The sequence below is a fragment of the Octopus sinensis genome, linkage group LG13 (assembly GCF_006345805.1).
Source record: "Octopus sinensis linkage group LG13, ASM634580v1, whole genome shotgun sequence".
In the NCBI taxonomy this organism is placed as follows: domain Eukaryota; kingdom Metazoa; phylum Mollusca; class Cephalopoda; order Octopoda; family Octopodidae; genus Octopus; species Octopus sinensis.
In genome coordinates, this window is record NC_043009.1 from 21,073,674 (window position 1) to 21,217,852 (window position 144,179).

The 144,179-nt window shown below is 37.2% G+C and overlaps 1 protein-coding gene and 1 long non-coding RNA gene across 3 annotated transcripts in view; both read right to left on the bottom strand.

Moving 5' to 3' along the window:
- Nucleotides 1-1,771: 1,771 nt before the first annotated feature.
- LOC115218423 (receptor-type tyrosine-protein phosphatase T-like) lies at nucleotides 1,772-115,292 on the bottom strand. 2 transcript variants are annotated; one of them, XM_029788228.2, is made up of 28 exons: nucleotides 115,151-115,292; nucleotides 100,827-101,015; nucleotides 96,942-97,145; nucleotides 93,705-93,839; nucleotides 83,752-83,889; nucleotides 81,865-82,002; nucleotides 76,641-76,778; nucleotides 76,208-76,345; nucleotides 74,226-74,363; nucleotides 71,261-71,398; nucleotides 64,850-64,952; nucleotides 59,541-59,674; nucleotides 58,906-58,968; nucleotides 46,183-46,340; nucleotides 45,143-45,230; nucleotides 44,969-45,042; nucleotides 32,367-32,501; nucleotides 28,855-28,974; nucleotides 26,338-26,489; nucleotides 23,000-23,135; nucleotides 21,858-22,013; nucleotides 19,992-20,094; nucleotides 19,655-19,728; nucleotides 16,870-17,004; nucleotides 14,955-15,080; nucleotides 13,896-14,056; nucleotides 12,987-13,122; nucleotides 1,772-2,007 (listed from the first exon to the last, which is right to left on the bottom strand). In XM_029788228.2, the coding sequence occupies exons 1-28, from the start codon at nucleotides 115,263-115,265 to the stop codon at nucleotides 1,936-1,938; spliced, it is 3,597 nt and encodes a 1,198-aa protein (XP_029644088.1). In that variant the 5' UTR covers nucleotides 115,266-115,292; the 3' UTR covers nucleotides 1,772-1,935. The 2 variants fall into 2 exon arrangements, with proteins under 2 accessions (XP_029644088.1, XP_029644089.1); XM_029788229.2 differs by lacking the exon at nucleotides 58,906-58,968 and having other exon boundaries at nucleotides 1,774-2,007.
- Nucleotides 115,293-134,540: 19,248 nt separating this feature from the next.
- The window catches only part of LOC118765771, a 29,190-nt gene continuing 19,551 nt past the window's right edge, over nucleotides 134,541-144,179 (bottom strand). The window contains exon 3 of the long non-coding RNA XR_005001647.1: nucleotides 134,541-134,767. This is a non-coding gene — a long non-coding RNA (uncharacterized LOC118765771). The remainder of the gene's footprint in view (nucleotides 134,768-144,179) is intronic.

A 144,179-nucleotide genomic window follows, 5' to 3' on the forward strand; every position in this document is an offset into this window, starting at 1 on the left:
TCACCAAAATTGAAAATAATTCCAAAAGATGAAAACTGAGAAGAGTAAAACCAAAGCTGTAATGCATTCGGATGAACATGACTGTTCCTTCATCACCAACATGAACACAACAACAACAACAACGATGATGATGATGATGATGATTTCTAATATCGGCAAAAAGGCCATGAATGGCAGGAAGGGGGTAATACAGTTGATTAAATCAACCCCATTACAATGTCATTATTTTATTGAACCCTTGGAAGGATGTAAGACAAAGTTTGCCTTGTTGGGATTTGAACTCAGAACATAAAGGGTTATAACTAAATGCTACAAAGCATTTTGCTCAGTGCTCTAATTGCGTCTATCCAACAATAATGATTGATTACATTGGCACATTGCCATGCAACTTTTTAGGTGGTAGGGTGGGGTGGGGAGATATATACTTTATTTTATTGACCACCCCTGGAGAGATTAAAGGCAAAGTTGACCTCGGTGGGATTTGAACTCAAAATGTAAAAGGCTGTAACTAATATGGAAAGGCATTTTGTCTGGTGCTCTAGCAATTCTGCCACTCTCAAAAAATAAATAAATAATTAAAAGAGAAAAAAAGATGAAATAATGATAATAAATTTGCAACATAGGCATGAAGCCATATATTTATAGAAAAAGAATATAGGAAGTGGGGACATTCATGCCTTATTTCGAAGACATTGGAAAGGTAATGTGAAGTGGTCCCAATTTTGCATGGACTCACTCCATAAAGAATTTGCTGTTGCTCAATAGCACCTGTGAATAATAATAATAATAATAATAATAATAATAATGATGATGATGATGATGATGATGATGATGATGATAATAATAATAATAATAATTATGATAATGACTGTGAAAATGATTTCTAAGCTTGGCCCAAAGACATACATTTATAAGGGAGTAGGGTATAGTCAATTAAATTGACCATCCCAAGTACATAGCTGGTACTTATATTATCAACCCTGGAAGGATTCAAACTCACAACATAAAGGGAATGTAAGTAAATACCACAGAATATTAAATGCAAATAAAAGAAGAAGAAGAAGAAGAAGAAGAAGAGAAGAAGAAGAAGAAGAAGAAGAAGAAGAAGAAAGAAGAAGAAGAAGAAGAGGGGAGGAAGAAGATGAAGAAGAAGAATAAGAAGGGAGAAGAGAAGGAAGAGAAAAAAGGAGAAATGTGTAAGAATGTTTAGAAAATGACCAATTTAGGAAAGACGAATTATGGCTAATATTTTGGTAATTTTGATAAAAGAAATTGATATAAAAAATGATTAAGACCCTTCCCCTGAAACTGTAAATGTGAACTAATTAAGTCCATAAAATAATATATATGTAGCAAATATATGTTGGTGAAATGTGTTATTCTGTGTTATATAGAAATGAAATAAAAAAAAATAATAAAACATTGAGGATTTCAAACTGTTTTTGTTAGTTTGGTCTTCAAATCAGTTCTAATTAATAACAATAAAACTGACTTCATTCATTTCCAGGTTTCTCTACATAAAATATAAAATTGTAAATATTGTTCATACCTCAGCATGGATGATTATAATAGATGATGATGGTAATAATAATAATAATAATAATAATAATAATAATAATAGCAAAAAAAAATAATCCGATTTAATATGAGTTAAGCAAACTATACAAATAAAAAATGTCATGGAAATAATATATTTTATGATAGAAATAAAAGATAATAATAATAATAATAATAATAATAATAATAATAATAATAATAATAATAATAATAATGATAATAATAATAATAATAATAATATGTTTAAAAGTTGGGAGTTTGACATTGTCTTCTACTTCATCAGTAATTGTCCCCTTACCTAACAAATAATAATAATACAGTTCAGATCAGAACACTATTTATGTACATAAAGCAAGACATTTTTCGAACTTGGTCCATTTATACATTTCCATAAGCTTGGAATCGGTCAATATATTCCATGACAGCTGTATAGCAAAATTTAAATTGGTCCTGGAAGAGAGAAAAATTGAAAATAACAAAAACATGAAACATTTTTGTAAATGACTTTTATAAATAAGAAAAAACTCCTACAATCAAATAACATATCTACAAAAAAAAAAATAACATATCTAGATAAAAGAGCAACCATTTGTATGCACACACACACACGCGTGCATGTGTATGTGCATGCACACATATAATGATGGCTATATTTTGTTGATGAACATAAAACAAGTTGGAAGCCTGTGTGATGTCTCTCATACTTGCCAGTAAAATGATTATTATGTTTCTCATTAACTCTTCTTTCTACATTCTATATTTCTAATATAAGTCATAAGGTTACATAGTTTGGAGGAGAGTATAGCCAATGAAACTGGCCCCAGTATTTTACTGGTATTTTATTTTAATGACCCTGGAAGGAAGAATGTCAAAGTCAACCATGGCAAGATTTGAATTCAGAATATTACAGCACTGTAAATAAATATCTTAAGTTCTATTCAGTAAAGATTTTGCCAATCTGCACCCACCCAAATACTGAATCTGGGAACACTTACAAAAATAAAGAGTCTATGTGTGTATATGTTTAGAATTTAATGTTGGATGGTCGGTAGGGTTTGGTTATGTGCTGCTTCCCATATAAAAACCAAATTCATTTTTGATTTTTGATGAGGCCATTTATTTCTTCGTCTCTTTTCTCTTTTACTTGTTTCAGTCACTAGACTACAGCCATGCTGGGGCACTGCTTCGAAGAATTTTTAGTTGAATGAATCAACCCCAGTACTATTCTATCAGTCTCTTTTGCTGAACTGTTAAGTTAATGGGATGTAAACACACCAACACTGGTTGACAAGCAGTGGTAGGGGGGACAACACAGACACAAAGACGCACACACACATACACGATGGGCTTCTTTTAGTTTCTGTCTACCAAATCTACTCACAAGGCTTTGGCCAGCTCAAGGCTATAATATAAGACACTTGCCCAAGGTTCAATGGGACTGAACTTGGAACCATGTGGTTTGGAAGTAAGCTTCTTACCTCACAACCAACATGTGCATATTTGTGTTCTTCATTCCAAAATAATAAAAACTTTAACATACTTCCAAAATGGGACTTCATCCATATGTATCCGTGTGCATATATGTGCATGGGGCGTTGGTGCACAAGAAAAGCATTTACAGAAATGAATGTGCACAATGTTACACCTCTGAATTTCTTTTGAGCCAGTGACTAAACTTGAAGAAGTATTTTGTTGGGATTAATCCAATGAATTTATCAGAATCGTTTAGCTTTAAAGCGAAAAAACAAAACCAACGTATATGACAGATGTCATGCATGATTGTCATAAAGTGTTGTAGCTTTAGGTCTTCTGTAGCGAGACTGACAGACCAGTTATGTTCCATGACCTCTTTCTTGATACTCTTCCAATCAGCTTTGTGTAAGTTCAGGCTGGGGAGGAGTTGGGTGCTTCTAGTAGCCTGCATGGCTGTAGTCTTCTGTGGACCATTCATTGTTAGTTCTATTAAGTTATGGTCTGAGAAAAATCATTGGTGTCACCCCAACATTATGGATGAGTGCCACGGCGTTTGTGAAACAGAAGTCCAGGACATTTTTTCTCCTTGTTGGGTGGAGCAATATTTACTCCATTAAAGAGCATGTTAGTGAGGTGATGCAGAGATTCTGCATGCCTCAGGCCATGCAGTGACATACCTGAGAGAATTTGACCTTCAGGCCATTTGACATAAGGGAGGGTGAAATCCCTTAAAACAAATATATGCAGGCTGTCATCCAGGTTGGTTAAAGCTTCTTTCATTTCTTGGAGGCTCTCTTCAAATGATTCCCCATGATTTGGAGCATTTGGTGGGTGATACATGGTACACATTAGTTCCATCTGTTGAATGTGTACCACTAGAGTGTCACAGACTGAGTTTGAGTGTGACAGCAGGACCACAGGTGTGACATCTTCCTGGATGTAAATTGCCTCTCCACCAGGAGTCCTTTCTCTCTTGTCAGTTTGAAACACAACATACCCTGGTATGTGTATCTCAGCATCTGATACCTCTATATTCAGATGTGTTTCTGTTAGTGACACACATATTGCTTGATTACATGCCACTAAGTCTCTCAGGTATTGTGTTTTGCGTTGTTGCGAGGCTCCTGATGTTCAGCAAGAATACTGGTGTGATATGTAGGGTGTCGGTAGTGGCCAGTGGTCAGACATGGACAGAAGTGTCAGAGTTGGCCACCCTGGATCCTTTGTTGTTTGAGGTGGTCGTGAGTACTGGTACGTGTTCCTCATACTGGATGTCTGGTGAAGCCAGGTCAGCTGCCTTACAATCTTCTGTGCGACCTCCAAAAAAGCCTGTTGTTAAGCAGCTGCTATCTGCACTGCATCAACAGTTTGTTTCTTCCTAGGAGCAGTGTGTGCACCATCCACACACTTCCATGGTGGTGGCATTGTATCTTGTGATCTGATGCTGTGTTGTTGGAGGCTGTTCTTCCTGGTCTTCAGGCAAGTGGAACGAGCACTGTTCATATGGGATTTGGGATGAATAAATCTGCAGCCTGTCCCAATGTCACCATGCCAGCAGGTACCCTTTACATAGAACTTGCAGACTGGTTTGGTTTCCTTTTAACCAGAGCCATTACCTTTGCAGGTTCTATTTCGTTTTTCTTGTGAATCCGCTTTGAGCCCACATTCATTCTCAGACCCGCCAACCCACTGGTGCCTTTGTTTTTGTTTGTTTTTCCTGCTTTACTTTGCTGTTGTTTTTCTCCCCCCTGCAAACCTTCACCTTTAGTTTCTCCTGGTGAACTTTGGTATTCTTCTTGGACTCCCAGTTGTCCAGGGTGTTGATGTCTCCTTTGTTTTGCTCCTCTCTTTCAGCCTTATCCTGAACTTCTTGGATTCTATGGGGTCACTAGCTTCCTTTTCTTTTTCACACTTTTGTACCTTCACCTCCACTTTAACTATTTTCTCTAAGTTTAAGTGTGGTTGTATTAAGGTATAATGAGTGAATGAGCTCATTTTTTTCCCTCTCAATTTCAGCTATGGTTCAATGAAAACCAAAGCTCTTCAGGGCCTCTGCAATAAGAGAGTTTGGCAGCGCTGCTTCTGCCAGGTTCCATGCGAGGAACACTGAATTTCCTCAACCAGCCAGTTTCTCTGAATTTTGGAACTTATGCTTTCTTTCATGTAGTTTGCTTTGCTGAAGTCCATTTGATGAGATAGGGAGAAAGGAAATGTCAGGAAGAAGTGGGGACAGATATAAAAGAGTGGAGAGAGAAAGAGAGAGGGTGGTGGTGAAGAAAGCAGAGTAATGGGGAGGGTGAGAGAAATATAGAGGTAGTGAGGGGGACAGAGAGGAGAGATGTAAGGCAGTGACGAGAAGCGGATGGGAAATGTATATGTATCGCGAGAGTGAGGAAGGGAGAGATTCAGAGAGGGAGGAAAGACAAGACAGAGACAAATAAATTAGTAAATACAGGAAGTGTTGAGAGAGAGAGAGAAGTGTGAGAGGAGAGTGAGAGAGATGAAAGAGATTTTAAAGGAGTATAAGAGAGAGGTGTATTGTGAGCGAAGAGAGAAAGAAAATATAGATAAAGAAATTAAATATCTTTTTTTCTAATGGATAAAATTTTACGAAACCTTTACCAATATATTCCTTTAGCATTTCTCTTTCATATTAATATCAATATAATAATTCTTAATCAAAATTAAAAGAATGATGTGGATTCAAAGTGTCAATGTCGGGTATAACTACCGTCAGTCAACCAGTTTTGTCTATATATTTTTGCTCTTAACTTTTTTCTACTGCACTAGATTTTAAGTATTTTATCTCTAAATGTAGCTTATATGTAGTCAAACATAATTAAAAAACAAAATTTGATTTCGATTAAAACTGGATTAGTGAGATTGCTTGAAGACGCCGAGTGCAACCAAAAAGCGATGTTAAGAATATTATTCAACCCCTACTGTAGTTGAATGATAAACATGCATCTCTGGTTATATAAAATGCTGAAGAATTTACACCTCTGATTATCTTATAATAATTCTACTTGTCGCTCCATTACTTAGCTTGACCATAACACTTTCATGTGATTCGATGAAGGGAAAGTTGAAGAGTGAGAGAAAAAAAGAGGGAGAGAGAAGCGTCCACGATGTGAGGCAGGGGGAATGTAATATTTATTACGTGGTTAAAAAAGTTAGTTAACGGTAGTGATACAGAGAGTAGTTAGGTATATAATTTTAGCAGAGGGGCGATGTTCTGATGGTGAGGTTAAAGAAAGGCAGAGAGAGAGAGAGAGAGAGAGAGAGAGAGAGAGAGAGAGAGAGAGAGAGAGAGAGAGAGAGAGAGAGAGAGAGAGAGAGAGTGAGAGAGAGAGAGAGAGAGAGAGAGAGAGAGAGAGAGAGAGATGATGATGATGATGATGATGAAGACGGTGGTGAAGGTGTGGTACTGGTGCTGTTGTTGTTAAGCAACAAGACGGGTAAGGGTGATTAGATGATGGTCTAGGGATTAGGGGCGGGAGACCCCAGACCTTGGAAAAAAAAAAACCTTGCTCGTCTTGTTGTAGTCGAGGGCTCTTCGTTGACGCCTGACACCACTGGGAGGTGGCCCTCGAAGTTGCTGGAAATGGAGATCTCCAGGTCCAAATTCTTGAACGGCTACTGCTGGTGCTGGAGATGGTGGTGAATTGAAAGCCAATGATGTGGTTTTCAGAGTATATCATGTTGCATTAAATTTCTACCCCTCGTGAAATTGTGACTCCTATATTTTACATCTAAAACAAGTTTTTGTGCTATAAAATTTTTATCTTCTTGGTATGAAATTGGGACCATATAAATTTTAAAATGCAATTTTTTTGTTAATGGGAAAAATGGAAAAATAGAAGTGAATATTCATTCTATGAGTGTTGTATATTAAGTCTATAAAATTGTGCATAAAGTATATAAAGTGCATTAAGTAATCATTGTATCCTAATTTCTTCCACTTTTCAATGAGTAGAAGACGAGCAGCTATCTTTTGATACAAGCACAACACAGGTTATGCTTTCAGGTTTTTTGGATAAAGTTTTCAGAAATAACCCAGTAGGTTTATCATTAAATCCATGAAATATTCGCAGGTCCTACTAGTTAAATATAATCCTACATCAACACTCCTGTCAATATACAGCCACAGAAATAGTTGATGGATTCTGTTATTTAGGAGACCAAGTCAGTAACAGAGGTGGATGCTCTGAGAGTGTAGCTGTGAGAATAAGGACAGGCTGGGCAAAGTTCAGAGAGATCCTACCCCTGCTGGCAACAAAGGGCCTCTCCCTCAGAGTGAAAGGCAAATTGCATGATGCCTATGAGTGAACAGCTATGCTACATGGCAGTGAAACATGGGCTGTGACCATTGAGGACATGTGTAGGCTTGACAGAAATGAAGCCAGTATGTTTTGGTGGATGTGCAATGTTAGTGTCCATGTATGATAGAGTGTAAGCGTCTTGAGAGAAAAGTTGGACATAAGAAGCATCACATGTGGTGTGCAAGAGAGATGACTGCACTGGTATGATCATGTGCTGCATATGGATGAGGACAGGTGTGTGAAGAAGTGCCAATCTCCAACTGTGGAGGAAATCTGTGAAAGGGGTAGACCGAAGAAGACATGGGATGAGATGGTGAAGCATGATCTTTGAATGTCAGGCCTCATGGAGGCAATGACAAGTGACTGAGACCTTTGGCAATATGCCATACTTAAGAAGACCCCTCAACCCAAGTGAAATCATAGTCATGGCCAGTGCTGGTGTTATGTAACAGGCACCCATGGTAAGTTATTGAGATGGTAAGTTATTGAGACCTTTGGTGACACACCATGCTCAAGAAAACTCATCAAGCCAAGTAAAATTGTAGTTGTGGCCAATGCGGGTGTCATGTGACTGGCTTCCATGCTGGTGGCACGTAAAAAGCACCCATTACACTCTTAGAGTGGTTGGCGTTAGAAACCAAGCTAAATCAGATTGTAACCTGGTGCAGCCTTCCAGCTTACCAGTTTCAGTTGAGCTAAGCTAGGCCATCATGGAAAGCAGACACTAAATGATGATGATACACACACACACACACACACACACACACCTATCTATATATAATCTTCTATACGACCCCAATCCCACCCTATCTATGCAGTTCCCTTGCAGACTGATTTCCTGGCAAGAGATCAATCCTATAGTTATATGTTACAATCTGTTTCAAGCATCTCTAGAAATAGCCACAATGTTATGTTCTGTATTCTGTCTTTGTCAGTGTTTACCTCCATATCAGTTATGACCATCCAGTCATTTTTTGGTACCTAAAAATACATGACTGAATATATCCTTTTTTTTTGTTTAAAACAGTGGAATATGATTTGAGAGAAAATTTGGTTGTAATTTCTAGCAGGTCAAGCAACCATGTAGAGGTTGTAATGTTTTGGTGGAGGAGTTATTGATTCTAAGACCAAAAAGTCATTCCTGACACCAAACTTAATTAACTTCTTATCCAAAAATATTAATTTCTTAATAATAAGTCCACCATCAATGGTAAATAATCAATGAATCAATAATTTAACATGAGAAATCAATAAAGACCTCATCAGGTATGGTAGAAATGGTAGTGATAGTGGTGGTGGTAGTAGTGTGAACGGTGATAGTAATGATGATTGTGGTGGTGATGGTGATGGTGATGGTAATGGTCAGGTTGAAAAATTACTAAAATATGGTAGATTAAAATAAAGCAGGAAAAGTATGAGTGGTTATGTGATAAATTAAAATTGATTTATTAATTTATTGATTGTTACACTAGTCATAAGAGAGATATAACAATGGAATTTGTTAAAAAAAATTGCAACAAAATAATGGAATAAGTAAAAAAAGGTGAAACTATGAAAGTGTTAGAATAAACGTGTTAATTTCTGGCAGGCTTTCATTGATAAGAGAACTTGGAAGAAAACAAAAATAATAGATTACAGAAAAGATGGCACACCCACATAAGTTTACACCACCGCCACCACACACATACACACATGCGCGTGTGCACATGCGCACACATTACACATATGAAACTTGAAATTAGAAAAAAATGTGATGAAATTAGAAAACAATGTGATATATGTCAGTATGTATGTGTGCATAGTCAAAAATTTTTTTAAATCGGCGACCATGCACACATACATGCTGTTTTTACATTAAATTCTAATATAACCACAGCCAATACCATCTGAAAGGCATTTATATAAAAATTTCATTCAAAAATACCCATTTTTCTAAACGTTATAAAGAAACAAAATTGACTTGTGTGAATTTTCTGAAACTTCTCTACTTCAAATCTGAATATTTTTCCACAACTAATTCTGTTATCATCAAAATCTACATCAGCTGAACAATATTTGTCTAAGATTTCATTAAAGAATATCCTTTTTTCTGAAAATTATAAGGAAACAAATTTGGGGGTAAAGGGCACACTTGGGTATGTATACTGAAAAGATAATTCAAATGTAAGGGATCAACTGTCTCAACCAACTCTAAATCTTTAGTCACGAAACACAATAATGAAAGTAGTCTACATATCAAAGACAAAATGGGATTAGCAGGAATAATCTATTATTCCCATTAATTTAAGGGCAAAAAAGAACTCATTTTTAACATAAGAAATAAATAGCCAACAATCTTAATTGAAAAGTTTATAGTTTTTTTATACTTCAGTTGTGTAAGTATTCTGGTTGGGGTCGTTACCCTATATTTTTAATGAGGTTCCTTCTATTAGTCTTCTGAGTTTGGAAATAAAAATAACTGTGTCACAACAGTAGTGTTATAATGATGTTACAGATGTAACATTGCAGGGATGTTACAAGTGAGGCATTGCAACTGAAATGCCGCAAAAACTAGTGAGACAAATGCAGTAAATTCTGAAGATGTGAGACATGAGATGGAAGAGAAATGAAACGAGCATATTCTGGTGGATGTGCAATGTTAGTGCACATGAAGAACAAGGTAGAGGTGAGAGTCAAAGAGGGTTTAAGAGGAACCAGTTGTAGAGAACAAGAGTGAAGACTGATAGGGACATGTAATATATATGGAAGATAATAGATGGGTAAAGTACCAGGAGATCCAAATTGAAAGAAAAGGTGCGAGAGGAAAACTTGATGATGATGGCAGAAGTGGTGAAGGCTGATCTCAGGATGTTGAATCTGATGAAGACAAAGGAACACAACAAATGGTGAAATGCTTGAAAAGATCTGTCCAAACTATGGAAGCATTAAAATGGTTATAGATTCTCCTCCTCTTTTTATGTTCTTTCTCCAAGCCGGTATGGGTTGAACAGTTTGACAGGATTTGGCAAGCTACAGGGCTGCTTTGGGCACCAATGTTACTTTTGATATGGTTTCTACAGCTGGATGCCCCTTCCTGAAGCCAACCACTTAATAGTTGGTGGGTGCTTTTTGCATGTCACTGATTCCATGTATATATTGACTATTACCGGTGATAATGGCAAATTTGAAATGGTGAAGACATGCCAGATTAAGTAGTTTATGAAACTCAAAGGTCAGGGAATGAAGACTGAAATCCGTCACCCACCTGTGGAGGCAGTAATTAATGTAAGTAGCTGACACCTAGAAAGCTCTGAAGAAGTAGTACTGAACTTTGCGACAACCATCAAGCATATTCCATACCTGGACATAATAGCTCCTATTGAAGAGATAGCCATAAACATGCCAAAAGCTCAGGGAGATGAACTAAGGTGGAAAGTGAGACAGGTATTAGAAAAAGCAAAACTTCCTAAACCAAACATCACTAAGGAAGAAAAGTTTGCTATAAAACGACTACAAAGTGACAATTCCATGGTAATACTTCCAGCAGACAAGGGAAATGCTACAGTGGTGATGAACAAGTCTGACTACTCTGAAAAATTGGCAAGTCTTTTAAGTGATGGTAGCTACAACAAAGAAAAGAAAGACCCAACTCTGAAAACAGAGGAAGTTGTCACAGATCTTGATGAAGAACAAGGATCACTTTACACCAATGAAGTACAGACAACTGACTCAACACTACAGAAAACTACCACACATGTACGGTCTTCCTAAGATTCACAAGGATGGTATTCCATTAAGACCTAGAGGTTCAGCATGTCATCCACTGAGCCGCTCCCTTGTTGATATAGTCAGTCCATTAGCAGGAAAGTCAACATTGTACATGATGAATTCCACCCACTTCACAGAACTGATCAAGGATAAACCAGATGAATCCAACCAGATGATGAGTCTAGATGTGATAAGCCTGTTCACCAAAGTCCCAACTGGTGAAGCACTATCAGTGATACAAGAAAAACTAGTGACAGACGCTCATTTAAAAGAACACACTAATATACCAATAAGAAACTTGATGGAAATGTTGACCTTCTGTGTAGAAAGTACCTACTTCAGTATATATATCGACAAGAGGAGGGTTTAGCTATGGATTCGCCATTATCATAGCAAATATATACATGGAATACTTTGAGAATTTGGCTTTAGAATCAACACTACTAAAACCAACACTATGGCTATGATATGTTGATGACACCTTTATACTCTGACCCCACCAGGAATATGTCCAAGTAATGTTAGATCATGTGAACTCAATAAAGCCATCCATACAGTTCACAATGGAAAAGGAAACAGGCAATCAGCTGGCATTCCTGGATGTATAAATAATATGTACCAAGTATGGATTCAGGACAACCATATACTGCAAGCCGACCTTTACTGGACAATACCTTAACTTCAATTCCCACCATCCATACAGTGTAAAGAGAGGGATTGCTCAGGGCCTAAAATATTGTGCAAAGAATATAAGTAGCGATTGTGAAGAAGAGAGAGGATGAGGCCAAAAAACTGTCCATAGCCTGTCTACCCTATGTGAAAGGACTCTCCGAGAAGATACAAAAGATATATGGCCCATATAACATCAGGACAGTATTCAAGAGTAATACAACACTTCACAAATATCTCCTTCAAGTAAAACCAACAATAGATGAGAATATGACCAAAGACTGCGTGTACTCCATCCCATGCAGGTAGGTATTACAAAGGTGAAACATGGGTAGATGAACATCGCAAAGTTGTGACGTGAGGAGATATTGATAAATCAGGTATAGCTGATCATGTATGGAAAAATGGAGACCACCTCCCCCTGTAGGATGAAGTTAAAATAATAGACAGAGAACACCACTGGAAAACACGAAAACTAAAAGAAGCCGCACATATGCTAGGACACAACAACCTCCTAAGCAGACCGAGTGCAGATATGAGCAGCATATGGGAACCGGTGTTAAGGAAGGATAGGAAAATATTAGATTTATAAGCCCTAAAATTCACTCCATAATTGCCCACGGGCATAGTGGTTAAGAGCGCAGGCTACTAACTTCAAGATTCCGAGTTTGATTCCAAGCAGTGACCTGAACAATAATAGTAATAATAATACTAAAAATAATAAAATCGAAAAATACCTAAGGAATGAGTATGCAGGTTCGAAATTTCCCCAAGACACCTAAAGAAGGCTGGAGTATATATCAGTGAGGACAAATATCCATCAAATGTAAATAATGTACATAATTCCTCATCTCTTAAATATAGAACATAATTCTTTAATATTGGATATTTCTTCCAGTTCTGTTTTTTCTAAAATGGAAACCTAACAGTAATAAATAAAAAAAAATTATTAGTGCTTAGTGCCACGCCATCATTGATCAAGTCAACTTATGACAACATTCCAACCATGACAATCCCAACATTCTCTTGGGGATTGTATTCCTAGTTCTATATTTGTGAATGTGTTCTTGTTCAAGATATTGGGATTTGAAGAAAATTTAGCAATTTTTTCAAGCAGTTTAAGTGACAACAAAACATAGAGGCTTCATCATTGAGTTCATGGGATTTTTGCAATAGAAAAGAAACCCAAAGGAAGCTAAGGTTTTGGTTTGTACTTACCAAATCTGTAAGAACCTGTGGCCTGGGTAACTGCATAGTCCGTATAATATATGGAATATTTACAGTTCTTTCTTTTTGTAATAATAACAGGGAAGAAAATACAACACAAAACAATCCACTTCGTTCAGCACCATTCCTGTTAAAAAATAAAACAAGTGAAAGTTATCATTGCCCTAGGATATTTCGGAAAAGGAGATTTTCAAATTGTCTATTTTTCAGAAAAGAAGGCATATACAACTACATTATCCACCATGTCCTGCCCTTTATTAAGGCAGCAGGATGTAATTATGGGTGAGTTGGCTGATGTTTCTAACAAACTAAGCAATAATATGTAGACTTTGAATAATAAAGTTCAGTAAATTAGCTAAATAAACCCTGAAAATGGAGGTAATTTTCTTTTTGTCTTTTATTATTGTTTAGTAAAAGGAGGAAGTGAAGACAACTGGCAGTAAGAAATTCTCTTAGACTCGAGATAAGATACAAATATTTACTACCAAGTGGGCTCTACAATTAAAAGTAGCCATGGACTGTGTGATAGGGTTGAAATGGGTGACAGATTGACTCTGTAACTCAAAAGAGAGAATTGTTATTGTGTTGAGTATTAGAAGATAGAAACGAATTTTAGGAACTGCTGCCATTGGTGGTGAAGAGTTTCTGTTTGAACATCTGTTATAAATGGTGCTTCTGAGAGAGTGTGATTGTGAATTAGGAACAATGAAGGTAATAGTTCTATTAAAGAACACATTGTTTCCATTGGGGAAGCTTAGGGAAAAAAATGTAATAGAAATTAGTGATGGAAACGACAGGCTGTAACAGACTTTTGCCATGCTACTTCATTGGAACAATTAACAATTTAATTAGAAGCAGTAAATCATCATAAGAAAAGATTATGATTAACATTTTACTTACAAGCAGTGAACAACCATTGGTGCTTTTGGATTTGTCTGTGTTTGTTGAATATGTTGTTTAATTTCTTCAATCATATGTAAGAAGGATACAGTATTGTTTGGTACTGCAGATGTAGCTGGCCATGATGTGTATTGGTACTGTTTCACACTCAACTGTTTTCCCTGCAGTACATAAAATGATGATAATGTTTTTGCTATTTCATAAATGAGAATTGAAAATTTCAGAAACATCTTCATGTATTTATCTTAATATTCATTTTCAATTAAATACCAATTTATTACTGGACCAAGAAATGATTTTTTAGAAATTGCTGGAAAATAAAAATAAGGAGTGGAAGGGAAACAGGTTCAAATAAAACTGAGAATTGTAGCTAGACAAAATATTAGTATTTTTGAACAGATTCAGTAAAAAGAAATCCATGTAATTGGTAAAGATTTTCACTGACCAACACAACTAGAACCATTGGTTCAAAGAAGCACGGCTTCATCCTTCTGCTGCTTCTGTTACTACAACAAAAGCCTCTGATCTTCTGAACTAACGACTTTCGAAACCTCTTACAAACAACCTATTTGTTCTTTCCTCATCTTCACTCTGTCACACCCCAATACTTAAAGACTTAAACATTTCTAAATTAACTTTCCTCTTAGAACTGAAATATAAGTAAGATTTTACTTCAAAATTGAATTGTTGTTTAATAAAAATATCTAAGAAAACTTTGTCCTTAAAATTTAAGCAAATGTCTGAATTCTAAGACTTATTTAAACTAATACCAATAGTGAACTAAATTAATATTACACCTCAATAAAAACTGATTAATGTGTGTCAAAGCAAGACTTTGGTTTTCTTCACATTAGAGCTGTCTGTGACATCTAATACCATGATACTGCTACTGCTGATTAACTTACAGACACCAAGTGAAGAAAGAACTAAAAGAAGAAAAAATTAAGTTTTGATTGTTCAAGATTCTTTACAGTCTCTCAATAGAAAACAATGGGCTTTAAACAACTTTCCGACATAACGAAAATGTCCTTTTCAACAGGAGTATTAAACTCAACAAACCGTTTCTGAATTTTGTATGAACAATATTCTTTCCATAAAGTCTGTCTTTTCTTCCGCCTTACTGCTATGGACAATAATATGTCCAAACTCAATTTCACCATCGTCCTTCCAATATTTACAGCAGGTCTGAAAATCATTAAAAAGAAAATAAGTTATTTCAGTTATTGTTAAATATCTGTTTCCTGTTAAAGTCAAAATATTTTAGACTGTAGCATGAGAGGAAAGATCTATTTTGTTGCTGTGGCATAGTTCAGTTGTGCTGTGGAAGATTCCAGCCAATCAGAGCTGGAGGTGTATGAATGAAATGGCAGTGATCTGCCTCAGCTAAAAAAAAATCTCTACAGCAGCTAAGCAGCAATTTCAAATTAGTTGTGGATTTGGCGGCATAGAAACAACATTGCTTTCTTTGACATGTCACATTTTCTATGTCCACCACTAACTACATGCAACTCATTTCATTAATATCAATCAGCTTCCACTCTGCTTCATATAAATCTCAGTATATATAGTAAGTCATGTGATTTTCCCTCACACACATGTGTTTGGTTCCCATTCATATTAATCCTTGTTACCACTTACTAGCATTCATTACACTACCAAATAAATTTTAATGTTTTTGTTTTGTAAACTTGCCTTCTGAATATTCTTTATTTACGCCTCTTTAAGAAATGATTGGAAATGGGTTCTTTCTATGAACTGTCTTTAAAAAAAATGCTACCTTCACACATTATGTTACAACTCGAACATGTTACATATAGCAGACATCCCTTCTAACATACATTAGTGATTCACATGTGTTGCAATAACCATTTTAGCCATTTTGAAATATGGTATGAATTGGCAATATGACGTAATGTCTTTGCCGAAGAATTATTATTTTCGTTTTTTTCCATTGGCTAATATAACTGCTCATATAAAAATTCTAAAAGTTTTGTAAAGAATATTTGTCATGGATTTCGATTCTTTTTAGTCAAGTTGAGCAGTCATAAAAACCCTGGATTTTGGGAAAAACTTCAGTGTTTGTTGGATGTCACTGAACTCCACGACACTCACTCTTTTGAGACATCGGTAATTTTCATGCCATGTCTAAGTTAATCACAAGTCTATTTTGATTTGTAGATTAATGTATTAGTTAGAATTAAGAATTAGTTAATGAATTTATAGTCGTTTTTCTACACGACAAAGTTATCTTTCTTTCTTACTGTAAATAATATAAAATGTTATATTTATATAATAAAACTAATTAAAAGAAAATGTTTCTCTTCACGTTTGTTTTTCAACTGAGTATAGATAAGTATGCATTTCTGTAATCCTTGATTATGTTTTCTTATAGCGGTTTAAAGGACACGAAGAAAATATTCAACATACATGTCATTAATATAGCGTTTCATGCGTATATGTCTCTATGACGTTATAACTGTAGTTAGGGTTTTAGGTATAACGATAACACTTAAGTATAAGTGACGTTGAGTCATTATATTCTCCCTTACTCAGAAAAAAGCCAAATAAAATAATATAACCTAAGGTAGAATAAACAAAAACCACCATAGGAAACATGTAACATTGGTGACCCCAACGTGATTTGAACATGCAGCCTTCTGATGTGGAGTCAGATTCACAACTAATTTGAAATTGTTGCTTTGCTGCTGTAGTGAGTTTCTTTTTATCTAAGGCAGACCAGTGCCATTTTATTTATTCAGCACTGATTGGCTGGAATTTTCTACAGTACAACTGAACTCTGCTACAGTAACAAAATAGATCTTTCCTGTCTTGCTACAGAACTATTAGTATGACTAAAATGGTTTCAAAATAATTCATAAAGTTTATAATTGATTTAAAGACACATTGTGATGACCTATAAGAAATTTTCTCTGATGATATGTAGAATGTTAAAGAATATTAAAATTCCACTCACTTCATCCATAGAATCATCACTATTCAGCATCACAATTGTGCTACTTTGGATATCACAAACCATTTGCCAAAAATCTTCAATTGTTTCTTTCATCGGCATTTGGGTTGCTATATAATTGCGGGGATTTTCATGACTCTAAAATAATAGAAAAATAAAATGAATGGAATTAAATAAAATGTATCAAAAGCTCAAAAATAGTCATCAAAATCAAACAAATTTATTCTCAAAGAGTTTTTTTTAATGAATTTCATGATAGAAACTAGCAAATCATCATCACCATTATCATGAGTCATAATGTTGTCTTAGTTTTAGTGTTGTATTATAATTACATTCACATCAAGGTTACTTTATAGAAATATGAAACGAACACAGTCATTTATTTTATCAGACCGACCCCCCAGAAAGATGAGAGAGGAAGCTGAAGATTCTTTAATCTTTCAGATATGAGGGCAATGCCACTATTGCAGGAGTCACAATAAATCCACTGAGGCAGGAGATTTAAAAAAATAGTTAGTGAGCAAGCTAAGATGTGGGATCAAGAGAGTCCTTTAGTCTTGTTAAGGACATGACATCTTCAGTGTTAATGCAAAAATAAAAAGCATTCGATACACTGTAAAAAGTAATTGGTGTTAGGAGGACCGTCCAGCCAGAGAAACCATGCCAAAAATGAAATGTTTTGAAGGACCTCCAGCCTGTGTAAGAGTGCAGAGCCTCTAAATGAAAACTCACTCAGATGACTGTGATAACCTCTCCGATCCATACCAGCCTAGAAAGAGGCCTTAAAATGATGATGAGGAACACACACACGTATGTATATAAACTGGGTATAAGAGGAATTAGATGTTGTGTTCAAGAGAGAGGAGGACTGCACTGGTATCGTTATGCGATGCTGCATATGGATGAGGAAAGCTGTATAAAGGTGTCCTGTTTGCTTCATGTGGCTGGAACTTGCGAAAGAGGGAGACACAAGAAGACAAGAGATTAAGTGTGAAGGCTGACTTCAGGACCCTGAGCCTGACAGACAAGATGACAAAGGTCCAAGATTTCTGGAGATATGAGGCTCTTACAAAGACTTGCTCTCCTTGCCAGAAATGAGTTCTGGAAATGCTATGTTTCATATTCTCCCCCTATTACAGGGATCCACCCACCACACACATAACGCCTGCCTCTTCCCCTTCCCCAAACTCCTACAGACTATGCAACCATGTCTCATATCTCTCTTCTTCCTTACATTCCACAGTGACTCTATCACCTTTACTACTCTTGCTGCTTATACTCCCCATTTTTCTGCACCTCTCTAAATTCCCCAGCTCATGGTTCTTCTACCATCTACCTTTCAACCCTACCCATTTTCGCAGTCTGAATCTTCACTCCATCATCTTTCTATGCAATCTTACAAACAACCCAACCACCAATCCATTTCTACTCAGCTTGAGCCCTGTGGAGCCACCTTAGTGCCTTCTATTATTTATCTCTTGCGGCCCCTACTGATCATTTTTCTCTCTCCCTCTCCCCACTTTCCCTTACTAGATGTGAGATCTCTCTACAAGAATATACTTTGTCTACTTCATCTCATAGTAATACCCTGGTCTCCTAGTATGAAGCTGATCTACCCCCACCTTCTCCAGAATTAGCCCTGCAAACTGCTTGGTGACCTCCATAGTGTAAGTGGCATAAAAAAGCACTCCGATTACCACTGTAAAGTGGTTGGTGTTAGAAGGGGCCGCATCCAGCTGTAAAAGCCATGCCAAAGCAAACACTGGTCCTCAATGCAGTCCTTGAATCCATTGGGTCCTGCCAAACCATTCAACCCATGCCAGCGTGAACCATGGATGTTAAATGATGATGATGATGATAAATATACATATATACATGAGGTTTTTCTGAAGATAATGTAAAAGCAAGCATAACTGTTTTATCAATTAATACAAGTTGTTCAAATCACACACATTGGTAGAGTAATCCTTCAACTACACTAACACTTCTTCATTTCATTACAGATAAATAACAGGTTCCAAAAAGAGATCACATGCTGTCTGACATTTACAGCAGGTGATAGGTTATAGAGATGATGTCATTGACAAGAGTAATGGGCTGAGAAGGATGAAGTTTAAAAAGAGGGAAACTAACACTGAAGACAAAGTATGTAGTAGGAGACCATCAACTAAGACCACTGACACGAATAACCAGCAAGTTCCAATCTGTGAACTTCCATACATTATGGTGACAACTGGACTCAGGCTATAATCAGTGGCTTATGGTGGTTGTTGTATTGAGTGTGCTGTCACACCTAATGCCACCAAATTTCAAGCAGGGGTATAACAAAAGTTTTCTATTAAGATTTGTGATTAAATTAACAAGTAAGGTTAATATTTATAATGAATTTGCCATTTTTGATGGGTGTGCAGCACACACCTAGCACCTCCCTAGCTATAATGTATTACAAATGATGGTGGAAGACTTTGGGTATCAGGAAGTGTATATGAAGTGGGTACCTTAGAAGGAAAGAAGTGTGGAAGCCAACTGACCAACTGCCTCTCAGTTCATCCATCCATCTACCTCCATGCCGGCATGCATGCATACATATATGACCACATGTTAAAAGTATTGTTACATGTGTATTGAAAGCAGGGTTACATGCTGTATACTTGCAGAGTTATTTTGCATTATAGAACTTGTACTTGAAGACTTAATGAACCTTTAACTGAGAGTACAAAAGTACAAAAATAAATAAATGAATAATCAAACAAAACAATCTGAATTAAATAAATAAAATATAAATTACAGGTAGATAAACCGCATTGATATATCGTGGCTGGCCATCAGGTGCAGGCTTTAGATATGGTCGATACAAGTCACCTGAAATTTGAAAAAAAATTGTAAATGAATTTATAATTTCTATAGTTTGCTCCATGAGGAAGATGTTGTAACCCTTACACATTTGACATGGCCCTTCGATTATCTCCCCACCTTTTGTAGAAAATTTGCTGATTAAATTTATAGATTTGAAATGTCCCAAGTTATTCAGCAGTAAATATGTAGGTAAAAGGACTTTATAAATTTCCTCCACAGAATGAACAATCACAATGCAATTAGATCTAAAAACAATATTTATTACTTACTAGCAAGAATATTTTTCACACGCGTTTTATTCAAATTATTTTTCAATTTTGCTGTTTCTAAAAATTCTTGTGATGTATGAGGATATTCGAGTTCTTGTAGTTCCTGAATGTAAATGAAATATTTAGAAATTTACTTAGTTAAAATAAAGAATAACAAGTTGTGTTTTAGCTACATCATGAATTCCAGGCTCAACTGATTGGGGCTGATAGCATTAAGTATGGTGCTTGCTACCTTGACCATGAGTTACAGACTAAAATCTCTGGCAGCAGAAAGATGAATGTGATAACACCGAGGTTCAGTTCATGAATGCTCAAGGATTGTAGGAAACTTGCCTGTGGTCTTTAACATTTGGGGGTTTGGCAATATAAGTTCTATAGAGTACTAGGAACTAATAATGGAATAGTGACACTCTAGTCTATTATTAATCAAAATATCAGTAGAAACAGGTGGCAACTGGCATTTCATGGGTCTAGATATGTAAGGAATAAATTAATTAGAGTAAAGTGAAAAATTAACCTATCTTGATGACTTCTGAATATAACAATACCTGTCAGGACTACAACTGTCATCGAAAGACAGACACAACAGTGGCAAAAGACCACTTTTCAATAGTATTATGTATACAGACATGATTTTGTGATTATGTATCAAAATTTTAAACTATCAACATAATGAAAATGCAGATTTAAAAAAGTCAAAATAAATTAATCATTTGCTTAATGCAAATTAATGAAATGAAATATATATATTCACGACAATCTTACAATCTTTAAGCCTTAGAATGTTTTGCAATTGAGAATTTTAGGATAACATCTCTGACCAAAGCTGGGAGAGTTTCCAGTTAATAAGAAAAATAACTATACACTATTTGCTTGCATTTAGGGGAAGGGAAATCAATTGTGATGACATCACGAACAATATAGAATTTTGTCATTGTTTAATCCCAAGCTTGGTCTGACTATATAAACCTATGATTAAGGCATTCTGGTTGTAATCATCATCATCATCGTTTAATGTCTGTTTTCCATTCTAGCATGGGTTGGACAGTTCGACTGGGGTCTGGGGAGCCAAGGGGCTGCACCAGGCTCCAGTCTGATCTGGCAGTGTTTCTACAGCTGGATGCTCTTCCTAACGTCAATCACTCCGTGAGTGTAGTGGGTGCTTTTTATGTGCCACCGGCACAGGTGCCAGGTGAGGCTGGCAACGGCCACGATCAGTTGGTGCTTTTTACATGCCACCAGCACGGAAGCCAGTCAAGGCGGCGCTGGCATCGGCCATGTTCGGATGGTGCTTTTTACATGCCACCGGCACAGGGATCACAACAACAATTTCCATTTGATTTTTTGATGTTGATGTACTTGACTCAATAGGTCTCCTCAAGCACAGGGTCGAAATGGTGTTTCTTTACTTGCCACCTGCACAGGAGTCAGTCCAGTGGCACTGGCAATGGCTGGGTGCCAGTCATAGGATTTGGTTCAATTTCGATTTCACTTGCCCCAATAGGTCTTCGCAAGCAGAGTCTTGTGTCCAATCATTAGCTATTTATCCCAAGAGCACATTGTTCAATGTATATTTTTTTTAAAGAAGGTACGACTTTGAGGAAGATTTGGCAACTATCTCTACCAGATTGAATGACCACATACAGGATTCCTTGTTAAGGGATTCTACATGTGGTCATTTATGTTGGAGAGAGATGAGACTCAATGAGGTGATGTCAGCTGAGTGTTTTAGCATGAAAAAATGTGATGCAAAAGAGTGACATTCTTTGTTTTAGGAAAAAAAAAACCCCAACTTCTTTGAGTTTAGACTCTCAGATATCTGATAGCAGGAGAAATGTTTTAACTGAAAGATTCTGTTAAACGAACCTGGAAATGTTGCTGCAGAAGAGTTTTACAAGAAACATTTTCCTCATTTTCTTCATTTAACTTCTGATAAAAACTGGGGAAATTCTCAATGGTTACTTGTGTCTGCTGTAAAAATATACTTTCCACAAGCGCAAAGTAAATGAATTCATATTGATCCTAAAAAGAAAAGTAATAATGTTATTAATTCGTTTCATATCAGCATACAGCTTTGCTATTTTTCCAACAATTATAAAATTAATACTAAAACATTGATTTCTAGTTTTGTCACAAAGATGCAACTTTTCTGAGTTGAGGAACAGTTAATTATTTCAACTCCCAGCAGCCCATCCCTACGCATTTTAAAATATAATAAGGCTCATTCTTTTCTAGGTCTGATCATACCATTTGTGTGTGTGTTTGAGAGAAAGTGAGGAGAGATTGATCACTGGACTGGTACTTTATTTATCTATCGTGAAAGGAAGGCAAAGTTGACATTGGCAGGATTTGAACTTAGACCACACGCAGCCAGAATGAAAATTGCCAAAGTATTCCTGCCAATACTTTAATGGCTACCAATTTGATGCCTTCACACACACACACACACAAACACCACACACATGTACACATGCATGCGCGTGCACACACACACACACACAGATGCTTATATACACTGATATATAGATATATTTATATCACATAAGTATACACAACACACTATGTATAATGCAAACTGACAATTATAAGATATACATAATATATACACTTGGTGACATATATCTAATATACTAGATTTTAAAAAAGAAGGCCTAGACACATAATTATAAATATCCAGCAGTGGGAACACCATGTTGCACAGTGAAGTGGGTGACAGAAAGTCTCCCTTTGTTCAAATCATGGAAACAGAAAGTATGCCAAGAGTCAGAAGTCTTTGATTGTCTTTACAGTCAGAATGACATGCTCAAATATTAATTCTTCACCTAGTTTTAATTATAAGAGGAAGTAGAATAAAATGTCTGATAATAAAACAATAAATACTGCTTACAAGTTTTTTTTATATGATTTTGCCAAAGTGCCTACTTTAGATATTCTTATCATATATTCTTTGAAGTCCATTTAACCCAAACACGACTATAATAAGAAGTATAAATATAATGTTGGAGTACCTCAATTTGTACCATATTCAGTCTGGCTTTTCTCATCCGATTTACACATCCAAAAATATCTATGGTACCTTGATGTAAAGCTTCATCCATCAAGAAATCTAGGGCAATAAATGTGCCACTCCTGCCAATTCCAGCACTAAAACAATAAAAAAACTTATAAACATGCAATAAATGAAAACAATTTAAATAAAGTAAATCCTTTTAATCCACATTAAAATATGTCATCAAGTTTAATTGTATTATTCTATTGTTGAGTGTATGTATTTATGTTTTGGTAAATAATGGATGAGAAAATAGAGAAAATGAGAGGTTGAGTGTATTCCTTCCTTTGAGACTGACCACTCATTCTATTTTTCAGGCTGAAGTAAGGCAGCAGTCAACGAAACAAGTTTAAAAGATGGGAAGAACAGAAATCTTTAAATTAATCATTTTCATTGGTGATTAACTCTTTTGGAAAGTTCTTCAGATTGTTATTGAACCTCAACACCGAGAGGAATCAAGCTTTCTTATACTCGTATGGAGAATAGTGCCAACTAAATGTTGTTTTAGAAATTTATTTAAAGAAAATATTTGACTGTATAGACTTCAGTGATTGTCTGCCATTCTAAGGAAGATTGTTCCTACAGTGTAAAGTCTACATGAAAACCAGGAAGTTGGTTACATGGTAAATGGTAAGCAAACTAATTATTTACTGGTTGACAAATTTCTACTAAAGAGATACACTAACGCGCAACCTTCTTCAGTATAACAAATATCCATACTTTAAACCCTCTAAAGCAAAACCCATTTTGTCTCTGGGAGTTACAAATGGCTCCCCTAGAAAATATTTTTATTTTTCAATATACCACTTATTTTGATATCGGCAGATAATGATTAAAAAATAAAGGATGTTGTTTTTCATATGCACTTGTGTGGAGGCACATGGCCTAGTTGTTAGTGCAGCAGACTTGCGGTCAAGGGATCGCGGGTTTGAATCTCAGACCGGATGATGTGTGTGTTTATGAGCGAAACACCTAAGCTCCACGCGGCTCTGGCAGAAGGTAATGGCAAAACTTCTGCTGACACTTTCGCCACAACTTTCTCTCACTCTTTCCTCCTGCATCTTGCAGCTCACCTGTGATGGACCAGCGTCCCGTCCAGGTGGGGAACCTATACGCCAAGAAACTGGCCCTTATGAGCCAGGCATGGCTCGAGAAGGAACAAACAACATATGTGCTTGTACACAGTCGGGAGTACAGATGTACAAACTAAAATACAAAAAAAATGAAATAATGAATTGAAAGTTTGGTAATGGTGTTTATTTCCACCATGCAACACTTATGAGATCAGCATGTTGTCTATTGAGAAAGTGCTCTTTAGTAGAAGTAAATGCCAATGAAATCATTTCAAACCTTTATGATGTCCCTTATCAAAACAGCTAGAACTTCTGCATCAATCTGACATATAAGTTATTGTCATCTGGGAAGAGGATTTTTTTATGCTCAAGAAAGAGAATGTATTTGATAGAAATTGTTGCAATACATATGTACTTCATATGAGTAGAAAATTGTAGAGGATGGTAATCACTGTACTTGAATCTGGTTAGTTTGAGTCACAAAATTAGCCCCCTTTTAAAATGATGTAAAGAAATCTGAAAATTTGTCATATTGAACATTCCTTTCTTATTCAGGATCTAGTGTAGCAGGCTGGATGTAATGTGCCATATCAATTTGATATGATGTCATCCACTACTGAATGTCGCTTATAGATGTAATGCTTCAAGGTTCTCACGTCAGAGTAACCAGTGAACATTGAAGAATTAACTCCAAGAAAGAAGAAATGTTATTTACATATATTTATTCATTTACCCGACAGGTTGTTACAGAGACAGTAGCAATTCTAGTGATAGTGACGACAAGGATGACACGCTGGTTAGTAGTTGATCTGTAGAAAAAGGTTGTTTGTCAGTAGAGAGGGAAAGAGTAAGGTATTTATGGTGCTGACTAGAAAGGAAGAAAGGATAAAGGCGGTATTGCCTTTCTTACGGCCCAAAGCCTCTCTTCGCATGTCGAGCAAAGGGCAAAGGGAAGTGCTGCTCTTGGTTAAGGCTGATGCAAAAGCGGGTGTTGTTCTTTGGTCTGGCTGACACCTAAGAGCCGGTGTTGCCCCTCGGTCATAGCTGACACATAAGAGGAAGAGATAGAAAATTCTCTCTGTTATATAGGCTATGGTCAGTAATGTAGGTCAAACCTTAAACAAAGGACTGATCTTTCCTTGACCAGTACAGGTCCTAGGAGGTGGAGTGTTTCCTCATCAATCATGTAGTGTGGATGATTTCTCGCTCATTTTGACGAGCAACAAGCTGGTAGATTTGGTTTCCAATCTCAAGCAGGGTGAGACCCTTACACTAGTTTGTTTCATTCACAAAATCTGCATTTTTTAAAAGGAAGTAAAAAATCTGACAATTGGTTATCTTGATATGCAGATTTCCACGCTTTTTCCTTGTGAAGCCATGAACTTTTGGAGAAAAATTTGACACACAAAATTTTTTTGCTTTTATTCATTACTTCTTTTCCTTTTAGTTGTCTGTCACTATTCATCTGTTTTTTGTTTTTTTGAAGGGGGCTTCACTTTAGTGACACCAGTTATACATGGTTCCAGAAATTTGCTTGATGTCGCTAAAGTGGAAAAAGTGTTTTAAGTTTTTGAAAATTTGAAATGAAAAGACATGTTTTTTTTAAAACTGACTGTCACAGAGATAAGAAAATATAGCCGTTACTTGTTAATTTCAAATTAAACTTACCAAAGTTGAGGGTCTTCTAGTGCCCCTCTAGCACCCCCAAGTCTTTGCTCCAAAATGCCCCCACCAAGCTTCAAATGGTCCCTGTTGAGAACCTTTGCTCTAAAATATTCTAGGGTTTCAATTATGTTAAACAATCACTCAAATAATCTGCAAGTATCAAAAACTGAAAAACTTTCTAAAATTATTCCATTTCTATTACAATGGATGCAGATATTATCTGAAGTTTATGTTTCATCTATATGGTTATATATACAATCTCACTACAAGTCCTTTGGGCTAGAATCTTATATCATAACCAAGGTCAACCAATAGACTATATCAATAATTTGGTAAATAGAAGTTGTGTTGAAGCATGTTGCAAGAACTGTTCCTTTCATTGAGTGGCCACCATCTGGACTCCTGACTATCTTTGGTGGAGTCCACTTTGTTGTAACCATTTGGGCCCAGTCATTTGTTAGAGGATCTGGGATAACTTCCTTCATCTAGGAAGACCTGTAAACATTATGGGCCTCTGACAAAAAAAAAAAAAAAAACGGAGCAGTGAAATAACATTTACCTGCAGTGTACCACAAGTGGTCCAGTTTCTGCCTCAGAATCATTACGAATTTTCATCATGAAATTAACTAAACCTGTTGGAGTTGGAGGAACTCCATGATCTGACCAGGAGGTAAAGTGAAACTGATCCAGTTTTCTCACTGGTTCTTCACCCTAAAATAGAAGATGAGAGAATATGAAACGACAGTGCTCAGGTGAAACAATGTTCTGTATATTGTTGTGGGATTGCAATGTTATTATCAGTCCAAATATGCTTGATGCATGTTCAAATTGGGCAACAAGTGACTCACTGCATTTTGTCATGGAGAATATATCTGGCTAGTTGACAAATGGTGTGTATATACTTAGACCAGCTTGCAGCACTATCCATCTAGGCTGTGAGATGCTAGCATCTTTAGGTAGATGGCACTGTGAGTTGATCTAGGTGTATACACACCATTTGTCAACAAGAGAGAGATATTCTCCGTGACAAAACGCAGTGAACAGCTTGTTCCCCAGTTTGAATGTGCACCAAGCATACTCGGACTGATAATAACATTGCAAATTCACTTATTACTGCTTAGTGCTTCCCCTCCGCTCCATAATTGTTGATCACATTATTTGTTAATGCCTCGTTATCCCTCATCCCAGGGTCTCACAGGCCCACACCTCCCACACCCTCAGAGTTGGCACATTGAAAGGTAGGTCTGGTGAGATTGTTGAGCTGCTTGAACGGAGACGTGTAGATTTGTGCTGCATCCAAGAAGTAAGGTGGAGAGGAAGTTCCACTAGATTCCTCTATAAGATGCACCAAGTGTAAGCTATGGACACATAAGAGGTGCAGCAATGTCAAAGGAAGGCTAACTAGGAAGATAGTTTTTGTATGTGGCAGATGCTCAGGAGCAATAAATACTGAAAATGCACAGAGACCAACTTTCGCCACATTCCAGGGAGAAAAACTAGAAGTAGTTGATAGCTTCCATTACCTAGGTGACCAAGTCAGTAGCGGGGGCAGGTGGGCTGAAAGTGTAACGGCTAGAATGAGAATAGCCAGGGCAAAGTTCAGGGAGCTCTTACCTCTGCTGGTGACAAAAGGCCTCTCGCTCAGAGTAAAAGGCAGACTGTATGACATGTGTACGAACAGCCATGCTACATGGCAGTGAAACATGGGCCGTGACTGCTGAGGATATGCATAAGTTCGCAAGAAATGAAGCCAGTATGCTCTGATGGATGTGTAATGTCAGTGTTCATATTCGACAGAGTGTAAGTACCTTGAGAGAAAAGTTGAACCTAAGAAGCATCAGCTGTGGAGTGCAAGAGAGACGTTTGCGCTGGTATGGTCATGTGGTGAGAATGGATGAAGATAGTTGTGTGAAAAAGTGCCACACCCTAGCGGTTGAGGGGAACCTGTGGAAGAGGTAGACCCAGGAAAACCTGGGACGAGGTGGTGAAGCACGACCTTCAAACATTAGGTCTCACCGAAGCAATGACTAGTGGCCGAGACCTTTGGAAGTATGCTGTGCGTGAGAATACCCAGCAGGACAAGTGAGACCATAACCCATGGCCTCTACCTGGGATGTAGCCGGTCCACTTATGCATACCTTTGCTTCTTGGGACACAAAACTCTACTTGCGAAGACCTGTTGAGGCAAGTGAAATCGAAATTGAAATCGATCAAAATCAATGGAAATTGTAGCTGTGATACCAGTGCCGGTGGCACGTAAGAAAACCACCAGAATGTGGCCGTTGCCAGCGCTGCCCCGACTGGCCTCCGTGCCGGTGGCATGTAAAAAGCACCATCCGATCGTGGCCATTGCCAGCCTTGTCTGGCACGTAAAAGCCACTCATTACACTCACGGAGTGGTTGGCGTTAGGAAGGACATCCTGCTGTAGAAACACTGCCAGATCAGACTGAGCCTGGTGCAGCCTTCTGGCTTCCCAGACCCCAGTTGAACCGTCCAACCCATGCTAGCATGGAAAGCAGACGTTAAACGATGATGATGATGATGTAAAGATGACAATTAAAAATATACATTATCATTATAAGTGATTTAAAAACTGTTTTACTCTTTAATCTTGCTGGGGGCAAGACAACCTGTTTAGTCTGTTACAATGATGAAATACATTCAGTAGACATCCTAAAGTTGTTGGCAAATGAACATGGAAGACTGCAGGATAGTGATGGTTTTAGTGTTGCTAATGGCAGAGTCTCCATAATAAAATATACCCAATGCACTCTGTAAAGTGGTTGGTGTTAGGAAGAGTATCCAGTCACATTATACTTTATTGACTACTACAAAGATGAATAGTGAAGTTGACCTTGGTGGTGCAGAAATTCAAAATGTAAATGGCTATAACTAAATATCACACATTTTGTTGAATGCTCCACCACCTATCTGCCACTCCACACCCATTGTAAAATCCCATTGCTCTGACAGCCTTGTTCTAATATCTTCAGATTAGACATTGCAACTGCCGTAGAAGTGAATTCTAATCACATTTGTAATTCAAAAGATTACAGAAGAAAATATATTTGGTACCTTTTGCAAAAAGAATGATCTGATGGTAAAATCACTGAAGTTTTGCTCTCGTATACATCGAATCTTTAAATCTCCAGAAATTTTGACTTCTTTATCTGGCCAATACTTTTCACATTTTGTCTGAAAATTTAAAAGTAAGTATAATCAAAGATGAAGTATTCACAATGAAGTTTGAATATGGAATGAAAAGCTTTGCATATATGCTAGATGAATGATCAGCATATATGTTACATGTATATACACAGAATTTGGGATATATATATATATATATATATATATATAGATGTTTTTGATCTAGTTTGGATTCTTTGCCATCAAATTTGAATTCTTTGCAATCAAATTTGAATTTTTCAATTGGTGCCCAAGCCTTGAAGAAAAAAAAAGAGTTAAACTACATCAGCCGTAAGGGAATACATGTCTATCTTATCTAACTCGTCCAGTAGAGCCCACCAATTGATATCTGGAAAGTTCGATGAAATAACTCATGAACACTGCCATAGCTTCTACCAAAAGATGCTTCAACATATTTACGTCGTCGACTGGTCTGAACAATAAACAAATGATTCTTTTTTCTATTATCTCCCCTTGTTCAGACTGGTCGTCGTAACAGAACGAATTGAGCACCAATTGAAAAATTCAAATTTGAATGCAAAGAATTCAAATTAGATCGAAAACATCTATATTACATATAAATTTGAATCTAAATTGAATTGATTAAATGAAAGTTTAGTAAAATAATTGCTTCTGAAACTAGAAGTGTGCAAGACCTACATAAAAGTAATATCTACAAGGTCTGATTTAAAAGTATCAAGACTGTTGCTATGGTGACTATTGCTAAAGTATACAGAATGAAGCTGCTTCACACAGATTGACCTTGAGCTCTGCCATCCATGCACATTAAGTTATAACTCACTTCCGTTGTTTATAACAGTGCTTAGAAGTAAAATGTGTAGAGTGTGGTTATCTAATTGAGAAAATTGAGCAGAGAATTCGTATCAAATTTTGCCAAAAGCTTGGTGATGATTCCTGCACAGGGACCCATGTAAACTTGCAGAAAGTGTATGGAAAGGACTGTATGAACCGAGCACAAGTGTGCCAGTGGTTCAAATGTTTCCAAGATAGCTGACACATGTTCTGGAAAGACTGTTGAATCACCATGCATGAGTTGTTTGAGGCTGTGTACATTAGTTCAATCCTTTCCCATTGAAAATTTGGGTATGAGACATATGTCTGCCAAGTCAACTGCATTCAGTTGCAGTAGCTTTTGGTTAAACACAACATTCCCTAGATCTGACAATCACTATATTCCCCAGATCTTGCTCCCCTTTCCCTGTAACTTCATTCTCTTTCCAAAAACAAAATCTCACTTGAAAGGAATAAAATTTCAGGACTTCAAGGAAACCAAGAGAACGCAATGAAGCAGCTATTTGCTATCCCTCAAAAAGGAGTTCCGGGAATTCTTCTATCAATGGAAACCATGCTGGATAACATGTGTGGCTTCAGAAAAAGATCACTTAGATGGAGATTAAACACTGAATTGATCTGTATTGTAGTTTTCTTTTTATAGCACCAATTCTGATTCTTTTGATCAGACCTTGTACACCTAAGTGAGAATCCCATCCAGGAGAGAACTGATCCAATTGAGAATTACAGGTCCTTCTACATGATAGTTCAATTGATTTCTAAGACAGGTACAAGTTCTCAAGTTGGGGGAAGGACGTAGTCAATCCAATTGATATGGACCCCAGTACTTGATTGGTTATGTATTAACTCTGGTGGAATTTGAACACAGAACATACAGAAATGTTACTAAATACCACAAAACATACATTTAACACTCAACCAAATCTGCCAATCTACCAAGTCTTGCCAATATTAATGAAGAGAAAAAGTGGTGAGCTGGCAGAATTGGTAGCACGCTGGGCAAAATGCTTAGTGGCATTTCATCTGTCTTTACGTTCTGAGTTCAAATTCTACTGAGATTGGTTTTGTCTTTCATCCTTTAGGGGTTGAACATTGGGGTCAATCTATTCAACTTACCCACCCCCACTGAAATTGGTGCCCAAATTTGAAATTAATATAAGTGAAGAGAGAGAGAGAGAGAACAAGAAATAAATGACAAAGAAAAAAACAAAGCTCACAAAGCATCATTGCATATCTTGTTGTATGGTAAATCTATTGACTTCCTCCGAACAGCTTTGCACAGAAATAGTTACTGAAGAGTTTAAATAAACTGGAGAATTGATGTAAATAAAATAATTTCCTTCTGGTTCCTAATTTCAACTTTGCTTTTTGGTTAACCCTTTCATTACCAACAAGCATCAGACAGTTTGATGCCATCTCCCAGTTTCAACAGTTAAACATTGTGAACATGATAAAACATGACAAACAAAGAATGATCAAAATGTAATTATTTTATGAAACTTTACGCAAAGATAAGATTCTGACTTTCTGGTCTATTAAACACAGGCCAGTCGGGGTGGCGCTGGCAATGGCCACGTTCGTAAGAGAACATCCGAACGTGGCCGTTGCCAGCGCCGCCCCGACTGGCCTTGTGCCGGTGGCATGTAAAAAGCACCATCCGATCGTGGCTGTTGCCAGCCTCGCCTGGCCCCCGTGCCGGTGGCACGTAAAAAGCACCATCCGATCGTGGCCATTTGCCAGCCTTGTCTAGCACCTGTGCCGGTGGCACGTAAAAACCACCCACTACACTCACAGAGTGGTTGGTGTTAGGAAGGGCATCCAGCCGTAGAAACATTGCCAGATCAGACTGGGCCTGGTGCAGCCTTCTGGCTTCCCAGACCCCAGTTGAACCGTCCAACCCATGCTAGCATGGAAAGCAGACGCTAAACGATGATGATGATGATAAAGTGAGTATTTATAACTTCTTGATGATCAGAGATCATGCCGACTCAAAGGCGTTAAATTGGCAGAATTGTCAGAGTGGTGGACAAAATGTCTTGCAGTATTTAACTGAGATTCTTTAAAGCTTGAATTCAAATTACATTCTGAGTGAAAAACTTTGCCTTTAATTCATTTGGTATTGACAGTTTATTGTATCTCAGTTAAATACTGAAGTTGATTTAATATTCCTATAAAACACACTAAATGTGAATTAAATTATAATACAAGAAAAAGACAAACAGTTTAGATATAAACATTGTCAATAAGCACTTTAAAAATGAGGATAACATTCTAATGAATTTGCATATTTAGTGAAGGCCTAAATAACTAATACATAGAATTTCTGTGATGAGAGCAAGTCTTCAAATTAAATATCTTAGAAATCAGTACTCTACTAATGCTTCTTTTAGCAACCAAACTCAAAAGCAAAGCTAGTTGGGGTTCAAATTCAGAATGTAAATGGATGTAAATACTACAAGGTATTTTGTCCTCCATTTTGCAGATTCTAGCAATCCTGCAAAATCAAAACCTCAATAACAAAAACCCATTTTCATCTAAATTCACCCCAAAACATTTCAGTGAATACAAAATTGCTATCATTTACTTACTTTGCCTGTTTCAATCAAATTGGTTAACATGACTAACTTGGTGCAATTTACTTGCCACAACATTTGCCAAAAGTCCGTAATGATTGCTGAAGTGGGTCCTTGAGAAGCAATATATTTCTTTGGTTTATTAAAACCCTATAAAGAATGAAAACATAACATTAAATACTGCAATTAACCTTTTGGCAAATATTGGCCATACTTATATAATTTCAATTAAACACAACTCTAACAGTATACAGGGAGAGGTACACATTGTAAAGAATAGTTAAGTAAATAAAAAATCTGGCAAGGGCATAACTCAAAAGTAAATAAATCATAAATATTGGGATAATGGATCAAAGTTCTAATAAAAATTGGTAAAAAACAGGAGGGAGGTTATACAATTAAATATTCTATACAGTTATTATTACTTAACTGCTGCCATTAGGTAATAATAATAATAATAATAATTTATTCTTTTTATTGGCCACAAGGGCTGACACACATGATTAGAAAACATAAAGGGACAAAACAGGATGAAAGGTTACAAAGGGTTTTGTCCGTTTTTGAAAAAATTTGAGTAAAAACTGTTTAACAACGAAAGATTGTAACAATGAAAAAAACTCCCAATAGGGGGAGGCGCTTCGAAAGGTTCCTGGTGGAAAAAACACCATAAAAGCCAAAGGGAGCCTGGTCAAAAGGGGGGTAGAGAGCCCCTTTCTCCTTTTATAATACCCTTTTCAATCACAGGCGAAACCTGAGAACTGGTCCATTTATACTGGCCATTCTCGCACAATTCACCCACCTTTCAGAAAACTTGCTATCGGACAGCACTCTCCTCTCTAACCTCATCTTCCTTTTCAAGTGAAACTTGAAAAAGTTGATGAGGCCTTGACCAAAGAGGAAAGTGTCTGACTTTAGCCCTTTCAAACGGGTCCACCATACAACCTCTTTCGCCACAGCCACTAGGCACAAGAAAACGGCCTCGCCCTCCTCGTTAAAGGAGGTCGGAGGGGGCAATCTTCACTATGGATTCGGCTGATAGCCGGATCCGTCCTACACGTGACAGTAGCTGTTCAACATAAACCCATAGTTCAGCAATACTCGGGCACTGGACGAGTGCGTGCAGAACGGTTTCGTCGTCCTGGCAACACCTTGGGCAGGCCCGGCTGACGGCACTTCCGTGCCGGTAGAGTTTATCCCGAACAGGCAGAGCCCCTCGGTAGCACTGCCAGGCGAGCGACTTCTGGAAATTATCCATTGGCTCCGGCCCGAAAGTCCTTCCGAACAGACCGCTCAGTTCGTTATCGTCAACACCTAGAGTTTCCCCGAGAATGTCGTCGCATTTTTCCTCCACTAACCCTCTATAGAACGCTAGAGTGGAGCTGAAACCGATCGCATTGCCCGCCTGGCGGGGGGCGGAGAGAGCTTGACGGCACTCGAGGTGTCAAGCGCCCTTTCTCGGTCTACGTTTGATCCAGGTCTGCAGCTCTGTCAAAGAGATGAGCTGCGGAAAGTCGCGTCTGACAAAAGACGACCACACCTGTACACCGTCTAGGAAACGCTTGAGATGTCGCAGCCTGAGCGCATGTCTGCGCATCAGTAACCACGGCATTCCAAGGCCTCCGTTCAGTGGTCGTTGACAGCAGATGGATCGCCTGACCAGTGGCACCTGACCCTTCCAAAAAAAGTCGAAGAGCAGGCGTACCAGCTTGGCCAACCAGCGGTTGAGACAAGGGACGACAGTCAAGCGGTAATAGATGACGGATGCGATGTACGCATTCGCCACCTCCGCTCGACCTTTCAGGGACAGCTTCCTCTCGGCCCATTTCTGGGTGAGACGTGCCACCCTGCTTGTCACCTCTTCCCAGTTTTTATCCACCTGGAGGTCCGGACCGAACTAAACCCTGAGCAGTTTAACGGGTCCATCTGTCCAGCGCCCTACGACGCTGTTGGACGGCATAGGCTTGCCTCTCCAGGTGCCCAGTTGCAAGCCCACAAACTTTTCTGTGTTAATCTTTGCCCCTGTCACCACTTCGTACTCGTTTAGTGTCTCACCAATCAGGCCAATGTGCCTGTTGCTCAACACCATCACGGTGATGTCGTCAGCATAGGCAGACACGCTGTTTCCGCTTCCTAGATCGCGCGGGATACCCCTCAAAGCCTCCAACTTGCGCAGCAATGGCTCGAGAGTCAATATGTACAAGAGGAAGGAGAGAGGGCATCCTTGGCGGACCAAACGCGAGATGTCGAACGGTTCCGAAAGGTGACCGTTCACCCGTATCACCGAGCAGATGTTGCTGTATAAAGCAGCAATCCACCCGCGGAAGACTGGACCGAAGCCAGCTGCCTTGAGAACACCTGTCAGGTACCGATGATCGACCCTATCAAAGGCTTTACTCTGATCTAAGTTGATCAAAGCCCCACCCGCGCCAGCGTCGTTACCCACCCTATCTATGATGTAGCGCATGAGATGGAGGTTGTCGTGTATCGACCTGGTCGGCACAGCGCGTGTCTGCGTCTTGCCGACCAGCTTGTCCATGACAAGCGCCAATCTCTTGGCTAGCATCTTGGCCAAAATTTTCAACTCTGCATTGAGCAGAGTGATGGGCCGAAAATTCCCTATAATGTCCCCCTTGTTTGGGTCCTTTTTTAGCAAAGCCACCACCCCTCGACAGTCAAAAGCAGGAATTCTCCCGTTTTGCTGCCAGTTGCAGTAGACGTTTGCCAACAGGCCCGCAAACAAGTCTGGCATTAAAGTGTAAAGCTCGTAGGGCAGACCATCCAAACCTGGCAATCTACCTCTCGTGCAACTCTTCATCCCTTCCTCCACTTCCCAGGCAGATATCGGTCCTTCGCAGCACTCTGCCTCGCTGTCTGAGAGTTGCGGTAGGCCGTCCAGGTACACACCAAAGTCTGCACCATTGTGCATTCCACCGCTCGTCCCAAACAGTTGAGCAAAGTGCCGCTGAAACACCGTACACATCTGCTTTGGTTCGGTAACCTCGCACCTATTCTGGTCCACCAAAGACCGAATGGTTGCTTTGTTGCCTCACTTCGCCTCTGCCACGCGGGCCCATCGAGTGGCTCTAGTCCCCTCCCCGCTTAGCGAACGTGCCTTAGCTCTGACAACGCAGCCTTCGTGTTTGGCGTCAAAGTGTTGGTCGAGGGCCAACCTTGCCGCCAACATGTCGGTCGCGATGCCAGTCTCAAGAGCCTCGTCTAGTTTCTTAACTAAATCCTGCTCTCTCTTCCTACGTTCAATAGCTAGAGTCTTACTAAACCTAATCGACTCTACTCTAATTGCTCTCTTGATGGCAAACCACCAGTTGTTGTTGATGATTGCCCCTGTGAGCGCCCGCTTAACTAGTAAACTAATCCGGTCTCTGTAAGCTTTGCACGCCGTTAACGACGCGTTCAGATTCCAGTAGCCGGGTCCCTGTCTATGTAGCCTATCTAAGTCGACCGTACAGATCACGAATTTATGGTCCGTGTAGTCGACTAGGTGGAATTGTGGACACCCTATGCTGTCCTTATCCACTGGTCTACAAAACACTCTATCTAAGTACGATCTAGACGACCCGATGCGATTGGTCCAAGTCCACATTGGCACATTCGGGTTGTCTAGTCAAAACCTGTCGGACAGCTGAAAGCGTCTGAGTAGGTTGGCGAGGCTCTTGCACCCTCCTCTCCTATCAGATGCTTCCCTGCCCACCCGATCGAAACGTGCGTCTAAGACAGCGTTCCAATCCCCAACTAGCACTAGAGTGCATGACGTTCGCAGGAAAACTTCCAGACGTTTGAAATAATCCGACTGCCCTGCTCCTGTCGGAGCGTAGGCAGCCAGCAGTCTGAAAGCACCGCCGTCACTACCGTCTACGTCAAGGACTACCAACTTACCTTCCGGATCCAGGAAGACTGTCCTTATTTTCAAATCCAGGCCCTTCTGAAACAACACCACAGTACCACCACCGTCCGCTCCCGGCCGACACGGAGATAGAAATATCTCGTATCCGCCAAAAAGGGCTGCAAGTTCCTGCGGGTCGGAGAGCCTGGTTTCACTGATGGCTGCTACATCCACATCATGAAACCTAAGGTCGTTTAACAGGTGACCCTGTTTCCAAGGTGACCCGAGGCCTCTCACATTCAAGCAACCGATTCTAAGTTTTGCCATGTTTTAAAGGTGGAAAGAAAAAATAAAAGGAGAAAAAAAGGCTCTACTTACTGTTGTTGGTGGTGGGGGTGGCTCCCTTGTGCTTTTGCACGGGTGCTTCCACAATATTTTTATATAGTTTCTTTGAGAAACTTTTCCCTAGCGATCCCACATCATTAGGGAAGATTTTTATTGTGAGAATGTGTGCTGGTGGTGTGTTGTGTGTTGGTATAACGAAATCTGTTATATTTGTACTTGTTTTGTCTTTTAGATACGCAACTAGCTTTTCATTCTTTGTGTTTATTGATGTAACTGTGTCTGTGTGTGTTGGTGTGTGTGACAGTGGCAGTAGTGGTGTCGAAAGTGTTGTTGTTGTTTGTTGTTGTGAATGTGTGTTGTTGTTGTTGTTGTTGATGTTGGGAAGCACTATTTGTTCGTGCTTCCCCTGTGAGTCCTTTTGTTTTTCCCTCCTTTTCTTTTTTGGAGGCACTGTGTGCCATTCCCCTTTCTCGGTATCAGTGCTCGCACAATCCGAGCTATCTTGATCCGGAAAGGGGATGACTGTTGGGTCTGCTTCATCAGCAGGGCGAAAGATTTCTGTTGGTTCTGCTGGTAGCGGTGTTGTTGCTGTGTCTATTGGTGATGATGACGGTGTTGGTGTTTCTACTGGTTTTTTAGTTGTCGTTTTTCTTGGTGCTGGGGTTGGTGTTGGTTTGGTGGTTGTTGTTGGAGGTGGCGTCGTTCGTCGTGGTGGTGATGATGGTGTTGGTGGTGTTGCAGCCTTTGGTGTTTCGTGCTGTTGTTGTTGTTGTTGCTGCTGCTGCCTCTTGCCGTTTGCCTCCATTCTTTTTTTGTGAATGGGGCAGTCCCTCTTTAGGTGGCTTTCGCTGCTGCAGAGGTAACATTTTGGCTTTCGCCCCTCCACAGTAACGCGCAGCCTGGTTCCATCTGGTAAATTTACCGAGTCAGGTATGGCATTAATATTTTCCTGCTGGATTTGTACCAGCAGTTGAACTCCCATACCTGACCAGTTTTTCTCCTTCACCCTTTGTACATCTAGAATAGTGGCAGTGTCCTCTATGTCATAGAGGACAGCCATCACCAGCCATGATATATGCAGTTCGGGTGGTACTGTGTCTATTTTCATTTTTTGGACCCTTCGCCTGAGGTATGATGGTACCAGGAACAAACTTTCATTTTGCAAGGGCGAAATAGCATGCGCCCTTGCATCCTCTTCTGTTGGGAAGTGAACCTCCACGGTTCCGTAACACTTCCCTCTGGTGACATAGCTCTTTTTGGCCCATATGGGCTTCAGAGCTATTTCCAATTGTTGGGGTGTTGCGTTCGTCACTCTTTTGATTTTTTTGTCAAATACCTTGTAAATTATTGTTTTCTTGTTTGTATCATTTATGAGTTGTTGAGGTGTATTGAGGAAAACAGTGTTTCTCTCTTTTCTCAACAACTCCTTTGCGGATTTTATTTGATGTATTGTAACTTTTATTTCCTCCGAATTTTCTTTTGTGGCGGAGGCGAAATTACTATGGTAGCTTGTTGTTTTGTTGCTGGTGGTTGTGTCGGTGTGGTTGCTGGTCATTTTCTTTGCTTCTTTTTCTGGTGCTGTTGCACTGGTGGAAAGAAAAGAAGCAAAATCTTTGTTGACGTCAAAGGCGACGCCATCGTTGTTCTGTCTCTTCGGAACGCTCTTTCTTCCATCCTTCTCCAGTGCTGGGAGATTGGTAGCGGGAAGAGGAGGGAAATCTTTGATGACATCGAAAGTGACGCCTTCGTTTTTATTTTCATTTGGAATGTTTTGCTTTCCAGCACGTACCATTGGAATATTTTCTTTGCCTTTTAAGGTGTGAAATGGGCGGTTTGGAGCCGCTAACGAAATTTTTTTGTGTGGTGGGTGTGAAGCTTGAAGGAGAGAACAGCCAGTTCTCTTCATAGCCATTTTGAAAATTTGTGAGTGAAATGTATACAAAAGTCAAATATTAAACAGTGATTTTACCCCCAATGGGGTAAAATTTTGCCTAGCCAACTAGCTCCGCAAGAAGTTAGTTGGCTTGGCCACACAAATATCGAAAAATATAAAAACTTTACACAGGATTTCTAACAAAATTTGCAGAAAACTTACGGAGCAGCTTCGCACATGTCCGTTGTCTCGGAAAGAAATAATAATAATAATAATAATAATAATAATAATAATAATAATAATAATAATAATGTGAATTTTCTTTTCTTTTCTCCCATTTTTCTTTTTCCATTTTATATATTTTTCCTTTTCATCCTATCACATAATTTGACTGTATATGAACAAACTGGTGTATTTATTTTAATGGCCTGCCTATGTATACAGTAAGTTTCTTGTCCTAGGTGTTGGGAAGACACTCAGAAAGAAATGGAAACAAAATAAAATAAAAATAATAATGATGATGATGATGATGATAATAATACCCAGTTTGAACAGCATGAGGGATGTGCAGCAACTGTAGTTGTAAAGAAGGTGAAATCAATAGCAAAACAAAATGTGTTTGAACAATTGGCTGATATGTAGGAACAAAAACCTCTACATGGCAAATATGTGGCCCGTAACATACAAGCTGATGTAGACCAGAAGCACACCCATCAGTGGCTACAGAGCTCGGGACTAAAGATAGAGTGAAGGCTTTATCTTAGCTGCCCAAGATCGGAGCTTATTGACCCGGAGCTATCAGGCTAAATAATAATATGCCCTGATGCAGTAGCAGGTACTGGTTTTCATGGCTTCTGATCTTAACTGATTGGAAGTGTTACCATGCGCATGGTTTGATATAAAAAAGATGGGCTACAGTAAATATTCTGCTCAATACCACTTGTCAGTTGTTGGACCATAACCAACTGAGCATGTCCCTTGGTGGCTGATGATATGTGCAGCTCTGATCATAAGCAGAAGTAGTGGGGGAGCATCATAGCCATGTGTTGAGAGGGATTCTTTGGGGCTTGAATAATTCACCTCTGGAAACACAGGTGTTTCATCCAACATCCTTAAATAACCCTTATTCAGGGACCTTTGAACAGGTTGGGTTACTTGATCTGAAGAAAATTCTAAATGGGCCCCCACCTGCAAGGTCATGCACTGTTTTATCTTGATATGAGATCACCATGTGTGATGCATGTACCTGGTGTACCCTTATCAGACGGATGGTCATGATATACCAAACTTGGAATATCAAACTTTGTATATTTGTGCCCCAGTGTCACTTTGATGGTATGTGTTGCACTCTCACTCTAAAATAATATAAAAAGAATAATAATAATAGTAATAATGATAATAATAATAATAATATAATAATAATAATAATAATAATAATAATAATAATAATGTGAATTTTCTTTTCTTTTCTCCCATTTTTCTTTTTCCATTTTATATATTTTTCCTTTTCATCCTATCACATAATTTGACTGTATATGAACAAACTGGTGTATTTATTTTAATGGCCTGCCTATGTATACAGTAAGTTTCTTTGTCCTAGGTGTTGGGAAGACACTCAGAAAGAAATGGAAACAAAATAAAAATAAAAATAATAATGATGATGATGATGATGATAATAATACCCAGTTTGAACAGCATGAGGGATGTGCAGCAACTGTAGTTGTAAAGAAGGTGAAATCAATAGCAAAACAAAATGTGTTTGAACAATTGGCTGATATGTAGGAACAAAAACCTCTACATGGCAAATATGTGGCCCGTAACATACAAGCTGATGTAGACCAGAAGCACACCCATCAGTGGCTACAGAGCTCGGGACTAAAGATAGAGTGAAGGCTTTATCTTAGCTGCCCAAGATCGGAGCTTATTGACCCGGAGCTATCAGGCTAAATAATAATATGCCCTGATGCAGTAGCAGGTACTGGTTTTCATGGCTTCTGATCTTAACTGATTGGAAGTGTTACCATGCGCATGGTTTGATATAAAAAAGATGGGCTACAGTAAATATTCTGCTCAATACCACTTGTCAGTTGTTGGACCATAACCAACTGAGCATGTCCCTTGGTGGCTGATGATATGTGCAGCTCTGATCATAAGCAGAAGTAGTGGGGGAGCATCATAGCCATGTGTTGAGAGGGATTCTTTGGGGCTTGAATAATTCACCTCTGGAAACACAGGTGTTTCATCCAACATCCTTAAATAACCCTTATTCAGGGACCTTTGAACAGGTTGGGTTACTTGATCTGAAGAAAATTCTAAATGGGCCCCCACCTGCAAGGTCATGCACTGTTTTATCTTGATATGAGATCACCATGTTGTGATGCATGTACCTGGTGTACCCTTATCAGACGGATGGTCATGATATACCAAACTTGGAATATCAAACTTTGTATATTTGTGCCCCAGTGTCACTTTGATGGTATGTGTTGCACTCTCACTCTAAAATAATATAAAAAGAATAATAATAATAGTAATAATGATAATAATAATAATAATAATAACAATAATAATAGTAGTACTAATAATATCCAGTTATAAATACTTGGGAATACTTCAGGCAGAAGGAATTAGACACAACAATATGAAAGAAAATACCAAGAAAGAGTCATTATCAGCATTGTTTGACCGTGGTCGAGACAATGGAATTTACTATGTTATGCCAGACTTCACGGTCCATCATAGCATTACGGAGATCCTGTTGCTGGATGCCTGTATCCCTGGAGATTACATCAGGGTAGGAGAGTGTACGCCCTCTGGTATCGCGAGCAGATGGCTTCCAGAGGAGAAGAGTAGAAATTACCTCGTTTTCAGCTCTACAACAATGTCCAGCAAACTGGACTCTTCTACCTTTCACAAGAGATGATATAGGTGGTAGTTTCCCATATATTTGTACTTTGGTTGGATGACGCTTCCACGAGAGATTTTGAGCTCTCATAAGGAGGCGAGTGTAAGTTCCATCCAACTGCCTCTCAAGCTTCTTTGATAATGTCCACGTTTCTGAGCCATATAGTAGAATTGGTTCGACTGTGGCTTTGAAGATTTTAAGTTTGAAATCTCTACTTAGATTTGATGACCAGATCTTATGCATATCATTACAGGCTGACCAGGCCATACCCTTTCTAGTTAGAAAATCTTTTTCAGATGATGATATGTATAACCCAAGATATTTGTAATCAGAAACCATATTTAAGGGCGTATTTAAGAGAGTATGGATGATGAAATCACTGTTGGACAGGCACTTGTTTACATATTCAGTCTTGGACAATTTGAGGCTTGTTCAAGAGATTGTAAAAGAGACTGGGCATTGGAGAGAGAATCACTGATAAGAAGAGTAGGGGCCAGAGCAAAGCTTCTAATTCTCCAAATGTCATCAAAGCCAGAAACCATCTAAAGTCTATATCACTAGCTTACCACCATTCTCCATCCCAGTCACTAAAGACCTAGCTCATAACTGCCAAGAAGAATCTTGATGAGGCTTACTTGAACGCTGAGGTTGACTTTATCAACGGCAAAATTAGCAAACTATCCAAAGATCACATTAGTAAAAAACACCATCTTGCCTGGAAATCCATCAAAGACCTATTAGGTAAAAATTCTGGGTCATCAATTAGAATCAAAGGGGGATCAGCTAAGAAGCGTTTAGAAAATTGATCAATTCATTTTAAAAACCTTCTTGGAAAAAGAAAGAGTAGCTGCAGTGAGTGAGAAAAATATTGGCTTCAGAATTGCATGTCAGAAATATAATTTCCTCAATAAACTCACAAGCAGTCACAGTAGTTTGGTACGGTGCTGGAATCCTGAAGTGGACATAAGAGGAGCTAAAGGAGTTGGATAGGAAGTCAAGAAAGCTCCTAATGATACATAGAGCCCATCATCCACATGCAGACACTGTTTGCCTATACAGGGAGAGAGCAAATGGAGGAAGAGGACTAATAAATGAGGAAGACTGCTTACATATTGTCCTCAGGAACTTAATGAGATACCGATCCCAAAGTAAGAAAACCTTGCTAGTGTCAGTTAGGAATGAGGGAGTTTTGAAAGCAGAGAAAAAAAGGAAAAACAAAGAAGTACAGAAAGGACATGAAGAAGAATTACACAACAAGGGACAACACAATCAATTCCATGTGGCCACAACAGAAGTTTCTGGAAAACAGGTAGGATTGGCTGAAGGAAGAACACTGAAAAAAGAGATTGAGAGCATTATACTGGCAGTGCAAGACCGAGCTTTGGCCATGAATTGAAGGGTCAACCTTAGGAATGAGCAAGTGTCTCCACTGTGCTGCATCTGTAATAGAGTGGATGAAACCATTACCCATATTGCGAACAAATGCCTTAGGCTTGTCCAAAACGACTACAAGTTGTGGTGACACAATGAGATAGCGAAAGTGCTATATTGGAAACTGTGAAAAGTGGGGGCTAGAGAGAGGTAAGATGTGGTATGAGAACAATCCACAGAAAGTGAAAGAGTTGGAGACCTGCAAAATCCTCAGGGATTTCCTAATCCAAAAAGATCAGGTGCTAAAGCATAACAGACTGAACCTAGTGACGGTGGAGAAGATGCACCACATGTCCTATTGAGTTGATGTTGCATGCCCCTTTGACCCATGGATAGTCAAGAAGCAAGGTGAAAAAATAGATGTATATACATCCCTCTTAAGTACCAAATAGCCCAGCTATAGAAAATGAAGAAGGTGAAGATAGGGCCAATTATTGTTGGGTCCTTGGGAACAGTATCAGAAGACATCAAGAGAAATATAAAGGAAATTAGATAGAGAGCCCAGTAGAACTGTTACAAAAGTTTTGTCTCCTTGGCACAGTAAGAATAATCAGGAAAGTATTAGATAGCTGAAAAGAATGGCCAGCATAGCATCATAGGCTGCAGGCAGTAAGTCTACGATGTATGCATGACTCCAAGAGTTACAACAAAACCTGAGATCATCATCATCATCATCGTTTAGCGTCCGCTTTCCATGCTAGCATGGGTTGGACGGTTCAACTGGGGTCTGGGAAGCCTTCTGGCTTCCCAAATAATAATAATAATAATAATAATAATAATAATAATGAACTTATTTTATACAGTGCTCAAGTTTGCTACACCTCATCAGGAAAGGTAGTCAAAAGTGAATGTACAGAACATTGAATAATACGCAGAGAATGAGTCATAAAAGAAGTAAAAAAATGAGACACCAGGTGTAGTGTTGGCAAATTTTGAGAAGCATGGAAGTTTTGAAGGATATAGTATTCCTGTGTTCATTTGATTTACCAGAAATCTCCCCCAGACATAGGGTCAATTCCAAAACATCTGATTCCACTTTTTTCTTATGGCAGACAAACCTTTCCAAACCCACAAACAATTAATGGATGTCCATGCTAGGTAACCATTTTGTATGTTTAAAGCATAGCTTTCCTACATGTTTTAATGTGGGACTGAAAGAATGTACTGACTGGAGGTTTGGGTAAGAGAATTTTTTCCATGAAGCATCAATGTTGAACAATTTGAGGATAGTTTGTGATTCTTAAAATGTATTGCTATGTAGCAGAAGATCAAGATCAAACAATTCTATTATATATTGTAGCATTTGATTACCAGAATAGCTGATTGGTTAAGTAGTTTGCTTTCAACTAAGGGGCTTTAAATTCAACTCCACAGCATGGTAGTTTGGGTAAGTATCTTCTACCGTAGTATTAGGTTGACTAAAATTATTTCAGTTGCTCATTGGGGGCAGAATTTCCAGTTTTGGTTATAAGTTTTCTGTCAGCTATTTTAGAAACACCATGAAGCTCTTGGATACCATTAGTAGAATGCCCTTTGTTGTAAGTATTGAGGTCAGGTCACCAGTTTGAAGATAACATCCTCAACTTCCTCCCATCCTCCACAGAAACCCTGAAAGCATTCCCAGCTGTTGCACTTTCTTGTCTAAGTCAGCAAACCCCACCCAGCAAAGGAATAAGAAATCTCCTAAGAACTATCTCGGTAAACTTAGCCCCATAACTCACACTTCTGACCCACTCACACCCTTTCTTTCTCTGCTTTGTCCCTCACTCTCATGTCAACCACACACATCACTCTTTCACTTTAAAACCTTCATTATTGTACTTACTGAAAACCCAATTTACACACACACACACACACTATTTCTCACTCTCTCTCTCTTACTTTCTCTCTCATTCAGCAGGCAAAAAGCAATGGACAAAACTGATTTTTTTTAGTCTCCCTGTCACCAAACTTTTCAACAAATTTTCCAGCAGGTTAATTCTTGCTACTGTTAACCATCAGTTTCCTGGAATTTCAGAATTCATCATAACTTAGCTTTGATAAGCTTAATTCAAAATATTACTTTCAATTCACAGTTAATTGGTGTATGAAAGGGAGAATCCTGACTCTTAACAGATTTATTTTAACATTTCTTACATCTGTATGACCATCACTCCTAAATTAAAATGCTAATGCAAAACTAGAAGTATCTATAAAAAATGAAAAAATTTTTAAAAACTACTTACATCGATGTAATTAGCATTGATATAGTCAGAATCACTATCTTTGCATTTCTCCAAAATCACTCGTGAATGATCATCTACAAAACAATATTTATGCAAGTTATACAAGTCAAAGCTTAAAAGTGACACAATAGAATCAAAATCAATGTTTTATAGTTTACATCTTAATCTACTTACATGCAACAATATTTTTATATCTATTCTTTGCTTTATTTTCCTGCAGATTGGCAGCTTTGCATGTTGCTTCAGTATTCTGGGATAATCTCTGAAAATAAATTTACAAACAAAAATAAAAAAAAGAAATATTTATTTTTGATTTTAGAATTTTGAAATGTTTTAATCACAAATTCAGTTGTGTAATTTCAGAATCTATTTACATACTAATCTTTAGCACCCTTTTACTTTTAAAAGATGGGGTTCTTTAAATTCTTGATTTTTTTTTCACTTCATACAAATAAATACGTTTCCTTGCTAACTTTTTAAAACCAACTGCCATTTACACAAAATATTTACAACTCACATTTATTGAAATTATATGACACAATTACTAAAAGCATATACTACAATTACATTTGTGTTTAAATTATACTGCTTGAAGGCATGTTTGAAAAGCAGAAAACACATCTTTACAATATGCACACACTTTGTGTATGTGTGTGTGTGTGTGTGTGCATGTGTGTGAAGTAAAATGTTCCTGGTGAGAGAGAGAGTAGGCAGCATATAGTTATAAGCTTGCTATTGAAGCCATACTGTAAACAAAGAACCCTCACCAAAGTAATAAATTCTAAGAAAGGAATTCTATATTAAAAGCTTTGATTTCCGTACCATTAACATCAAGAACAGGCTCCTATTAACATGTGACTGGCAAAGAACAGATAGATATAGACATGTTTCAATAACACCATTCTTTACTTCACACAAACATAAGTAAACACTATTGTAAATGGTCAAATGATGTAGAGACTTTGGTGCTATGAAAGGTAAATGGTATGGGAGGCACAGTAGTGGATAAAATGAAAAATTTTTAATAGTTAAAGCAATAAAATTTAATTAAAAGAAAAGAGTTATAAGTAGGAAGTTAGATTGTGTCTGAAACTCTGGGCACATAGCCACCTGACAGGCAATTTCAAATATCTTCTACACAATTATTTCAATATATTTACCTCAACAGAAATTACCAGACAAAACAAAAAAAGAATTTTGAAAATGATACTCACCCTGTATTCAGCACCGAAACCCCCTTCAAAATTTCGTTTATTTTGAATGTATGACTGAAGTTCATCGACTGGGATGGAATCAGGAATAATGATATCATTTTCCCCAACATTCATATAAATAATTTCATCCTCACACTGGATATCAGCATTGCTGCCATCTAGTGGACAGGGGAGAATACAACTTTAAAAATTCACTAAAAATTTCTTATTTGTTTGTTTTCTTAATTACAAGACAGACATTTAATAAATTATTTTAGTAAATTAAGACCAAAATAATATTTCAGATTAAAAATATGAATTGTGTTAAATTTTAAATTACATTCTAATAACAAACATTGAATTGTAAGTTAAAACTAGTTATTTGAAAGGACGTTTCACACACGCACACACACACAACATATTCAGTAGCAAAGAAAATAGGTAAAAGTCCCAACTGCTGTTATATAAGATGGTATGATAACAGTAATATGTTGCAATTACTGGTTAAAGCATGAGTACCTGAGAGTTAGTGCAGAGACATTTACTGATAGTTATCAGTCACATGTAACAGAAAGCTGTAATGAAATGGAGATTAATAACTCAAGACTAACTTCATGGCCAAAGATGAGAGTGTCAGATACTTCTCAGCTCATCTGGTGTCTATGAGGTTTTCTTAACCTCATAGATAATCAATCTCCAGAGATTATCAGAGATAATCAATCTCCACCCTGGCTGTCGTACCTGGTCATTCACCTGAGCTTTCCAGATGAAATTAGCTGCTCTCTGAATACTCTTACCCTCATCGCTCAGAATTACTGAAGCTTCACGGCTACACCACAGATATATAAGAGGAATCAGATGAAATGTGTAAAAGAGAAGGCTGTGCTGGTTTGGTCGTGTGGTGCTTATGGATGAGGGCAGATGCATAAAGAAATACTGATCACATCAAGTGGATGGAACTTATAGAAGAGGGAAACCCAGGAAGACATGCGATGAAATATTGAAGGCTGATCTCAAGATGTTGAGTCTTATGGACAAAGGACTAAAAAGATTGGAGTCTTGCAGTGCTCAAAGAGCCCCACCCACCTAATACAGTGAAAATGACATCCTAAAGCCACTCAGATATGCTTATATGTGTGAAGTCCTGTCCTCCCTCCTCTTTCTAAGATGTCAAGCATTTCTCCCCATCAATGGTACTACTCAGCTGCTATACTCACTTTAGAGTAGCACATATTCCATTCCATCCCCTCTCTCATGGTCTCTCACCTCTACCACCACAATTACTTCCATTCTTCATCCTTGCCCACACTATTTCTACATTAACTTCAGTCACTGCTCTCTCTCTCTCTCCTCCCCCCCTCACTATACACCTTGCTCTTCTGATACCATTTTCAATGCCCTCCCATATCTATCATCATAATCCACATACTACAGCCCCTTCCATATCCCTATATCTCCCTTTCTATTTCTGCTACATTTTACACATCATCCCACTACATTATGTTCTATTCTCCTTCCTGAGCCACTCCTATATCTCCCACCTCACCCCTCTCAATACTGGTCATTTCCCATCATCTGTACCTCCTCCCTCATCCACTATACACTATATTAACCTCTACCTCCACTTGCCTACCCCCCCCTCACACTCTTATGAAAGTATCCACTCTCTCGTCCCCTCTCATGACTCACTGTTCATATCCTCTCTTATGATCATCTTGTTCCTTGGGAGTTTACTCAAACACCCCACCACTACCTTCTTAACTCCTTCAGTCATATATATCCTCTATAGCAAGACACCTGGGATCAGTCTTCTATCATACTTTAGCCTTTCAACACCTGGCATAAAGCCACCCACCTCCACCTTTTCCTCCCAAATACTTCATTTTTAGTGGTGGGAGCCTTTTCCCTTTCATTTTTCCACGTTCTTTTGTGTCTTGCAAGCCACATGGCAATCTCATGAGTGCTGATAGCACACAAAAAGCACCTATTACACTCTGTAAAGTGGTTGGCATTAAGAAGGGCATCCAGCTGTAGAAACGAAGCCAAAGATGGCTTTCTGTGGCCTCGTCAAACTGCTCAAGCCCTGCAAGCATGGCAAACAGATATCAAATGATGACAATCAATCATTCAGTTGCTCGTTCGTTCATTCGTTCATTCATTCATAGTGAAAATGTTCAAGAGAAAAATACCACATGGTGAATTGTAGTGAAAAATATAAAGAGGAAAATGTACAGAAATTTTATGTTGGACTATATATATATATATATATATATATATATATATAATATAATAAATGTGAAAACTAATTTCTGTGTGTCAGTGTGTCACACCTCGAGCCCCCCTTCACTATTCATTGACACTCCTACTATTGCTCATGTTGGGGTGAGACTAATAGTAGACATAGAGACGGTGAGGGCGGTGGCAGAGAGAGAGAGAGAGGGAGGGAGAGGGAGAGAGAGAGAGAGAAAGAGAGACAAAGAAATTTAGGGAGAGTTGTTGATGTTTTTATTAAAAGCAGTAGTGTTGATGGTGGCGGTGGGAGTAATAATAAGAAAGAGAGAAAGAGGGACTGAACACTGAACTAACATACTAAAGAGAGACATTTAGTTTTTTTGTGATGGCAATGGGGTGATAGTAATAGTATGAGCTGTAGTTGTGAGAGGTGGAGGCAGTGGTGGTGGTGGCTGAGAGGGATGAGAGTAAGCGATGTGAAAGACAGTGCTGATGGTGATGGAGGAGAAGGTGGCAAAGTCAAAGGTATTGATGATGGTAGTGTCAGAAGTCTGAATGGTGTGTGTATAGCAGATGCGATGGAGATAGTGAGGGTACTGTTGTTTATCATGCAGCTTTGCAATAAGTTCCAAGTCGGCAAATTATATCATTGTTTTGACGAAAATTGTTCATTGATTGATTGATTGATTGATTCTAGTTTCAGCTTATGAGCTGTGGCCATGCTGGGGCACCGCCATTTGCTTGAAAATTATTGTTCAAGTTTAATAAAATTTAATATGTACTCAATGCATGGAGTGTCACTGTTGGGTCCAAGGCCTAATGAAGAGCCCTCCACAGGAGCTAGCTTAAAAGCCACCTGATAGAGCAGCTTTTAAGCTAGTATATATATATATGTGTGTGTGTGTGTGTCTTCTCAGGCATCCTCCATCCGAATGCGCTCAAATTTGATATGTAGATACTGACGGTATCGGGGTGGGTATAAGTCTTGAAAAAATTACAAAAATCGATTCCAGGTGAGAATGCATAACTGCACCTTCCATTTTTTGTTGTTTTTGTACAGCTTAAAGGCACATTTCTTCCCTGCCAAGCTTATTATTTAAACTATGTTTGTGTTCTCCCAGTCAACAGTACCATTACTGGTAATTTAAACTCTTCGGTTGCATATTTGTGTGAATAAAATTGTTTTTCTTTGGAATAGAAAAAAGTCTATCTTTATTTCTTCTTTTGCTGGTGTCTCAAATTTAGGTTAAATCAGTGTTTCTCAAAGGGGTGGCCTATGGGACGGTCGGACAAGTTGTTTTGAGAAAATTTGGTTTAAATGTTTCACAACTCAGCACCGTCCTTTGGACGGGAGGCGTTTTGCTTGTATATATATATATATATATATATATATATATATATATATATACACACGTATATTTGAAAAGAGAAAAAAGAATGACTTCATGGGTAGTTCTAATCAGTTTAATTTATTATTTTTTTAATTTTTTAATAATATAAATTTTAGTTCATAGATCTAGTAAGTTCTTTGTTAACTTGGGTGAGGAGAATTAAAAAAAAAATTTCTGGTTAACTGCTTAGGAGAACTTTCTGACATTCATTGTCATCTGAGAATTTGGGGTTTTGTGATTCTACATATATGGGATTTGAGTATGTTTGGGGTGGGGTTGGAGTTTGTAAATCAGTGTGAGAGTAAAAGACTGTTAATAAATGATAGCTGAAAGAAAGTAATGAATGGCCAACACAAAATACTTGATTGGAGTTGCATTTGGGAGGTGGTGGGGTGTTAAAGGAGTGTTTTGTGAAGCTATTTGAATAGTTGACCTTTGATCAGAAAACTAATGACCAGATGTTTTCCCAGATACTTTCTTTTAGTAATTTTCTATGTTTTAAGAGTAAGATTCATGTCTTTTGATAAAAATGTTTGTTGATAGAAGTGGTTTATATATGTGTGTGTGTGTGTGTGTGTGTGTGTGTGGAGGCGCCAGTAGCCCAGTGGTTAGGGCAGCAGACTTGCAGTCGTGAGTGTTTATTGAGTGAAAACACCTAAAAGCTCCATGACGCTCCGGCAGGAGGTGGTGATCCCTGCTGTACTCTTTCAAAACTCTTTATCTCACTCTTTCTTCTGTTGGCCTGCTCGCTTAGCCGGAGGGGTGGCATCATTCGAAGGCTAAAAAACAATGTGAACGCATTGTGACCAGCGATGTGCAGCAACATCTGATGGTCTGGTCGGTCACGTGATCTATATATATATATATATTGGTTTGGGAGGTGAGGTGGGGAAGATCATGCTAGCTCACATATTTACTTCCCTACATATAATAAAGAAGTATATGTGCATTTCTTTCTCTCTCTATATATACATATATATATATATATACACACACACATGCACACACACACACACACACACACACATATATGCATACATTATATATATATATATATATATAGAGCAGAAATTCTTCGCTTGCATTTTTGAGTTTGCTGGCACTGTTAGTTTCGAGCAGATCTTCAGAAGCGATAAGAAGCCTAAAGGGTATGCTCCCACTTTCAGTGTTTTCAAATCCAAACCAGGGAGTTCTGAGCTGATGATAGAAGTGTCGAGTTTGACTAATCTTGAAACGTACGTTCTCAAATAACCTTTGCATTTGATTTTTTTAATGTCTCTACCCCCATACTTTCGTGAGTTGAATTGAGCAAACACTATATGAGAGAGGTTTTCTTTAAGTATTAGAAATAGTTTTAAAAAAGTTTTTTTAGATGCTATTTCTAATGAGTTCAGTATGCGGCAAAGTAATTTATTTTACTAAGCCCTTTTATATAATGTAATAATTTGAATTCGCCTTAAATGGTCCCTTTGCATACTGAATACTTGGTGAAATTGATTAATTAATTAATTTTACCCTCAATTGTTGAAATTATAATTCATCTCTCTCTATTTAATGCCTCGGATTTTACCGAAAAAAGCATAGTGTTTGCTGATTTTAACCCACGCTGGTGGAAAGGGGAGAGCAGAAATTCTTCGCTTGCATTTTTGAGTTTGCTGGCACTGTTAGTTTCGAGCAGATCTTCAGAAGCGATAAGAAGCCTAAAGGGTATGCTCCCACTTTCAGTGTTTTCAAATCCAAACCAGGGAGTTCTGAGCTGATGATAGAAGTGTCGAGTTTGACTAATCTTGAAACGTACGTTCTCAAATAACCTTTGCATTTGATTTTTTAATGTCTCTACCCCCATACTTTCGTGAGTTGAATTGAGCAAACACTATATGAGAGAGGTTTTCTTTAAGTATTAGAAATAGTTTTAAAAAAGTTTTTTTAGCTGCTATTTCTAATGAGTTCAGTATGCGGCAAAGTAATTTATTTTACTAAGCCCTTTTATATAATATATATATATATATATATATATAAACATACATATACATTTATAAGTTTACATATATATACAACTTGTCTCCACTTTAAGTGGTCAGCACTTCTTTATGTAACCGTCCTCAACTGTCCATATCACACATATGACCAAACCAGTGCAGTCTTCTCTCTTGCACACTGAATCTAATTTCTCTTACACTTTTCTCTCAATACACATGAATGGATATATGTGTGTATGTATAATTATATATATGTATATTATCATCATCATCATCATCATTTTAACATCCACTTTTCTGTGCTCACATGGGTCAGATGGAATTTGTTCGTGTGGATTTCTTTGCAGCTGGATGCCCTTCCTGTCATCAAGTTCCAAGTAAGGAAATATTTTGCCATGACTGGACAAGTTCCCCAGAAAATTGAAAACGAAGGACACAGATTGCACAGCAATAGCATTTAATTACCACTCTGAAATGATATCACATGATGCCGAGACATGGAGATAGTAACGCTCACACCCTACACACACATATTCATATATATACATAAATATACATATATTCATATATATGTATATATATAGATACATTTTCTGCATTTCTTATTAATATATGTACATCTGTCTGTCTGTCTTATCAATTTATACATACATACACATAAACATGTGCATACACATACACGCACATACATACATGTACACATATATATTGAAAAACCATGCACAATGGGACATGAAAATTAACTAAGTACAAAATATCTTTGAATAACAAAAACAGAAAATAAACCAACACAAATTTGGAAATTCCTTTCATCAGCCATGGCCTAGAAATCAACATGATTTCAGCAGACCCCACTACCCACGTTCTACCACATATAGTGATCATGTGATGGTATATTCAAAATAAAGAGTGCCCCAATACCCTAAGATATAGAGACAAACTTATCAGTGCATCAGAGATATGCTAAAGTGCAAGTCATAAGAGTTGTTTTGAAAATTCTGCTTCTCCACAATCATGGACAGGTTTTGAAGATTGAGTGAAACGAAATATTTTGGGGTCCAAATCTAGTAATTGTTTTATTTCTGTTCAAAGGCTTTCGTATATAGATGTTTTCGATCTAGTTTGGATTTTTGCAATCAAATTTGATTTTTTTAATTGGTGCTCAAGCCTTGAAAAAAAAAAGTTAAACTACATCAGCTATCGCAGTGTTCATGAGTTATTTCATCGAACTTTCCAGATATCAATTGGTGGGCTCTACTGGACGAGTTAGATAAGATAGACATGTATTCTCTTACGGCTGATGCAGTTTAATTCTTTTTTTTTCAAGGCTTGAGCACCAATTGAAAAATTCAAATTTGATTGCAAAGAATTCAAATTTGATGGCAAAGAATCCAAACTAGATCGAAAGCATCTATAATTCTGAACCAATAATAATAATAATAATGATTTCAAATTTTGGCACAAAGCCAGCTGTTTTGGGGAAGGGCTAAGTCGATTAAATTGACCCCAGTGTTCAACTGGTACTTATCTTATTGACCCCGAAAGAATGAAAGGCAAAGTTGACCTTAGCAGAATGTGAACTCAGAATGTAAATACAGATGAAAGGCTGGTAAGCATTTTGCCTGGCATGCTAATGATTCTGCCAGCTCACTGCAGCAGCAGCAGCAGTAGTAGTAGTTATAATTATAATAATGATACTAATACTTCCAAATTTTGGCACAGGCCTGCAATTTTAAAGGGAGATTGTTAGTTAATATGACTGATACCATTACTTGACTAGTGCTTCATTTTATTGACTATGGCGGGATGAAAGGCAAAGAATCATAACAACAACAACAACAGCGACACTACAACAGCAACAACCACAACAACAACGATAAGAAGATCATCAACAAAAGTTATTTCTAATTTAGGGCCAAGATCAGCAATTTTGAGGGAGAAACTAGATAATTACATTGGTCCCAGTACTTGAATGGTACTTTATTTATTGACCTTGACAAAGGTGAGATTTGAACTCAGAATGTATTGAGCCACAAGAAATATTGCTGAGCACTTTTTTCTCATATGGTAATGATTCTTCCAGCTCAATACCTTCATAATAATAATAATAATAATAATAATAATAATAATAATAATAATAATAATAACAGCGATTTCAAATTTTGGCACAAGGCTAGAAAGTTCAGGGAAGTTGATTAAATGTACTCCACTGGTACTTTGTTTATCGACCCTGAAAGGATGAAAGGCAAAGCTGAGCTTGGTGGAATTTCAACAAAATGCCACTAAGCATTTTGTCTAGCATCCTAAGGATTCTGCCAGTTTATAGTAATTTATAATTATATAGTAGTTTATAGTAATTTATATTACTCTTTATAGTAATAATGATAGCACTTAAATATATACATGAGCATATGTATACATATACACAAACTATAATATATATATATATATATATATATATATATATATATAACAAAGACTTCCATACTCTTCCTAAACTCTTTAATATTCACATTCTGTTGACTGCAACACTCATTTATTCACAATGTTATGAATTCATTAATCATTACCTCATAGTTTCGAAAGTTTGATGATGTGATTGTTTCTTTTAAGAATAACAATGTAGGGTAAATGTGACAGGCTGGATCTGGTTAGTTTGAATATAAAATGGGTAGAATATTTGGGCTGTTTAAATGCTAATGGCGTAATACATTCCCACATATTCAAATGTGAATATGCTCACCACAGGAGAACAATTTCTCTTTCCAGACTTGATTCATTAGCATAAAGGGTCTCTGGAATACCTAGTGCTTTGATATCATTGAGTCTCATCAGCCACAGACACTCCAGACTGATGAATTTAACATGAGTTAATGGTTCTTGTTTATAATTTCAACACAATTTGCTGATGTATGCTGATATCTGCCAATCAATAATAAGCCATCATATGCATGTATATATCTCAAAGTAACAGGTGAACTAGTGCCCAGTACACCCTGTAAAGTGTTTGGCATTAGAAAGTGGGGTGTCCAGCCATAAAAATTAATCCAAAGTAGATCCGTTTGGTTTCTGTTGAACCATCAAATCCATACTAGCACAGAACATTACTGTTAAATTATTATGAAAATGATGAACATATCAATGTCCACATACATAAGTGCTTATATAACCAAAGACTATACTTTTGGTTCTCTTTATGCCCTATTTCTGCCAATAAGTCCCTCTCTATCAGTCTGTTTTGTTTTAGCTATTCCAGATTTTTATGTTTTTGTATGACATCCGATTGAGAGTAGTGACCTCTGACAGTGTTATTCTCTGAGAGTGGTGACCTCTGATAGCTATGAACCTTTGATACCTGATCATTAGCTAGGGTGATCTGTGATTGTTGTAACTTTTGAAAATGGTGAGGTCATTATGGAAAAATCCTTGCAACACATGTACATGACTGAATGAGGAATTGAACCAGGTTTGGTTTCATTAGATCAGTCCAGTGTAATGGAAGACCACATTCCATTGTGATGATGTGACCAAACAGAGGCCAACCTGACTTCACAGTGCTATGGCTGTGTTTTGGAGATTTTGTTTGGTCAATAAATCTTCATGAGGCAACAGTTTCTGTGAAAGAAATTCAAACTTTTCATTTCGTCCTTCATTCTTTTCTCCTTAAATATTTTGCACAGAGAGCCAAATCACAGGCCACAGAAATTTATTTCACAATAGAATGGAATCATGATGGATCTTTGGAAGTGGTGCTTCATGAACATCATGAAGAGAGTGGATGATGTTGACATTGGTGATGAAAGCAATACTGATGAGGAAAGTGATAGTCAAATCAATGATGATAATGATGATGATGAAGACAGCAATAATGGTGATGATGATGATGATGATGATGATGATGATGATGAAGAGGATAATAATGATGATGACAGCAATACTAAGGAAAATGATGATAATGATGATGATGACGAAAAATATTTAGGATGATGATGATGAGCTTGAACACTCCCAATCCCCAGATCCCAAATGAAGTCCCTTTTCTCTGGGAACTAAAATGTAACATAAAAAAAAAAGAAAAAAAAAGGGAGAAATTAAGTAGAGAAACCTTACCAATTTCCAACGTGATGTTTAACTGCAGTTACCAATTTGGAAATTCCAGTGTCATCAAGAAAGAAATTAGAAATAACCAAATGAAGAGCTTACTTTCAGAACCAGATCTATGCATCGGAATGACTTTTGAGTAATTGTTTAAAACAACAACTTGAATATATCTGATTTTGATTGGAAGACTAAGATTCACCTACTGTCATATATATGGCATCTATTCCCAGCTTGACTGAAAAACATTTCACATGCATGGAACCAGCAGCAGATTGTGTTTTAAGGGTCATCATGAAATCGACCAAATATGCACTTACACTGGTTTCAAAAGTAAGCTCCTCAAATGTGCAGTATGGTAATTAATGTTTCATCCTATAACAGTCATATTCTGATTACTTTAGACATAGCTTCAACATTTACTAAAAGACCTCCAATGGTTATACATAAGAATAGGAGAATAACAGACTCCATATTACAGATCTAGCTAACTTCCAGTAAAATTACTAAATGTTATTTCAAACTTTTTTCTCACATCAACCAATATCGCATCAAACACTGTTCTTTGTCAAATTACTTCATAAATTTTTTTTTTTCAATCTCCTCATTTTATGTTGTTTTGCCCACTATGATGATTCGTTTTTGTCATCAGCATTTAAATGCTGAAGATCTGCAGTCTTTGTATTATTGCTGCTAATGTGCATGGAAAAGCATTTCCTATGATATCTCATTCCCTTTATTCTTTGACACATTAGAAATTGTTCAAAAGAATTCCAGTTGTGAACCCTTTAAATGGATGTTCTCTGATGATGAAAATAAAGAAATTAAGGAACATAAGAACTATATGTCCAAACTTCTCGTTTTGATACTCAATTATGCACTTAAAATATCTGAAATTGGGAGTAATATTTTGTAAAAATATTAAAAGAGGTAGAATCTGAAGCACCTTTTAATGCAGACATCTTGGACAGCCTGAAAAAAGTTACTCTACAATAAACTTTCAACTCTACTTAAGATGAGGGCAATCAAAATCTTTGATAAACTTTTATATTGGAAGAACTTGCTTGATCGGCGATAATATTCATAGAAGAATGAGTTCTTATTTAAAATGGTAAAATTGGACTCCTGCTGGATTTATGATTACAAATATTTTATTCAAGATTTTGGACTATACTATTTCCCAGAGATTAGCTCATAGTTGAATCACATCTAAGTTATTGAAACTATCATAAATTTAACCCTTTAACCAATTTGATACCAACATGCTTTCTATGATGAAAGAATTATTCATTTGAGTGTGTTCCTATTTAAATGAAAATTTTCTGTGGTAATCTAAGGTAAGAACTCTTTCATAAATTATGATCTAAATACCAATTTAATATAGAAATGAATGTCAAACGTTTATCATTTTTCTAAATCCCTGAAAATTTTTCTTGATTTTCAAGCAATGGAATTGCACAAACAGTGTATTTCATTACAAATGCCATTGTGAAAGCTGCAGAGGGAAATTTGAATGTTGACAGAGCAGGGTGGAAAATCACAATGATAAAAGTGGTAAATACATCTGAAAGAATATGTTATGCTAACTACAAAGAAAGCTAGTTTTCTTTTTTTAAATTATGTCCAATATAGACTAGGATGAAAGAAATTCAATGAAATCAGCTTAGTTTTATATATTAAAGCATAAGTAAGCTGGATCTGTGAAATAGTTTTGCAAGTCAATGTTACATGTTACAGAAACCCCAAACTTGAATGGTTGTTTTGAAACCCAAACAGACATTGTTTAGGTAAAGGAACAGAAAACCTCCAAGACAAAACATCATCATCGTCATCAACAGAATCTAAGTCAACATCAGCTGCAAAGAATTCCCAGTGTAAAGCCAAACTATCATCAATCGTCATCTCAAAACTATTATTGCAATCCATTGAAATCAATCATTAAAATCACCAAAAAAAAAAAAAAGGCAAAATGAAGCCAAAATATATTTGAAAGCTAAGAAGTTCCATACAAAATAACAAAGTTTTAGCACTGATTATATGATTTAAACAGATTGAATTCTTTTGGAGATATGGAAGGTAGTGGCACATTAACAATGGCACACCCTTTGTCTTGCAGAAGAAGAAATAAAGGGATTCTCCCCTCTCCTTTAATATCCTCATTTTTCTAACATCAAGTCAAAAATGGTAACAATAAAAGAATTTAATAGAACTGTTAAGGTTTAAAAATTAATTTAGTAAAATTTAACCTTTTATTTCCACTTTTTTCTCCATAAACCACAGAGGCATGTGCCTCTATAAAGGTTTTATAAAGCTGTTGTTGTGTGTTTATGTTTTGTGTCCATTTTCCATGGTTCCATGGATTGGATGATTATTGTTTTGGGAGTAAATCCAAGAGGATTCCTCAATAAGTTCAATTGCCATAAGGAATGGTAAAAGTCAATACTTTGGATTATAACTTGAAATTCTGGCTATTTTTATTCATCACAGCAGTTAAACTTATTGACATTAAACAAACTCTTCAGGATTTGCTATTTTCAATGTTGCCAATGAAATTTTCTCAGATTCTGACCGTTGGTCAATCGTTTTTGTTGCTGGACAACATAGAGTAAAGAGTGGAATCAGGAACAATGGAGCAAGCAGAACTTCCTCATAATATGGATTCACAGTTTTGATTATGGCATATGGCTTTTTTGTGAGAGGAAGGGAATGTAGTCAATAATATAGACCCCTGTACTTGATTGGATCTTCATTTTGTCTACCCTGGAAAAATAAAAGGGAATATGGACCCTAGTATGATAAAGGGAGATACAAAATACCACATGGCATTTTATGTTCTCTCTTCTACTAATTCCTTCTGCTAACCTATCCCCCTCCCACTTCCCTCATAATCTTACTGTAGTAATGAAAGAGATGGAAAATTGGAACCTGCTTCAATTTTACTGAATTAATAAACTAAATAATAATGATTACAATAATAAAACTGATCCAGTTATTAACATTTACAAACTGATCTCTTGTAAATATGTGAGAAAACCAAACCATACCTAGAACCTCCATAATTCCAAATTGTAAACGCAAACCATGGTTTGATGAAGATTGCAGGGATGCTATAAAAGAGCGAAAAAAAAAAAGGCGGAAAGAAAAATTCAAAAAGGCATCCCAATGAATGTTAATCTGAAAAAACGTAACAATGAGATGGAAATCGAGATGAGCTTATAAACAAGAAATCTATAAAGGAAATATGTTTCTAAAGTAAAAAACCAAAAGACATAAAGTAAGACATTATAGAACATGGCAGGTAGAAAACATTAATGAAATTTCTTTTCCACAGGTTTCAAAGGGAGAAATGATTTGCTGGTAGATTCTTCTAAAGTGAAGAGAAATTGACAAGTATTTGGTGGGTTTACAGTTCTGAGTTTGATTTCTACCAAAAAATATCTGAAATAGTAATCAACCAATAAAGAAATGAGTTATGTCTGGTTATGAATATCCTCATTAAAGGCAACACCAAAGTAAAAAAAAATAAACAAAGGTGAAGATAGGTGAGTAAAAAACCTGAATGAATTATTTCTTAAACTCTTTCTGATTGAAATGTTTTTTCTGAATGAACAAATATTAAAGTAAAATCAAATTTGTAGAATAAGAAGGAAACGGTAGACATGAAGAAGGTTGAAATGACCTGTTAATCTCAGTCCTCCATTTGTTTGATCCGACATCAAATGATCTGATTCCTCAGCATGTTCAACTGTACCCATTGCAAATGCTTGTTCTGCAAGAAGTTTTGGAGGTTGTGTCTTTGGACTTCGAAAATATCTGGCGGAAAAAAAAAAGAAAACAATAAAAAGGTAAATATATCATTCCCTTGCATCATTCAAAAATTTAACTCACAAGGTGGTATCAAAAAGTTCCTGGACTAGTTATGTTTAATAAAAAATAACTCATTTGCCTAAGTTTTAACCTCATCTCCTTTGAAATTGTTGCAATAACCATTTTAGCCATTTTGAAATGTGGCGCGAATTGGCAATATGACATAATGTCTTTGCCGAAGAATTATCATTTTCGTTTTTTTCCATTGGTTAATATAACTGCTCATATAAAGATTCTAAAAGTTTCGTAAAGAATATTTGTCATGGATTTCGATTCTTTTTAGTCAAGTTGAGCAGTTATAAAAACCCTGGATTTTGGGAAAAATTTCAGTGTTTGTTGGATGTCACTGAACTCCACGACACTCACTCTTTTGAGACATCGGTAATTTTCATGCCATGTCTAAGTTAATCACAAGTCTATTTTGATTTGTTGGTTAATGTATTAGCTAGAATTGAGAAATTAGTTAATGAAATTATAGTCGTTCTTCTTCACAACAAAGTTATCTTTCTTACTGTAAATAATATAAAATGTTATATTTATATAATAAAACTAATTAAAAGAAAATGTTTCTTTTCACATTTGTTTTTCAACTGAGCATAAATAAGTATGCATTTCTGTAATCCTTGATTATGTTTTCTTATAGCGGTTTAAAGGACACAAAGAAAATATTATACATACATGTCGTTAATATAGCGTTTCATGTGTATATGTCTCTATGATGTTATAACTGTAGTTAGGGTTTTAGGTATAATGATAACACTTTAGTATAAGTGACGTTGAATCATTATATTCTCCCTTACTCAGAGAAAAGCCAAATAAAATAATATAACCTAAGAGAAAGCTTAAGGTAGAATAATCGAAAACTGCCGTAAAATAAACATCTTACGCAGCAAAACGCCGGTCCTAGCATTCCTGCTACTTTTGGAATCTGGCCTGGAAGCCATTTTCTGCAAGTGACCTTCTGCAATTCATTCTGGATCTCAACAATGGTGTTACAATGGCAACCTTTGAGCTGCCTTTTCACTTGGGGGAAGAGATGGACGTCCACAGGCACCAAATTTGGCGAATAATGTGGGTGTGGAAGTGATACCATGATGTTTTTGATGGGAAACTCATGAATGATGAGAGTTCAGTGACAAGGTGCTCTATCATCATGAAGAATTGGCTTGGCACTCCACAGATTTGGTCACTTTTGTTGAATGTCTTCTCTCAAATGCTTCAAAACGTTGAAGTAGAACTCTCGATTGATGGTCTGGCCCCGGATGGGGGGGGGGGGAATGAATTCTCAATGCACAATACCGCAGATGATGAAAATAAAAAAAAATGATATGCATGCTCTTGATTGAGCTGCAGCTCTGTTGAGCCTTCTTCAGTTGTGGAGATGAAGGGGTCTTCCATTGTGACGACTGCTGCTAAATGTTTCAAGGTCGTACCCATAGACCCAACTCTCAACATTGGTGATGATCCTCAACATGAAGGATGGGTTACCAGCAGCATGCTGACAGAGATCTTGACTGACTTTTGACATGATGTTCTTTCTGCATGGTGGTCAGCAGGTGAGAGACAAACTTGGCAGAGATAGGCTGCATGTTCAGTTCGGATGTTAGGATTCCCTGAATGGACCCATACAAGAGACCAACAACATCAGCAATGTTGTTGATTGGTCTCCAATAATCCTCATGCACAAGCTAATAATTTTTTTCCATATTTCCAGGGGTGACACTCGTGGCATATCTTCCAGATTGCTCATCGTCTTCCAGGGACATTCTGCTCTTGAAGTGCCTGTGCCACTCAAACCATTACATACGACCCATTGCCTCATCGCCATAAGCTTCCTGAAGCATGCTCAATGTCTTTGTAGCAGACTTCCCAAGTTTAACACAAAATTTCACATTGGCTTTTTTGTTCCAAATTCCTGTCCATGACAAAATTGCAGACTACAACGTACACATGATCACAAAAACACAATTTTCACAACTTGCGAAGTAAACACTTGGCACACTGCCTCACAAAGGTCACTGCTAGCTCTCACTGTGCATGCAACTATGTACTACCATCTGTTGGTGCACTACAGAACTAGTCTGGGAAATTTTTGATATGACCTTGTAAAGTCCCTTCTGTGTGTGTGTGTGTGAGAGAGAAAGAAAGAGACAGAGTTTAACTTCTGGTTTTCACGCTTTTCCTTAAATGAACTGATTCAGAACAGGAATAAAGACGCCATGTGTTAAAAGTTGACTGTTGTGTTCTGTTTTTTCATTATAACGATGGCTTACTTATATCACCATCTTAAAACACACACCCACACAAACATAATGGACATTACCCCTGTTTTGAGATTTGTCAGGGTGCTCAATAACAAAAGTAACAGAAAATATGATTAAGCAACCACAAAGAATTGATGCAAAACAAATCAATATTCCTTACTGTTACAAATCATATCATCTGTGAATTTCTCCTTGCTGAAATTTGGTCAATAATACCAAACCTACCCTTAAATGGATCAAAGACACGAAAAGGAATACACAACATATAAAATTACACTGTGACACATCAAAGCACTTGCTGCTGAGGTTAGGGGTCTATCATTTCTACTATGATGCCTTACAATAAGCTCATTCACCATCTCAATATTTCTAAGTCCTTATGTGCTATTGTTAGACAGATGTAGCATTAAGCTGCCTCTGTGTACTATTATTGAACTGTTATGGACATTATGCAACCCTCCTTTTGATAGGTCTTGTGTTTTGCATATGTTGTTCCATGTTTTGCATATGTTGTTCCACTGTATGGAACCTTTGGCAAGTATATTTTATCAAAGCCTTGTGAATGAAATTTGGCAGATGGAATTTGTGTGGAAAATAGTTAATGGGGGAAGGAGAACCTTTCTTGTTCTGTGTGGTAAGCTTAAAAACGCCCCAGAAGATCAGAAAACAAACTTTAAGTGATGTTAACTGTTCATATAGCATAAATTTTGTAAGAAATAAATTGGTGTGTTTTATATCAATTTACACAGGATGAAATTTGAAATGTTACTATTTAAAAGTGTCAATTGAAGAAAAAAAAACCCAGTAATCAGTATTAATACAGACCTGGGTGAGGCAATTCCCTTTACCATTTTGCTAATCTTCTTGAAAACGTCCCTTGTAAAGTATTTATGTTGAAATTAAAATCTTGACTCGTAACTTGTTATGATATAAGTATGTTGAAGTAAAAGTTCTGTTATAGAAACTTTTATATGTAAGAAACTTTTGTTTGGTCATAATCTAAATACCAGTTTAATCTACTAAAATAAATTATAAAACTTATAGTTATTTTACTAAGCATTCAAATTCTAAATATGAAAATCAGTAAAAAAACTATCTTTGTTAGAAATCTGAGTAAAAATGAGTTAGGGAGAGAAACATTTTCAATTATTTCCAGTGAATTAATTTTAGTCTAAATAGAATGGAAAATAATGAAGTGCTCATCTCTCTTTTGGAGGCAAAAGGATCTTTTTGAAATCAGAGAGCAACAAAGTAACATTATAATAAAACCATACTCATAGCAACAATACAAGACTAAGCAATAAAATGTAACTATGGCAATAAAATGTAAGTTTAACAACAAAACAAAGTTTTTCTTTATTGGTTGTTCTGCAGGAAAGGACTATTGCTGTAGCATTTGTAGGTCCTCCAAGTTTGGTAAGATTGAAAGGATCAATGTTTCTCTAGAAGAGTTGCATGAAATATAAGGGCAAGAAAGGAATTCCAGATGGGCAACATTCTGGAGAATAAGGACTATGAAAAATGGTTAGTGTGAGGTCTTGATGTAGAGGTGGATAAGACAACCAGCTCCAAGGAGTAGAAGAAGTCATTGTAGTAGTGTGAGAGAGAGAGAGAGAGAGAGAGAGAGAGAGAGAGAGAGAGAGAGAGAGAGAGAGAGAGAGGGAGAGAGAGAGAGAGAGAGAGTGTCTGTGGGCCAGGGCTTGCATGTATCAGTAAGTGACTTCAAACAATGAATTAGGAAGCCTGTTTTCAACTTCTTTTGAATGTGTCTCAGGTGTTTGTACATATAGTAGCAATACTATGATGTCAGATATGAGAGTAGTACTCTATTGATAGCCTCACCTGAACATTACACAGAGTCAATAGTTGGAAAATGAGATATTTTCTGGCCAGTCTTTGAGATATTGAAGATGTGAGATTGTAAAGAGAGATTCTCAGAAATCATAAGGTTTAGTGTATATGGCAACCTTGTAGGTTCTATTTACATGCTGTTCATGTTTTGAGGGGTGAGATGCCATAAATTATTGTATTTTTGTGCTATTGATTAAGATGAGATTGGCATGGCCCCCATTAGAGAATGCTTTTCAGATTTGTTTTCCTGGAAGCTAGTGCTGGTTTGACTTGTGGTGTCTAGGTTCCAGGGGACTGAAACTTGGGTGTGGAAAGGTAGGGAAGAATGAAGGGTATAAATATCTGCATAGGAATGAATATTGTTGGAGATAATGTCAAATATGTTATTGATGTAAACAAAAGATGAATGCAGTAAATCTTGAAGGATACACGAGTAGATAAAGTGTGGATCAGAAAGAGCTGTATCAACACATGCTATGATATTGTAATCTGAGAGAAAGCCTCCAATGCAAAATATGAGAGACTGCTGCAGTTGATAGGCAGATAATTTAGCAACTTTGTTTAGCAAACATGCTCAAATGTTTTACTGATGTTAAGTGCCATAATGTTTCCACCAAATTTTTCAAATGCAAAAGTTCATGAGTGAGGAACACAGAGAAAGCCGATCTCCAAGATGTTGCTCTGCAAGAGTTGTACAGGTCATCATTAAGAAATTACAAGAATCTATAGCAAACAAAACAATTATAGCACCAAACTGTAACTATAAGAGTATAGCAACAAAACTGAGTAAAGCCACATGTGAATATAGCAACAACAGAAAACTATATTAGCAAATATAAATCCTGAATTTAAGGTTAAAACGGACAGCAAGTAGGTGCATCTATACTTCTATGATATACTGAGAACTGTTTACTTCGAGAGAAATAAATAACATTAAAATGTGTTAAGTAGATTTAAGCAGTCATTCGTTCAGCAATTATTGTTTCTAGATATTCCAAGATTTTACCGGAAGCACAAAACACATAATATGAGGATGATGATATTTGCAACAAGGGCTGCTGTTAAGATGTGAAACATGTCAAGCTGGGATTGTTCTCCACTCTGAATAACTGAAAATAGAGAAAATTGAAAAAAATCTTAAGAAAGATGATAATAATGTACAACATGGAAAATTAAAACTTTTTTTTAACCAAATAAGTACACTAATTAACATTTAAGCATATCACTCTGGCCACAAAGAAATAAAAATCATGAAAATAAAGTAATATTTAAAAACTAAATTTAGAAACAAAGTGAATTGTTATACTTTTATAAAAATGGCATGGCAATAAAAATCCCTTATTGATAATTTTTGTCAATAAGGGATTTCAGTAATTCTCTAATTGAAAATCCTCAGATGGAAAAGATAAAAAACAAATGTAACCCTACAATACAACAAACAAAAAAACATGCCATAGTTCTGGAGCTGTTTCCTCTTAAAATGGAGAAGTAGAGGCTTGACCTGGAGAGACTCCTTGATCTCCAAGCTATGCACTCTGTCTAGTAATGTTACTCCAGATGTTCTGTGGAAGAATCCCATTTCAGTTGCTTGTGTTCATGATCAAATGACTCTTTTGGACATTACCCAATGTTCATAACTACAGATGAGGATAGACAAAGAAACCAGACTGAACAGAGTGAGTCTGGCTCTTTTACCTGTCTCTTTCCTTTTGAGGACCAAATTCTGGAGCTGGTGAATTACTGTTCCAGCCCCTGCAATTCCAGCATCCAATTCAGCCCCCTGCTTCCTATCAATCATGACTACAGCCAGAGATATATAACTTTTTCATTTGTTTCAGTGATGTTCCACTAACATGAAGAATGCACTGGGAAGACTTGATTGGGAGGACCAATGTCTTTGCAACACTAATTCTCATCCCTGCCTTGCAGTACTTGGCTGCAAACCCATTCAATGCATGCTGGATGGAGATGATGTTTTAATGAGCCAAGCAGCACCATGTCATCTGCAAATATCAGTTGACCAATCTTACACCCACCAATTGTGATACCACTTCTTCAATGGCTACAATCCAGTTCATACAAATTATGAAAAGGAGAGATGACAGTACATACCCTTGTCAACGTCCAACACCCATGTTGAAAGGTTTTGTTTTAGTTCAATTAACCTGAGCATAGACATTTTAGCATTTGTATAGGGACTTTATAGCAACCAGGAATTGCTCATTAATTTCAAACACTAGAAAAACCTTCCACAGCATGACCCACAGTACACAATCATATGCCTTTTTGAGGTCTACGAAGCAAGCATATATCTCTTGGCAATATTCCCATGATTTCCTGAAGACCTTGAGTGAATATCTGGTAGGCCCTGCTGTGTCCAGGATAGAAGCCACACTGTTTTTCAGCTAGCTTTGGCTTAACAATTTCTCTACATATCTTTTTCCAGATACTTGGCGTAGACTTCACCAGGGAGGGAGACTCAACCAGGGAATTAATCTATAATTAGACTAGTCTCTTGACTTTTTAAAAATTGGAATAATCACCTTGCTTTCTTGTGATTCAAACCACCTGGCATACATGAACCAGCCAGAGAATACCTTCTCTATTTAAGGTTTTTGACAGCTGAGGCAGAAATTCATCCTTCCCAGTGGCCTTGCCACATTTGAAGTGCTTTAATCATCTCTTTGACTTCAGTGTCTGTGAGATTAGTTTTCGGCTCTCAATATATCTGATGTCCATCACAAGATTTTATCATAACTGGATTTAGATCAAGAAAGCAGCCTCTCCTCCTACCATGTATGCTCTTCTCTCTGCATCTCAATTCAGTTCATAAAATTATGAAAAGGAGAGGTGACAATATGCACTCCTGTTGAAGTCCAACACCTACAGGAAAGAATCATGATACAGGTTCTTCAAGGTAAGCCAACTGGTGGGAGACCACGTGTGAGATGGTTGGATAACAGCCTAAGTTGCTTACACTTGGGAATCTAGGTTTTAATAATAATAATAATAATAATAATAATTGTGTACAGTGCTCAGGTGCACTACAACTCATCTAAAGTGTATATATAATCAGGTGTAGTTTCGGCGGATTTCGGAAAGCATGAGGGCCTTAAAAGATGCAGTGTCATGGCAGTCAACAACTGACGCAGGCAGTTTATTCCATGCTTCAGCAACTCTGAGCGTGAAAAAATGTTTCCGAAAGTCATGAGAGCTGTATTGTTTTCTGACTTTGTAGGCATGTCCACGTGTGTTAGACACATGGAGATCAAAAAGGTGTTCAGTGTTGTTGTTGGTGAGGTGGTTGATAACTTTGTGGGTGTTTACCAAGTCCGTCGCCAGACGCCGGAGCTTCAGTGAATCCATGCCCAGGGAAACAAGGCGCTCAGAATATGGTAGGTGTCTGATGGAGGGTATGTGTTTGGTTGCACGTCTCTGGACAGATTCCAGGAGGTCAATGTTCTGTGCAAGATAGGGGTTCCAAACTGATGATGCAAATTCCAAGTGTGGTCGTACCATAGCTGTATACAGTTTTAAATAGATGGCTGGAGAGCGGCTAACAAAAGACCTGCTGAGTGATGCCAAGACACCCTCGGCCTTCCTGACAATCTTAGAGATATGCTTTGTCCAACGCAAATCACTGCTGACAGTGATGCCTAGGTCACGCTCGCAAGAGGATTTCTTGATATCAGTGTTGTGGAGGGAGTATGTGAACGCAGGGTTTTTTCTCCCAAAATGCATGGTGGTACACTTGTCCACAGCCAGTTTCAGTTGCCAGTCTGTGATCCATTGCTGCATTGTGTCTAGGTCTGATTGCAGGAAAGAGTTGTAGACATCAGGATCTGTCCTCTTGATTTCAAGGTACAGCTTGATGTCGTCTGCATATTTCAATACTGTGGCATTCTTTAAATTGGCATCTATGTCGTTAATGTATGCCACAAACAAGAGGGGACCAAGGACAGATCCCTGTGGTACACCCGATGACATCTCATATAGTGTAGAGTGCTGTCCTAGAACTGTGACAACCTCCTTTCGGCTGAGGATGAAGGATTTCAACCAGTTAAAAAGGTCATCCCCCACACCCATTGCAGAGAGTTTCACCATAAGCCTTTTGTGTGGCACAGAGTTGAAAGCCTTAGCAAAGTCAAGGTAGACAACATCCACCCATGAGCCACTGTCAGTAATCTGAGTAATGTCCTCAAGGAACTCGACAAGCTGGTCACTGCAGCTGGAGTTAGGGACAAATCCATATTGTGAGGGTCGGATGAGACTGTGAGAGCTCCAGAAGTTCCAGAGTGTTTCTCTGACACACGATTCCATCAGTTTTGCAATACAGCTAGTGAGACTGACTGGGCGATAGTTGACAGGTGATGTGCGGTCGCCCTTTTTGAACAGAGGAATGACACTGGCAGTTTTCCACTGCTCCGGAGTAGCACCATTGTTGAGACAGTACTGGAAGAAAATAGAAAGCTGGTGTAAAAGGAAGTGCCTGCCACGTTTGAGAAGCAGGTATGTAACTCCATCGAGACCAGGGGAGGCATAGTTGCGCTTATTTTGAAGGTGACGTCGCAGCATTGCAGGTGTAAATTCCATAGTTGTTATGGAGTTTGCTGTTAGTGATGGTGAAGATGGTACATCTTGACTTTCAACAGTGAATATGTTTGCATAGCACTCGGCAATGAGTTCTGCGCATTCCTTGGGGTCGTCAGTGATCTGGTTTGTGTGAGGGTTGCGAAGAGGGCCCACTGGAGAGTGAGGTCTCTGCTTTACAGGATGGCATCATGCATAATGGTTGACATAGCAGCATCTTAGTCAGTTGTTACAAAGGTAAAGGAAATGCCTTAGACAGAAGTAACTACAGAAATATCAATTTACTGGACCTAGTTTTGAGGGTCACTGAAAGGGAGTCATAGCCCAATTAATTAGGAACATAGTTAATGTAGATGAGCTGCAGTTTGGTTTTGTATGGAGAAAAGAACTACTGACATTCTCTTTATAGTTCTACAGCTGCAGAAATATTTAGTAAAAAGTAAGCCATTGTATTTAGCATTCATCAACCTGGAGAAAGTCTTATGACAGGGTACCTTGCTCCCTCATCTGGTGGGCACTGCAGAAACTAATAGTAGATGATTGGCTTGTGAGAGCTGTTCAAGCCATGTCTAGAGATATTGTCAGTAAAGAGAGTTAATAATGAGTACACCAATGCATTTAGTGTGCAGGTAGGAATTTGTCAGGGTTCGGTTACCAATACCTTCCTATTTATCATACTCCTCCAAGCAATAATGGAAGAATTTAAGACTGGTTGCCTCTATGTTGATGACCTTATTCTTATAGCTGAAATGGTAGTAGACTTAGAAATGAAACTCCAGGTGTGGAAGCAAAACCTGGAATCAAGGGGTCTTAAAGTTTATCTAGGAGGCTTAATTAGCTGTGGAGAACAATTCTCTGAAAGTGTAGTTACTAGAATGAGTACCAGCTGGAGAAGGTTCAGAGAATTTTACTCTATTGGAATCTCTCTATCTATGAACATCAGTGCTGTGTGGTTGGGAAACTTGGGTTGCAAATACAGAGGACATGTGAAGACTAGAAAGAAATGAAACCAGTTGGCTCTGCTAGATGTTCAGTGTCAGTGTGCATATACAACTAAATACAAATGTGCTGAGAGAAAAATTGGGCATAAGAGGCATCAGATATGGTGTGAAGGAAAGAAGATTGCACTGGTGTTGTCAGGTGAGTATAAAGTTGTCTAAAGAAGTACCAATCACTAAACGTGGAACCTAGGAAGTGGTGAAAATTGAGTACAAAATGTCGAGAGTCTGAGGGGAAATGACAAGGAACTGAGATGAATGGTGATATGCTGTGCTTCTCCACAGAACCAAGGTTCTGTCAAGCCTCATCTTCTAACACCCATTCTTCCATCAATCTTGTGTTACCCTATTTCCTTTCTTCACTTCTCCTTCACTGAACTGATATTCTCCTCTTCATCCAACTTATTCCATATCTTTTACCATTTGCCACACCATTTTCACCCAGTGCACTTCTCTACTCATTTACCTTTCCTACTCCTCTACCCTATTCTCTCTCTCACATTCACTTTGAACCTTAATCTTTTCCTAAAATCTTTCCAAAACATCAATTTGCAACAAATTTTAGCAGAATTCAAAAACATATTTCTTCACATTTGAAAAAAATGTTTTTTTCTCTTGTGCAAAAAAAAAAAAAAAAAAAAAAAAAAAAAAAAAAGACACCAAAAACCTCCTCACAAATAAAGTGCTAATGAAAACAACCAACAAAGAACAGAAGAATACTTTTTGTTGGATTCCAAAGTAGATTTTTTAACAATAGTCCGAAAAAAACTATTTAAATAAACTGAGTGTTTTTATAGATTTAAAACCAAGTAAAATGTTCCCTTAAATAATGTATTGTTAGGGGTTTCTCCTTCACATCTGTAATCCACTCAGTAGGTAATTCCCTGTTTATAAGCTTGGTTTATATCTGAACTACCTAGATATTCATTAAAATTTTAGAATTCTTCATGCTAAACTTTCACTGGGTAAATTTAAAGGGGGAAAATCAGTTAATAGTAGCTTTGCCTTTAACCTACAGCATGTGTTACAGAACATGGAAAGACAGGCTCTCAATGTCCCTTCTCCAAAGATCTGGAAAAATATTGGCCAGCTGTTTGATTAACATCAAAAACTGCAGTTATGACAACATAAGTTATATATATATACTAGCAGTATCATCTGGCATTGCTTGTGTTTGTTTCGACCCTTTAGAATTGGAATTTTTGAAAAGTAAAAATTTTGCATTATGTAGCTTGTTATTCTCTTTAAGTGAACATTTTTCTGGTTGAAATACACGGGAAAATGGCGACACAGCAGTAAAAAAAATCGTAAAATATAGGGATTTTCATAGAAAAAAAGCACCTTTTTGATGTAAATAATTTTTGGTCTTAACATGGTCCGATTTGAATTTTTTCTTGTATGGAATGAAGAGCAAGCCTTCTTCTATCATACTCTCAATTTTGGTCAACTTGCACCGCAGGGTCTCGGAGGAGATAGGGTTAGTTGAAGGCTACCAAACCTGCCACACACAGACAACTTCAGCTTTATATATATAGATTAAGAGCACTTTCCGTTCGATTTTGGAGGCGATTCGGTCTGCAAAATAATTCTCTCATTTTGAGCTATATTTTGACACTATTTTCAACTGAGAACTCCTTAAAAAGGCACACTCAAAACTGATAGAATTTGCATTTTTCAAGCTAGAGAATTCAAACTTGCTCCAATCGATTCAGGAAATTTTTCTACGTATATATATGCTCATATAAGAAAGCTTTTAGGACTGAAGAGAGACAAGGAAAAATTGAATATGTAACAATCAAATTTCTTGTAAATTCTTAAAATTTTCTTACCTTTCGAACAGTGTGTTCCTGTATAACCTAGGATACATCCTTCTAAACAAGATCCATTGAAATGTTGGCATGTTTGGTTATAACAGGTGTGGTTACATTTCTTGGAACAATCTTGCCCAAAGTAGGTACGAGGACATGCTGTAAGATGAATAAAATACATAAAAAGAAAAGTGGTTCTTTAAAATTAAGCAGAAAACAATATTTTGCTTGCAAGAATTTAAATTTCTGCTTAATTAAAAAGGAAGTCTATCATGTTAACAAATGCATTGGTAAGAACATAAGATAATTCTTTGATTAGGAGACACCATTACACATTTCTAGTTCCTAATGATTAAAATTCTGAATCCAAAGATATTAGTCCATAGGTGGAGTTTATAGAAATGTTCTGTAAATTTGGTCAATTTGAGAAGTGAAGAATGTTTTAGGTCTTTACATTTTCTTGCTTTTTTCTTTCCTTTTTCTTTTTGGCAAGTAAGGAAAATAGTAAATTTGATGTTATCCCATTCAGTACCCTCAAAATGATAAAACTAATTTCTCTCTTTTGATCTCAGACAAAGAGTAATGTCCTAAAACATTTCATTCTATTTTTCATACACCAACAGAAAATGATCAAATTAGATGTCAGATTCACAAAAGTAGTCTTCCAACTGTCACCCATACTCACAGGTCATTTTGAAGATTTTGAAAATGTCATTGGGTTATTGATGCATGTATTTTTACAAGTCTACCCATGACCTTGAAGATAGTTGGACTACTTCATAGAAGCAGCCCTACCACCTACAGCTAAGGTTATAGAAGTGCTGCGACATTTAGAGAAGAGACCAAGAAGTAGGATTTTAACTTAAAACATAAATAATTGTGAACTGAAGAGAACTGAAGTAATTAACCTTTTTGATAGCAAACTGCCTTTGAGTAACTCTGATTCTATGATACCAACTTCCTGTGTTAGAGTCATTCAAATTTATACTCTTCATCAAAATTTCCTGTTAATTTATGTTTCAAACACTAGTGCAATAACAAATTTTCTATTACTAAATTCTTTGTTATTTTAAAAATCAACTGAAATAAAAGCAGGGCATTTGAGCAGAAATATGGTAACAAAACTCATCACTTGGATTACAAACTGACCGTTGGTCACATACACTGTAAACGAAATAAGTGAAACATTTGAACAGGTAAGCTGAACACAAGTAAATTAAGCATGGTTTACCTCATCAATTTAATACCTAATCAGGAAGGAATGTTATTAGTGTAAAATAATTAGAACTAGACGAAAGCGAAATTTCCCAAACATCTATTTATGTTAGCAATAAGAGATTTCTCTCAACACACAGAAGTAGGCTAAAGAAGAATGCTTAAGTTAGTGGTAATATATTTAAAGAATGAACTGTTAAATATGATAACTAGAAATAATCAGGTAGTAGAGAAATAAGCACAGAGACTAATATTATTTATGGTCTTTGGCAAGAATGGAACTCCAGAGATGTTTTGGTCTTATTATGATCTCATCACACAAGTCAAAGATCAAAATGGTGCTGAATAGATTACTTAGTAAATGTATAGTAGTTGGTGTATGAAAATAGAGCTGTTTAGAGAAATATGGATGGCATCTAAGAAATATTTTACAACCATTAAATAGAGTAAACACTAACTGAGTTATTTATTCATTAAATAATTAGATTAGTTTTATACAAACTAATGCAAAATCTTGCAAATTTATTTAATGATTCTTTCATTGCTACTTCAGTAAGTACAGCAAAGTCTATGCTTTACTGATGAGGTGATTATAAGAATGAAACACGTATGGTATTGTCTCCCAGTCATTGACAAATATTGTTTTCTCTTCTCCACTGTAAAAATATTTCTAGTTAACTTTTTAATGCCCTCTACATTAAATATACCACTGCTACTGCCGCCACCACCACCATTTAATTTCTGCTTTCCATGCTGGCATGGATCAGATGGCTTGACATGGAGCTGGCTAGCTGGGAACTGTCCAGACTCTAATTGTCTGTTGTGACACGGTTGCTATGGCTGGATGCTCTTCCTGATGCAAACCACTTAACAGAGTGTGCCGGCTGCTTTTTATGTGCCATTGGCACGGGTGAGTTTTTGCAGCACTAACATGGATGCTTATTATGTGGCACCAGCACCTGACAGCACAGGCCTGTATGTGGGAAAGACAGTGATTTAACTATCATATTTAATATTTCCTCCATTAAACATATTAACACAAAAAAGGCACCCAGTTCCTTCTGTAAATTGGTTGGCATTAGGAAGGGCATCCAGCTGTAGAAACTCTGCCAAAGCAGACACTGGAGCATGATGCAGTCTTTGGACCTATCGGCTCCTGTCAAAGCATCCAATCTATGCCAGTATGGACAATGATGATGATGATGACTAATTATTATATTTAACATTCCCTACATTAAATATATTGGCACTAACTTATCTATTGATTTCCACACGGATGAGTATTCCTGAATTATTAAGTAGAGAAGATTGTGTCAGAAGTGAGGAGATGAATGTAAAAAGTCAGAAATGAATTGACTGTGATCTAGCAGAAATATTGAGTGGCCAATAAAGTGAACAGACATAAATGGTCGTGTGTTATGCATGAAATGTCCTGCAGGGACATGAAATATAGTTTGAATAATAGATGAAGGGTGAAAAGTAGTCAGTGTGTAATGGATATGTATGAGACAAGGTAAAGAAGGTTGAGAGAGAGAGAGATATTAAAAGAGGGGAGGGAGTGAGAAAGAGGGAGAAAAGAGTGAGAGAGAGAGAGAGAGAAAGTATCAAGGTAGACAGATGACGTGTTTTGTACTCTATTGAACCCTTGGTAGTAAAACAAATAACAGAAAGCTTCAAAGAGCCAAAAAGGGTTGGATCAGGTCTGGTATGGAGCTAAAAAAACAACAATGTGAAGCATAAAAAGAAATAAGAAAAAAAAGAATTGACAAACCTGTGATGCAAAGTGGATTTAGATAGCCAGGTTCACAACCTTTATTACAAAACCCAGTGACATGGTGACATTTTCCATCTACGCAGTGTTCACTGCAAACTGTCATGCATCCACTTCCATAAAATGGATGTTCACAAGCTGAAATTATAAAAAATATTTCATCTTTTATTATTCCCTTAGGTGGAGAGAGTAAAAATATTTTCGAAATATTTTGAGGTTTAACTCTGATATCTCCCTTTTGCAGCCAGTTTCTTTAATTATGAGCAAAACACTTCATTTCACATTGCTCCAGTCCCCTCAGCTGTAAATGGGACACCCTACGACAGAGCAGCTAAAATGATGTGAAGCATATTGTAACCAGCAATATTGTAACATTGTAATCAGTAGATATGGATACCACAATTTATTCATGTATTTGAAACTGTGTGTAAGAATTAAATAATTAGCTAAATCATAATAAAACAAAAATGAGCGACAATCAGTATGCTTTTTTTGTTTTATTCAATGGAAAGATTTTTCTGTTAACAAAAACAAACAAGGGTTTATGTCTTCTTTTGTTTGATCAACTAATAACAGTAAAGAAATAAAAGATAATTTATTTTACATTTTAATTGGATTGATTAGTAATTAATCATCTGATGTTTTATATTCCTGGACATATCCATGAAACCAATCTGAAGACCACACATTGCACACTATCTAATAATCTGATAATGGAATGCTAGTTCAAATCTAATCTGAGATCATGTACATCTCCAAGGATAAGACACATGATGATGAGTGCAATTTAAACTGATCCAAAAAATAGCATATTTTCAAAAGATATCGATTATAATCTGGAAAATTGTGTTAATAATCAATAGCATTCAGACTTTAGAAATATTCTATCTTTGTGCTGCCATAAATTCAGGGTTTTTTTCTTTTTAAATAAATAAAAAAGCTTTTTCTCTTTACTTCAAATTCAGTTCCTGTGACTACTTTTTATATTTTTGTATCAAATGTCAGTATTACAGTTTTGACAGTAATTCTTGCTGTTTGGTTGAGTTAATGAGGTCAAAAAACAAATTTCATAAAACTAAAAATTCTAAATTTTTTTCATTTTATTTGTAAATAGACTAACTTTTTTAAACAGTCATACATTCTAAAAACATTATACATAGATAAATAATTTCATATAGAGTATTTTAACAATTGAAAATGTTCTTACAATTGAAAGTAAAGGGTTTATCTCTAAGATCATGAGTCAGTATTAATCTTTTATAAAACCAATCCACCTCAGACCTCTAAACCTTCATTATTTACTTTAATATCTTAGAATCTTATTAGAATATGAATAATATACATTTTATTTAGTCAACACCAGTATAAATCAATATTTACAGTTGCAATGTATTTTGTAAAAATCCTCCCTAAATCTTGAATATACTGAAAATTAATTAATACACAAGTGTAATAAATTCATTAAAAGTACCACCTCAGCATCAATGTTCTTGAACAATGCACTGAGCTTTTTACTGTGTAGCTTGACAGATTAATATCCTTTTCAGGTGACTGGGGCCACATTAGAGAAAGAGGTAGCTTTATGCTTGGTTGTGAAAAGTTGAAGCATGAAGGAAAAACACCAGAACAAGTTTCTTCCTGCAGAAGAGAAACAAGGCTTCTTGCATTGTACAAAAATGGATGGGAAAAATGAGTGGAGGGCTGGGAAGTGAGATGAAGATGTCAGAGTTGGCCCTGGGGAGAGGAGAAGAGAAAGTGAGGTTGGGTAGAAGCAGCAAAAGTGTATAGAGAGTGAGGGGTGGTAAGAAATGGAATAGAAGTATTGAATATACTGAAGGATGAACACGGGTGGGATGGTACTACTACTACTACTACTACTACTAGGATTCTTCCCTGTTAGGCAATTTTGATTTTGATTTTAAATATTTAAGATTTATAAAGTAGTCTTGGATCATTAATGAAAATATTCTTAGAGAACTTACAGGTATCACATCGTTGACCTTGGTACCCAGGATTACAATATTTCGTGCAATGTCCATTGACATGATTACATTCCTGATCAACACAAAATTTACTGCAGTTGTTTAAACATCGGAAGCCATATTTGTTATTACTGCAGGCTGCAAGAGAGAAAATACAAAAATAAGAAGAAAAATTGTTTTGTTAGAGAATAGTTATTTTATCTGACAATAATCATAACCTCTTTTATATACAAATTCCCTTTAGGAAACAATGATAGGAAACAATGTTATTATTTCTATTGTTGATCTCAAGAGGTGAAGTTTGTTTTCGCAGTTTTAGCGTGAAGAATAGAGAAATGCGGCTGCGGCCTTTACCTGCTTTCCTTTACTGATCCTTTACTGAATTGCACATTAAAACAATGTGAGAACCATTTAGGTTTCTCTAAGAACTTACTTGAATTACAATAGTGTCCTTGATAACCTGGCACACATCCATTAATACAACGTCCATTTATGTGGTTACAGGTTTGATGAAGACAATTTGCACTGCATTTCCTAGTACACTGGTAACCATAAGTATGTCGGTTACATTCTGTAAAATGAAGAAATTTTTTTTAAATTGTGAAGAATTTGAATATTGATTTCTTACAAAAGTTAATAAATTTGTATCATCCTGTAGTTGGATGTGGGGAGACTGAACCAAAGTTATAAAACTCCAACAAATAATTTTTGCTGATTCAGAGCATCATTGATGGATTATCTAACATTGTCATACCTTTACAGTTCAGGAAAGTGGTTCCTACAACTGATATTATTTTTGTTGGTTCTAGTAGGATTTGAACTCAGAATATAAATGTACATTACCACATGCTATGCCAATTGCCTAATACCCTACTAATTTGTCCTAATGCTAATGTCAATATCAATAATCTAAGAGAAGAGGATGTCAGTGAGGAAAAGAAATGAAATGCCAACAGAATCTCTATGTGGTCATTATACCAGCTAGAAATAGCAGCCAAATTTCCTTCAGATCTAAATCTTTTAAACAAGGACAGAATAGAATAATCAGGACTAGAATGCTCTCTTGGTTATAGTTCTACATGTTCAAGGCTTATTTTGAGCAAAACAACAACAGCAACAAAAAGGCAACCATTTGGTGAGCTGAGTTCAAGAGTTGGTCTCAAGTCCCAGACAAGGATCAAAGTGGCTATATAGGACTAACATGGTCATGTAAGAACAGTATGGCCATGTAGGAACAATACTACCACATAGGATCAATTTCGCCATATGGTACCAAGCTATCAACCTGTTCTTAATGTCATGAAGAGTGAAACTAAAGTACAACTGTTGAAATCAAAATTATATCTACTAACTGTTTTCTGCATAGCTGTGTGTTTAAAAGTTTGCTTCCCAACACATAGTTCTGGGTTCAGCCCCACTGCATAACACCTTGCACAAGTGTCTTTGGGCCAACCAAAGCCTTGTGAGTGGATTTAGTTCATGGATTTAGTTCATGGAAACCGAAAGAACCTTGTTGTATGTATATATATGTTAGATATATATATATATATATATGTGTGTGTGTGTAGAGGCGCAATGGCCCAGTGGTTAGGGCAGTGGACTTGCAGTCGTAGGATTGTGGTTTTGATTCCCAGATTGGGCATTGTGAGTGTTTATTGAGTGAAAACACCTAAAGCTCCACGAGGCTCTGGCAGAGGGTGGTGGCAATCCCTGCTGTACTCTTTCGCCACAACTTTCTCTCACTCCTTCTTCTGTTGGCCTGCTCGCTTAGCCAGTGGGGTGGCGTCATTTGAAGGCTAAAACATTGTGACCAGCGATGTGTAGCAACATCTGATAGCCTGGTCGGTCACAGTGACGGTGATATATATATATATATTCATGTATCTGTCTATGTGTCTGTGACTTTGTGTTTGCCCCCCCCCTCCCCATAGCTTGACAACTTGTGTTAGTTTATTTATGTTCTTGTAACTCAGCAGTTCAGCAATAGAAACTGGTTGAATAAATATCAAGCTTGAAAAAAATAGGTACAGGGATTGATTTGTTCAACTAAACCCTCAAGCTTTAGTCCAATGATTGAAACAAGTAAAAAGCTATATATATATAAAACATTGATTAGAGAACAAACATGAAATTCGAGTCAATGACTTTATATAACACCATGCTTCCATATATTTGATCATATATAAATATTACTGTGGCCTTTAACATATAAAAAGAATACATATATAAAAAGCATAGAAGGTAAAAAAATATATATGCAAATAAAAATACAAATATACAGAATGGCCTATCAAGAAGGTATGTACAATCAACTAAAAATTCTAAAGCATGTCGAGCAACTAAAAACCTAAATAAAATATCAATCGACTAAAAAATTGTTTTTACTCCCCTCAATTAAAAATATGTAAAAAAACTTCATTTCATAGAAACCATGGTGGGTGAAAGTCTAGGAGCATAACAGAGTTCAACAAAATCAAACCAAACACATCTATGGCCATTTTGGGAATTCACTGCTGCGGTTCGATGAGTTAAGGTGCATCTCAGCAATGACCCCCTCATCAGGAGGATCAGGAATCTCAAAAATTAGTCGTTCATGGGGAATAACATTATATATGTGTGTGTGAATGTGTGTGTATATATTTACATATGTATCAAGGGTTGAATAGAAAGAATACAACAAGGAGAAAAGTTAGATCAAAGCAGAGTAAATGGGAAAGTAGATAAAAACTAAATGGACAGGAAATTAGATGACATGATACATGGAATATTTACAGCTGAGTTTTCCTCTTCGGTCAAAGACAAAATATCATAGCAGTTTTATGCTAATGCATGTATGTACATATATATATATATATATATATATATATGTAAAATAAAATGGATAGATAGATAGATAGATAGATAGATAGGTATACATGTGTGGGTGTGTGAGCATGTGTATAGTGTTTTTTATTCTCAATTATTTTTCAATCAAAAAGCACTGCCTTCAGTGCTTTTAGCAAAGGTAACTCAAACAGAGAGAGACATAACTGGCACAGAACCAAATACCAAATGGTATTTTTGTTTATTGCACTGATCTTGCCAGCTCTATCTGATATGCTCACACACACACACACACACTCGATGAGTTATACATGGTTTCCATCTACCAATTTCCCAGTCAAGGCTTTAGATAATGTAGACATTATGATAAAAGGCAGATTTTCTCTGCCTCCCAAACCGTTCGTTTTTTATACAATTCTACAATATAGAATTTCTTCAATTGGAATTTACCTATCATTTTTCCAAGTAGATTCCATTGGGTCATGGCATGTAAAGTTTTTTCAATTTCACCCCCAATTAAGCAAAAATTCGAGAAAACTCAATATTTTACGATTTCCCTCTTTCATTTCAAGTGCTTCACTCCTACCATTACCACTACACTTTCTCCTCCTTTCTCTTTGCAATTGTGCAACAATTAAAGTGAAAGTATTTATATAAAAGGGATGAGCAATTAATACTGGTCATCCTTTTTGCTAGAAGAAGATCCACTATGGTCTTATATGCTACACCACTGGTTTTCAATTCATATTAATCAAATTAATATTCAATTTTTCACCCTTATTATGTGTGTGTGTATTAGCAATTCGTATAAAATTGCATCAATGACTTGAACTTGAATAAGTGGTTTCACATAAATGGGGATACATTAAAAAGGTTTGTTGTTATTATTATTACTGTTTGACTATTGTAATCACGTTTGTTGGTTCCTCGTCAGGGAAACGTTGTTGTGTTGCATTTGTTAAATAATTGTAAACCGTAACCCTCCCCCTTTCGGAGAAGGGTCTTTGGTTATTGTTTTAAAATTGAATTGTGTCCCTGTTTGGGGAAATTGACAATATTTTCACCGTCTTTACGGAAGCATTTTTGTTAAAATGCCTTCCATAGAAGAAAGTCCAAAAATGAATTTCGCTGCAGCCGTACAAGAGGGAGGACAAGATCCAATTGATCGAAATTGCAAGAGACAGGCCTACAATTCCAGTCTGTTATATATTTTGAGTATTGTTATCACTAGCGATATCAAGATATAACTTTCTGTTTTGTATTTTATGTGTAGATGTATATATATATATAGATGTACATGTAATATGTACACATATATATACACATATATACATGCATAATATATCTACCCATACACACACACGTACACATATACATAGGAGCAGGTGTGGCTGTGTGGTAACAAACTACGTTCGAAGATACTGTACTTGATATGGGCGGTAGTGCCTTGCCGGTCTATGACCTACCTTCAACAAACCGGGAAGGCACAAACACTCTGTCTTCACATTTGTTGCGTGAGACATGTTTTAATGTTGACGAGCTTGCCGAGTACATAGCCGACAATGAGCCAAAGCTCCTTCCAGAACAGAAGTTCGCTTACAACTCTGTTGTTAATTTAGTCCGGGCCAAAGCTGTGGGGATATTTTTCCTGGACGCTCCTGGGGGCACTGGGAAAACTTTTGTCAACAAATTAATATTGGCTGACATTAGGCGAACACAAGGCATTGCCCTAGCTATGGCATCATCTGGAATTGCGGCTACTTTGTTGCCAGGCGGCAGGACAGCTCACTCCACTTTCAAGCTTCCGCTTGACTTAGCGAAGACTGAGACACCAACTTGCAACATCAGTAACAGCTCCGATCAGGCAGAAGTCTTCAGATGATGCAAGCTTATCGTTTGGGATGAATGCACGATGGCCCACAGAGGTGATCTTGAGGCACTAGATAGATCTCTCAGAGACATCAAACACTCTTCAGCTCCCATGGGAAGCATAACACTTCTTCTTTCAGGGGACTTCCGACAAACACTTCCCATTATTCTCAAAGGGACTAGAACTGATGCAGTAAGTGCTTGTCTTAAGTCATCCACATTGTGGCCACTGGTGAAGACTCTCAAACTTCACACCAATATGCGTGCTCATATCAGCAGCATTTTCTCACACCCTCCTTGCACTTGGCGAAGGCAAAATACCAGGGGATGAAAATGGTAATATTGCCATCGATTCCATTTGTACCATTGTTAAAACGCCTTCTGATCTCAGAGATGCAGTGTTCCCAGATCTACAAGCTAATTATCAGAATATGGATTGGATTGGCCAAAGGGCTATTCTGGCCCCAAGGAATAAAACTGTTCACCATATTAATGATGAAATGCTAAACTCATTCCTGGGGATGTCTATGTATATAAGTCTATCGATACAACTCCTGACCCAGAGGACGTCATCAACTATCCAATAGAGGTACTCAATTCCTTTGAGCCCCCCGGACTACCACCACACATTCTCAAACTTAAAGTTGGTGCCCCTATAATGCGCATTAGAAATTTGGTTCCCCCAAAACAATGCAATGGCACACGTTTGATCGTTAAGTCCTTATCTCCCACCGTAAACTTATATCAATATTTGCCTGAATAATCATCATAATTCAGTGCAATCATTAATAGTACTTTCAAGCAATTCAGCCCCGAGCATCGCCAGGCAATTCTGCTAGTTATAGCTAAAACAATGATTGGATGGTCAAAGATGGAATGTCTTTGATCATATGTCTACCCAATCTTGGCAGACAAGGGTTAAACAACAATGATTAAAATATAGGAGGTTTAAATTGAATACTTACTGGCTAGGCAGTGGCCACCTTTGAAACCAGGCAAACAGCCTTTTGTACAATTTCCAGTCTCATGATGACAAAGTTGGTCAATGCATGTCTCACTGCAATTCTTATTACATCCAATGCCATACGTATGGCGGTAGCAGACTAGAAATGAATGGAAAATATAATTGCACACAAATCTATACAATATCATCGCTTTAAGAGAAAAAAAAGGGGAAATCCTTTCTACAATTAATTAGTCTAAAACCAGTTTTTGATGAATTACAGTTTTACACTAATGTATTGCATCTATGGGGTTGTTTGACTAGCTAGAAATAGAAGTAAAAAAAATCTCTCAAATAACTCCTGTATCTTAAAAAAGAAAGATATTTGAGATATTGTAGTTATGTATCTATATAAAAAGATTGGTTGGTCATATCACTGGGATACCTTTGATCAGTTTTACAGTTTTAAATGAGTTCCTGGCTGACAAAATTCATTTGGGTTTCTAAACAACATTTTTTGAAAATACTTCAAGATTAGACATTTTCTACATAATTTACCAATAATGAGGAACAGGGTCACATGACTTACTGTTGTGATGTTTGCTGCTTAAGATGACTGTAGTATTGAGGCCTGTTTGTGGTGATATCTGTCATGATCAGCACTGGATTAACCATTAAGCAAAATAAGGAAGTGCTTAGGGCATCAAGGAAAGGTGGGGGTGGGGGGCACCACAAAAGTGATAGTTGGGTCACAGCACAGTGAAATCACTTTAAATTTGCTAAAATAATATTCAAAGTCGCTTTATATAATTGGAAATATATTTATCAGATGTGTTATGTAAGATGAATTTTGAGGATCTAATCAAAGACTTTGCAATTAAAAAAATTAGGAAAATTTTTTCAAATATAAAGTGGAAGTGTCCAAAAATAATCATTATTTTCCATCTTATTATTAGTTTTGTTGCATTTTGAAAAATAGAAATTTATTTTGTGGTTGATTATTGTTTATATTTTGAATTGCATACACACGGGGGCACCAAAATCATATAAGTACATAGTATGCCTAGGGGTGTTAATCCACCCCTAGTTATGATTATTCATTAAGATGTGTTTGTTACACTACTTATTGCTTATCATGTCCATTTATATGGTCCTTATTGCTTACAATATCTCTTTGTTATGATGCCAATGATTATGCTTTCACTCATTTAGAGATTTTATACTCTATCGGTTTGCCACTCTTATAAGCACCAATGTCTTTGATGTCAACTAACATTAACACTTTTCATGACATGTTTGAAACTTCTCACACAAAATATTTCATGAAAATCTCATTATTCCAGGTATGATGGCGAATGATTTCAGTGAATAAAACTTCCATTAGAGTTTCAAAAAGCCATTTACCAAGTTATATTTAAAACTTCTTGATTTGTCAAGAAATGAATAAGTTATTTTTTAGTGAAATAATTAAGGACCTTTAATTAATACCATAAAAAACCAACAAAAAAAAGCAGTACTTAATTTACTCCCTCGTTTTGAAATATTTAAGTAAATAGAAACTTGATTTAATTATTTATACGCAGAACTGTACAGAAATGTAAACTTACAAGAATTAATTACTAAGATTTTAGAGCTTATAATCAACAAGTTAAGGCGATCTTACGGTACAAGCACCATAACTGCCAATTATAAACCCACGTGGGTTTGTTTACATTTCTGAAGAAAAAAGACCTCTCCCCCATATATAAAAAAAAAACTTTATGGAAAGTGACAATCTTCTTCTTCAAATGTAAACAAACACACGTGGAAGTTATGGCACTTGTACCGAAAGATCGCCCTTTTGAGAAACAACTGTAACTAAAAATATGGTCAGGAGAGAATTAATGAAAGAATTAAAAATCTACTTTACCTCTATCACATTGATTTCCGATGTAACCTGGTTGGCAGCCATTTGTGCAATAACCAGTTATATGATGACAAACACCATCAAGGCAGCCAGAAGGACAGGATTGCTGACAATCTTCTCCATATTTGTCTTCTGAACATTCTACAATTTTAAAACAAATTCAAAAATTTTTTATTGAATGTCAATTATTTCAAAAGTTATTTGTTATTCTTTTTTTGGAAGTTGCTAATATGAGATTTTTCAGAACTATGCTGAGAGCAGGAAGTTTGTATCCAGCAAATATTGTCGCAGCATTTTAAAAAAAGTATAAAAATTCAATAAAGAAAGATGATTTTCACAATTTTTGCGTGACCAGAGAGACATACTGAGGCAGTTATTAACCCTAAGAATTAATAATAAATTTTAAATATTTTCAATTGCTTGAAGTTACATTTCTTTGAAACTTTCAACAATTTAAAAATAATAAAAAAATTTTTTTTTACTTTATATGAAATATTTAAAGAAATTTGTTTCTAACGGTTTTTAAGCATCAAATCTTTTTCACCTTCACCACCACCACCATCATCAATTTTATATCCACTTTTCCATATTTGCATGGGTCAGATGGGATTTAGTGAGGCAGATTTTCTACAGACATCAGCCATCTTCTGTTTCCAAACAAAATGTGTGTGTGTGTGTGAATGTAATACACACACATACAGATGGGTTTCTTTCAGTTGCATCTTTGCTTTGGTCAGCCTGGAGCTATCGTAGAAGACATGGGCCCAAAGTGCAGCATAGAGTCACTGAACCCGAAAGCAAGCACCTTAAACCACCACCCATATCAGAACCTTCTATAGTATACTAGACTATTCATTACCCGTTGGGTCACTAGAAAAGTCTGAGTTTCCCAGCAACAGAGTTTTGTTTCGTGGGTTTTTTTTCTTCCTTTTCCAGATTATTTTGCATGCTTTCAATGAATGTGACTTCGAAACCACGCGTAAGGAGCTCCTTTCCCCAGAAAAGGAAAGATTTAGCTGCTATTTCTTGCACGCCCTGCTACCACATAACAGGTATTTCGGGTCCTTTATCGCAAATAGCAGTTACGTGGTAGCGAGGCGTGCTAGAAATAGCAGCCAAATATTTGGAAGTGAAATACGTTGAATGCACTCGGAAAAAAACCTATGGAAAAAAATTATTTCCCACTGAGATTACAAACAGATCTTTTAGGAAATATTTACGCCAACAAGAATTTTTGTAATGGTATTCACTTGGAACATGGAACGTAAGGGGGATGAACATTGGGAAGTTGGACACCATCAAGAAGGAAATGAATCGGTTAAACATCGATATCCTGGGAGTCAGCGAAGTTCATTGGACTGGCGATGGTTTCTTCAACTCTGGTGATCATACAATGTACTTTTCGGGCAATAGCAAGACCAGACAACATGGAGTGGGATTTGTTCTATACAAGAAAATATCCAAGTGTGTTGAAAGTTACTAGACCATGAGTGATCGAGTGATTACCATTCGCATCAAAGCCAAACCCAACAACATCACATTGCTACAAATCTACGCAGCAACTGCCGACGCCGAAGAAGATGAAATTGAACAATTCTATGCAGAAATTCAGGGCGCAATCGAGGAAACATCACGAGCAGATGTTGTGTATATTCTGGGAGATTTCAATGCCAAAATTGGAGAAAGGGCAGAAGCAGACATCGTTGGCAAATTTGGATTAGGAGAACAGAATGAAGCAGGAGATCGACTGGTCCAATTTTGTCAAGAACAACACATGTGTTTAACCAATACTTGGTTTCAGCAACCAAGAAGAAGGTTATACACTTGGATATTGCCAAGTGGACAGTACCGCAATCAAATCGACTACATCCTATGTCAGCAACGGTGGAAGAGTTCAGTCCAAGCTGTGAAGATGTTCCCTGGGGCAGACTGTGGATCTGACCATGAACTTCTGGTTGCTAAGATCAAGATGCGACTCTGCAGCATCAAGCGACCACTCGCTTACCAGAAATTTGATACCAGCAAGATCAGTCCATCATATGCCGCTGAGATCAGAAACTGCTTCGAACTGCTCGCCATCGAAGAGAATCAAGAAGCAGAAGAAATATGGGAGAAGGTGAAGGAAATCGTTGCTGAAACAGCAGAGAAACATGTACTGTACAAGAAACCCATACGATCAGCAAAGTGGATTTCGGAGGAGGCTATTACAATAGCAGAAGAAAGAAGGAGAGCAAGGATGACCAGAAGCAGGGATGAAGTGCGGTGCCTGAATGCAATGTTCCAACAGGCCGCCAGGAAGGACAAAGAGAAATACTGGAATGAGGAATGTGCAAGGGTAGAGGAGGCATACAGGAAAGGGAACATGAGAGAACTTTACCAACAGGTAAAGAAGACCCGTACAGCATTCATGGCCAGATAAGCAACCATCCGAGAGAAAAAAGCCCCAGGTACTGATGGTATTCCACTAGAATTACTCAAGTCAATACCAACAAAAACACTAACATTGCTTTGCCAATGAATATGGAGAACCTGTAAGTGGCCAAGGGAATGGAAGAGGTCAGTTTTCATCCCAATACCAAAGAAAAGAGATACCAAGGACTGCGCAAACTACCGTACCATCATCCTGATCCCCCATGTAAGCAAAATTCTCCTTAAAATCATCCAGAAGCGCCTGAACACAACTATTGAGAGAGAATTGCCAGAGGTGCAAGCTGGTTTCAGAAAGGGAAGAGGCACCCGCGATCACATCACCAACCTATGGTGGATTATGGAAAAGGCAAGAGAATACCAAAAGCTGTACATGTGTTTCATCGATTACTCCAAAGCCTTTGACAGCATTGATCATTACAAGTTATGGAAATATCTGGAGGAAATGGGAACACCTTTACACCTTGTCCAGCTTATTAGATCACTCAATCAAAACCAAGAGGCTACAGTACGGACACCATATGGCGACACTGATTGGTTTGAGATTGGAAAAGGCACTTGGCAGGGTTGCATCCTGTCACCAGCAGCCTTCAACATGTACGCTGAAAAGGTCATGAGGAATGCAGGCCTGGAGGATAGATGCATTGGAGTGAGGATTGGAAGAAGAAATATTAATAACCTTCGCTATGCAAATGATACAATCCTGCTGGGGGAAAAGTGGTAAGGATCTGGAGGATCTTGTCCTGCTGGTCAAGAAAGAGAGTGAGAAATTTGGGCTGTACCTCAATGTTAAGAAAACGAAGATCATGTCAACAGCAGCCACAACAAACATCAGCATCAAGATCGATAATGAAGAGATCGAAGTGGTTGATGATTTTATCTTCCTTGGCTCCAAAATAAATCGAGATGATGACTGCACTCCAGAAATAAGACGGCGGATAGTACTAAGCAGAGAGGCAATGGTCAGCATGAGCAGGTACTGGAAGAGTAGAAACATCAGACTCGCTACCAAATGCAGATTGGTGAATGCAATTGTCTTCCCAATAGCAACATATGGATGCGAGACCTGGACACTAAAGAAAGCTGACCAGAAGAGAATTAATGCATTCGAGCTTTGGTGTTGGAGAAGACATTTACGGATTCCATGGACAGCGAGGCTCACCAATGGAGAAGTTCTTAAGCAGATCAGGCCGAAAATGTTGCTAGAAGCTAGGATCACCAAGCATAGATTGGCATATTTCGGTCATGTTATGCGGAGAAAATCCCTGGAGAAGGACATCATGCTCGGAATGGTCAGTGGCAAGAGAGGAAGAGGCCGACCAAGAACCCGCAGGCTTGACACCATCAAGAGGGATACCGGAATGGACATAGCCAATAGAACTGACTAGAGGACACTGATCCAACGAGTAACCGAGAGTCGACTTCGACTGAACGGATAGATAGATTCACTTGAAAATAATTTTAAAAAAACACTGAAATATTGTCTGTTTTATAGAAAAGGTAAAATTTTACCAAAGAGAATTAAAATATAAATACTTATTGTACAAACAACTTACATTTTTGAAATCACATTCACTTAAAAATATTACTAAATGATTAGAAGATTGTGTTTTACAAAAGCGAAAATAGAAACATTTTTCGTTGTCCAGTCACTGTCGAAAGGTAAGAGTTACTTCCCTTGCATGATCAAGTTAATTTCGGAAATTTTTCCTATTAAGCACCATTTGAGGTATTTATACCCCGCAAACCCTTAATATCTTCCCAACTACTAATCCAATTTACGCGAAATTTATTTCATTTCGCTTGTATTTACATTTCAGAGGAAAATTAATTCATAGTATTTTCCCATTATGCACCAGTTTGCCTGAGTAACATTACAAGCACGCACACACAACCCATTAGCTTTCCCCTCCTCCTCCCATTTTAGTAGCAGTCATCAGCTGTCACGGAGGTCACGAAGATATCCGAAGTGAATTGTCGAGTTGTCATGGAAACAACTGATTCCTTGTCATTGAATCGTCGAGTTAATCCGAAAGAATGACCAATCTTTTAATGTACTATAGATTACAATATAATACAATATATTACGGAGATGTACGTGCATAGCAAGTAACCTGATCTGAGATCGTGTGCTGGAACGAAAATAATTGCAGCGTGAAAGGTGTTTATAAGCCATTTAAGAAACACACAAAAACCTCTAGATTCATTTCGACATTTAAATTTAATTTGCCAAAATATTTTCGTCGCTTTGAGACTACAACGTGTTCACTGACGAAATTCCGTGCCGCATCTCCGAGATGCAGGCTTATAAACACCTTCCACGCTGCAATTGTTTGCTAATATAATATAATATAATACACACACGCGCGCGCACACACACACACACACAATGAAGGGTATTAGAAATAGCACCAACATGTTAAAATGGCAGTCAAAAACAACTTGAGGCCATAAGTTTTCCCTTATACACGAAAAGTGAATTCAGGGGAATGGGCAAAAATAACTATAAGACCCTATACAAATGACCAAAAAAAATCGTAACTTGAATAACCAGACATACCCACATAGCAGTGATTTCAAACTTTGTGAAAAGATCACTTAGTCATCCTCAGCAAGATAAGTCATAGAACTTGCGTAGCACGTCCTGTAACTGTTTTTTTCGTTTTCTTGTTTTTTGTTTTTTCGTTTTCGTGTTTTTTGTTTTTCCCGTTTCTACGTATTATTGTGGTGTCCTGTACTCACGTATAATTATTTATATATGCATGTATATATACATGTAGATGTAGGTACGTACATATATGTTTGTATGTATGCATATATTTTTATTTATCACATATATATATATATATATATATTAAGCTTCTTTCAGTTTCTGCCTACCAAATCTCCTCACAAGGCTACCACACAGCTGGACTGAACCTGGAACCATGTGGTTGAGAAGCAAACTTCTTACAATACAGCTATGCCTGCTTCTTAAAGACATTTACCCCATGAAGAGTATTCTTGATTCCTTCTTAAGACCTGACCACTGCCCAGAATTTTCTCCTTGACTAGTTCACACTTTGAGCAAAAACTGGCGAAGTTTATTTTTTGTGATTCAAAAGTAAAGGCTTCATCCATTTATCCCTACCAATGCTTTTGAAATTTAATTTTCAATATCGAAAATTATTTCAAAAAGTTACGTAAAAAAGTAAACTAGCACCTAAATTTTTTGTAAAACATTTTCCATGCTTTCATTCAATCCCAGGATGGCAAAAGAATCAATAAGCTCAGTTCCCTCTCTACTTTTCCAACCTTTTGCAACAAGAAGCTTCAAAGAGAAAAATAATATTATCATTCTTGGAAAAGAGAAGCCAAAGTGAGCAGCAAGGAATGTCATTGCTATTTTAATTCCAAGTATTATAAACAGTATGATTGGATGATGGGATGTCCCTTTCTGAACAAGTTGTTCTGTTTCTTGTCATTTTGTCAACATTAAAACACAATATGGACAACGACTGGCTACTGCAATTTGCCAAAACTCTAAAATCTCAGAACCATCTGAATTCCGTAATTGTTCTGAAAACTTTTGGCTGACAATGAACTGATACAGCGATCGATCACTGAAAAGCAACGTTGATTCAGTTTCATAATAGATCAGTAGAGAAAAACTATGATGTATTAAAAAGTTTAATTCATTGTATTGAAATTTTGGCTCGTCAAAAATTACCATAGGACATGATGAAACAGAAGGATCAAACAATAAGGGTAATTTTCTGACTCTATGGGGAGCAGTAGCAGAATACTGTTTAAGATCACATTTAGATTTTGTGAAGGAAAATGCAAACTGCACATTTCCTGAACTTTCAAGTGATATTCATATTCAAAACAAGATCATTAAATGTATAGCTGCTACAATTAAAGGCAATGATTGAAAAACAAAACAACATTATTTGTTGCTTTATGTTTTATAAAACTATGGATCTTCAAATGAAATCTCACTCGTTCTGTGTTTTGTAATTTGTTGATGAGATGGAAAAACCTCGAGAAAGGTTTTTGAGGTATGCCAATGTCAGTAAAGATAGAAAAGCTGAATCACAGACAGAAGGTCAAAAATTTGTTAATGAATTCATCATTCACAGTATCTAAGTGTAATGATAACAAATATTTCAGTGTGAATGCAAATAGCTATTACTTGGTAGCAGGGCATGCTAGAAATAGCAAAAGGAGCCATTTATGTGTGATTTCAATGTCACATTTGTTGAAAGCATGCAAAATAACCTGGAAAAGAAAAAACAGACCCACGAAATAAAATTCCCTTGGTGGGAAACTTCGAGGTCCTACCACTCCTCCCACCTTTCTTTGCCAGAAGAAAGTGGATTGTGGCAGGTTTGGAGGTCAGATATGTTGAATGCCCAAAACTATGAAAAAAATTATTTCACACCGAGATATGAAATATTTATTGAAAGAATAAAATGTTGTACTGATTATACCTGTATTTTAATTAATTCAAATTGATGTACCTCATCTTGAAAAGTGGCAAAATTTTTGTCAATTGTAACCTGGGATAATTTTAGTAACAAATCAAACAGGTAAGATGCATTAAGAATTTCAATTTTAGTATTTATCCATAATGTTATTGCTTTTACACCTGCTAATCAAATTTACTCAGCAAGATCAGCTAAAATTACATAACCAGTGGTATATAAAGCACCCACTAACAAAATTAAAAATCTGTATGTAAAAAATTTACAAAGTTACAAGCAAATATTGAACCTGAATAATTCAAAATAATGTGAACAAAATAAGCATTATATTTGACAGATTCATATGAACACTAAAGATGTTTTTAGGTGTTTTTTCTTACACACACACACATAACACAGCCTCACTCAGTTGGGACTACATGTGTATTACTTTGACCTCATCATCCCATAAAATTTGTTTATGGGAAGAAAAATATTGAAAACTATTAATAGATGTATGAGTAAGAAAGGTACAAGGAGGGAGGTTTCGGGATGTGCTAGAAACGACAGCCATATCGCCCTTAAATCACACATTTTCCTCTGAAATTATTAACAATTTTCTTTAAAACCAAAAATGTTTCTCTCACAGGTTTTAAGTGCATAGTGGAAAAAAAAGGCCAAAATTGGACTGGAGTGGTAGGGGGTAGCAGAAATAAAAAAAAAATTCAAAATTTTTTCTTTTTTTTTCCAAGAAAAGATGCCTCCCGTCATTCTGAAGACTCTAGTGAAAAACATTGGAAAATGGAGAAATTCCAACTTATGTGGGCTGTCTGATTCGAAACTCTGTTTTTCAGAAATTCCTCCCTCCTGTGAACTTCCAAAAATTTTGCCAAAAATTTCTTTGTAATTGTAATCTACACTCTTTGAAAAGTATTTATATAAAATGTCATTAAAAAATACCTATTTTCCAGAAAGTTATGAGGGGCGAAATGTAGGGCCCTGTGACACACACACACACACTTACATGTGTACATACATACGTCATGTTCATCCATCAGAATGACCGGGACCATTTAGCCATCCTTCATTCTTAAGGGTCACCGATAACCTCTCTGATGACTTTGTTTAAAGTGAAGAAAAATTGTGCATGGTCAACTTTATTCTCTCACCTGTGACCCTCTTCAATCCAATCATAAGACCAGGTGAAGATGACTGGAGATGGAGATAGATGCAGTAGATGACCAAGATGCCTTACTTGCCTTATCTTGCCCTCTGTACTTTACAAGACATTGCTTCAGCCACCTTCTGTTGACCCATGAAAGTTTCTTCATGAAAAGAGTCTGCCAGAACTAGTCATCATCACATGCATAGGTAGGCAAGCCCTAGTATGCTAATTAATCCATAACTGGGGCCTTGACAGGTGCTACTACTCCTGGTCAAAGTATATCTGGGATTAAGAAGTGGGTCCACACACTGCAAAACCTTGGAACTCCCAAATCAGGGCCTCTCTACAGGATACAGTTTAAAGTCACACTCTGGACAAGTATGTGGGGGGAAAATTGATTAAAGCTTTTAACTCTGTGCCACACAAAAGACTTATGGTGAAGCTTTCTGCGTTGGGTGTAAGAGACGAACTCTATAACTGGTTAAAGTCCTTTATTTTCGGCCGAAAAGAGGTTGTTACAGTTCTAGGACAGCACTCTTCGCCCTATGAGATGACATCTGGTGTGCCGCAGGGATCTGTTCTTGGCCCCCTTTTATTTGTTGCATATGTTAATGACATAGATGCCAACTTAAAGAATGCCACAGTGCTGAAATATGCAGATGACATCAAGCTGTACCTCGAAATAAAGAGGTCAAATCCTGTACACTATGGATCTCTATTGCAAGCAGACCTGGACACAGTGCAGCAGTGGATCATGGACTGGCAACTCAAGCTGGCTGTGGACAAATGTACCACCATACATTTTGGGAGGAGAAACCCAGTGTCCACCTACTCCCTCCACAACACTAGTCTCAAAAAGTCTTCAAGTGAACGCGACCTGGGTGTTATTGTCGACAGTGATTTGCGTTGGACAAAACACATCACTAAAATTGTCAAGAAGGCTGAGGGTGTCTTGGCATCACTCACCAAATCCTTTGTGAGCCGCTCTCCAGCTACCTATCTGTGGCTTTATATAGCTATGGTAAGACCTCACCTGGAATTTGCATCACCGGTCTGGAACCCCTATCTTGCCCAGGACATCAATCGTCTGGAAGCTGTTCAGCGACGTGCAACCAAAAGAATACCCTCCATCAGGCATTTGCCATATCCTGAACGCCTTACTTCCCTGGGCATGGACACATTGAAACTCTGACGTCTGGCAGCTGACTTGGCAGACACCCATAAAATTATCAACCATCGCACAAACAATAACTCTGAGCACCTCTTCAAACTCCACCCATCTAACACCCGTGGACATATTTACAAAGTAAGAAAACAGCACAGCTCCCATGACTTCAGGAAACATTTTTTCACGCTGAGAGTTGCTGAAGCGTGGAACAAACTGCCGGCATCGGTTGTTAGTTGTCGGAGCACTGCATCCTTCAAAACTTCCATGCTTCCTGAGATTCGCCAACACTACACTTGATTTTCTCCCCTCCATACACACACAAGCATGTTCACTTTCCAGACATTTCTACATTACTGCATGTACTTTATATGCACTTTCTGACAAGTTGTGGGGCACCTGAGCACTGTATACAATAATTTCATTATTATTATTCATATAGAAATACTCGGCAGTATTAACGTCCAGGAGAGTTATCTTTCCTTACATTGGTGTCTCTTTTGCACTTTGTATCTTAGAACAAGGATGAAATAAATATCAAAGTATTTCAATTGATATAATTGACAAAAATCTTTGAAAGTGATGCTCCAGTATGGCCATAGGCTAATGAGTAAAACCAATAAAAGAATTACAAGTAGACTTAGCATCAAAATAAAAGACTGTGAATGTTTTAAGAGATTGGGGAAATAAGCAACAACAAAAACAAAGACTTTGTTTTTATCTAAAACTAAAATTTATCAGAAAGACGACTTACTTGTGTAACAGTTGCTGCCTTTCCAGCCAGGAATACAACCACCAAGACAATCACCATTAGTGGAATTACATTTTGTCGGTCTCTTGCAGTGACATTCTCTGCTGCAGTTTTCAGAAAACCACCCACTGTTGCAATCTGAATGGTCAACAACAAATTGGAAGTGTAAGATGAAACAAGTTTACAACTAGGAGAGGTTAGGGTTAGGGTTCATTTATAACTGCAACACTAAAAACTTAATTATGTGCCTTAAAATATAGAAGTATGGAAATAAATCATAGGAAGGCTAACTGGGAAGGTAGTCTTTGTATGTGGCAGATGCTCAGGAGCAATAAACACTGAAAATGTGCAGAGAACAACTTCCGCCACATTCCAGGGAGAAAAACCAAATTTAGTTGATAGCTTCCGTTACCTAGGTGACCAACTCAGTAGTGGGGGAGGGTGCGCTGAAAGTGTAGCTGCTAGAATAAGAATAGCCTGGGTAAAGTTCAGAGAGCTCTTACCTCTGCTGATCACAAAGGGCCTCTCACTCAGAGTAAAAGGTAGACTGTATGACGCATGTATACGAACATGGGCTGTGACTGCTGAGGACATGCATAAGCTTGCAAGGAATGAAGCCAGTATGCTCTGCTGGATGTGTAATGTCAGTGTGCATACTTGACAGAGTGTAAGTGCCTTGAGAGAAAAGTTGGACCTAAGGAAGCATCAGATGTAGTGTGCAAGAGAGACGACTGCGCTGGTATGGTCATGTGGCGAGAATGGAAGAGGATAGCTGTGTGAAAAAGTGCCACACCCTAGCAGTTGAGGGAACTTGTGGAAGAGGTAGACCTAGGAAGATCTGAGATGAGGTGGTGAAGCACAACCTTCGAACATTAGACCTCACCAAGACAATGACTAGTGACCAAGACTTATGGAAATATGCTGTGCTTGAGAAGACTCAGCAAGCCAAGTGAGACCATAACCCGTGGCCTATGCCAGGGGTGTAACCAGCCCACTTATGCATACCTTTCCTACATTGGACACTAAACTCTGCTTGCGAAGACCTGTTGAGGCAACTGAAATCGAAATCAAATTCAATGACAACACCTCATGACTGGCATCCGTGCTAGTGGAGCGCTAAGAGCAGCATCTGAGCGTGATCACTGCCAGAGCAGCTGACTGGCTTCCATGACAGTGGCACGTAAAAAGCACCATTCAAACGTGATCGTTATCTGCGTTGCATTGCTGGCTCGTGAAAAACATTTAAGCAAAGTCATTGCCAGTGCCGCTGGACTGGCTCCTGTGCAGGTGGCACATAAAAAAACACCACTTGAGTATGGCCGTTGCCAGTACCACCTGACTGGCCCTCGTGCTGGTGGCATGTAAAAGCACCCACTACACTCTCGGAGTGGTTGGCATTAGGAAGGGCATCCAGTTGTAGAAACTTTGACAGAGAGTGCTAGTTTGATACAATTTAGGGGTTTGTTTGCATAGCAGCACCAATCATTCCAGATGTAGCAGAACTGTCTCAGGTGTGGACAGTTTAGTTAATTACTTTTAACAGTGTCAAAAAGATCAGAATTCTTCATCATGATGGCATAAACTTCTGAAAGAGTCTAAAAGTCTTCTTTCATTGCTCTAGGGATTAACTGAGTTACTTATGTAGATCAATATTTTTAGAAAATTCATAGATCAATTCCATGGATTCTTTATTTTTGTTCTATGCTTCCTCTTTGTAATAGTGGTTCTACCCATTGGTGAATTGCATTGATTAAAGAAGGTTTAGTAAAGCAGATTTGCTGTGGAAGATCTTTTCACATCAAGACTGCTTTTTGTTCAGCTGGGATTTATCATGTTGAAGCATAAATATTCATAGACAAACAATGGTGTTTATTAAAACAATCTTCTATACTTTCTCTGTTCAGGAATTTAAAGATATTCTCTGTATCTAAAATTTTCTTTGTTTTATAAACACAAATCTATTCCAAATATTTTCTTTAGTAAAACAAGCCAATGTTGACATAACAATGTACAATTGCCATCTCAAGGTTGGTTCCTAGAGTATTTTTGTGGAAATAATTTAGAAATCTCACATTTACCATCTTGATTTATTCTACAACTTCATTGCAACAAATTAATGCACTTCGTTGTAATCTCTATTTTCTCTTCAATTTCTATTTCACTATTTGGAGGATTAATTTTAGGATAATTCTTGAGAAATTTGTAGCTTCCAACATCTATTCTATTGAAATTATAACATCACAGTCTTTTGGTAAAGTGTTATTCTCATAAACATTCTCCCTTCAGTAGTAGTCGTTATTTTTAAAAAGAAACACTTATTTTCCCAGGAAGAGAATAAGGTTAGAGTAACTAAACTGTTTCTACAAATACCATTACAGTTTGTCTCTATTTTTAACAAAAATTGCCAAGTAATGGGCTTAATTAGATTATTAAGTATTAGTAATTTAATAAAGTAGAGTGAAAGAGTAGAATTTGTGGGAAATGGTAGTATGATAGTGTGTAAGCAAAATGCTAAAAGTTTGCCAAGTGGAATTAATTATTTTACTGTGGGAAAAGAATTTGTTCCATTTAAAATAAAACTCACTTATAAGTATAGGCTTGTTCTAAATGATCTCTAACATAAAATTCTTTTTTGTCTTTAAAATGAATCTTAAATATGAGTTTATAAACAATTATAATTAAACAAAATCAGAAGGACTAAATAATAAAAATGCAAATACAGTATTAACAAGTTAATTATGTAAAGATAGTTTTAATCAGTTATTTAAATAAATATTTCTTTCTTTATTGCCCACAAAGGGGCTAAACATAGAGGGGACAAACAAAGACAGACAAGGGGTTTAAGTCGATTACATTGACCCCAGTGTATAACTGGTACTTATTTAATCAACCCCAAAAGGATGAAAGGCAAAGTCGACCTTGGTGGAATTTGAACACAGAACGTAACGGCAGACGAAATACCACTAAGCATTTCACCTGGTGTGCTAACGATTCTGCCAGCTCACCGCCCTAAATATTGATACTTTAATTACAATAAAAAATAATATTGACAGGTTAATTACATAAATACTATATTGTTTAATTAAATACGATATAGACAAGCTAAACAAATAAATGCTGATGAGTTAAATAAATAGGAAGTTGTAAACTGGTTTTTTTTTTTTAAATTCAAGAATTTTATTTGGCATACATTAAGTAAATGCAATCAGCAAAATAATAATAAAAAATATAAATATTTACCGCCACCAATTAACACCTCACAGAGATTTAATTTGCGATTATTTCCTGGTAAAACAATGAACAGTCTATTTCCATATTTACTCAGAGGGAAATTTATGTCTACAATTCCATTCGGGTTAATTGCATGTGAATTTTCATAGAGAAGTGTTCCATTCGAAATATTTTTCCTATCACTAGCATACACTTTAAAATTCTGGAATAATTCTGAAAAATAATTTTGAATAAATTGTATGACATAAAATATTTCTTTGAATTAGTTTTAACAAAGCATTTTAATAGCTTGAACATCCATTTGTAATTTTAGATTTAATACATTTTCAGTATAAAAAAGTAAATAATGAGAATATAATCCTGTTTATATGATAGGGGATGTGTAGAAGTATATTTTGTAAATAGCATATGTTAATGGTTGGGCTGAGGAAATGTAAGTGGCAAATATGTTGAAACTTTCAAAAGTATCTTGGTTAAATATGTTGTTGTTTAGCTACAAATCACCCATGATCAAGAAGATTTGTAATCAAAAGCATTCCAGCCATGACCACCCTGCTTTAACCAACATTATCCAATTTGTTCTCCTGAAATAACCTTTTAAGCTGCAATAAATAGTAGTCAAACCTCTCTCAAATCACATCCCACTTCTTAAAAAGCAAAAAAGAAAACAACAGAGATGGTCATAGCTGGAGTGTCTTTGAGCAAAATTGACTTAGAGCTAAACAATAGCAACAACATTAACAGTCTTTCTGCTGCTTGGAGTTGTCCCTACCCTGTGGCTCTCATTAGCAGCTAGGTTGACTGGGCTAGGTGAGAGCAAAACACCTTGTTTGCAGAGAGTGAGAGAGAACATTGTGATGGAGGGGATAAGATTCAAACTTCTCTCTATCTCATTACCTCAACCATTTAGGATGTCAAAATTAAGAATGTTATTATTTTAGATGATTGATGAAACTAAATATATAATTCTATAACATTATGAACAAGAAGACCTGTTATAAGGCAATGAAATTAAACTGGACAGTTGGTTTTTCTCAATTATACAATCTTTAAAGAAGTCTGTTACATCAATTAAAGTACTTAGTGGTTCATTCATCCTGACTTTGAGAAGGACAGTATAAGCTATATTTTACTGAGAAGGTCAGAATAAGATAGAAGCATGCCTGGATTGTTCCTCCTCCTGGTCAAAATACATTTAAATAAAAGGAGTCCTTGGTAGTGAAAAGGTTGGGAACTACAGTTCTATAATATTTTTTCTACTCTAGGCACAAGGCCTGAAATTTTTGTGCAGGGGCCAGTCAATTAGATCAACCCCAGTAAGCAACTGGTACCTAATTTATTGACCCCTGAAAGGATGAAAGGCAAAGTCAACTTTGGTGGAATTTGGACTCAGAACATAAAGACAGACGAACTATTCTATAATATTAACTATGTTAGATTCCGGCATGCTTATCTGTCCATCTTTCTGCCGTTTTTGTCTATCTAGCTTTCTGCATAATTATTTTTTGTTACATATTAAACATGTTAATATTTACTATCTATCTATCTGCATATTTATCTTAAATTAATCTGTCCATGTATCTCACAATATGATTATGTGAACATTGTTTGAAAATAATTGTTCGAAAACAATTATTCGAAAAACATTTATTTGAATGGAAAATTGTATGAATGGAAATTATTCAAAAAGGACAATTGTACGAAATGTTAGTTATTCTAAGTTTTTTATTTCATTTAAACAAAAATGATAAAATTAAAAATTAAGTACACAAGTGATATTTATTTCAAATAACTATTTTTCAAATAATTGTTTTCAAACAATTATCTTTAAACAATTTTCATAACATGCACAATATAATAATAATTAACCATTAAATACGTTAACCCTAGTTTATTGGACATTTATAAATTTCTTTATGCCTACAACAGCCTATGGACATCACTAAACTTAATTTAAAACATATTATATATCAAATTAGTTTGATATATAATCATCATTATGCTTCATAAAACTTGGAAACAAAAAAATTCTGTCAAATGATAGTTTTAAATACGTTATAAAAGGATATGTAGTTCTAGAAATAGTGGAAAAAACTGAATGATCCTGACATAAATATGTTTGATAATAAATCTACTCAATCAAGAGAAATAACAATCTACCAAAGCTGAATGAATTTGCCTTTTGTACTGTTGTTGTTGCTGCTGTTTAGGCCTTGATAAGACTGAGCATACGGAAAAGTATTCAAACCATGATCATTCAGTTATTTTTATCAGGCAGAAGACATTTCCAATGTATGATTCATTTTATAAGATAACAGTGTGTGATTCGAAGAAAATTTAGTTTTCTTTCTTATAAGTATTTTTTTCCCTTCATTAACTGTTTTCTTGTTTATTATGACTCTGATCCTTAATTCTTCAACCCAGTAAATTTATAAGGATTCAACTAAAGTCTCTCTAAAGTAATGCAACTTCAACATAGAACAACTTCCTACACACTTTATGACAGGAGACAAATAAAAAGCCACTATGTGTTCACTCAATATGCCAAAAGTAGGAGCTGACTTCCCCTCAGGTCACATTCTACTGTCTTAAAAAAGAGAAGCACATGCTGATAAATGTACTTCTGCAAAACCTGTCCAGGCTGGAATGCCTTTAATCATAGCTTTGAATACTCAAGACTAATGAACAACCTCAAGTATTTGACAGAAAAGTACAAATTTAAAGAATCTAATGATTGAGTTTCCAGAAAAATCAGTTGAATCAAGTTTATAAATTAGAATAATTTTGTGTTGCAATGAAAAAAAATTAGAGAGCCTTCCTACAGGACACTGGAGAATTATCTTCTTGCTAACACTACACAGGCACTCTCCTTCTACAACAACTGCATTGCTACATGGTCACTTGACTCACTAGGAATAACAACCAGATCTTATAGACCCTAACATCTTAAAAAATACCAAACCCCACCCTCCAAAAAAACAAGGGAAGTTGTGAATCCAGGACAGTCTAATCTAATATAAATTCAGTATTTAATATAAACAAAGATGGTGTGATATTAGTTTGAAAGTCTTTGACCGTGCAGCTGCTCAATCAGAATTGTCTTAAGTTATACAACAGCATCACTGCAAGCTAATGAAATACTTATAATGTTATTGTTTACAGTGAAATCATTATTTACAATGATTAAAGTGGCAGAATCATAAGTGCTTTGTACAAAATGCTTAGTGGCATTTCTTCTGGCTGTTTATATTCTGAGTTCAAATTCTACTGAGAGCAACTTTACTTTTCTTTGAGTTGATAAAATAAAGCACCAGTCGAGTATTAAGGGTTTCCCTCAAAATTGCTGACACTGAGCCGAAATTAGAAAGAATTATTTACAATGAGGATATTTAAATTGTGGTCATTGGCTTATGTTCTGAGATCACAATCCACCAGCTTTGTCAACTTTGTCAGTCATCCTTCCAGGGTTAATAAAATATAGAACATATAGAGCACTGAGGTTGATGTCATCGACTTGTATCCTTCTTCAAATTTTCAGGCCTTGTGCTCATTGTAAAAAGGATATAAATTGTAGTCCTTTTTGACAAAGCCATTGTTTACAGTATTGTTAATGTTTACAATGATGTCATTGCTAACAATGTTAGTGTGTTCCCTCTCTATGGAACCTATTTTACAACCAGTTGAACTGAGCCGTTTGGAAGTCAAATGTCTTGAATATTAACACTGTATAGTGACAACAACAAGAACTACTGTATTCACTGTTACCTCTCTCCTGTTTGTAGTGTAATGAACAATAGCAAATTTACAAAAGAGATTCATTGATAAAAACAATACTAAATTAATGAATGAAGTGAAAACTAACAGGATGATTTGTTATTAATAAATTAAACTTACTTATTTCTGATTGGAGTGTATAAATCACAAGTCTTTTTATTTTCACCTTGCCAACCCACATGGATACTGTTGAATCTTTCGTGTGCTGGGTATGATAACAATGTGTAGCTTTTGTATTCTGTATGTTTCCATCAAATACAACCGATAATTTCTTGTCATTTTTCTGGTTATATTTTGGCACAATTTTTCCTAGTAACAAAGAAGAAAAATATATCAGCACATTAGTTCAGATTATAATTTAAGAAACTATAATTAAGGCATTAAAATTAAAATTAATGAACTTCATGCAAAATTAGATTCTCTCTATATTATATCACGCAGAAAAAAAAAAGGTTACCTACATTTGTCTGATGTGACAGAATTAAATTAACTTTGTTTGAGCCACCAATAGAGAGAAAAGTGATATTCAATCACTGATTTTGGAATATGGTCCATATTATAAAATGCTGGTTAATGGGTTCAACTTGAAAACCATGAAGCTTAGTCAAAAGAACTCTCAAGAGGTGTCTTTGTAAAGGCTGGCCTTCTACTGCACTAGTAGATACCTTGTTGGGTAATGATACAAAAATAGAGATTTTATATTGTTTGGCAGCCAGATGAGCAATTCAAAGAGCTAATCTGCTGCTGTTCATGATTATAGAAGTTTGAAAAAGGGACAGGGGTGTTAGTGAATAATGGGATAGAAACTGAAGTGCAATGTGACAGAGGGAGAAAGGCAAAGTGGGCAGTGAAACTGCATGTGGGACAATATGATTGTAGGACACTCCGGTAGTAAACATGTTAAAGTAGAAAGAGTTATAGTGTTTAAAAGTTACGAGGTGAGAAAAATGAAAGTAGTAAGAATATAAAAGAGAGAAGAAAGTGAAATTCGAGCTGAACAAGATTTAGAATATGACTTTGAAACTCCCAGAAATCTGAAGACAACCAATATAACAAATAAAGCTATGTGGACGCAGTTGCCATTGCTGCTACCAACCACCACCACCACCACTTTTGCCACTGATAGCCACCGGTACTATCACTTCCACCATTCTCTTTCACACATCTCATTTTCTCAATCACCAACAATATATTCCAGGATGTTTAATAAAACATCATTTTTTAAAAGTTTGCAAAACCTCAACAAATCCATCCTTCACATTTTACAATTCTTTAATAAATAGAGTCTAACTTTGTCTAAAGAGAATCTATCTTGTGGTAAGGTAAAGAAATGTCCACCATGGGAGTACTTGCTTTTCACATATTCACAGAATGTTCATAACAATACTTTAGTAATGGCATATTTGTATGAACATGTAAGAAATTATATTTTCCTGTTATTACTTATGGACGTCATTTTCTTTGAGACTCAGATTTTGCCAATCAAATTCGTTTTTTTTTTCGGATGCACGGTTCCAGAGCCTTCCTGAGCTAAACACACAGGCATAACCACTTGCACTCACCTTATCACAGTATCATAATTAGTTAAGTATTATGGAGAGTATTGTAGTTAGTATCGTTTTACCAAGTAAACGATTAGTTTTTAGCTTTGTTTGCATTTCGCAACTGCAATTATTTAGCTCATCAGTGAAGTTCATTGAACACCAGGAAATATAGGAATAATTTTGGGATATCATTTTATATTTTTTATTGTTTCTTCCAATTCCATTGAAAATTCTGTAATCCAAGTGTATAACTGTAGGAGTTGCCTCCCTTCAACTAATCCTTTTTTTTTTTTTGAAGTCATTACAACTTCACCAGACCGGATAATCAATCCATAAAACATCTTGTTCCCTAATACTTGAACGTAGAGGTGACATAATATACAGTATTACTTATATTAAGGATTGATCAAATTAGTACAAAATCAAGATAGCATTTGTCGATTGAAACATCCCTGAAACATGTCTGGGATCCAGATTATGGAAACCAAAGGAAATGATGACACAATTCGAATTACTATCAAAAGAAGTTTTGCTTCAGTTGTAAAATTCTCTGAGAATGCACCAATTTTAATTAAAGAACTTCACCCGTTAACAAAAAACAAAAAAACCCAGCCTGCTGGGTGTTAACAACTGTATAGAAAATGAATATGGGGGAGAGGAAAATTGCATTTTCAAAACTTCAATTCCTCCTCCCCACCTTCATTTTTCACTTTTTCCGGATTTTTTTTTTTTTTTTTGCGAAATACGAAGATTAGCATTCAGGAAAAAATTTGCTTGTAAAATTTCAATTTATATATACCCCCAACCCCTTCCCCTCCCAATTCTACGGCCTCGGCCTTCAAGCAAGGCTATCCACATTCTAGAAATAACAGCCAAATCTCACAAAACTGCGATCCCATAACACCTATTAGACTTTTTTCTTTTTTTTTTTCGTTTTAGTGACCGGGCCCTGTCGTGATCCTTTTACTGTTTCACTATAACGTATGCAGAAACAGACAAAACAACCGTTCATTTCCACTTTTAGACAGCGGGATAGCAGGGGAGGGGGGAATTTTGGGTCGGAGTTTTTCATAAAAAATTTGAAATTAAAATTTGAATTTGTGTTTATTTTTTTCCTTTTATTCATAATTTCCGTATTTTCCCACGTAGATTGCTTGAAAAGAACAACTCGAAAAAAGCTTTAAAAAAACCACTTTAATTTCACGTGAATTACTTTGTCATATTACTACGGGAAATTACTCTGAAAAAAGTAATTAGCCGCAGTAATTTTTTTCATTATGTTATCACAGTTTTGTGAGATTTGGCTGTTATTTCTAGCATGTGGATAGTCTGCTTGAAGGCCAAGGCTGGAGATTTGAAATTTTGAAAATGCGATTTTTGAAAATTTTTTTCAGAATCGGATCCTCCATAAACAAAAACGTGGGATTCCGTAACAAAAAAAAAATCAATATATTTCCATTTTCCTGAAAGTTATGACGGAAAAATTGGATCTTGTGAATTTTCCAAAAGTCCTCTTCCTAGGTTCGTTTGCGCAAATCTTTTTTTTTTGTCATATTCGTTTTCTACACAGTTGTTAACACACAGCAGGCTGTTTTGTTTTGTTTCGTTTTTTTTTGGCTCGCGGCTGAAGATCTTTATATTCACCTTTTTAATCGTATTGAAATAAAGTTACTGAGCTTATTTCGGGTAGAACATAAATATCCAATTCATCTCTGTGGTTCTGTTTGTTTTGTTGCTTATTACCCTCCGCCAAGGAAGGAGGTTATGTTTTCGTCGGCGTTGGTTTGTCCGTCTGTCCGTTTGTGTGCAAAATAACTCAAAAAGTTGTGAACGCTATTTGATGAAACTTGCTGGAAAAGTTGGTAATGACACAAGGAACAGATGATTCTTGAAGGATTTTTCATTTGTTATATTTACTTTACAGGAAGTATTAGTTACGTTCTTTGATTATCTCCCTTGAAAACACGTTTATCGTTTCCACGTAACCTATGGTGGCGTTGCTGTTTCCAAAGATTATTTTCGTTTCTCTATTAGTAATTTTACTCGTGTATCTATCTTAAAATGAGCTGCTTCGCGGAGGTCTGCAGAGGATGACATGACAAACCTTGACTATTGGGATAGACTCGAAAAGCCCAGGCATTCAAATGATCCTTAGAGGATTACCCCCAACAAATACCAGATAAACCACCCACACCCAGATATGTCTCTGAAAACAATAACCCTCTGCTTGAATGGGCTACGGTTCCACAGAGCTGACTGTGTATCTCTTCCGGGCTGTGTTATTTTTTTAAAACCCCGCCAAGGAGGTTATGTTTTTGCTGGCGTTGGTTTGGGAAATTGGGCGATTTTCAGCATGCATGTATATGGGTAGAAATTAGCTGCTTGGTGGAGGTCTGCGGCCTTCGGGTGCTTTTCTTGTTTTTCAGTATTATAATGTATCTACTCTCAATGCATTTTAGCAGATTCGAGTGTGAATATCTGATTGCTTTTGGTTTTTGTCACCAGAGAACACTTTTTAGATGGCTGTGGTCTCAAATAGTGAAACCACCAAATAACGACTCCATTCAGAAAGCTGGAATAGAAGATGTCATTCAAAGAAAGAACACTGTACAATGAATATCCACAGAACCAAGCTGTAGCTTTCAAATGCCTTTTACTCCGGGTCACAAATATATACAAGTTGAATAAATCACAAAAGGTATTTACAAGTGAAAGGCCATGTTCAGCTTCTGTGCATCCTATGACATAGTTGCTCAATGTCTATGCAAGCGCTAAGGAGGTCATGTCCTTGCACACTGCTGCTGCGATGACAAAGAGGAAGGACCAAATGCCAGAACATCAGAGTTACATGCTGTGCCACCTAGTGGCGAGCTATTTAGACAGCTACCATCAGGAGAGGTAACTGCACCTACAGCCCTCTTCCCTAGACTGCAAATGTCGAACAAAAGGAAGGTAGACAAAATGTGAGTGTGCGACAGAAAGGCACAGAAGAATGAAACATGCAAACCAGTTGTATGAACAATGCAAGAGTGCAAACTTGGAGGAAACACAGAGAAAATGTCTGTCCTTGCAGAGAACGAAATGTGTGATGTACAGAATCCGAATTATGGCAGAATAATTGAAAAATACTATGCAAATATATACAAAGAAAGGTGTCCAATCAAACAGAATAAAGTATGATACAAAAATCTTGTTGAAAGATATGTTTATGCTGTGTGTATATATATATATAGTATATATATATACTAAATATATGCTGTGTGTATATATATAGTATATATATATACTAATATATGCTGTGTGTGTATATATATATATATATATATTATATATATATATAATATAGTATATATATACTAAATATATGCTGTGTGTGTATATATATATATATATATATATATATTATATATATATATATACTAGCAGTATCGTCCGGCGTTGCTCGGGTTTGTAAGCATTTTTAGAGTTATAGCAAAACAATGCATTAAAAATGGAATAAAAAATGATGGTAATTTTTTAAAAATCGTTGACTCATCGTAGACATTTTTAGAGAGTTACTTTCCTTATATAATAGCGAAAAAATGCATTAAAATGGAAAAAATGATGGTAAATTTTTTTTAAAATCGTAGACTCATCGTAGACGCGCGCTAATACCCAGAAGGGCTCGATATGAATCACGACTATAAGATACTATTGGTTAAACTGCCCCGCAAAATGTGGGAGTAGTTAGGAATCTAAATCGTAGGAGACAGACACACAACTTCACTTTTATATATAAAGATTTGTGCAACAACTAAAACATTCGGTTGTGCAAATTGTTTGCACAGGAAACCTGCCCTGTGTGGCGGTTTTTGCCGTTTTTGTGGATCTGTTTCAGCTTTTTTAGCGATTTCTGTTTTGGCGACTTCAAGCCATGAAGTTGTTGTTCTAAAAGAACGCTGGTCTCCTTGACAAAGCTTTACGACGTTGATTTCCCTACCCTGCCTTCCCCACAGCTTCACGAGGGAGGGAAGAAGGGGGAGAAGCAACACAGGTGCAGGTGTGAGCATGGACGCCAACTCCGCCGCCATCGACACACGAAAGAATTGGAAGAACCCCAAAAAATATGCTTTAAAATGGAAAAAAATTATGGTAAATTATTTTTAAAATCGTAGACTCATCGTAGACGCGCGCTAATACCCAGACGGGCTCGATATGAATCACGACTATAATATACCCGAATTTGGTAAAACTGCACCACAAAATGTGGGAGTAGTTAGGAATCTAAATCGTAGGAGACAGACGCTCACACAACTTCACTTCTATATATATAGATATATATATAGTATTTCTTTGTAAGTAAATATGTGAAATGATACAGAAAGAGAAGAAATATGAGTGCGGTGTCTAAAACAAACATAAGTCTATTTTCCGCAACAGTCACTGGCAAGTCAAAGTTAAGGAATGTTCTTCGACCAATGAACTGATCTGCCAGAATGTGTCCTGTAGGGTGAAGAATGTGTTGGTGTTTTGGTGAGTCGAAGTGATGCTTGTGGTGGTGGAAGCAGTAGTGTTTGTAGAATGATGGAGGTGTCAGTAAGTGCCATAAATGTTTTGGAAACAGCTTTTTTATCTGTTGAAAGAGACAGTCTCTTTTTTTTTTTTTTGTGAATGTGCACAGTAAACGGTTTCAGTGTGCTCCTAAGAACATAATAGTATGGAGATGTGAGTGGTCCCTTGACGGCATCATTTCTTACAAGCACGTGAGTCCAAGTAGAAATATCCGGAGGTACTGCAAAAGAAACAGACTGGTCGTGAGGAAGCATTGGTGGTAGGTCAGCAAAGAATGACCTGAATCGTGTAATGTAAGATGCAAGATCCGCATTCAGTAAGTCGACAGGTGCCAACATTTGGCCAGGAAGTACCAAAATGGTGCCATACAAGAGTTCAGTGGAGGAGTAGTCTAAATCCTCCTTAATAGCTGAGTGGCACCCCAGCAGAACAACAATGAGAATCTGGAGCAGTATGGATAGTAGCGTTAAGCTGGCGATGGAATCGTTCCACCATCCCAGTTGCAGTGGGATGGTAACTTGTGGTGTGGATGTGCTGAACTCTGAGTAATCTTGAAAGCTCATGAAACAGACAAGCTTCAAATTGGTGTCCACGGTCGGTGGTAATTCTGGAGGGTACTCTGAAGCAAACTATCTACTCAGAGATGAGAGCTCTGGTGACCGATGCCACAGAGTGTTGGTGACAACCAGATTATTCTCAGTACAAAATGCTAAAAGATCTACTCCATTTTTATTGCATTTTCCAATAGGATTTGACCTGCATGAGGCCTCCGTAGTTGGAAAGCTCTGACTTCTCTCCCTTGTTCTTATACAGAGACACTATTTTATATATTACTAGCAGTATCACCCGGCGTTGCTCGGGTTTGTAAGGGAAATAACTATATAAGCATTTTTAGAGATGTAAAGTATAATAGCCATCTCAATATGGCTAACCACAAAGGGGGGGGGGTGTTACTGTAGCTTTTTACGTTCTGAGATTTGATAATAAATTTTTAGAGAGTTACTTCCCTTATATATGCCAAAAATGCATTAAGAATGGTAAAAATTGATGGTAAATTTTTTTTTAAATCGTAGACTCATCGTAGACGCGTGCTAATACCCAGAAGGGCTCGATATGAATCACGACTATAAGATACGACTATAAGTTTTGGTTAAACTGCACCGCAAAATGTGGGAGTAGTTAGGAATCTAAATCGTAGGAGACAGACAGCACACAACCTCTCTTTTATATATAAAGATATATATCATCATCATCATCATCATTTAATGTCTGTTTTCCATACTGGCATGGGTTGGACGGTTTGACTGGAGCTGACCAGATGAAGGGCTGATCAGGCTCTGTCTGTTTTGGGATGGTTCCTATGGCTGGATGCCCTTCCTAACACCAACCACCCCTCAGAGTGGCACTGAGTGCTTTTACGCAGCACTGGCACACGTGTTTTTTATGTGGCACCAGCACTTACAAGCCTGCAAGATTAGGAATGTTCAGCTGGAGAGGGTTGCAAGGGATGAGCCTGTATGCAAGGGGCACCACGCTTTGACTTAGCTTGATGCCAGGAGTCTTGGTCCCCAGTCATCACCTCTGTGAATCCCAACATTTGTAGATCCTTTCTCACCACTTTGTCCTACGTCTTCTTATATATGTATATATATACATATATATGTGTACGTATATGTCAGGTTGCTCTTGAGTGCTACTGGTAACATAATCCAGTTCAACCTATTGCATGGTTTGCTTGTCAGCGACTACACTGGCAACCCCACCAGGCTTACTTGATGAGGAGGGTGCTGTTGGACACCCTGCAGGATGAAAAATAAGACCCATCAAAGGGCAGATGAACTCCTGAACAGTCAACAGCCATCCAACAAAATGTCTGTAAATCTGTATATATGTTTTTTCTTTTTTGTTGTTGTATGTGTTTATATGTATATTTTTACTTTTATATATATATATATATATATATATATATATATAACGGGAAGTTTTATGAAAATAAACAAAAGACGAAGGCAGGTGGAATACAAACAAACAATTGTATTAGTATGGCGCTCAGGGATAGAAATAAAACAAGTCTTTTACGTTTCGAGCCTACGCTCTTCAACAGAAAGATACACAGAAAAGAAACAAGGAGAGAGAAAAAAATGTGTGCAGAAGCTAGCGAATCAACATGGCGATCTATATATATATATATATATATATATATTATTTTATATCTTTTTCTTTTCTTTACTTTTCTTTATACAATATTATTTATATCTAATTCTTATTCACACATCATACCTTTTTTATTATTTATATATATATATGTATATTTTTACTTTTATATTCATATTTATAATTATTGCATATCTTTGACTTTTTTATATTTATAATTCTTATTTACATTTGCAAATCACATATTGTACCTTTCTTTCTTTTTTCTTTTTTATTTATTTGTTTATTCTTATATTTTTAATTTTTCGATATTTGACCAGTTTATAGAGTGCTGAGTTTGGTGTCTGGAATGGGATAGCTTACCTCAGGGGCAGATAGAAGCTCTTTAACCTTGGTTGGTAATCTACCTAGGAGAAGGAAATTTCCAAAATAAAACCTGAGGCCTTGGAAGTTCTTGGCTTTGTCAATTTTCATATCAAACCAACAAAAGTCTTCTTGGGCCAAAAGGTGGGGTGCGGGGTGCGGGGCTAGTGCTGTGCAAGCTGCACCCACTGGAAATTATTCTCAATGATAATTTCAACAAGAGGCCAGAAAGGCATACTGCACTTACTGCATGTGAGCTCAAGAAATATTTCATTGATAAAGTTGCACTCTCTGAAACTCGTCTCTCTGGCGAGGGTCAAGTAAATGAACCTACTTATGGATATACTATCTTTTGGAGAGGCCTACCTAAGGGTCAGCGTAGAGAATCTGGTGTTGGGTTTTCTCTCAAGAATATATTAGTATCCTCCATTGCAGAGCTTCCAAGTGGTATATCTGAACGGATAATATCATGCCGTATTAAACTGACAAAAGGTAGGTTTCTTACCATTGTCAATATTTATGCACCAACAACGTCCCATTCTGATGAAACTGTAGGACAGTTTTATGATGATCTAGCACAATTATTGGGGTAAGTACCAATTTCTGACAAGCTGGCCATATTGGGAGATTCCAATGCAAGAGTTGGAAAAGACTGTGTTTCATGGCCTGTTTTAGGTTGACATAGGACAGTTTTCTTCTCCTGAAGCCCGTTTTCGCCATGTCCACCTTGATTTGGTTGGACCATGGCCTGTGAGTCGCGGGTTCTCATACATTTTAACTTGTATTGATCGCTTTTCACGCTGGTCGGAAGCTATTCCTATAGCAGACATTTCTGCTGAAACTGTTGCGAAAGCTTTCGTGTCTAACTGGATTTCTAGGTTCGGTGTACCGTCCAGTTTAACCACAGATCGTGGTCGACAAATCGAAGAGTTGTCACGAATCCTGGGGATGCATCATATACGCACCACTAGTTACCATCCCGCTTCTAATGGGATGGTGGAGCGTTTCCACAGGCAACTTAAGGCCGCGTTGCGTGCCTCACCGTATCCACAGTCGTGGACTGAATTTCTTCCTATCGCCCTGCTTGGATGTCGGACTGCGATTAAAGCAGACCTTGGTTTTTCTTCTGCCGAGCTCTTGTATGGTACCACACTGGCATTGCCTGGTACGATGTTGGTGCCAGACAAGTCACAGTCTCTTAATTTAGAGTCTTATGTTGCTCAACTACGCAGATATTTTTCTGCCCTTCCTCCTATGGGCCCCCGACACCAAAATCCTCCTTCTAATGTGCCATCAGATCTTGATTCTTGGACACATGTTTTTGTTCGTGATGATTCTGTCAAAGGACCTCTTGTTTCTCCTTATAAAGGACCTTTTCGTCTGATTTCCCGCACGCCGAAAGTATTCAAACTTGACATTAATGGTCGTTCGGAGACCGTCTCCGTAGATCGTCTTAAAAGGGCGTATTTTGAGGTGTCAACATCTTTTGATGACACTGCTGCTACAACCATCGTTGAACCTTTACATGCACCTTTGACAACACCACCATTTACACATGCACCTTTATCAACACCAACATCGGCAACACCACCTTCATTGTCGCAGCCCGCCTCGAAGAAACCTTATGTTACGAGGTCAGGCAGAACTGTTCACTGGCCAAAGAAACTTTCCAAGACTATTTATATTTGACATTCTCAATTGTGTTCCCAGTGACAGTAATGATACTTATTGAACTTTGTTCATTTGAGTATTTTTTTTTCCTTTTGGTGCATTCTTATTTATATTGTAAATTTTGTTTTGATTTGTCATATTGTGTGCCATACATATGTATATTTTTTTTTGGTGATTTGGTAACCACCTTATTTTCTGAAGCTACTACAAGGAATTTTGTTTCATGCTTCCGCACTCGAGGGGGAGCCTTTGTAGTGACGTCATTTCCCAGTGTGCGTGTGCGGAACGTCATTCTTCGGTGTGTGTGTGCGGGGCTGGAACCTTCTGGAAAGGCCTAAGGAAGTTCCCTCATGCACATACACTAGAGACTGGGAAAGAAAATTCTATTGTGTTCCTTGTTAGCGTTGTTGACTTGAGACACGGTTATTGAAGAGAAAGGACGTGTTAAACGTGTGAACAGCCTATTCTCCTGTCCCAGACGCTTAGGATTTGACCTGCTCTGTTGCTGCTGAATTAATTGTGAGGTTTATCTTACAAATGTTAAAATTCAGCCTTGCTATATCGAACCAAGTGGATACCAATATACCAACGTACTTCTTTTGTAAATAAGAAAATAAAGAGTTATATATATTTTTAAGGTTGCGTTCTTGTTCCTGACTGGTAGTTTCTGGAAACTAAATAAAGGAAATTGGTTGCACCCAAACAGTGTAAAGAATCAACCAGTTCCATTACACATGCATTCATGTATGTATATCCATTTACCATGTTGGCATGGGTTGCATGGTTTGACAGCAGCAGGCAGGCCGGGTCCCCATCCTGTTCCATAGTCTGACTTGGTTTTTATAGCTGGGGGCCCTTCCTAACAACCAACCACTTCACTGAGTGCACTGGGTGCTTTTACAGGGCACCATCACCAGTGCTTTTTACACGGCACCTTGGATTTAGGATCCCAATTCTGTTGTGGTGGGCAGGTCTTCTCAAGTACCGCAATTAACCACATATCTTGGTCCTCTGTCATGTCCTTCATAGGGTTCAGCATTTTGAGATTGACTTTCAATGCTTTGTTCCATGTCTTCCTGTGTCCCCCTCTTCTGCAACTTCCCTTCACTTTAAGTGATCAACACTTCTTTATGCATCTATCTACATCCATCTGCATCACATGACCATACCAGCACAGTCTCCTCTCTTGCCCACTGCATATAATTCCCCTTATGCCCAACTTTTCCCTCAATACACCAATGCTCTGTCACACATGCACACTGACATTGCACATCCAACAGAGCATACCACCAGCTTTGTTCCTCTCCAGCCTTCACGTGCTCTCTGCATTCAGCACCCATGTCTTACTACCATGCAGCATTACAGTTGATACAATGCATCATACAACCTTCCCTTCACTTGAAGAGAGAGAGGGACCTTTGGTTGCCAACAGAGGTAAAAGCTCTCTGAACTTACTCTATTCTATTTTTATTTTAGCAATTATACTTTCTGTACGATCTCCTCCACTGTTTATCATGTCACCTGGGTGGCAAAAGTTATCTGCAACTTCCAGAGAGCCACTGGGACATTTAAGCAAATCAGTTTCCTGTGCATCTGTGATCTTTATGGTTCTTGTTTATCTCCCACATACAAACACTAGTTTCTCTGTTGACCTTCCTACTATTCCACTAGCATTGCTTGTGTGTCAATAACTTGCACTGGGTACAGTGACTGTAATTTCTGTCTACATATTGAGCATGGCCATCTACCAGAAGGGTCAAGGGTCAAGGGTCTGATTTCTGGCTTACAAGGATCTTGGTCTTTGCTAAGTTGACTTTAAGATCTGTTTCCACACCTGGAATTTCTTTTCTAATTCAATTACAAATTCTGCTGAGAGCAAGATCATCAGCATATATTAGTTTCCAGTCTGAAATTCTTCTGTTATGTCCTGGTGGATGATGATGAATAGGAGGGGACTGAGGACCAACCTAGGTTGACATATCACTGTACCCATGGCCAACTCTTTACCTTACTATCAGCACCCCTGTATATGGCCTGTACTGTCTTCACAAGCCATTCATCTATCCCAAGCTTCCTCAGAGACCACCATATCATAGAACAAGGTACACTGTTGAAGGCTTTCTCGAGATCAACAAACACCAAGTAGAATGGCTTGTTCTTTGTTCTTCTCCTGCAGTTGCCTGACTATGAAAATAACATCTGTCATGCTTCTCCCCGGGACAAAGCCAAACTACGTTTCATTCAGTTTAATTCTATTCCTAATTAATTGAACTTTAATTCTCTCTACAAATTTCATCACCTGGTCCAGTAATTTGATGCTTCTATAATCACTTCTAAGGCATCTTCCTTGCACTCGCAGATGCTTGCCACACTAGTCACTGGAGATTACACTCTCCTGAATAACCTGATTAACTCTATGGGTGACTAGACTGTCTCCAACTCTACCAGATATCTTAGGCATGCTGGCAGTGACTCCTGATGGACCAGGGCCTTCCTTTAGACTGTGGTCATGCTGGGGTACTGCCCTGAAGGGTTTTAATAGAACAAATTGCCCCCAGTATTTATTTTCAAGTTTGGTACTTGTTCTCTTGGTATTTTTTGCCAAACTGCTAAGTTAACACTGGTAAACAAACAAACCAGTTATTAAGTGGTGGTGGTGGTAGGGGGACAAACACAAAAGCACACACTCACACCCACACATACACAAATATTATAAGTATGTGTATATATATATATATATTATATATATATATATATATATATATATATTATATATATATATATATATATATATATATATATATATATATATCTGCTGCATTTGTTGAGTAACAGTTTGGCTGCTTGTTTCTCTGATGAGAACCCAATAAGGTTTGAAAATCAATTAAGGTTGTTCATCATTTTTTCAGTTTGTGAAGAAATGGCTGAATTTTGCCCTGTCTATAATTATATCATATGTTATATACATTCCTTTATTCTTTTACTTCTTTCAGCCATTTGACCGAGGCCATGCTGGAGCACCACCTTTAGTCAAACAAATCAACCCTGAACTTATTCTTTGTAAGCCTATCGGTCTCTTTTTCCAAACTGCTAAGTTACGGGTACATAAACACACCAACATCAATTGTCAAGTAAGTGGGGGTGGGAGTGGGGATGGACAAAACACAGACACGGAAATATATACATAGATACATACATACATACATACATACATATATATATATATATATATATAGGGAGAATTCACAAAAAAAAAACAAAAACGAAAGATGAAGACAGGTGGTGTAGACAACAAACAGATGTATTAGTTTAACGCTCGGGAATTGAAAAAGTCCTTAATGTTTCGAGCCTATGCTCTTTCACAGAAAGGAACACAGAAAGAAACAAGGAGAGAAAATAAAGAATGTGTAGTGGCTAGCGATCTATCATGGTGAATGACAGACAGAAGGATCACACAGGAGAGCTAGGAAGAAAGGGAGATAATAAAGTAGTAGTGATCCCAAAATGAAGGTGCGCATGCATGTGTATAAGAGAGTATGTATGTGTGTGTGGAAGAGGGCTGATGACCTTGATGTGTGCATGTGTGTATGTGTAGGTGTGTGCGTATATATATATATATATATATATATATATATATATATATATATATATATATATACATACAAGTTTTTTTGAGTTTCTGTATACCAAATCCACTCACAAGGCTTTGGTTGGCGCAAGGCTATAGTAGAAGACATTTGCTCAAGGTGCCTTGCAGTGGGACTGAACCCGGACTATGTAGTTGGGAAGCAAGCTTCTTACCACACAGTCACACCTGTGCCTATATATGATGGGCTTCTTTCAGTTTCTCTCTGGCAAATCTACTCACAAGACTTTGGTTGACTTGGGGCTATACTGGGAAACACTTACCAAAGGTGTCATACAGTAGGACTGAACCTGATAGCATGTGATTAGGAAGCAAACTTCTTACCATACAGCTACACCTGTAAATTTAACTGATTGATGACATCTGATTGAAGTCGACATTTATGACGATGAACATTGAAGGTGAAGAAAATAATCCACAATACAAAAAAATATCAAAACAACTATATAAAATATATAAAATGAACTTATATAGATAGTAAGAAAAACTATTTTTAAAAGCCCTTATATATTTACTCTGTTGGCAATTTGGTCCCATGTAGCTGTTTTCACATACTGTTCCGAGGCATACTCCTGTATCTGTGTCACATGATGCAGATGACTTACAATGACATTTGGACTTACAGAACATACCAAATTTATTCTTTGGGCATTGACCTGAAAAACGGGGAAAAAAAAGAGAACAAAATAAATTAAAATAGCATATTAAGGTTGCAAAGTTTAATTACAGCTTAATATATTTAATGAATGGATCACTAAAAATGTTTAGGTGGCAAGAAAAACAATATTAGTCAATAACTAATATTTGTTTTGAGTAGCTATTGAACACAGAAGACAACAAATCTGGATATATTCCTGCCTTATTTTAAAATATAGACTTCATGGTCATTATCTAAGTAGTTATGAGAGAATCAGTATATATATATTTATATATATATAAAAAAAACAAACCAAGGATTTGTTAGAGAATAAAGAACTGTGATAAATAGGTAAAGTTAATGCAGATATATTTAATACAAAGATCATCATAAAGCCATCAGGTAATATTCTGTTGTGTCTGGGGAGAGTTATTTTCTTTTTGCGCCTTATAATGTAACACACTCACTGGTAAAATTTCCACTTTTTTCTTATTTTTATTTTCCTAAAATTTTCGTTGCGTCTTGCAACCTTTTCAATAGGTTTGACTCTGTCCGTTATTTATTATAAGGCATAAAAAAAAATTATTCTCCCCAGACACAACAGAATATGCTTCAACACATGAACTCATATAAAGAATCTTGCAAACCAAATCCAAAAACGAAATATCAGGTAATAGTTATGTGATAATGACAGACAAGAATTATTGTTATATTATTTCAGTAAAACTGGAAGACAATCTGAATAAATAAGATCTCATTGGAGAAGCAAGTACTGCCCTGTATTTACCAAAGTTGTGATGGAAGATTCACTGGATAAATGCTTATATAATGTGTACATGTGTACAAGAATGTATACTGGTTAGTGTAAAATGGACAAGAGTGGATTAATTTGCATAAAGAAATATAGAACATGAAAATATTTATTCTTTTAAAGCAGGCATAACTGTAAGATCATGATGGTCTTGTAACTACTTGTTCAATAGTACTGCTTAGCTTTTTGGACAAGTGTGTCCTAATTATAAGGTTTGGGTTAACCAAAGCTTTAAAACTGGAATATGATGGATAGAAACTGTGTCCAAAGCTATCGCATGTGGATGTGCATGCAGAGCGTATGTATGTAAATTAGTGCATCAAGTTACCTCCAAAATTTTATACCAAAAGATAAATGAGTCATTGATCTGCTTGACTCACACGAGCAAAAGGATAAAAGAATGTGTTTTGTACATTATTTTAGAAAAAAAATGGTCAATCATTTGGCTGCCAGACCACTGCCACATGGCCAGATTCTTATTGTGTGTTTTTGTTTGTGAACAGTAAGAGTAAGCAAGGTTAAAAGGCTAAAGATTAAAATTGTAATTCTTGGAAACGGAGAATTTATAGAAGTGTTTTATTGTTCTCATTGTTAATAAAAATGGAATCTACTTCTTCACTTCAACATTAAGATAGTTTGTAGTAGGAGATGCATCATAAAGGAACAATTTCCCAGTTGTGCATGCACAATGGATTTCTTACATGTTCACAAATTAGCTTGTTGTCACTAGGTGTCAGTAATATACTGGGATTAGTTCCAATTTGCTCTTCCCTCTCCAAAATTATATTTTGAAATGAATGTATTAATGCTACAGCAATTGAAATGGTTTCATTTACCAAATGGTTGTTGTTTAGCCTCAAAATTCACCTGAATTAAACAAACACAAATGGTAGCATGGTATGCAGAATCGATTAGCTTTGTAAAAGAATAAAACTGGCAGTAATTGAGCTGTTATTGATTGATGAGTGTTATGACAAGTGGTAAGCAAATCCAATGACACAGTCTTCAGCATTACAATATAAATACAACTAATAACTGGTATGTACAGTGTAAATGAATATTTTGTCTTTTTGTTTCAGTTTCAGTCATTAGACTGTGGCCATGCTGGGGCACTGCCTTGAAGAATGTTAGTTCAATGAATCAGCCCAGCCCCAGAATGTTTTTCTTTAAAGCTGGGAACTTATTCTATCAGTCTCATACAGGGACATAAACACACCAACACCAGTTGTCAAGCAATGGTCTCTCTCTCTCTCTCTCTCACACACACACACTCACTTATATATGATGAGCTTCTTTCAGTTTCCATTTATCATATCCACTCACAAGGCTTTGGTTGACCTAAGGGGTTTAGTAGAAGACACTTGCCCAGGGTGCCAAACAGTGGAACCAAATCCGAAACCATGTGATTGGGCAGCAAAATTCTTGCAAACACAACCCTGCAACTACTGTCAGTTCCATAACTCGTTACATTCGAAACTAATTCATCCCAAATCTCCAACATCTCATCAAATGTTCAAAATCGTTCATCACACACACACATATATATAATGATGGTCTGATGGGATTCTTTCAGTTTCCATCTACCATATTTACTCATAAGGCTTTTGTTGACCTGGGGCTAGTGTAGAAGACACTAGCTGAAGCTGCTGTGTTGTAGGACTGAGCCAAAGATCACATGGTTGGGAAAGAAGCTTATTACCCACACTGCCACACCCTATACATACACACACACAGTCACACATACATACATACATACATACATACATACATACATACATATAATTGCCAACCAAGTGTGGCGTCCTACATGAGACAGTGCTACTGGTGTTAATAGCCCCAGGAAGACATCTCTTCCAGCTGATTAACAATACACATTCTGTACCTGATTAGTATTTGCGAGGGGAGGTCATTGCTCCCATCATGATACATATGGATTACATGATACATATGGAGTCAAATTTCTGGGTGGTTACCTGTCGTCAGTGTGTGTTAATCACCATGCTGAGGACAGGTAAGCACCCAGAAATTTGAGTCCATGTGTGTCATGTAAGGCTAGGGATGGGAGAGATGGCCTCCCCTCACAAATACTAATCAGACACTGGAAGAGATGTCTTCCTGTGGCCATTAAAGCCAGTAGCACTGTCCCGTATAAGACACCACACTTATATGTTACGATTCTGTATTGCTACTGTTTACATCTTGTTCAGAGGTTTTATATAGCTTATATATATATATATATATATATATATATATATATATATATATAAATGGATTGAAACTGAAGCTGTTTTAATAAAAGAAACATCTTCTGCAACATATATTGAGCACTCCTTTCTCATTCATTTGATATTAAGTAATGTATGTATATATGTGTGTATCAGAAAATGAAGCTAATGATGGAGCTGCTGGTATATGGTCCCTTAATCTGTTAGACACATCAGTCAAATCCCCTTCAAACCACCTTCAAAAAGAGGAATATATGTTGTCCCCGATATGCAAAAAGACAAAACTGATGGCCACAGCTGGAGTCTCTTTCAGTAGAAGTCTGCCCATTTAAAGCTGAGCTGATCTATAACACAACCAGGGCTTACACTAGAGACGCCTCTATACAATGAGTTGATCTGCAAAATGGTTGCCAAACCATTTCCCAATTCTCATCTGTCATTATCATCCTTCATCGTCATTTGGAGTGCATTGGAGTCCGTGCTGGTATGGGTTGATGGTTTGATTAGAACTGGTAAGCTGGAGAGCCGCACCAGACTCCAGTCTGATTAGCATGGTTTCTATGGATGGATGCCCTTCCTAATGCCAACCACTTTGCAGAGTGTGCTGGGTGCTTTTACGTGACATCGCACAGGCACTTTTACGTGACACCACCGTGCCTGCTTTTCGTGTGTCACTGTCATCACTGCTTTTCACATGGACTCTGCACAGGAGAACTCTTGCAGGTCAATCCTCTCCACCAGCAGGCTTCTTGAGTACAGCTAAGTGACAGGCATCTCAGTCCTTTGTCATTTTGCCTGAAAGGTTCAGTGTCCTGAGGGTATTCTTCAGTACTTTGTGTCATGTCTTCCTGGGCCTCCCACTTCCACATGTTCCACTTTCTCTGAGAGATCTACATCTCTTTATGGAACTGTAAGCATCCATCTGCATCACATGACCAAACCAGTGCAGTCTCCTCTCTTGCACACAGCAACTAATTCCTCTGATGCCTGACTCCTCTCTCAAAATACTATCACTCTGTTGAATATGTATACCTACATTACACATCCAGTGGAGCATACTTGTCTCATTCCTTTCTAACCTTCGCATGTCCTCTGCATTCAGGGCCCACATCTCATTAATATGTAGAATTGCTGACTGTATACATGCATCATACAATTTTCCTTTCACTCAAAGAGAGAAACCTTTCATAATCAACAACATATTGAAAAGGAATGGCACATCAGCTATTGCAGCCCTTGAAGCCTTTGTCTCAATAAAAGATGGGAGCTGAAATGCAATTGATTATAAGTCAGCAGATCAGCTCTGACATGAGTTTAAACAACAACAGCAACAACATCAATAACAAAATGTAGCTACATGGAATAAACGAGTTCCCCATACTGTTTTTTATTCTTTCTGTTTTGTCTTTTAAATCTAATCTACACAGTTAGGCTGAATCATTTTTTCCTTTGCTTCTACCCAACTCTCTGCCTCTCTCACATTCTAATCCCATTCCACTGGGTTGTGGAATGGTAAGGTTCTTCTTTTGAAATTTTCATAAAAAAAACAAAAAACAAAAAAAAAATAGTCTGACAAGAAAATCCTGTTCAGTAGAGATGTAACAAGTATTTTATTTTGGCAAATGGAAGCATAGCAGCCAGAAGAATGTTTTAACTTAAAAAAAAACGTAAAGATAATAAAAGCTTGCAATTTTTCTTTTTGCTTTTATATTTCTCTGCTGCATATATTCAATGTAAATTGCATTTTGTAATGATACAGGGACCCCTGTTATAGCAGTCCCCTGCCCCAGGGGCTTCTATAAACTCACATATATCTAGTACTTAGCATAAAAAATGTTACCACAAATAAGATCTGCAAAATATTGGAGAATTTTTGAAGATAATAAAAGACAAATTGATTGATCCTAGTGATGTGGTAGGATATGTTCAGTTGTTCAGTTCTCTGTTGGCTCCTACGGAACAGACTTAAGATTAAATGTATTCTATTTAGTACCATCCTGCTTTTTTCCTCGTCTAGTATGGAATTTATCCAATGTATCCTTTCTTTTTAAAAACAGTAGGGTAGTTTAAAGTAATTTGAGGGAGATTTGACATCTATTTCTAGCAGATAAAACAACCACATAGAAATTTTTTTATTTAAAATCTCAAGTTAGAAAATGGATATTGCTGGTAGTTTCAGTTTTATCAAAGGCCAAAATTTGCATAAGAAATTACTATTGGAGTTGTTGTAAGCTGTAAGGGACTTTCTGATAAAGGGACAGTTATTAAAGCCCTAAATAGCAGTATTTCAGCTATTAACTCATTTCTTCATTAAATTTTAAGAAATCAAGTTAAAATCTTCACAATCTGATAACTTTTAAGAATATACTTTATATTATTTTCTATGGCTGTAAGGTTTAAGGGACTGCAATTTGGGGTTACTTATTGTTCAAAACCTTACTATTACATCCAATATCCTAAATTGTAGCTATTGTTGTTTAGCTCCAGGTCAGCCTTAACTGAACACACTGAAGGAGGTTTGACTATTATTTCTAGCAGGTGGACTGACCCCAAGAGGCTCATGTAGTGCATCAATCTCTTAATTGAATGTGTTGTATCTCAGAGCAAGACAATCTTCACTCCACTTGCTCTACTTTGCCTGACAGACATAAAACAGGTTCCTCCTCCCTAACCTTCTCTACTTCATGGTTGAGTGGTTTGTGATAGGAAGGTTATCCAACTGTAAAAAACAATTGCTCCAACAAGAAGAACCATCCAACTCATGCAAACATTCAAAAATTGATGAAAACTAAACTAAAAAAAAAAAGAAGCAGTAAAACAAAAAAAAAAACCCCAACAAAAGACCAAATCTCCCAATTGCTCTCTTCCCAACTCCACTTTCCTCTGTTCCAATTTCCAAATCTCATACAATTATTATATTCAGAGTGAAACTGCATCACCCTTCGACTTCTTCACCTTCTACTTTCTTTTCATTTTCTTCTCTTCCACATCTAATATTTTTCATTTTGCTTACTTTTCTTTCTTTCTTCTTTCTCCAGTTATCATAAGATTTTTTCTATCATCTTTCTCCACCCACCTCCACCCCTATATATCCTGCAGTTTTCTCTCGCACCAACCAAGTATCTAGCAGATTTCTTTCTTTCTTCCCATCCTTTTCCAGTATTTTTTCTGCTCTATCTTAGTAGTAGTAGTTGTAATGAATATATGGGGTGGGGGGAACCAAAACCTTTAGCTGTCAGAAGTTGGGAAGAAGCTATACTTGCCTCCTCTGCCAGATATTTGGTTTTTCACGTTTTGGTAAGTGTGACCCACTATAATGGCAGAATCAGTGTAGCAGCGTCTGTTATAAGGTTGTGGCCTTGCTAACTAAACTTACAGTAAAATCTGGAGTGATGTGATTTCTAGAGCCATAGCAAAGGGAAATCAGAACCAAGGCTAATGACTAAAACAAGATTGATTTCTGTGTGTGTGTGGGGGGGGGGGTAATGGGGGTGGTGGTGTTGTAAGTTACAACAAAACTCATTCAATAGAATCATTCAAGTGAAAAAAGAAAAAGAACAAAGACCTTTGTGCAATAAGCCTGCAAGCAGCATTCCTTCTTTCATAACTGCTGTGTTATAGATTCTGGTTCATTGCAGAACAGATACAATCTTGTTAAATCCTTGCCAATGTTAATCTAGACGGCACTGAAAGTGTCAGTGAAGTTTCTAGAAGCTGTTGCACTTACCTCTACTATTCTATATCCCAACGTAATTTCAAATATTTGATAGATATTTGCTAAACAACCTGCCTACACTGCATTAGATATAATGAACTATAGTAAGTGAGAGAGAGAGAAAGAGAGAGGGGGAGTTTGAATAAAGGTGGTGTAGGATAATAGTTCTGAAGTGGTGAGATGTATGATATAGTAAGATGTAATAAGGTGTCTCAATAGATGTAGTTCGATGTACCACAAGACGTTTAATGTAGTTTGACATACCAGAAAATGTAGTTTGATGTACCACAGGATGTAGTTAGGTATGTCACAAGATGTAATGGAATGTAGCATGAAAATTTTAAAATGTGAAAAGCAGGAACTGAAAATCTATATATAATTCTTAATAACTACGCTCTACTCATTGAAAAAAAATACTTAATTACTTAATAATTTTCCATAGTTTAACTTATCTAAATAATTATTTTCCTGATTTGACTGCTATTTCTAGCAGGATGGCTAGCTTTCCTATTGACCCAACAGCTTTGTAAATATGTTCTAACAAGTTGTTTCTAACAGGAAAAGCTTGGCAATATCAGATTACATGAGGATTAGTTTCACATTGACTTTGTTAATCATTAACATTTCAAAAGAAAGTTTTTAAAAATATTCAATTGGATATTAATAAGTTAAATGAAATTGTGATTTAACACAACATGGAGATAAGAATCCTCTTCATATATTTAATCAAAATATATATTTAGTCTCACTGAACCAAAAACAATCATTGAACTAATTGAAGTAATGAGTTCCATTTTCTATTAAGAGTAAAAAAAAGTAGTGCTTAAAGGGAATGCAGAAGTCTGCTTTGCAAACATTTGAAGTTAGGAAGTGTTGAGTTATCTGTTAGTAGTGTTAACAAATTGATGATAAACATAGGAGTTACATAATAGTACAAAATTACACGATCTTGCCTTGGGTATGATACATAGATGACTATTTTACACACACACACACAGAGTCATATCCATGTTTTTAATGAAGATCTATTTCGTCTGGCTGTAAAATTATGCACAATGGCTGACTGACTTAGTAACAGAGAACAGTATAAACAAAGCAGAATTGGTAAATTTCTTGAATGACAGAATAGTCAAAGTTGAGCTGAAAAGAATACTCATGGAGTGAGTCTTCAATTCCAGATACGAAGATTTGGAAACAAAATGCATTCACATATGTCATAGCTCTATCATAAATATGGCAACAAAGGAAATGTCTATACTCTCTTTTGTTGTTGATTTATCTCTTGTGTCTTTATAGCAAAATTTTATATGACTGAAGTAGGTGAAAAAGTCAGGTACAAGAGAGTAGAGTTTGTCTCCATGGCTGCATATCACTATGGTATATACCCCAAATGAAAAGAATAGATGGTAGAAACAGATGCAAAAGATTATTTGCTGAGATTACTAGTACACACTCCCTAAAGCAAGTCCATTCCTAATAAGAGATTTGTATGATTCAACTATTGACTTGGCAAATAAGTTCCTGCCATTTAAAAAAAATTTTGGAATTTATTGTGCTTTTAAATTTTGGAATCTATTTTTTTCGAGAATTCTATTTTTGAATCATTTTGGAATCTATTTTGTTTTTTTCTCTAGTTAATGTTAGTTAATTTTTGTTTATTTTCAGATCATTAAAATAGAGTGTCAAGTTAAGAAAAATGGGCATTTTTGACACCTCCTTCTTTTTGCTTTTAATCAAGGTTCTAAGGCCGTAAAAGCTGCAGGCGACATTTGTGCTGTGCATAGAGAGGGTGCCATAGCTGAAAGAACTGCTCATGATTGCTATGCCAAGTTCAAAAATGGAAATTTTGACCTCAAAAATGCTCCTTGTTCTGGCCATCCAGAACGACAAGGGAACTGGCAGAGAAAATGGAATGCTCCCACACTGCTATAGAGAAGCATCTTCACTCGATGGGAAAGGTTCAGAAGTATGGAGCATGGATTCCGCATGCTGGTTTGCTTGCTCGTCACCGCTCAACTCATGGACACAAGCAACGATTTCTTTACCAAATTGTTACTGGCGATGAAAAATGGTGCCTGTACATCAATATGAAGTAGCGTAAGGAATGGCTTAGCCCCGGTAAACAAGCGACACCGCGCGTGAAACAAGAGCTTCATCCACGTAAAATGATGTTGTGCTAATGGTGGGACTGAGAAGGGATTATCCATTATGAATTGCTTGAACAGAACCAAATGGTCAATGCAGAACTCTATGTTCAACAGATGGAATGACTCAACATGGCTATTCAAGAGAAAAGACCTAATCACAGCATGGAGCTCTTCTGCTGCACAACAATACCCACCCTCATATCGCCAACATGACCAAGGAAGCCATTCAAACGCATGGATGGTAAGTGCTGCCACACCCACTGTATTCTCCTGATTTGGCACCAATGGATTTCCACCTCTTTCAATCTCTTTCAAATGCTATGTGCAGAGTTTCATTAGTGTTTGAGGTGTGGCTCAGTCCAGAGTTCTAAGTCAATTGAAACTAAGAAGAAATTATTAATTTTATTCAGAAATGAGCAAAAAGAAAACTTTTTCACTGGTTGAGTGGAGGACAATGTTACTTAGTCCAGTTGGAATCTGAGCAATAACTTCCTCAGACTCATCAAACATGTCATTTAGAGATTTTGTATTTTGGTCAGTTCAGTTTAAAGAATCTCCTTCAGAACTGGTGATGTATTGGGTAATTATTTAAGAAACTGGTTTTGTAGGGTTTAGTTTACTAAAGAAACTAGTTGTGTGTGTGTGTGTGTGTGTGAGTTATTTAGGACTAATTATGCCTGTGTATGTAGGTGGGGGAGGTAATTTATTTAGGGAATCAATTTTATTTCTTTTTATCCAAATTCTTATAATTGGGGACGGTCATATTTTGTCAATAAAACACATGCACCTCAGCTTTATTATTATTATTATTATTATTACTATTATTAATATTATTGTTGGTTTCTTTATTAAAGCTCTTTCACAATACATCTTGTAACCTCTTCCGTGACTCTTTATCCCATGTGTCTCCTTCTGTTCTGTTTATTCCATTTTGTCTTTCTATGGTATGTATCCTTATCTCTGCATGCATAAGCTTCTGCGTGTGTGTGTGTGTGTGTGCATGGGTTTGCTTACTACATTGTTTGTACCCATGTCTTTTATTTATTTATTTTTTATTTGTTCATTTTCTTTCTCATTCTGTCTTTAGTATGTGTATATAGGTTTATGTATTATACTGCTTGTATTTGTCTTTTTTTTTCTCATTTTGTCTTTAGTCATCAGGTTGTGTAGTGATGTGGAGTGGGAATGGGTGTTATCATTCCATTAACCCCTTGACATTTTTTTTTATCAAGTAACTAGGTTGCATTGACAGTAATCATCCCGGCTGAGATCAGTGCTTAGTGCATGGTTCGGTGTATATTTACATCAACTGCTTTAACCAGTTTACAGCATGGGGGCATTCACATCTGTACTTGTGGCTGGTCTGATGCTTCTATCATTTCATGGAACATTAGATTCCTGAATGTCAATCCATCCCACCACACCACCAAGAATCTGCCAAATCAAATGTGAGTTCACAACACATATCAACTATATACAAGAAAATTCTTTTGTACCATTGCACAAATTTTCTCACCGATTTGTGTGTTGTTGATCTGAGCAATCAACCCCACCCGTCCCTTTATTATATGAAACAATTACACTCAGTTTCATTACTGTCTGCATCTTGTTTCCTAGTGTCCTTCATGCTTGCAGAACATGCAGACATTCTTCTTGTCATGCCACACTAGAGTGAGAATGCCTCTATCAGTGCATCAGTACAGTTTCCCCCTTTAAAACTTTTATCTTGTGAAGATTGGATGGCATGTTTTTCCTGTGCGTTCTCATAGTCTCACAGGCATTAGTTCTCCATACTTGTAGCTGCAGGAAGAGGTCTGGACTGGAAAACATGTTGTCCATATAAATATTGTAGCTTTTGTCAAACAAATTTTCATTCAGTGACAACATGACATCAGTTGATGCTAGAGTAGGCACTGGAAGATCCAATTTGTTCTGACCAGTGTAGATTTTGTAATTCCACGTGTACCCACAGGTTCTGCAAGTTTACTGGCATACTTTATAAACCTTGACTCCAAAGCAGACATGTTTGATTGAGTTGTATTGTTTGAATCAGAGCCTTCCCTTGAATTTTCACAAACTCTTGTTTGCACAAATGTCCTGTGTGGGGACATATGCCGTTCTGAAATTTTCAGCCACTTCATCACTGATACGATGTATTTTGTGCAGCCTGTCATCATGGTTCTCACCTGAGTTGAAATATAGATTTCGGAGAAGTGCCAAAAATCAATTATGTGGCATGGTTTCCAGACAGAAAGGTGTCACGGTGGCTGGATCCCAATTCCAATATGATGCCAGGGCTGGTTTCTTCATGATGTCCGCCAGTATCAGCAGGGCAAGCAGAACTTTGATTTTGTCCCCTGTGGCTGGAAATCAATCACTGCCATGCTTGGGTCTGACATGCTGGGGATGGTTTACAGCAGAGTTATTTGTTTCGTCTGCTATATATTGGAACATTTCATCTGTTAAAAACTGATTGGAGATTTACAGTGGTGAACTTTCATGTTGAAGGGTTTGCCTTTATGCCAGCTGTACCAGTAAACCCATGCTGTTGGATGAAATTGTCTCTCACTTGCCACATGACATTCTGTTATCCAGGGCCATCCACTGCTGCCCGTCTGTACCTTTGATTCCCTGGAATATCATCATCGCAATCAGAATCATCTAGTTCTGAACAAGACTCACTCTCTAAGTCATTGTCCAAACTGGAAGAAACAACTGGTGAGGTGATGGAGCTTAGTGTAGCTTGGCATCTCTGTTATTAATTGAACCTCCATTTTCTTGTTGAACATATCGGTAGAGCACTGATGAGCTTTTCTCCTCCTTGAGACCTCCTATCCACTCATCTACACCATGTACTGTACTGCAATGTATGTCATTGTCCCTTTTTCTGCACGGTCCTTCAGTACACCTTATATTAAGATGTACTACATACAACATTGAGGAGACAGCATGTAGCATAGGTAAGCAGATAGATGAGCACTGGCAGGAACTCAATGAGAAAAGCTCATCAGTGCTCTACTAACATACTCAGTTAGAACATGGAAACTCGGTTAATAACATAGATGCTAAGATATTATCAACACATAGAACAGACATGACACTCAGACAGATTGTGGAGGACACACACATAGTAATGGATAGACTGAACCTCAACAGCAAAATTAAAGGAACTTGTAAAGCATTCGGAGAGCTCAGACCTCCACCAGGCAGCTCATTTCCACCCATATACACACATGCAGAAAATCGCCCAATTTTCCAAACCAATGCTGTGAAGTCACTTTCCTCCTTTATGTGTATCTGGTATGATGCTGAAGAGAGCAAGGCTAATTAAGGTGAAATATTTGTCATAGTGTTGTGATATGACACAAACATTTCAGTAGTGGACGGATGGCATAGGGGCCATGCCTCGGACCAATTGTAAAGATGGGCAATGTTGATGGAATATTTTCCACATCATACAGATGATATAGAGTTCACAGCAGTGGTGGAGGGAGCAAAGCCTGAGCTTTTTGATTCTATCTCAATAGTCAAGGCTTGTCATGTCATCCTCTGCAGACCTCCACCAAGCAGCTCATCTTAAGATAGATATGCGAGTAAAATTACTAATAGAGAAATGAAAATAAACTTTGGAAACAGCAACGTCACCATAGGTTACGTGGAAACGATGAACATGTTTTCAAGGGAGATAATCAAAGAAAGTAACATTGTAATACTTCATGTAAAGTAAATATAACAAATGAAAAATCCTTCAAGAATCCATAAAATTCCCTGGATCACTACCAAAATTTCATCATCTGTTCCTTGTGTCATTACCAACTATTCCTGCAAGTTTCATCAAATTGCGTTCACAACTTTTTGAGTTATTTTGCACATAAACGGACAGACGGACAAACCAACGCCGATGAAAACATAACCTCCTTCCTTGGAGGAGGTAATAGTAACACCCACTCCCCACTCTACAATACTACACAACCTGATGACTAAAAACAGAATGAGGAAAAAATACAAGCAGTATAATACATAAACCCATATACGTACACATACGACACCCATACACATACTAAAGACAGAATGAGAAAGAAAATAAATAAGTAAATGAATAAAAAATAAATAAAAGACTTGGGTACAGTGTAGTAAGCAAACCCGCATACACATACCAAACACATAGACATATGTGCACACACACACACACTAGCAGATGTAAATGCATGCAGAGATAAGGTTACATATCACAGAAAGACAAAATGAATAAACGGAACAAGAGGAGACACATGGCATAAAGAGTCACAGAAGTCACAGGAAGTATGATGAAAAAGCTTTGACAAAGAAACTAAAAATGTAATAATAAAGTTGGAATGGAAACCAAATATATAGTGTGTGTGTTTAATTGGCAAAATATGACCCTCCCTAAGCATAACAAAATCTGTTTCAACACACATTTTCACATCAAGATTGCAAAACAAATACATAAATGTCACTTTTTTGTTAGTGTTTATGATTCCTGCTCTGAAATTGATTGGTAATGATTTCTTTACCAAACACTTCACCCATTAGTTCACAGATTTACTCATGCTACTCTCTGCTTGTTCAATCTGCACTGCATTGGCCTGAGCTCCACTGCAAAAAGTCTCTTCTGCAACTGTTCACCACCCCCCCGGACACATCTGCCTTTCCTTCTTTTTATCACTCCCACTCTCTCATATTTTACAAATCTTCAACCAAGCATTTTTCTCTTCTTTCTTCTTCAGATTTGCTATCAACTACAATACTTTGTCTGCTTGCCTGTCTCTGTCTGTTTGTTTGTCTCTGTCTGTCTGTCTCCTATTCCTGCAGATATTGACCAACAACTGTTCTAATCTAGGATGATCTGAACCCTACAACTGCTTCATAACGAATAAACATAACATCATCATCATCATCATTATCGTCATCATCACTTTTGTTGTTGTCAGCATCTTCATCATTTAGTGTCCACTTTCCATGCGGGCGTGGGTTGGATGGTATGAGAGAGAAATGGTGAGCTGCAGGGTTTTATGCTTATTGCAACAACAGATAGAGAGAGTGTGTGTGTGTGTGTGTCTATGTTCACTTGTGTATATGTATGTTTGTGTGTGAGTGTTTGTATGTGTATATGTATGTTTGTGTGTGAGTGTTTGTATGTGTCTGTGCATGTGTATTTGTAATGTAGATGTGTTTGTGTGTGTATATCAGTGAGTGCATGTGTATGTGTATTTGTGTATGTTTGCATGTGTCTGTGTGTGTATGGGTATATACAATATGTGTGTGTATTTGCAATTGGGTAACACCAAACTTAGACTTAAAGGTTTTGTGTAACTCTGCTTGTTTTCTGTTTGTCAATATATTGGATTGGTTTCAAATTTCGGCACAAGGCCAGCAATTTTGGAGGTGGTGGGGTAAGGGTTAATTACATCAACCCTAATGTTCAACCTTTGCTTATTTTATTGACCCTGAAAGGTTGAAAAGAAGAGTCAACCCTGGCGGGATTTGAACTCAGAACATAAAGATGGACAAAATGCCACTAGCATTTTGCCTGTCATTGCTAATGGTTCTGCTTTTGATTATTAATATATTCTTTTCTACTTTAGGCACAAGGCCCAAAGTTTTGGGGGAGGGGGCCAGTCAATTAGATCAACCCCAGTATGCAACTGGTACTTAATTTATCAACCTTGAAAGGATGAAAGGCAAAGTCGATTTTAGCAGAATTGATTGTCAATATATTGAAAGGGAAAATGCTTTGTGGCTTCAATATTACATGACTTGAGAAAACAGTGAGCTGGCAGAATCATTACCATGCCAAAAAAAAAAATAAGGTTAAACTGCATTTTTTCCAACTTAACGTTCTGAGTTCAAATAACACCAGGATTGACTTGCCTTTCAACTTTTTGGGATTGATGAAATAAGTACCAGTTAGACACTGGGGTTGATGTCATCAACTTACTCTCTCCCCTGAAATTGCTAGTTTTGGGCCAAAATTTGAAATCATTATTACATGACTTAAGGGGTTTCTTAAAAGTTTCTGTGAAGGAACTGGGGCTTATGAAATATTTGGGAAGACTGAAATAGAATTTAAAAATTTTTGTTCTTTTCTATCTATAATCCAAGTGGGAGTTGGCAAACAGTAAGGAATTTATCTGGAAGACTGAAGTCACAGTTCTTTGATCTCTTTCCAAACAGTGAGGTTTCCTCAAGAAATGTCTCTGTAATGGAGCTGTGTTTTCATTTATCTTTCTATCTGCAAATAAACGTTGAAAGTGGTGTGTTGTTTTCTCGAAGTGATAGAAATGGAACAAGCTGTTGTGTTCTGTGTGATTTTTGAATGGATGTTTTGTGAGATATGAGAGCTTGTATAGTAGGTTTTGGTAACTGTTTCTATGACGTCAGCATGATGTGTATGTGTGTGTGTGTGTGTGTATGTATTTGAGTGTTTGTGCATGCATGTGCATGTGCGTGTGTGTGCATGTGTGCGTGTGTATGTGTGTATGTGTGTGTTTAAGTAGGTTTTTCTCAGAAAAATCATGCAAAACAGAATAAAGACTACTTTCAGTGCCCCTGGGTATGAGGTTGTTACTCACGAATTTTAGGTTTACAGTCTAAATATACCTTAAATCCTCAAATTAGTCTTTATAATAGAAAAAAATCAAATAACCTCTACACCACTTCTTTTTGATGAACAATAACGATAGTTTTTAAGAAAATTAAGGTTGTTTTAATCCTCAACTACTACAATAAGGTCAAATGTATAAATCTTACCACCTTTCTAATTTGGTATGAGATGAAAACCGATAATTAATTCTACTTAATGGGCCTAAATTATACTTTTCTCAAGGACAGTTTCTATAAAGAACTTCTGATGTTGGAACTATTGATTCTGGATATCATATTGATTTAAATTCTAATCTAACATCCAGCATTTAAAATGGACACCATATCCAAAACCCAACATATTTTAACAAACCTGTTTAGAAATATTGACACTCATCTATTTACAGAATAAAAACGTTTGTTTCATTGCAAAATTAGACAAGCACAAGAAAAAAACAAACAAAAAAAAAAACAAGGAAATAAACGAAGCATTACACATTTGGAAATCTTGGTAAAAGAAAAGGCAATGAAGGGAGCTGTGAAGATTTTCCCATTTGGATAGATGCCTATTTTGACACCATTACCTCTCTCTCTGTATATATATATATATATATATATATATATATATATATATATATAGAGAGAGAGAGAGAGAGAGAAATAATACATTTCTAAATATCTCAGATATATGCAGTAGTGGTATGATAGAGTAGTTGTATACTGTCAGCTTAATGTGACAGTCCCATGAAAGGAATCACACTACTGCTTTGACACATTTCCTGTGTCCTTATGTTTACAAGGGGTAGATAAGCACCTCCACCCAGCTAAGCCTGCATCCAGAGACTAGTTTCTGAGTCTTTGCTCGTCATCAGTCTGGAGTAGCATGGCCTGCTAGTTGAATATCTTTATTATAGGCACAATGGCCTAAATGAAGAGGGGACATAACAAAACAATACAGTACATGTAACAAAAATACAGAAAGGATGATATGAAATGAAATATTAATAATGAATTAAATGAAATGGCTTACGAGCCCCCCAAAGCTCGCAGTTTCATTTACAATTACAGTTGTACTATCTGGGGTGTTCGTCAGTAATGTAAACGAGTTCTATAACGCCAGGCAAACTGTCATATTGAACGTAATGCGTTATGCACACAGCTGTATTTGAAAACAAATTTATTAATTTATTTACCGTCTCTTTATCCACAATTGCAGCCTTTATTTGGTTATTGTATATCTTCGGGTTCAATTTCACTCTCGTTAGATTTTTCATTATCGCTAATTTTTTCTCAATTTCTTTATCCTTTTTGTACAACATTACAGCTTTGAGATTTCTTCCTTTTAGTCTTCCTCCTTCCTTGCATGTTTTCAGATATTCTTCCACTTTTGTTGACCATTTTTTCATTTCTTCCCACGTTGAACCTTCACTCACTTTAGTTGCTGTATCTCTCTCTTCGTGCGTTCGATCCTCTGTCTCGTCGGCAGACTTCTTTTTAGTCTTTTTCCTTTTTTGGTCTTTGGGTGGTGATTCCATCCATGTTCGCTTTCTATCCTCTTTTTCTTCTGTTCTTTCTTTTTCTTTCTCCTTCACTAACTCGTCGCCACTTTCCACATTATCTGTTCTCACGATTTCCTCTTTCGCTTGCAATTCCACATTCTTCTTTTCTAACTCCTCTGTCAAAGCCTCCATTCCTTCCTCCAGTCTTCTCTTGTATTTCTTTTTGAGGACACACATCCTTCATGTGCCCTCTGCTCTTACATTTATAACACACTGGAGGTCTCCCCTCCACCACGACTCTCAGTCTTGTCTCGTCGGGGAACACCAACTCCTCCGGGATGTTATACAAATCTGGCATGGTTATGTGGACTGAAGCTTGTACCGCATAACCCCACCAGTTTATTTCTTTCAACTTTTCCACCTTAAGAATGTCCATGCTCTCTTTGCAGTTGTAGATTATTGCAGCTACTATTCTTTCGGTATCAAGTTTCGGTGGGATTTTACTTATTCGTATCATCACTGCTCTTTTTCCCCAATAGCTAGGAAGTAAAACCCATTTTTCCAATCTCAACACTGTCATTGCGTTCCTCTTTGCTTCGTCTTCATTTTCAAAACGAACGTCTACCGTAGTGTATTTTCTACCTCTATTGTAGAAGGTAGTTCTTCCTTTAATTTCCTGTAGACATTTCTCAATCTCTTCCACCTCTGCTACTTCTATTCTCTTTGAGACCACATTCTACGTTCTGTATGTTATGATTTTTTCCCCCCGCTTCTTTCACTTCATCTTCAGGTGGTGTAACCCTCAGACAGTCACCTTCCTTCTTGAAGCTGTCGTAGTATTTCCTCAAATTTTCCTTCTCGACAAATATTTCTTCCAACTGTAATTCGTTCACAGCCAGGCCTTTGCCTGCTGCTCCCGCATAAGTTTGGGCTTGCATACCCAACAAAAAATCCAACAATTCAACACGATGCAACAGTTCTCAACAACAATAATCAACAAATCCAACGCACAACTGCAAATCCGACAAACCGACACAAACACTTCCCTGAACCTGATAGTTGAGATGGCCTGCTAGTTGGAGATGCCTATCTAGCCCTTGTAAACATGTAAGAATTCTAGTGAAATAAATCCACTGATTACAAAAATAGAAATAATACATTTCTAAATATCTCAGAGAGATATATGCAGTAGTGGTACAATAGAGTAGTTGTATACTGTCAACTTAATGTAACAGTCCCATGAAGGGAATCACACTACTGCTATTTAGCCCTAGGAAGCAGCAACGCTTCCTGTCAGCCTTGACACATTTCCTGTGTCCTTATGTTTACCAGGAGGAGATAAGCACCTCCACCCAGCTAAGCCTGCATCTTGTGGGGGTACTTTTACTACTATGGTGATATCATCGACTTAGCAATAGTACATGTTCATGAGTATGGAGTTCTGTGTCAGGCGTTCTTTAAGCTTCCTGTCCCACCATACCATGAAAAGGTTGGCCACATCACTGGTGATGCTAACCCTGATGGCCTGTTTACGTTTAGTATGTCTTTTTGCAAAAAAAATTTTATTTTTTAATTCTGGAAATACTCTACTCATGTAATTTATGCACCCGCTAAAGTTTATTTCTATTTTGGGAAAAATAAGTGCGTAAATCACATGGGTTTTTACGGTATATGACTTGAGATGAAATGAACTGGTAAGTGACAATTTATTCTCTGTTATAAAACACAATGATTGCCATACATGAAACAAAATAAATATAAATAAAGATTACAATAAAGATGTGTGAGAGACTTCATGGTTAGGCTGGACTGCTGATCTTGTAGACAAAGTTGACGTACTGTTTGGTGGTGTGGAGAGGCAGCCTTTGGTGTGTTGGTCATGTAGTGTTCATACAGCAACAATGTATACAGGCGTCTGGTGTAGATGAAAGTGGAGACTGGCTGTTGTCAGGTACATCATTGTCAGAGAGGAGTTGCATGTGGTCAGTGGTGTGTGCTAAAGGCCTAGAGCAGTTGAGAATAGTAGGCTCCCAGGAACTGGTGATTAATTTCCTGTGTAAGGACAAATGAACTGTTGTGCCACCATGATTGGATGGCTGCAAACTGACCAATACAAACAACGGGTTCGTTTATTCACAAGATCAAGTGACCTGCTCGGATGAAAAGGGTTCGGGAGCTGATATCCTGGTATTTAAGCCTAGATGAGTCAAAACGAAAACATCTTACACATAATGACAGTGTAAATTACTTCTGCTACATGTGTATACAGACAACAATTCTACATGGTAGTGAGATGTGGGTCCTGAATGGAGAGGACGTGTGAAGGTTAGAAAGGAATGAGGTTAGTATGCTCCACTGGATATGTAATGTAAGTGTACATGTTCGACACAGTGATAGTGTTTTGAGAGAGAAGTCAGGCGTCAGAGGAATTAGTTGCTGTGTGCAAGAGAGAAGACTGCACTGGTTTGGTCATGTGATGCAGATGGATGCTAATACTTCCATAAAGAAGTGCCAATCTCTTGACGTAAATGGAACACATGGAACTAGGAGGCCCAGAAAGGCATGGGACAAAGTACTGAAGAAGAATCTCAGAATGCTGAATCTCTCAGGCAAGATGACAAAGGACTGAGATGCCTGGTACCATTCTGTATTCACAAAGACCTCTCCTCCCCAGCAGAAGTGTTAAGACCAGTTCTTCCTCTGGCAGCGTAAAGCACTCATGGTAGTGCCACGTAAAAATGCATATATATATATATATATATATATATATATAATATATATATATATATATATATAAAACAAATTAAAAAAGGAAAATATCCACACTTTACATAGTTTTACTATAATTTTTAATATATCGATTGGTTTCACTTTTGCTATTCATGATGTTATGGTTTACTTACTTGAATACGTATTTCCTTATGAAGAAACTTTTTGTCCATGTTGTGTGTGATGATATTTATGAGTGAATGACTTCACAAGCAGAAAAATAAGGGGAGATAATTGGTTATCGTTATAAGGGAGATAACAGTTCAGCTTTCGATAAGGGGAGGGGAATATGTACACACAAAATAAAAGTTTCGAAAAACTTGTTTAGTGAGGGCATTTATGTACAGTGATGTAATCATGGTGATGACCAAGACCTTTGGAAAGATGTGCTTGAGAAGACCTGGCAAACCAAGTGAGACCATAACCCGTGGCCTATGCCAGGGTTGTAACCAGCCCACTTATGCATACCTTTTCTTCATTGGACACTAAACTCTGCTTGCTAAGACCTGTTGAGGCAAGTGGAATTGAAACTGAAATCAAATTTGATGACTGGCATTCATGCTAGTGGAGTGCTAAGAGTACCATATGAGCGTGATCGTTGCCAGAGCAGCTGAGTGGCTTCTGTGCTGGTGGCAGGTAAAAAGCACCATTCGAGTGTGATCGTTACAAGTGTCACCTTACTGGCACGTGAAAAAGTATTCAAGCGAGATCGTTACCAGTGCCGCTGGACTGGCTCCTGTGCAGGTGGAACGTAAAAAACACCATTTGAGTGTGGCCGTTGCCTGTACCACCTGACTGGCACATAAAAGCACCCACTACAGTGGTTGGCATTAGGAAGGGCATCTAGCTGTAGAAACTCTGTCAGGTCAGACTGGAGCCTGGTGCAGCCATCTGGTTCACCAGTCCCCAGTCAAATTGTTCAACCTATGCTAGCATGGAAAGCCGATGTTAAACGATGATGATGATGATGATGATGAAGATATATAAACATACAGACACACTTTATACATACACACACACACATGCGTATAAATCTACTGAGGGTGACAGACCAAATATGTAGCTGCTGCAAGTTTCATTCAAAAATAGGGTGTCGTGGCAGTGAAATAGTTCCACAGATAGAAGCAGAATAGCTTTGAGTCAGAGCTGCAAAGATTAGGAGAAAGCAGGCATCGAAGGATTTGTAAGAAAAGAAGATTGGTGTCAGGCATACTTAGTAAGAGGAGAAACCAAAAATAAGTTTGCCAGTGTTTGCAGATGTGAGGAGCAGGTGTGTGAGGTATTATGCATTGGAAGGGGGTATATGAGAAAAAATTGTGATTTCTTTAGAGAGAAGAATGTACAATGATAATGGTATCTAACTCTTACAGACATTGAAAAAAAGAGACATGGAAATGTTATTATGAGAAACTTTTGGATGAGGAGAATTTCAAGGTAAAAAAGGGATTTATCTCAAGTAGAGCTGACAATGAGACCAACCATTCAGGTGTACAGCAGTCTTAGTGAATATAGGGATTAAGGAGCTGAAGGCTGAAACAGGACCTGGTATATCAGGAATTACTGCTGATGTGTTTAAAATGTCTGACAAAATGGGACATGGGTTAGTCTCCTAGTCACACACTAGCTGGTATACTAGCATCATTATCAACTACTACAAGAAACAAGGAGATATGCTAGACAGGAGTAACTACAGTCGTATGAAGTACTTCCCTCTACTCCAGAAAAGCTCATTCTATTACACTTCTTTATTTTATTAAACAAGGGGCTGTTTTTAATTAATAGCGCACAGCTTTAAACAATTATTTTATTTGTCACAAACCTCATGAGATTATTCAGAGAATTACCTAGAAATGCTGTGATGATACACAACTAGTTTGTTAGGCTTCTCTGCTGATTCTGTTTTCCAATTTCTGTTTTCCTCTTTGGTACTAGAACCACTTAAGCCTATATAATCTCTCAACATGTTATATTAATATGGCTTTTCTTATATGCAGGGTGTATCTTTCTCAAGCAACATTTCTTTCATGATATAACTACTCTTACATTGATGGGATCACTTTGAGACTGAGGTACAGGGTACCTAGCTTATACAGAACAAAATGGGTATTTGGGATTGAGAAATGGGAGATGTAAAAGGACAATGGATGCATAAGCAGAAAGGGATTCTTAAATGAAATTATCTGGTGACGGTTACTAGAAAATGTTTGTCTTAAAAACACAAGTTATAAGAGCTATTGACACATCTCTACTAAGAAATAATGTAACCTAATTAATTACACATATATGTATATACATGCATATATACAAACACACACAACAAAATAAAATCTATGTTATATATTAAGACAATGAAAACAATATAACATTTTATTTTCTTATGTGTGTGTGTTTGTATGTATATATATAATACATACGTATATACATACATAGAAACACACACACATGTAGCAAAATAAAATACATGTGTTATATTGTTTTCATTGTCATTGTTTTAATGACCACTTTTTGATGCTAGCATGGGTCAGACAGGATTTGCTGAGGCAGATTCTCTGAGATTCAATGCTCTTTCTGTTACCAATGCTCACCTATTTCCAGTCTAAGTACAATTTCCCTTTTGAACATAAAAATCACACAAAAGCCAGACATTTTTGCCACTTTGAATGATAGTGAATTTCTTCACAGTTAGCATACAATGTTGATATAAGTATTTAAGTTGGTACTAACACACACGCACACACAAACACTCACACTCACACACACACACACACACACACACACACACACACACACAGATATGCATACCCAGAAGCTCCCTAGAGATAGTGGATAGTTTCTGTTTCCTAGTTGACAGCAGTGGAGGAGATTATTCTGAACAAGAACAGAAGTTTCTTGAATAACAATGGGGCTGGAAAAATGTTGAGAGAGCTTTTATCTCAGTTGATAACTTTTGTTGCCAACAGAGTGGTAAGCAAGTTGTAGGGTGCGTGTGTATGAACAGCAGTGCTAAATGGTTGTGAGATGTGAAAGCAGAGGACGTGAAGATTAGAAAGAAATGAAGCTAACACCATTAGGTTGTATGAATCATAAAGTACAAAAGTGTTGAGAGAAAAATTGGGCATAAGAAGAATCAGATGTAGTGTGCAAAAGAGAGAATTCTATGCTGGTTTGGTCATGTGATGCATGTAGCCGAGGGCAACTGTATAAAAGTGCTGGTCCCTTAAGGTGGATGAAAGTTGTAGAAGCAATAGAGCAAGGAAGATGTGGGTCAAAGTAGTAAAAACTTATCTCAGGAATTTGAATCTCATTGGGGGAGGTGATTAAGATGACAGGTGATATGAGGTGCTTGAGAAGATCCACATGGCTCTCTTCATGAAACTGAGCTTCTTGATACATAATGTGTAAGTAGCTTGCTTATGAACAACATGGTTCCGGGTTCAGTCTCAGTGCATGGCACCTTGGGCAAGTGTCTTCTACTATAGCCTCGGGCCGACCAAAGCCTTGTGAGTGGATTTGGTAGACGAAAACTGAAAGAAGCCTATCATATATATGTATATATACATGTGTATGTGTGTGTATATATTTGTGTGTCTGTGTTTGTCCCCCAAACATTGCTTGACAACCGATGCTGGTGTGTTTACATCTCCGTAACTTAGCAGTTTGGCACAAGAGACCGATAGAATAAGTATTAGGCTTACAAAGAATAAGTCCTGGGGTTGATTTGCTTGACTAAAGGTGGTGCTCCAGCATGGCGACAGTCAAATGATTGAAACAAGTAAAAGAGTATACAAATAACTGGGCCCTTTGCTCAATTTTCTTATCAAGTCTTTCCCTCCACCATTTCATCTCTCTATCACTTTCTTAACTGCAGTATTCTGCTGTTGTAATTAAATGAGGGCAAAACTACACAATTTATCATCTTTTCTGTGATACCAATTAGCTCTCTCACTATCTGGAATTACTTCCTTTGACATCCCTCTTTCATTCTTGACAGAGTCCCTCCCTACTCAAATTGTTACATCATTTACCACCACTGCATCTTCTATGCAAATTATCTCTTCTTCACTGAATCACTCCCAGTTCAACTCCCCCATCATCAGATATTCTGTACTCTCACCTCATACTAGGACTGTCTCTCACTACTTACACTCTTCCGGTGTACTTTCCAACATATTTTCCCCCTTTTCTTCATCCTTCTTTTGCATTACCATTCTGCTGCTCTTCACCCCTTCTGTACAGCCAGTCAGTACCTACTTTTCCCTCCCTTCCATCCAACTTGATAATCACCACTCTCTGCCTTAATCCTTGTTCATAATTCTGTAACACCTATCCCATCTCTAATGACCACTACCCTCTGTAGTCTCTTGCAACCTCTACCCACCGATTCTTTCCACTCCCACCAAGGCCTACTCTAACACCTCATCGCCTCTATCTTTATCTTTCTTTCCAGTTCCACACCAATCACTACCACTCATTCTTGTATATTGTAAGCAGCCATCTATCTCTTCTATAACAAGAAACCTGTTCTGGCTCCTTTATATTCTAACTTTACATCTTCTAGCATTTCTATCTACTATATAGGTCCACTCTGTCAATGGGTATCTTGGTCTTGTGAACTTCATGGTAATCTTACTAGTGCTGGATCCATTGAATGAATATAACACCCAGGACACTGTAAAATGATTGGCATTAGAAAGGTCAACCAGCTGTGGGAATCATACCAAAACATATACTGGAGTAGGATGCAGTTTCCCACTCCAAGGGATCCTGCCAAACTATCAAGCCTGTGCCAGCATGGAAGATGGACATTAAAAAATATGTTGCTGATCACACACACACAGTGAGTGTGTGTGTATATATATATATCATCATCATCATCATCATCGTTTAACGTCCGCTTTCCATGCTAGCATGGGTTGGACGGTTCAACTGGGGTCTGGCAAGCCCGAAGGCTGCACCAGGCCAGTCAGATCTGGCAGTGTTTCTACAGCTGGATGCCCTTCCTAACGCCAACCACTCCGAGAGTGTAGTGGGTGATTTTATGTGCCACCGACACAGGTGCCAGACGAGGCTGGCAGACGGCCACGCTCGGATGGTGTTTTTTTTTTATGTGCCACCGACACAGGTGCCAGACGAGGCTGGCTGACGGCCACGCTCGGATGGTGTTTTCTTATGTGTCACCGACACAGGTGCCAGACGGGGCTGGCGGACGGCCACGCTCGGATGGTGTTTGTTATGTGCCCTCAGCACGGAGGCCAGTCGTTGCGGTACTGGCTACGATCACGTTCGGATGGTTTTCTTATGTGCCACCGGCACTGGTACCACAAGGATACAAATTCCATTGATGTTCATCTATTTTGATTTGGTTCGATTTGATTTGATTTGATTTGATTTGATTCGATTCTCACTTGCCTCAACAGGTCTTCACAAGTGTCACAAGAAGGAAGGTATGCACAGGTGGACTGACTACGTCCCAGGTAGGGGCCACGGATTATGGCTTCACTAGTCTTGCCGGGTCTTCTCACGCACAGCATACTTCCATAGGTCTCGGTCTCTAGTCATTTCCATGGTGAGACCTAACGTCCGAAGGTCGTGCTTCACCACTTCGTCCCAGGTTTTCCTGGGTCTACCTCTTCCACGGGTTCCCTCAACTGCTAGGGATTGACACTTTCTCACACACCTATCTTCATCCATTCTCGCCACATGACCATACCAGCGCAATCGTCTCTCTTGCACACAACTGATGCTTCTTAGGTACAACATTTCTCTCAAGGTACTAACGCTCTGTCGATTAAGTACACTGACATTACACATCCATCGGAGCATACTGGCTTCGTTCCTCACAAGCTTACGCATGTCCTCAGCAGTCACGGCCCATGTTTCACTGCCATGTAGCATAGCTGTTCGTACACATGCATCATACAGTCTGCCTTTTACTCTGAGCGAGAGGCCTTTAGTCACCAGCAGAGGTAAGAGCTCCCTAAACTTTGCCCAGGCTATTCTTATTCTAGCAGTTACACTTTCAGCGCACCCGCCCCCACTACTGACTTGGTCACCTAGATAGCGGAAGCTATCAACTACTTCTAGTTTTTCCCCTCGGAAAGTGACGGAAGTTGTTTTCTGCAGATTTTCGGAGGTCAATGCTCCAGAGCATCTGCCACATACAAAAACTATCTTCCCAGTTAGCCTACCTTTGACATTGCTGCACCTCTTATGTGTCCATAGCTTACACTGGGTACATCTTATAGAGTTTCTACCTACACCTTTTCTACAGATCGAGCAGGGCCATCTTCCTGAGGATATTTGTGGATTTTTTAACTTTCTACTATTAGTACTTTGGTTTTAGCTAGGTTGACTCTAAGGCCCCTCGATTCTAAACCCTCCTTCCACACCTGGAACTTCTCCTCCAGTTCTGATAGTGACTCAGCGATTAGAGCGAGGTCGTCAGCATAGAGGAGCTCCCAGGGGCAACCTGTCTTGAATTCCTCCACAATTGCCTGGAGGACTATGATAAATAGGAGGGGGCTGATATATAATATATATATATATATATATATATGGGTGTGAATGTGTGTGAATTACATTTATTGTAGGTTACTTATAGTCGAGTTGAAATATAAATAGTAAATGTACAACAGAATGAGAGAGAGAGAGAGGGAGGAGAGAGAGAGAGGGAGAGAGAGAGTATAAATATAATTATTTTCTACTCTAGGCACAAGGCCCGGAATTTTTGGGGAGGGGGCCAGTTGATTAGATTGACCCCAGTACGCAACTGGTACTTAATTTATCAAACCCGAAAAGATGAAAGGCAAAGTTGACCTTGGCAGAATTTGAACTCAGAATGTAAAGACATATGAATCACCGCTAAGCATTTTGCCCGGCGTGCTAACGTTTCTGCCAGCTCACCATCCTAAAAACTATAATAATTAAAACATTAGAGCCTGTACATCAGGTATCCAACTGTGTAGTCTTGCTCTCATGTATGCAATCGTTTTATTTGCAACTTCCATTTTGTTTAAAATGTAAATGCATTAGATTGCAGTCAAATTAGATCATTAATTGGGACAAGTTTTTAGAAAACAAAAAAAGAAGTGAAGTAAATAATGACACCAATTTGCTCCACTTATTTTGGAGAGATCTACGATAGTATTATTGACAGTAACTGAGTAAGCTAAGGTCGTTTAGAGTTTCATACTGAGTCGGTGTATAATATCAGTATAAAAGAAAAAAAGGACAATAGCCTTTTTAAAAGTAGGATATATATTATATATATATATATATATATATATATATATATACATATATAGAGAGAGAGAGAGAGAGAGAGAGAGAGAGAGAGAAAGAGAGAGAGAAGCTATGCTATTAAGTAATCCAGTGTGTTACCATTACTGCCTAACAAGATTAAAATGTTTTTTTTTCCCCATTTGTCTTTCTTTCAGAAAGAAAACTGTGTTAACTTCAGCTCTTTCCAATGAGTTAGTAATATGAATGTACACATATACAAGCATACACACACACACATATACTTTTTGGCGTTAGGAAGGGCATCCAGCTGTAGAAACACTGCCAGATCTGACTGGCCTGGTGCAGCCTTTGGGCTCCCCAGACCCCAGTTGAACCGTCCAACCCATGCTAGCATGGAAAGTGGACGTTAAACGATGATGATGATATATAAGGGTATAAACGTAGGGTGTTTTGAATGAAGCACTCAACCCAAGTAACATAATCGACGTAGGTATTCACACTGCATGCATCAGTACAGTAGCACTTCCTGTATACAAAAGTACAATGTCTATCACAGGTGATGCATTTGCACTAATGTTGAATCCAATTCTTGAATCCTCAATAGTATATAGCGATTTTTTTATTGCTCGAATACATTTTACATTACAAATTAGGCCTACTTTTATTTAATGATCTTCTCCCAGACCCAACCAGTGTTTTGGTTTCAGCCCCTGCAACCGATATTCATTGACAATTCAACTGCCTCAATTACTTATTCAAAATTTCCCTTGATGTGCACAACAGCAGTGATGTCATCATTATGCTGTATTCTTGCAGAATGAGGTAGAATTTGTGTATAAAAGACTGAAAATGTACAACAATGTTCAATGGCTTAGCCAAGGTTTGGTTCTGAAACGATTTGTTGAATGCTTAAATGAGAGAAAGCTCTTGTTGAATAAACATGTTTCTTATCAAGAATTGTCTGACATCATGTATGTTTGTAAACTGGTGTTTGCAGATTTTTGTGAACATTTGAATGACAAGACACATGATGTTATATTTGGTTACATAAAGGCTTTTGAAATGAAACTAGAAGCTTTTAAGAAGGATGTGGACAATGAGAGATTTCAATACTTCCTAAACCTAAAGAGGTACATCAATGATCTCTCAAAAAAAATGACAGAACAGAGTGTCAATGGCTTCAAAAACTGTTTGTAAACATTGTCAAGTCAACTGTTGAGCAGTTTTTTTTTTACAAGGTTTTTACAAAGGAATTGGAAGAGACAGCAAAATTCATGAAATTCCCAGACATTATCAAACTAGAAGAACTAAACCTGCAAATGTTTTCATGGACAGACATGATTGATTTTCAAATGCAGTTGACTGAATTTCAAAGTAACTCAATTTGGAAGCAAAAATTTATTGACCTTAGAGTTAGCTTAGAAAATATTGAAAAAAAGCAATTAGAGACAGGGTTACCAGAGAGGAGTGTGGAAAATGAATTATTAAGGAGTTGGAATGCGATTCTAGAAAATTTTTCCAGTTTAAAAAACATTGCAACAACACTAATATCCATGTTTTCATCAACATCTGCCTGTGAATCCTTTGTTAAGTCTTGTTGTAATAGGAGTAACCTGACGGATGAAACTAGTTGGGTATGCACATCTCTGAAGGTTACAAAATATAAACCTGATACAAAATCTCTGTCATCAGTGATGAAGCAGCAGGAGTCCCACTGATAATACTGGTATACACATGTATATCGAAAGGAATCAAACAAGTTTTCTGTCAAACTAATATTTCATCTGAATGATGTTTTCTTTTGAAAGTGGCAAAGGTTGTGTATGAGTTTTCTGCTAGACTGATATTCTATCTGATGTTAACAATGTTCAGTCTTGCTGCATTGAAACAAAAAAA

Coding starts and splice junctions, on each gene's coding strand:
- LOC115218423 (XM_029788228.2), bottom strand. CDS start 115,265: ATGTTCTGTAAGTCCAAATGTCATTGTAAGTCATCTGCATCATGTGAC. Junction 58,969..59,540: donor TGGAGGACTGAGATTAACAG/GTCATTTCAACC, acceptor GCTCTTTTATAG/CATCCCTGCAATCTTCATCA. Junction 32,502..44,968: donor TCAATGCTAATTACATCGAT/GTAAGTAGTTTT, acceptor CATTCTTTATAG/GGTTTTAATAAACCAAAGAA.